At 43.9% G+C, this 144,179-nt stretch overlaps 1 protein-coding gene across 5 annotated transcripts; it reads right to left on the minus strand.

The window, feature by feature from the left end:
• Positions 1–39,459: 39,459 nt before the first annotated feature.
• Positions 39,460–84,143, minus strand: PDGFRA (platelet derived growth factor receptor alpha). Of its 5 annotated transcripts, XM_032851467.1 has the most exons (24): positions 80,591–80,776; positions 79,392–79,515; positions 71,551–71,611; positions 69,464–69,781; positions 66,470–66,730; positions 65,156–65,286; positions 63,764–63,935; positions 63,483–63,672; positions 60,808–60,923; positions 59,693–59,819; positions 58,426–58,619; positions 57,622–57,716; positions 57,283–57,415; positions 55,075–55,179; positions 54,567–54,677; positions 54,191–54,344; positions 53,076–53,242; positions 50,654–50,769; positions 50,221–50,343; positions 49,357–49,468; positions 48,025–48,124; positions 47,797–47,902; positions 45,833–46,074; positions 40,611–40,758 (listed from the first exon to the last, which is right to left on the minus strand). In XM_032851467.1, the coding sequence occupies exons 3-24, from the start codon at positions 71,600–71,602 to the stop codon at positions 40,611–40,613; spliced, it is 3,273 nt and encodes a 1,090-aa protein (XP_032707358.1). In that variant the 5' UTR covers positions 71,603–71,611; positions 79,392–79,515; positions 80,591–80,776. The 5 variants fall into 5 exon arrangements, with proteins under 5 accessions (XP_032707391.1, XP_032707358.1, XP_032707373.1 ...); XM_032851500.1 differs by lacking the exon at positions 79,392–79,515 and having other exon boundaries at positions 39,460–40,758; XM_032851482.1 differs by lacking the exons at positions 79,392–79,515; positions 80,591–80,776 and adding an exon at positions 84,125–84,143.
• Positions 84,144–144,179: the final 60,036 nt, after the last annotated feature.

The following is a 144,179-nucleotide window of genomic DNA, read 5'->3' on the forward strand; positions in this document are numbered from 1 at the left end:
TTTTGTTTTCTAGAGTTGAGCACAAAGCTTTTAATCTTAATTAGACACTTGATAAAAGGACGCAGCACTGTTGGAGTCAGAAAAGTAGTTTTTGCTCTTAAGACTTAGCTTGTAAGAGGTGGATTGATGATTTCAGCCTATTCTTAGATTCCACACCTGCCTCAGACTTTCCTACTAAGACCAGAAATAACCACAATAAGAACATTTTATATCCATGCTGATTCTTTTAAAATTATTTTTGCATACATTTTCTCATTTAATACTCCTCCAACCCAGCAGTTTAAATAGCACAGACATTATCATCCCCATTTTACTAATAAAGAAATTAAGACACAAAGAAATGTAAGTAGCTAAAATCAAGGACATACAACTGGTAAGTGGCAGCCTGGTCAGTATCACCTTTATGAGAAACAGAGAAGGAGAACACTGGAAAAAGACACCTATTACTAAGAAAAAATATATAACATTACACATTTGATAGAGAGAAACAAACACGACAAATGTCAAAAGAAGATAATTTAAAATACTCATAATTCTAATTATGAGAGAGACACACTTACAGCATCTTAAAATAGCTCCTTCCAAATATCACTAAGCAAGTTGAAGCAATAAGAAGAAAATTTGTACATTCTCCCCCACCAACTCTATCAACCCCACATCTGTGCCCACATACTCTGCCTTCCCCGATGCAAAGGATGAACTAGGTTCCTATCTAAGTTCTATTCTGTACTCTATTCAATTTCCCTTCATCTGTTCAAAGATTTGCCCTGAAGTAGCTTCTTATCAACCCCCTCCCATCCCATCAGTAATCAAACACTGTAATTTTTCTCAACCGGAAGAAAGAAACAAATAGTGAACAAATCTTGGTTGCCCCCACATCCCTCTCCCACTCCAGCCCCATTTCTCTGCTCCTTTTTACAGCACACCATTGGCAAAGAGTTCATTAGACTTTCCTGCTCCAGTCATCTCTTGAACACATTCCAAGCAGGTTTATGTCCCTGCAACTCCACTAAAACTCACCTTGTCAAAGCCAATAAGCTTCACATTCCCAATCCGATGATTGGTCCTCAGTGGTCTTCTCAACCCTGAAGCAGCATTTGCCACCATAGAGTGCTCTCTCCTTGAAATGCATTCTTCCTTTGGTGCTAGGACACCACCCTTCTTTGTTTTCCTCTACTTCAATGGTCACTTAAGGCTGTTTTCCTCAATCCTCAACCTTTTATGTCTGCCCCCTCTCAGTTGGTGATCTCATCAGTCCCATGGCCCTAAACTACTCATCTCCAGCCCTGACCCTCTCCTAACTTTCAGAATCTCATGTCTCCACTTGGACATCCCATAGGCAGAGCTGACACTCACTGGCATGTGTCACTATGGTGTTATCGTTGGTTTATATGTGCCATAAATTCCAAATAGTGGAAAATCCTTTCTCATTGGTCAACGTCTGTTGAACATCTGTTGATACTTTTTAATATCACCCCTGCTGGATAGGCATCTCAGCTTTTGAATGGCCCAACTGAAATCTTGATTCCTATCTCCTGCTACTTGGTTTTCTCCAAGTACTTCTCCTTCTCAGTAAACGCCCTGATACTTACTATTCTTCCTGCCTGGAATTCACTTCCTCCAGATACCTGCATGGCTTGTCCCTTATCCTCATCCATGCCTATTCAAGCATCAGCAGTGAAATTCTCCCTCACCATCCTGCTTAAAACAGGAGACCACACTGTTTTTTATTCCTTCACCTCTTCTGTTTTTCTTCATTCCTTTTCTCGATAAATGATTTATGAGATGATAGACCATGGAAGAATGTTATATATGATATGGCAGGTCTGCTCATTCGTTTGTTTATTTTCAGTGTCCTTCCACTAAAATTAAGCCTTAGGCAGGCAGGGACATTTTTATAAATTTTGGTTCAGTGCTTCATACCCAGGGTCTAGAATAATGTTTTACACACAAGAATTTCTGTCTCCTAGGGGGAAACATAAATTAAACAGATAAATGGGAAAATTCATCATGATATACAGACATACCTTAGAGATATTGCAGGTTAAGTTCCAGACCACTGCAGTAAATGGAATATTATAATAAAGCAAGTCAAATGAACATTTTGGCCTCCAGTGCATATAAAATGTTTGTTTACTCTATACTGTAGCCTAAGTGTGCAATATTATTATATTGAAAAAACAATGTGCATACCTTAGATAAAAAATAAGTCTCATACAAAATGCTAACCATCATTTAAGCTTTCAGTGAGTTATAGTGTTTTTGCTGAGTGGAGTGCTTTGATGTTGAATGCTTTTGATGATCAGGGTGGTGGCTGCTGAAGATTGGGGTGGCTTTGGCAATTTCTTAAAATAAGACAATGATGATGTGCCACATCAATCAACTCTCCCTTCCATGAACAGTTTCTCTGTAGCACACAATGATGCTTGATAGCATTCCACCCATAGCAGAACTTCTTTCCAAATTGGAGTCAGTCCTCTCAAACTAAATTTATGTGATAAACTTATCAGCTAGGTTTATGTCATATTCTAAATGCTTTGTGTCATTTCAACAGTCTTCACAGCATCTTCAACAGTAGTTTCCATTTCAAGAAACCACTTTCTTTGCTCAGCAGTTAAAAGCAATTCTTCATCCATTCATGTTTTATCATGAGACCACAGCAATCCAGGCCCATCTTCAGGCTCCACTTCTCATTCAAGTTCTCTTGTTATTTCCACCACCCCTCAAGTCTTTCATGAGGGTTGGAATCAACTTCTTCCAAACTTCTGTTTATGTTGATATCTGAACCTCTTCTCATGAATCACAAATGTTTTTAATGGCATCTAGAATGGTGAGTCCTTTCCAGAAGGTTTTCAATTTACTTTGCCTAGATCCATCAAGGGAATCACTATCTGGCAGTTATAGTTTTATGAAAAGTATCTCTTAAATAAGACTTGAAAGTCAGAATGACTCCTTGATCTATGGGCTGCAGAATGGATGTTGTGTTAGCAAACAACATTAATCTCATTGTCCATTTCCATCAGAGTTCTTGGGTGACCAGGTGCATTGTCAATGAGAAGTAATCTTTTGAAAAGAATCTTTTTTTCTGAGCAGTAGGTCTCAATAGTGGGCTTTAAATATTCAGTAAACCGTATTGCAAAACGATATGCTATCATCCAGGTTTTGTTGTTTAATTTATGGACACAGCCTGAGTGGATTTAGCATAATTTCTCTTTTAATTTATTTTCATTTATTCATTAGATGGTTATTTTTTAAATTTAAATTCAATTAATAATGTGTTTTTTTTTTTCAGGGCTACAGGTCTGTGATTCATCAGTCTTATATAATACCCAGTGCTCATTACAACACATACCCTCTCCAATGTCCATCACCCAGTACCCCATCCCTCCACCCCACTCCCCTCCAGCAACCCTCAGTTTGTTTCTTTTGATTGAGTCTCTTATGGTTTATCTCCCTCTCTAATTTTGTTTTGTTTCATTTTTTCCTCTCTTCCCCTATGATCCTCTGCCTTGTTTCTTAAATTCCACATATTGGTGAGATCATAGGAGAATTGTCTTTCTTTGATTGGTAAGGACTTTCAGAATGGTGAGCATTTGCTTCAACTTAAAGTCACCAGCTGCATTAGCCCCTCACCAGAGAGTCAGCCTGTCCTTTGAAACTTCGAAGCCAGGCCTTGACTTCTCTTTGACTATAAAAGTCCTAAACGACATCTTCTTCCAACAGAAGGCTGTTTTGTCTCCATGAAAATCTGCTGTTTAGTGTGACTACCTTTATGAATTCTCTCAGCTGGGTCTTCTGGGGAACTTACTGCAGCTTCTCCATCAGCACGTGCTGCCTCACCCTGCACCTTGTGTTCTGGAGATGGCGTCTTTCTTCAGACCTCATGCACCAGCCTCTGATGGCTTCACACTTTTCTTCTGCAGCTTCTTTCCCTTTCTCAGCCTTCATAGAATTGAAAAGATTTAAGTAAGGCCTTGCCCTGGATTAGGTCTTAGCTTAAAGGAATGTTGTATCTGTTGTGCTCTAACCGGACCCCTCAGACTTTCTCCATATCGGCAACAAGGCTCTTCCTTTCTTACCATTCATGTGTTCACTGGAGTAGCACTTTTAATTTCCTTCAAGAACTTTTCCTTTACACTCATAACTTGGCTGCTTGGTACAAGAGACCTAGTTTTTGGCCTGAACCTTATCTCCAATATGTAACCACCAGCCACATGCAGCTAATGAACATGTGAAATGCAGCTAGTTGGAACTGAAAGGTCCCGGAAGTGTCAGATACATACTGGATTTCCAAAGTGAGGTACCAAAACCAGAAATGTAAAACATCTCATTAATAATTGATCACATTTAGTGTATGTTAGAATGATAGTATTTTATTTTATTTTATTTCTTTTAAAGATTTTATTTATTTGACAGATAGAGATCACAAGTAGGCTGAGAGGCAGGCAGAGAGAGAGGAGGAAGCAGGCTCCCTACTGAGCAGAGAACCCGATGCAGGGCTCGATCCCAGGACCCTGGGATCATGACCCGAGCCGAAGGCAGAGGCTTTTACCCACTGAGCCACCCAGGTGCCCCAGAATGATAGTATTTTAGATAGGTGGGATTAAATAATGTGTTGTTAAAATTAAGTTCACCTGCATCTTTTTACTTTTTTTAATATGGCTACTAGAAAATTAAATTTACATACATGACTCACATTACATTTCCAGTCTAGACTCTTGAGGGAGGACACTGATATTCCATTAATTATTCATTACTGTGAGCTAACCAGCCATTCTTTCAGAAATCAACACAATCCAAGGCTCCCATCCTTTCATATCATAGTCTTAAATTTTTCGGATTGAAGCTTCCTACCAATGTCCTTTGGAAAATAAGAATTTTTATGTTGTTATAGATTAAAAGTAGTCATTACATCTTACGTACTTATTCTGCTATAGTTTGTCTTGTTGGCATCTTCAATCTACAGTCCTATGGTCTTCTCTGAAAGGAGTGGGTGCTCCCTGTATCGATCATACAGGTAGAGGTCGGTGGGCAGAGAGGAGGATGGCACTTGGAATGTGAGCCCTTAGGCAGGCAGATGAGGAAATATTATATTTTTCATTCATGAAGGCACTCTCCTATGAGCGGCTTAAACAGGCCCTCTGCCCATGCCTGTTTAGAGAAAAATTCAGCCCTAATGAAGTTATAGCCAAAAACATATAAGCTGCAATTCACAGGCTGGCTTTTCTGGTTCATATCACTCTCTAAATTTGTCTCTTTTGTTACCCCTAAATCTGTAATAGGGTCCAGCCAAATGCTACAGCCATATCCTAGTTCTGTTGTGGGATAACAAAGGAAGGATAAAGTATCCAAGTTTATATATATTGTTTTGTTCGTTTTTTATTTTACTAATATACATTTTACACTTCCCGATCATTATATATTTTTCCAAAGAGTTATTTGAAATGGCTGCATAATATTTCCTGTACAAAAACAACAGAGTTATACTTGTCTTCAGCTGGGTCCTTCCTGCCCACCTTCCTTCCTTCTTTCCTTCCTTCCTGCCTTCCTTCCTGTCTTTCTTCCTCCCTCCATCCCTCCTTCCCTCTTTCTCTTTTTTCTTTCTTTCTTTCTTTCTTTCTTTCTTTCTTTCTTTCTTTCTTTCATCTTTCTTTCCTTCTTTTTAACATTACAGTGTTAAACATTACAGTGATTTAACATTACAGTGATCATGTCTGATTTCCTTGAAGAATTACAGAGTCATAAGATAAGGAGATTATTGGTGCTTTTGCTACATTTTGGAAAATTGACATTTGGAAACATCATACCAATGTATTCCATCACTGGCATCCCTAGATTCTTATAATTTCAAAATTTGGAAGAATTGGGCTTATATCCCATCTATATCAATAAGAGGAGGAAGGATGTGTGGTTTTTTGGGGGGCCACCATTTGCTCAGAGCTTGGTGCACTTGAGACTCCAAAGTAAGTTTGTTGAGCTCTCTTGATTGACCTTGCATGTTTGGTACAGTAGAAAATGTGCAGGCTTGAGAACTCCTGGGAGCAGGGGGAGGAATTCCAACCCTTCTGCTTGTGAGTTGTGTCACTTTGGTCAAGATATTTCACCTCTTGGTCTTCTGGTCTTTCACGTGGAGATGCCACTACTTAGCTAGCTGAACTGCTGCAAGATTTAGACAAAAACATATTTTAAATCACCTGGAAAGAACTCTTCCTTAATCAATGCTAGTCCACCACCCACCTACCCCCACCAGATTTCCCTTCCCCAGGTTCCCCACCCCCACCAGAGCCTGCCTCTTATTTCCCTAAAACCACATCAGTGGGTTCTCCAATAGTTAGAATTCTAAGTTTAAATGAATGATTTATCACTCTTTGATCTGAGCCTAAAGTCTCTGTTTGAAGGTGGACAGTTTAAAAAGTCAGGCAGAGGAGTTCTCCTTTAGGTGACTTTGCCAGATCCCCTCTGGCTGAAGAACTTCACCTCGCTGAGTAATAACCAGGACGTTTGGCCCAACAGCCTCCCAAATGAAACTTCTGTACAGTTTAAAAATACCTCCTTTGGAGAAATGCCTACTTGCTTCTGTGGTATTCTGTGTTGAACATCTATCAACAACAGTAGAATCAAAGCCAAGAAGTTTTTTTGCCATTGACCATGTTATACCTCTAGTTTGTATCTGACTCTTTTCCATTTGCAAATATGAGTTCAAGGTAGATGCATGACCAAATACCATTTGAATTCATGTTTTGGCGGGGGAATGGGGAAGGCAGATTTTATTCAACACTCCTTAGGTTATTAATTGATAAGTGTTTATTTAGCCCTTGTTACAGGCTAGGGACTGAAGTAGGTGCTGAAGATCAGAGGTCAGTAGGGAAAACACAGTCCTGACCTCAAGTGTTCCATCCATGGCTAGAGATGGATGATAAATAATAGATGGTAAACAAAAATGCTGCAGAAGTCATTTATTATGTAAAATTTTGATAAGAACCACAAGGTGGAAAGGTGATGTCTTGACTGTTGTCTGGGGCAACTAATCTAGAAAGATGGGTGACATTTAAACCAGACCCTAAACGAGAATGAGGAAGAAAAACCGGAAGTTGCAGTAGATCGTTTTTCCGGCACTTGGTCGGGAGCGCATGTCTGCCCCACATGCTCTTCCAATATCTACTACTCCGCCAAATCCTCCCTTTGCCCCTGGGCGGGTCTTTGTGACTGCCTTGAGAGGTGGTGTGACTTTTGAGGTAGGGCATGAAAGGCAATGCAGCTGCCAATTAGTCTTCTCTCTTGGGAGCAGCCCCTGAAACCCAGACCCATGGAGAGGTCCCGTGGAGCAGAACTGAGTCCCTAGTCCTTGTCCCTGGCTGGACTCAGAGCAACAGACACCAACCTTGCCAAGCAGAAGGAGTTGCAAGATTTAGATGAAATGCAAGGAGGTGTGCAGATTGGGTGGTGGGAAGTGGGTGCATTCCTCTTGGATAGGACCTGTTTCCTCTGAGAAGAGAAAAGCAAAGTTGTCAGTCCAGAGGGAGGGGGCTGGAGGAATGGGGAAGTCAGGTGTTTGTGGAGTGAGGGGGAACAAGCTCATTAGAAATACCGCTAATAAGATTAGTGGGCAGTGTCAGGATTATTGAACATTTTTGAAATAATACCAATCTATGAGGTTTTTTTCCCCCCGAATCCTTTATCAGCTGGGAAGCAGGCAGAGAGAAGGCAGGTGGTTGGGGCTGGGTTCTTCCGGAACTGGGAGACGGGAAGGACAGGGGGTAATACAAGGAGTTGGCCATTTTTTCAAGAGAAGAATTGTAAAGATGGTTTAAGGGAAGATGAGAAATCTGATGGGACAAGAGAGAGGTTGATGGACTGGAGGGCACTGCGGGGATCAAAGAAGAGGAACCAGGCCTAAAAAAGCCAGCAGAAGGATAGGCGATCAAGGCAGGAAAGTGCGATTTTAAACGGAGGGTGTCAGGTGGAGATCACGGCGTTATCATTGGCCCATGTTTACAGCCTCATTCCTGCCTTAATACATAAATTTCTGGTGATTATAAGGATTGATATGGTAACATAATAATAATAATAATAATAATAATAATAAGAAGAAGAAGAAGAAGAAGAAGGTGCAGCAGAAAGAACACTTTGGAGTCAGATGGACCTGAGCTGGGAAAAGGGCTCCACTGTGTGACCCTAGGCAAACCCTTTTATCTGCCCATTGGGGGCCTCTATTTCCTTTTCTCCTTATCGGTGTCAAACAAAGCTGTAATAATGAAATAAAGTAATAGAGACAGATATAGATATATAGATAGATATCGATATATAGTCAGGTATATATATACTGATGTATAATCAGATGAATATCTGAAATACAGTTATATCAATTTATATATATGTATCCATTATATATACCAGATATCTATAAATACTACATACATAACTATATATCTCTTTCAGATTAAATCTATATAGAGATACATATCGATTTATGTATATTATAGATGTATAAAATTCTCAGCACATAGCCGATACTCCACAAATGTTAGCCCATCACACACAGGCACACACTCCTAATCACCCGCTTTTTTTCACACTTAAGAAAATAAGAACCAGCTGATTTACATTATAATCCTCCGCTAGTGCTCACCCCTTAAGAATTGGTACTTTCAGACTCTGGGAAGCCTTCTCAGGCGTCTGGGAGACAGAACCAGTAGTGTGAGGCTTTTCCAGGCACTCGGTTTGCATCAAGCAGATGCCCACAAACCTTTCATTCATAAAGAACCCGAGCCTGGGCTTGTGAGGCAGAGCAGACTGGAAATAACCAGGTCTTTCATGCACTTCGGCACTGAATAGAATCCTGCCTCCCCCGCCCCCTGCCCTGGGAAGGCTGCTCTTGACTTTGCAGCAATAAATAGATTTTTTTTAATGTGGATATCGGTTTAGAAAATTTATGGATACCCAGTTTTCATCAACGGATATCAAAATGGGCTTTACTGTCTCTATAATTTAGAAATGACACTACTCGTGAGCCAGGAGTCCAGATTTTCCCAGACAGGCACCTTCGTTTCAACTACTCTGTCCTATCAGACCCCCTATTTCAAATATCCTGTCAGGCTGTGTCTCCGGCTCTGTGTCCTGGTTTGGGGTTTTGAAAAATAATGATCACCAGTTTGAGACAGAGGAGAAAGTAGGACATTCTTTTCTTCAAAGCTTAAAGGAAAATTATTTATTACAAAAACAACATTGTAGCAAACAACATGACCAGGAATTTTACTGAAAGAAAAATTCACCCCTGAACTCATCATACCAAGAAATCAAAATGTTTTCTTTTTCCGTTGTGCCCTTTGCCGCTCCTAATTTGTGAAATATTTGTGATCATAGAATTAAGAAAAAAAAGCAATGCCAAGGTTGTGTGAGCTCCCAGACCTGCCCTCTCCCACCCTCCAGCCATCAGGTCTACCAGAGAAGCAAATCCTTGGGAGCACCTACTCCTTCTCCCCAGCCCACCTGCAGCCCCGGGGCAGAGATGAAACCCCAAACCCTCAATCAATCAGTGTTTCAAAACATCACCTACTGAGTGTTCAGCTCCGTTGGAGACACAAAGAGGGTAGAGAGGAGGGGTGAAGGGAAGAAATAGAAGGCCTGGTCCTAACTCTCCGGGGCGTTGCCATGGCAGCCAGCAGGGGGCAGCGGAGGGGATGGAAGAAGGACACAGTTACAGGGAGAGGCCAGGGCCCAACTGGGGTTCTCACCCCGTTTCGGGGATGCGGGATGCAGCTGCCTTCTTTGTCCCCTGTGAATGAAGCCCCTGATGGGAGTTTCTGGGGCAGTGGCCCAAAAGTGTGTCATGAGAAAGAGGCAAGACGTTAATGCGCTCAGCGGAAAAAAGCAACTCCATGACCTGTTGAATTGGGACAGGAGCGTAAAAGCGAAACAAACAGGTGTCTTTCTGCGGGAGATCTCAGAGCGCGAATAGGGCGCTCTGCGAAAGTCAGCGAGGGTGCTGAGGCTCCCTGCGTTTCCCAAGCTCAGGTGGACCCAGAGAAGGACACCAGGAGGAACCAGTGTTTGTAGAACACGCTTCGGAAAATGCCACTCCAGAAAATGCACCTGCCCGAAGAGCCTATACCAGATTATCCCAGAATCCCCCAGATACTTCCCAGTCAAGAGGAAGCCTTCCCCTGCCTTCCTCCCCAGGCCTGGCAGCTGCAGAATGGAAGGGAAAAAAGGGGTCAGGCACAATATACCTCCTGTAGAGAGGCCCAGAGGGGAGCGAGAAGGAAAAGGGTCCCACAGGTGACACCATTTACCAGCACGGCTCTGCTCCCTGTTCTGTCCTCGCCAGCCAGTTACTGAGTCACAGCTGCTGGTGTCACCAAGCCGATGGCGGCCCCCAAAGAGAAGGTTCCAAGACCCCGTCCCATTCTACGGCCACTTTCCTGGAGTGCTACAGAAATCCCAGCTTTCCCCCCATTTCCCTCTCTTTCTCAGTCCTCTCCTCAGAATGTTTATGGGGTCACAGAGGCCCCACAGTTCAAGCTTCTGGGGTGACTTAGCTTGTTCCAGGGCCTATCTCTTCCCTCTAAGTTTCCTCCTGTGACTTCCTAGGTCACTCCAGTCTTCCACCTTCTAATCCAGTGGTTCCCAACCTTGGCTGCACATTAGAAGTTTTTTGTTTTTTTTTTTTTTACTTATTTATTTATTTAAGTTCAAATAGCCAACATATAGTACATCATTAGTTTAAGATGTAGAGTTTAAGAATTCATCAGACAAGCTGATTTTAAACATCATATGGAAATGCAAAAGACCTAAAAGATCTAAAACATTTTGAAAAATGACAAAGTTGGAATTCTTTCATTACATTTTTTTTTTAATTTTTTAAATTTATTTTCAGCATAACAGTATTCATTGTTTTTGCACCACACCCAGTGCTCCATGCAATATGTGCCCTCCATAATACCCACCACCAGGCTCACCCAACCTCCCACCCACCCCCTTCAAAACCCTCAGATTGTTTTTCAGAGTCCATAGTCTCTCATGGTTCACCTTAGAAGTTTTTTGGTTTTTTGTTTTATTTTTTTATAGTCCCAATGGCCAAGCTCAATCCTAGACCAATGAAATCAGAATTGAATTCTAGGGATGAGACTCAGGCATCTGTTATTTTAACCACTCCTCGGGTGGTTCCACTTGGCCACCAACATTAAGAACCTCTGACGGAGTCCAAGGTTGGAATTTTCTCCTTCAGCAAGACTGATCTCTCAGGAAGCACATTCATTTTTATCTGGAACCCAATTCATCTTTTATTTTGAGCCAAAAGTGTTCTCTCTAGCATACCCAAATCCTAATTTACTGGTATCTCCCAATTATGACCAGAGAATTTTCTGGAACAGTTACGTTCTCTGCTCTGGGGATCAAGCTCCACTTCTATTTCTGTAAGCATCTCCACAACCCAATCTATACATTAAGGAGCATAATTAAGCAGAGTACAGTGCTTCCTTCCAAGAGGCTAACCACTGACAATCTTTGGTTCTCAATGATTTTTTGCCAATTCCCAAATTCTACTACTAATCCCGATTTCACCAACTTGGGGCCACTTACTCTCATTCCTGCTAAGAGACAGACACTCATCTCTCACCATTTCTCTTCTCTGAGAAGCTTAAGTACATAACATTACCTACCCTGCAAGATTTTAGTCCATGTTTAGAAGGCTGCAGCAGGCTGACTCCTGGAATCTTGGGAAATAAACACTTTTGCTAAAATGAAAATAATAAAATCAATTTAAAAAAAAGACATATGAAGTAGGCTTTCTGATCTCATCTAAATAACTTACTTTAAAAGATGGGTTTGTCATATGAGACTCTTAATCTCAGGAAACAAACTGAGGGCTGCTGGGGAGGAAGAGGGTGTGGGAAGGATAGGGTGACTGGGTGATGGACATTGGGAGGGTATGTGCTATGGTGAGTACGGTGAATTGTGTAAGACACAGCCCTGTACCCCTGAAACAAATAATACATTATATGTTAATAAGAAAAATTTTTTAAAAGATGGTTTTGTAAGGATGGTACAATTGAGAGTAAACTCAACTTAAAGAACAGATGATTGAAGTGTAACTTTAGATCCGAGATGGATTTAATGCAAAACCAAAACCAATATCCTTTAAATAGGAAGGACAAGGCAATTTAGGGTAGAGAAAATATTTAACATTTCAATTTAGATTCAATTTATTTTATAGAAATAAATAAATCTTCATTTTAACATACAAATTGATAAAGTTGGGGCACCTAGGTGGTACAGTGAGTTGAGTGTCCTACTGTTGGCTTTGGCTCAGGTCGTGGTCTCAGGGTCATGAGACTGTGCCCTGCATCAGTCTCTACACTCAGCAGAGAGTCTGCTTGAGTTTCTCTCTCCCTTTGTCCCTCCCCATGCTCTAAAATAAATAAACAAATATTTTTTAAAATTTTGATAGTAATACATGTGTATAATAAATAAATAAAGTGGACTTAGTGCTCAAAAAGTTTTAATCATAGGGATGCACAATAAAAAAAAGTTTGGATGTTGCTATTCTAAGCAATTATAAAATCTCAGTGTGCATAGAAAGCCAGTGGTCAACTTGGAAAGACAAGGAGATAGTGAAAATAGCAAGAGTTGGTCAATGATTATCCAGCACTAGTGAGAAGCAGGGTGTCTTGAACAGAAGAATGCTTATCAGACACATATCAAAGTGTGTCCAGCTATTATGGCTTAAATGTCAATTCCTTCAAGTAATCCAGTTCCCTATGCCTGCAGTGGTACTTACAAGGCAAACTTCTGATGGTAATTTGACTTCTCATCCAAATGTCCCACCAAGGACATTATGGATACACCAGTCAATCCTAACTCCAGGTCTGTTTGGAGACTCTATAAATTCACAGATTAGCTTCTTGGTTTATCAGGTAGTTTGGCAGTTTGGGTTAGGGTTTCTAGTAAGTTAAGTAAATGTGAGTTAGGTCTCTTGAGCCTGATCATCTCTGAAGGAATGTGAGACCGTGGTCCTCTCTGCAGCTCTGTCCTTGACACCATCTTGACACAGCACTACGAGGTCCTCTCTAAGCCACTGGCTTCTTTCTTTGGCATCACTTCAACACATACAGAATTTGATTTGTCTGAAGTCTGGGTAGACCGGGTTTTCTTCGTCTACCTATGTTTTCAGCAAAGGGAAGTAGGTGTCATTGTTAGGTACCCAGTAATAGAATCCCCAATACTACAGGACACACAAAACGAAGTACACGTAGAAACAAACCCAATGTCCACCATCCCATGACCTGGGATGGAGTCCTGCATCGAGCTCCAAGCTGGGAGCCTCTTTCTCCCTCTCCCTCTGTCCCTCCCCCCTGCTCATACACTCTATCTCTCTTTCTCTCTCTCTCTCTCTCTCAAATAAATAAATAAATAAATAAAATCTTTAATTTTTTTTTTTAATGAAGATGAGGAGTGATCAAGATTTCTGTAGATCTTCCCACCAGGATTTATTTCCACGGGTCACTGTTCTACTTCTCGTAAGTACTCTCCAAGTGTAAAGAAGAAAATTCAAAGGCTCATGAGACTCAGAGGTCTCACAGAGGTCCAGGGAAGTCATCTTCTGCAGCCAACAATCCACACCTCAGTTCATGATAGAAAAGGGAGTTGTGAGCAGAGCCATCCTGATCCCCACCTCATACCTCTCTGTAGTTCCGATGACCCCAATATGACAAACATTTCACAATCAGAAGAAACTCAGAAAATTCCAGCGAAGGTGATGATCTGGATGTTTAAAATATCTAGCAAATCTGTATAGGAAGGTTTAGATTCATGAATTTTTGACCTGGAATATCTCACAAAATTTAAAGATTTAACTCTATCCTTGTATGGGCACACGATGTTTGATAAGCTCCCTTCCCACTGGATTTGGGTAGAAATTTCCTCTATCCTCTCATTCCCAAACTTACCTACATAGCATCCGTTGCCCACTTTCTCCCAAGTTTGTTTGTTTTATTCTCTTCTCTCCTCTCATCCCCACCCACCATTCCTCCTTCAGTTCCAAAAGTTTGAAATTGCTTTTCTGTGTAGTAATAGTATTGTAGAAATTCAATTGTAGAAATAGAATTTGTCATACCCTACATTCTTGTAACTCTTTAGTTTATAAGAAAAAAAAATTATGCTTGGTCTTCCAAGCTCTGGTACTAAATAATTAAAGAAAAGCTTTTGGAATTTGGAAAAATAGTGGCTTTTTTCTCTCAAGTGCCTGGCTCTTGCAATCAATGCATGGCTTTCCCAACCAGCCAGTATTGCTGAAATGGGCATCAAGAGTCTATTTAGGCTGTCAATATCTCAACTTTGACTCTTTATTTCTTTTTGCTTTCCAACTGTAAAAATCCCAATCCTCCCTGAGGGCATATCTCTGGGAGGATATTTGAAATAATGTTAAAAAAAAAAAAAGCATTATGCCATTTATAGATCTGGAAACTAGCTGATAACTGAAACTTTTATTCAAACAGTCTATGATTCTAGGACTTGAACCCAACCAGCCCAGGGTGCTCGGTGATCTTCCCATGGTAATGGAGCATACCATTACCAATCTTTCTTTCTTCCTATAAACTCCTCAGTGGCACTTTCTCCACTCTCTCCCTCTCTTTTCCATTTTCCTCATATGGTTGGGCAATGGTCTTCGGAAATCCTCTCCCAGTGGGTTGTCAATAGTGGAAGAGAATGGCCAGGTGGCCCCTGAGTTCTGCATCACAACCTGAAATAAGACTATTCTCTGAACTCATGAAAACTTGATTTCGTCTCGAAGTTTCATGTGTGTGTTCCATTGTCCTCCAAAACCAATGATTATTTCTTTTAAACATTGCAAATAAGTTTTAAATGACCTATCAAAAGTATTTACTTAGCTTGTTCTCCCAATCTCTGAATAAAACTGACCCTCCAGTATAAAACACTATGTTGGTTCTGTGACTACTAACTAATAGACTCTAACACATTGTTGAGCACCCCCTGGTAATGGGCACACATTTCAAAAATATGTGTAGGTAATTTGCCAACACTAAATATGTGTTGGTATTTCAGGCCCCAATAACACTGAATGTATTAGGGAGTTGAGACAATATTTGTGATATTAATTACCTTGGAAGAGAAAAGAAAGAACCAACCACTTTGAGTAGGGTTGAAGATCTATTCAGAAAATGAGTAAAAATTATTTTGCTCGTTGTTCAAAAAATCTACCAGATCTTCAGCATTTGCTGTAGTCATATATTCACATCGACAACTCTGGAGCATATAATGAGGATAATATTTGGGGAATGATAAATCACCAGATTAATCGTTGTCTCTGGTTCCAGATCGCACTCAAATATCCAGAGCAAGAGTCTTTTCCTATTTTGAGGTTTGGAATCATAGATTTCCTTGGGACCACAGAGAAGTTGGTCCTTTCCACACCACAGAAAGGCAATAGGGCTGGCTGCTCTAGGGGAGAGAAAGCCTGTCACTTCCAATCAGAAGAATCATAGGGAAGGAGAAGGGATAAAGGGTTGAGAAGACACAAGGGTGTTTCCCCTTCCCATCTTGGGACCCTAACCCCAAAGAGGGACATTGTTTTGGTTTTCCATCCAGTGTAACAAATTAGCACAAATTTAGTGACTTAAAACAAAACACATTTATTCCCCTACATTTTCCATGGGTCCGAAGTCCAGGATGTCTTAGCCAGGTCCTCAACACGGGGTCCCTCAAGGCAAAACTCAAGGTGTTGACTCTCTTTCCATCTGGGAGGTCAAATAGAGAAAGATCTGCTTCCAAGCTAATTCCAATTGTTACCGGAATTCCTACTCTTACAACTATATGACCAGGTCCCCTGTCCTGCTATCTGTCACCCAGGGATGGCCCTCAGCTCCCACTCCATAGGCTGTCTCATGCTTCCAAGGCCTCTGACTCATCTCTAACCTCCAGACCTGATTAAAGTGTTCATGTGATTGTGTCTAGCTGGAGAAAGGGGTAATCTCCCTCTCTTAAGATCAACTAATCTGCAAAATCTCTTCATAGCAGCACCTAGACTCCTATTCTATTGAATACTAGGAAAAGATGTGAGCACACCAAGGACTGGGAATCTGGGGACATCTTAGAACTCTGCCTACAACACACAGTCACAAACACCCAGTTATGAATGAGACAGAAAACACCTGGGCTAGTGAATGCTTTCTCTTGCATCCTAGAGGTAGGTTTCAAGCCTCTGAGAAGAGCCTACACCTGCTGCTCCCATTCCTAATATGACAAGGGCAGTGATGGACATTATGGGAGAAGTGGATAATCAAATGAGCCCAAGATAGTGCTTCTGGTTCCTCAAGTAAACCCCATGATGAGGCAATGACTCAGAAGTGCCCAAGCCTAAAGAGACATTCTGCAACACCACTGAGGGCTGGTGACCTCGCCTGATGGCACAGCTAAGGGGATGGAGTAGGTGGGGGACTCTGGGATCAAGGGCCTCAAACAAGAACCAGAGACTCTAGAAGTGGGCCCCAGAGCAAGAGCCCAACCAAGCAATCCAAACCTGCCCAGTCTTCCTTGCTCATTCTCCAAGATTACCCCCAGGACAGGCAGACAGGATCCAGAGAATTTCACAGGGATCCAAAGACGTGGGCTCCTCTTCACTTGTGCAAATCTGGTGAAGCATACCTTTCCTAGTTACACCAGTGCATTCTTGGAGAAGAGAGGGGAGCAGGGGAATTTGGAAAGCCTGAGCAATGGTCCTAAAGAGACTAAAGGGGATTCTCGGGCATAGGACTTTGAGTTTTAAAACTGGGGAAGTCCTGGTGAATGAAGATGTCAGCACCCTGTCAATGATTAAATTGAGCTAAGATTTTAAATTAAGTTGCACCAAACTGAGACTCACACACAGATACACACACACACACACATACACACGCACTACCCACCTCAGAAAGATCGAATCAGTATAATGAAATAACAAGCTGCATCTTCTTTGCTCACCTAATTTGTAGTGCTAGCAAATTTCTAATTCTGCTTTACCATTTTTCTAAGCATTTTCACCCATATTCTCTCCCTTCATCCCTATACCAGCCCTGTCACATAGACAGAAACAGACGATGGGGAGCGTATGAAAGATAAGGCCAGGAGACTTGCCTAAAGGAACAGGACAGCTGTCCTTGCAGGCCATCAACGGAACCAGATTTTCTGATTCCAAGTTTTCAGCCTGTGATGAATCCTTGGAACCTAAGAATTTGTCATCTCTACTTCTCTGTTTCAGTGATTTGCTTAAGCTCATTAATAAATTAAATCCTGAATATTCATCCATGTGAATTACTATTCATTCGGTGTCTCTTGGCTACTTGGCTGTGTCCAAGACCACAAGAGGACAGGTCACAGCTGAGCACCAGGCCCCGGGGCGGGCGGCGGGCCTCACCTGCCTTCCTTGTGTGGATGACAATAGCAAAGCCAGAACAAAGAGCAGGTCCAGCCGGAACACTATCTCTGTATGATGCTTCCCCCTTGTGGCCAACTTGCCACTTTGGCCAGGAAGTAATGAATTCTCCAAAGGTCTTCCTTGCTAGGGATTACTCAGCAACTCAGGAAAGAAGCCTGGGTCTCGGTCTAGGGGCCTAGAGGGGATCCCCACCAGCTCCTTGCCCACAGATTTTACATAAAATCCTTACCTTGTGGGTAAGGGAAGTGGAAGTTTGCTCACAATAAATCTGAAGATTTAGGCACACGAATGGAATCTCCAAATTTCAGCCAGGAAGTTTATGGTTGCTCATGGACTAACTCTCGAAGACACAGTGCTTGCCTATCAGCCTCAACGCCTCGTGAGGATGTCAGCAGGTTGTAAGCAATGGCTGGTGTCAAAGGATGGCTGGGAGAAGTGAGTTAGTTGGTGGATAACATGCCCTCCAACAGAGGCACCCCCAAACCCTCCTCCTTGGTATCCTTATTCTTCCATTATGCATATATTCCTTCAATTTTATATGAATTTGAATAAAAGGATTTTTTGAAACTTCCATTTTTATTTATATAAAAAGGGCCCAGGGCCCCCTTCCAGCCGCCTTGCCATCTCTAAGCCCCTCTTATTCACTATCCTGGGGCCAGCACAGCCTGCACGATTATAAGGTCCACAACCTCACTTGCCCATAGTGCCCAATTCAGGACCCTGGGGGATGGCATATAGGATGGCATGTTTAGCTTGGTATAGGGAGCCTTGTTCTACACAGTTTCCAACAAGAGCAGAACCAGTCTAAGATAGCAGAGTCTGAAGGTAGAAAAATGGGCAGATAAATGGTGGAAGGAGCGGCAGAAGAATCAGCAGCAAATTCCCGGATTAGTTTTTTTAAATCAGAAATACCAAGAAGATAGCGCTATTTTAACCAATGGGTTAAAAGATGTTTCAGCTGAATTCATTTCACACTGGGTTTGTATCTCTTGGTCCAGTTTAAGGCTAGCGTCCCAACGCAGAGGACATTCAGAGTAGAGATGGCAAACACATTCCTATATCCTTTCCCACCACTGCACTGTTAATGAAGACAGGGATGTCAACAAATGTCTTTGAGTTAATGAGTAAATGAATGAAGGATCATGTCATCGAATGAATAGGTACTAAGGGCTGTGCCACGTACCAGGGATACAGAAAGAAATAAGACAGAGGAGATCTGCCTCCAAGAAACTTACAACTGAGCAAGTAATTAGACAGCTGATAAATTCGTAGGCTATGGGAGCCAACAGCAATCTGGCATGGTTTAGGGATGCGTGGATCTGATATCTCAAAGAATATCTCAAAGAATGCATGGAGATTCATTAAACAAAGAGGTAGGGATCCAAGGAAAGAGCATTCCTAGCAGCAAGAACTGAGTACACAAAGTTTAGTGTAAGATGGGGAAGATCTTAGCTCATTAGAAAGACCATCGTGAAAACCAAAGCGAAGAAGAGAGTGATACAAAGTGATGTGGGCAGAGGCCAAATCACTCAGTGGCTTTTAGTACTAGTTATTGATGGACTTTTCCCAAAGGGCAATAAGAAGTCATTGATTGGTAGCAAGCTATAGAGTGACATAATGGAGTTTGTGTTTTAAAAAAATAATCTGTCTGGCTGCTGTGTGGAGCACAGACTGGAGGGAGGAAAGGGTTGGCAAGGCTAGACTAGTTAAGAAGCTGGGGTGGCTGTCCAGATGAGAGGTGATGAGGGCTTGACCTGGGTGGTGGTTAGGCAGGCGGAGTAGGGGGAAGATTTGGGAGTGACTTAGGAAGAAGAACCTAGAGAGTGTAAATAACTGGGAGAAGATGTCTGGGATGACTTCCAGGTCTCGGGCTTGAGCAGCTGGTGCATGGACTCTAGAAGAGGAGCAGGTTTCCGGGCTCATTTGGGAACCTCTTGAATTTGAGGATCCCATGTGTCTTCCATGAGGAGCTATCAAGTTGTAACTGGCTAGATGAGTCTGAGTTCCAGACAGAGTTCTTACTGGAAATAGAGAACATACTGATGGTAAATAAAGCCAGAGGAGTTCAAGATAAGAGAGGCGGAGTGACTCCATCTAACAGCCACTGAATAGATAGGCATTCAGTGACTATATTAAGACAGTGCAGCAACTCTCTGTTTGGTGATTCCTCTTGCAATTCATTTTCTAAGCTCTGTATTCTTCTGGGCACTAGGGAATTGAATTTTCATATGTAGTGAAGGCAGCTAGTTACCTCCCCAAATCCATTCTCCCTTCTGCCTTAACAACAGACTCTAGCATTGTCAAAAGACTCTGTGTGCCCAGCTAGAAAATGGTATTTCCCAGCATCCTTTGCAGTAGGGTTGGCTAATGGGATACAAATGGAAGTTGCTGAATGAGGCTTCTAAAAAAGCCCTCCAACAGGGGCTGACTCATCAAAAAGGCAGTGTCCTTTTGCTCTTCTACCTTCCTTTATTTTCTCCCTGGGACTTGGGCCTGATGGCTGGAGCTCCAGTGGCCACCTTAGACCATGAGGTAATCTTGAAGATAGAAGCCACACACATAAAGGGTGGTGGGATGGACAGAAAAAATAGTTCCTTAGTTTCTGATGACTGCAGAGCTACCACTCCAGTCTAGGTGATTTCCAGGTTTCTTTGATGGGAAACAAAAAATGAACCTCTACATTGCATAAACTACTGATATTTGGATTTTGTGATTTATGCCATCAAACATAATCTAACTGGTAGATCATGTATGTGATAATCAGACAAGACAGTGAATTAAAGACCATGTAGAAATGCACAAGGAAGAATAAAGCAGGTTAGACTGCTGCATGAAGGAACAAAATGCTCTTTCATAAATATCATCAGGGAAATTTTCCACGTTTCTTGCAATGTCTTGAACTGGCAGTACAGGAGCCAAAGTAGATCAGCGCAGATACCACCCCTTGGGAGTCTATTAACAATTGAACATCTCTGAATCGCACGGGAATGTTAATTCTGTGTGCTGAAGAGAAATATAAAAATAGTGCTCATTGTGATTAAGATCTAACAACTATAATTGAATAATTGTGAAGTTTAGAATATTTCAGGCAATTCAAAGAGTGCAATGTCTCCCCTACACAGATGCACACACATTCTATACAAAATACCCCCACAAAATTGCTGGAAAAGAAATTTTTTAAAAATATATATTTAGGGCGCCTGGGTGGCTCAGTGGGTTAAGCCGCTGCCTTCGGCTCAGGTCATGATTTCAGGGTCTTGGGATCGAGTCCCGCGTCCGGCTCTCTGCTCAGCAGGGAGCCTGCTTCCCTCTCTCTCTCTCTGCCTGCCTCTCCATCTGCTTGTGATCTCTCTCTGTCAAATAAATAAATAAAATTTTATATATATATATATATATATATATATATATATATATATATATTTAAAGGTCATGGTAGTCTCCGTTCCTTTTGGTTCCTTAATTCTTCTAGAATTCTGTCCCCAGGTTGCCTGACCAAAGTAGTGAGTGAGGGCTGAAATCCAACTTGAATTTAATTCCAAAAGACTGCCCTGGGGTCAGGTGGGGTCGGCCTGGAAGCAGCGGCATATTTCCCATTTGTTCACCCATAAGAGGCTTCCTTTAGAAATTGACACAATGATGTTTGGTGTACTAGCTGGTTCCCTGGTGGATACATGGGCCCACCTTATTCCTCTCACCTGAAAACCACGTGGATTTAGATGGCGTTGAAGAAGTTGAAGAACAGGAAAGCATCCTAGCAGTCCCTCCAAACAGCAGAGAAGATGGATGAAGTACTCGGATGGATGGAAATAAAGACAACCGGTACCGCAAGAAGACAAATATGGGTAACCCAGGCAGAGCCATATCCACTACATAAATATAATCCCAAATAGAAGAAAACATCTCACTTCCCACAGAGACTAAAGAAATGAGGATGTGGCCAAAGGGGGAATACTAGGTTTCTTTAGAGCATCTATTGCTCTCTAGCAACCCCTTGTGGTACTTGAAACAATCTACAGCTCGACGCCTCTATTCCAGGACCCACTCCCAGCTCTTGACCTTAAAGACCTTAAACACCTTAAAGACCTAAAGAATCTTAAAGACCTTGCAAGAAAAAGTTAATGGTAACTAAAATAAAACTAGCAGTGAGTCTATTTCCTACATACCAGTGAAACTAAATTCTGTAAAAGAACCAGTTCAGTTAAGACTCTCTCTCCCCATCTTCATCTCTAGCTCTCTAGCTCTTTTGCTATCTCTCTCTTCTTTCTCCAAACATTTAATAAAATCCTACTGTGTACCAACCCTGTGACTGTGACTTAGGTAAGTAGATTCATACAACCATACCATACTTTTGTATGGTTGCCCATAGGCAAGGGTCAAATCATGAAAGACTCTTCATATTCTGCTGAGAAATTTGAAGGAGATAGGGAGGCATGCAGTAGTCAGCAAAGATGTGATGTCATCAAATCTGTCACTTAGCAGTGCTCATTCTGGAAACAGGGTGAAGCTGGGTTAGGCATGGATATAGGGGAGAATGACAGATTAGGAGAGAGCAAAGCCAAGAGAGTCTGACCCAAGGCAAAGGTAGCAGACATAAAGAAAGAAGAGGACACACTGAAGAGATACTTAGTAGTAGAACTGAAGGGCTTAGCAGATGGCTTAGCTTTCTACCTAAAGCAACCAAGCAGCTGGTATTACCAGTAGCTGATGTTACCAAGGTAGGAGGTTTGGAGAAGAGTAGGGGTATAGAGATTGCAAGAGGGAGAATTTGATGAGGTCTCAAAATGGTTTACATGGGAAGAGCTTGGCATCTGGAGTCACTCCTGCACTGATGCCACATGGTTCTAACTGTATTTTCTTAGACCGTATTCATCCATTAATCACATGGCCAAACTAACAACCAAAGTTATCCATATCTTCCCCACAATCCAAATTTCAAAGGTACACAAAAATCACATTACAAACCCTCCAACCAGTACCAAGTCCATATCCCCAGCCCCTCCTTTATCCAACTCACACATACCATGTCGGTTTCCCCCATCTTAAAGCAGCCCAAACAACCAGGGACAGCCCTTAAGGCCCAAATCCTACTAGAATTATTCAAACTAGTGGGTCCTATGACATCTACCTTGCCCTGCCTTGCCTTTCTGGTAGAAATCCCAATAAGGCTGTATCTGTTCTACCTGTATTTTCTCCTTTTTATCTGCTCCCTGACTGACTCCGGTTTCCCATGTGACCCTGCACAGTGTGGTTTGTGCCCCCCTCCTCTCAGGAAATGTAAGAAATAAGAATCTTCTTTCAATGGCATTTGACTTCTCCATGTCATCACTCAGTCCTCTTTATATTTATAAATTAAGGGGAAAAATAATCACACATCTTCCTTTGTAATTCTAAACATGCTACTTTCTTTGAACTTTCTTTAGTTTATCTAAAATATAGGAATAATAATAATGAGTTACTTCGTATGGTCGTCATGAGACTTACTTCAACTAGGTGATAACAGTCTTTGCACATTATGAACATGTTCATTATTATAATTAGCCCTCAAAAAACTGATCTTCTAGTGTGTTTTCAGCAAAATCAGCTTCTGACTTCTTTTTCCCCTGACAATATAGTCAACGAGTCATTTTCATAAAGCATCATTCCTGTCCAGGTGAAGAGTATGTTGTCAGAACCAGGTAAATTCAAGCAACAGATTCAGAGCTACAAGGAGTTGTTGAATTGTTTGGACTTACCTGATGCAGTATCACATACAAAACTGATTAATTTAGAAAGGGAAGATAAAAAGTGCTCCCCAGACTATAAAAGGATGGCTGGATTTGTGATCATTCTAGTTAGACCTTTTCAGGAGTCCAACTAAACAGAACTTGGCTATTAAGCCTTTGTTAAATGCAATTGCTACTTTATAAAAATTTCCCACCAGATTCTTAATTATTGTTGTTCTAAACACAATAAATGGAATAAATAATGTTTCAGGAAGGAAGGGGAGACAATCTATGTAGAAGGGGAATAAATAGAAAGAAAGAGAATAGAAATAGAGAAAAATATAGAGAAAGAAATAGAAAAGATTAGAGAAAGAAAAAAAGATATAGAGAAAGAAATAGAAATAGAAAAGAAAGAGTAAATAGAAAGAAAATGGCCTTTTCCATAAGCAAAATGGCATTATTGTTGTTCTAGGAAATAACAAAGTTTCCACAGAGAGCTCTCCATAGTTTCAAGATGCTAACAGGAAAGGGTTTGTCCAAGACTGTTCAGAGAGTATCACAATCAAGATGGCGGAAATCTAGATTTCCTGGAACATTTAGTGCTAATTTCACTTGGTTCAGAACAAGAACAGATCATAGCAGGACAATGACCCGGGTGAGGTAAGTGAGATGCCAAGGGTGCAAAGTTTAAGGAGGCACTTGAGATTTCTGACTGTGAGTGCCCCCGATCCCCACCCCACAGTACAGCTACCAAGGATAAAGAATTTCCTTTCTAGCATCATTAACATAGAGAAGTTCCATCAAGTGGCTAGCCCTCAGCTGTAGCATAATCATAATGCAGACTATTGTGTGCTATACTCCATGCTGAAACATGCCTCTATGGATAGACTGGGTTCTTTGCCAAGTAGCCTCCATCAAAACCTAACAAGAGTCCTGAATTTGAAGAGGAATTGAGACTAAACAATGTTTGCTTATTCATACCAGAAGCGGAATAAATTCTCAATCTTAGTGAGGTGAAAGTCAATGTTTCTGAGAAAATCACCTCAATGTCTACAAATACAAATATGTCCTTATGACAGTAGCCACTACCCAACGCCACCCATGTTCTTAATTCCTATAATAATAATGCTCAGGGTTTTGCCACTATTTTCCTCCCCTGTTGCCTCACTTCAAACTTGGACAGCTTGCCAGTAAAGCTCTGGGTTTTATTTAACCCATGCATATATGGTCAATTAATTTACAATGAAGGCCACAAGAATATACAATGGGAAAAGGATAGTCTTCAATAAATGGCTCTGGGAAAACTGGACAGACATACAAAAGAATAAAACGGAACCACTGCCTTACACCTTACACCAAAAAAACTCAAAATGGATTAAGAACTTGAATGTAAGACCTAAAACAAGAAAACACAGGCTGGGGGCACCTGGGTGGCTCAGTGGGTTAAACCTCTGCCTTCAGCTCAGGTCATGATCTCAGGGTCCTGGGATCAAGCCCCACATTGGGCTCTAGGCTCAGCAGGGAGCCTGCTTTCCCACCCCCCCCCACCTACGTCTCTGCCTACTTGTGACCTATGTCAAATAAATAAATAAATAAAATCTTAAAAAAAAAAAAAGAAAACACAGGCAGTAAGCTCCTTGACATAGGTCTTAGAGGTTTTTTTTTTTTTTTTTTTAAATCTGTCTTCAAAGGCAAGGGCAACAAAAGCAAAAATAAACAAGGGAGACTACAAACTAAAAAGTTTCTGGGGGCACCTGGGTGGCTCAGTGGGTTAAGGCCTCTGCCTTCGGCTCAGGTCATGGTCTCGGGGTCCCGGGATCGAGCCCCGCATCGGGCTCTCTGCTCGGCGGGGAGCCTGCTCCCCCCCACCACCTGCCTGCCTCTCTGCCTACTTGTGATCTCTCTGTCAAATAAATAAATAAAGTCTTTTTAAAAAAAAAGTTTCTGCAAATCAACAGAAACCATCAACGAAATGAAAAAGAAACCTGCCTAATGGGAGAAGTTATTCGCAAATAATATATCTGGTAAAGAGCTAATATACAAAATATACAAAGAACTCAAAAAACTCAATAACAACAACAAACATCAGATTTAAAAATGGGCAGAGTATCTCTATAGATACATAAGAAGACATCCAGATGGCCAACGGGCACATGAAAAGATGCTCAACATCACTAATCATCAGGGAAATGCAAGTCAGTATCACTATGGGATCTCCCTTACACCTGTCAAAATGCTATTACCAAAAAGACAAGAAATAGGGGTGCCTGGGTGGCTCAGTAGGTTAAAGCCTCTGCCTTCTGCTCGGGTCATGATCCCGAGGGTCCTGATATCAAGCCCTGCATTGGGCTCTCTGCTCAGTGGTGAGCCTGCTTCCTCCTCTCTCTCTGCCTGCCTCTCTGCCTACTTGTGATCTCTGTCTGTCAAACAAATAAATAAAATCTTTAAAAAAAAAAAAAAGACAAGAAATAACAAGTGTTGGTAAAGATGAAAAGGAAATCCTCTGTGCCCCATTGATGAGAATGTAAAGGTGCAGCCAGCATGGAAAACAGTTTGGAAGTCCCACAAAAAAATTAAAAATAGGGGCGCCTGGGGGGCTCAGTGGGTTAAGCCTCTGCCTTCAGCTCAGGTAATGATCTCAGGGTCCTGAGATCAAGCCCCACATCGGGCTCTCTGCTCAGCAGGAAGCCTGCTTCCCCCCCTCTCTCTGCCTGCCTCTCTGCCTACTTGTGATCTCCATCTATCAAATAAATAAATAAAATCTTAAAAATATATATAGCACATGATTTCACTTACACATGGAATCTAAAAAACAAAATAAACAAACTCAGGCTCACAGATACAGAGAATAGACTTGTGGTTACCAGAAGGAAGGAAAGTGGGGAGGGAGTAAAATGAGTGAAGGGTATACAAATTGAAATGAGTGAAGTACAAACTTTCAGTTATAAAATAAGCAAGTTCTGTGAATGTAATGTATAGCACAGGGAATAGAGTCAGTGCTATTGTAGTAACCTTGTATGGTGACAGATAGACACTAGACTTACTGAGGTGATCATTGTGCAATGTATACAAAGACTGAATCACTGTTGTACACCTGAAGCTAATACAACATTGTATGTCAATTATACTTCAATTATTTAAAAAACTGGGGGTATTCAAAATAAATAATGTAATCCTTCCTATAAGTCTGAAAGGAATGTTATGATGATAAATGAGGGCATTCGACAGAAGGTTTGATTTTGGGGGATTTAAGAGAAGCTCTATTTAAACACTTTCCAGTACTTTGCAAATGTGTCCTACTAAATACCTCCCGTACAGGGATGCCTGGGTTGCTTAGTCGGTTAAGCAGCTGCCTTCAGCTCAGGTCGTGATCCCTCGGTCCTAGGATCAAGTCCCTCATAGGGCTCCTTGCTCAGCAGGGAGTCTGCTTCACCCTCCGCCCGCTGCTCCCCCTGCTTGTGTGCTCTCTCTGACAAATAAATAAAGTCATTTAAAAAAAAAATCCTCCCCTACAATCACTGTCATGATTGTTTTTCTTTTTCTCACTAGAGAAAAAAAAAAGGCCATTATGTAATAGGCATTTTAGATTGGTGCTCACGGGCGGGAGCTTTGGGATCAACATTGAATTTGGCCTCCAGAATTGCCAGAGATTTAAGTGTTGCTTTCTCAATTCTTCTGCTCCCCTGCAACAAATATGTACCAGGCTTTTATTCTAAACCAGGCACTATTCTAGGAACCAGGGATATATCAGTGAAGAAAACAGATATAGATCTTGTAATCATACAGCTTACATTCTAGCAGAGGAGACAGAAAATAACAACGAATATATCACTAACTTATACAGTAAGCGAGATGCTTGTAAGTGGAGGAAGAAAGAAAAAGTAGAGCAGGGTAGGTGGAAAAGGAAATGCTGGAGGTAAGGGGCAGTGTCGGGGGGCTAGGGGGCGGGTAGTACCAACGTCCATATTAAACAGGAGGTCAGGTTTGGCCTCGTGGAAAAGAGAAATTGCAAAGACACATGGAAGAAATGAGGGAATTATCCAAGGGAATTATCCTGGGGACAAGGATTCCAATTCAAAAGCTATAACATGAGTGTGTACTTGTGTTCCAGCAACAGCAATGAGGCCAGTGAGGTTGGAAAGGAGTAAACAAAGGGAAAAAGAGGAGAAGAAGTCAAAGAGATGGCAGAAGCCAGACCTTGAAGGGCCTTGACACCTATTTTCAACACTTTATGTTTTACTCTGAGTAAAATGGAGAGCCATTATAGGGTTTTGAGCCAAGGGGGTAACTGTGATCTGACTTCATTTTAAAAAGATCACTCTGGCTGTGGTATTGAAAACAGTCTACTGTGGGAGAGAAGAGAGCAGAGAAAGGTAGACCTAAGAGTAACCCGATGAGGCCTTGGTCCATGGTGGCAGCAAGGCAGGTAGTGACAAATGGCCAGATTATGAATCCATCTGGATAGAACCAAAGTCTTGGCAGATTAATTTCAGAGTGTGAGAAAAAGAGAGTTGTCAAGAATGACTCCAAGATTTGGAGCATAAGCAACTGGAAGTTTAGAGCTGTCAACACACAGATGAGGGAGACTGAAGACAAATCAAACTCGAGGGAAGAAGTGAGAGTCAAGTTTTCAAGTTAAGAGGTCGGGGCACCTGGGTGGCTTAGTGGGTTAAGCCTCTGCCTTCGGCTCAGGTCATGATCCCAGGGTCCTAGGATGGAGACCCACATCTGGCTCTCTGCTCAGTGGGGAACCTGCTTTCCCCTGCCATCCCCCTCCCGCCTGCCTCTCTGCATACTTGTGATCTCTGTCTGTCAAATAAATAAATTAAAAGATATATAATAAAGTTAAGAGGTCAACTATTTGACATCCAAATGAAGATGCTGAGGACGCAGTTGGACACATGAATCTGTAGTTTAGGAAAAAGGACTGGGTTGGAAATACGCATTTAGAAATTGCCAGCACATAGATGGTATTTGATGCCATGAACTTAGATAAGACCAGGAAAAAAATGAGGTTCAGAATTTGCCTTGGGGCACTCCAATATAAACAGAGGCTGGGAAAAGAGAAGGATTAGTAAAGAGACTGATTAAAATCAACCAGTAGGGATGCCCGAGTGGCTCAGTCAGTTAAGCATCTGCCTTCTGCTCAGGTCATGATCTCAAGTTCCTGGGATCAAACCCTGCATCCAGCCCCACACTGGGCTCCCTGCTCCATGTGGAGTCTGTTTCTCCTTCTCCCTCTCCTCCCACTCATGCTTGCTCTGTCTCTCAAATAAATAAATAAATAAATAAATAAATAAACTCAACCAGTAGTGCAGGATGAAAATGAAGAGACGTTGATATCTTGGAAGCCCAGTTAAGAAAGTTGTTACAGGTTGAAATTATAGATATCCCCGTACAACTTTTTTACTTGTTACAAAAAGGTTGCAACACTTATGAATGAATTTATTTTAAGTGATGGGAAACATGAAGATAGTCGCTTGAACTTGTGTTTTTTTTTAACAACAAAAAAAAGGGGGATTAGATAGGTCAGAACTAATGTACTTGTTCAAGAATGTCATCAGGAAGCCTGTTGCAGTGTCCTGGACTGCCATTTTTAGGACGTGATTTTGAATGTCATGATCAAAAATGACTGCTGCCACCCTAGGAATTGTCTTCAAGTTCCAGGAAGGAAAAAATGGGAATCCTGAACAATGTAAGAAAGATGAAAACTTCTTCTCATCTTTGCCTTTTTAATGCAATAAGGAAGTCCTCCCCAGAAACTACACCCACATCTTATTGGCCAGGATCATGTCACATGGCCAAACTCTAGCTGCAAGGGAATTTGAGTGTTTTGCCTTCCAACCTTGGTATTTTTAAAAAGCAACAAAAGCATACAGAAAGATGTCGAGTGGGCCAATCTATAATATCTGCTACAGAGATTAAGAAACCATGCAGAGATAAAGGTCTCATGACTGTAGAAGTAGATGGGAAGTTGGAAGATTCTAAGGCAATATCTCTCTAATAAATGAGTTTTCTTAATGGTTTATATCTAAGAGTTATAACCAGATACTGCTCTCCTGTTTCCATGTGCACCTTATTTTGCCTTTGTTCTGATCAATGTCCAAGAATTTCACACATGACAGTACTTTCTTTTCTTTTCTTTTTTTTTTTTTTTTACTCTCTTGGACCAATACTATTCTCACTTAAAATGGTATCAGCTAAAAGGATTACTTCAAGACCCAAACCAACTTTCAGCCTTAATATCACTTTTGTTTTATGGGAATGACTGGCTCTGTCCCTGTCTTTCAAAGATGTTCTATCTGTGGACTATAGCTATTAAATATTCATGAGCATGCTTTAGAAGGAAATGTCAATTCATGAATCCTGGCTTATTGTTCTTTTGGCTTAGAATGCTCTTACCTTCTTCTCTCTCTGGAAAAAAAGTCATTCAAAGGCCAGCTCTAACACTTCTCTGCAACACCCCCTTCATCGATTAAAGGCTCTTTTCTCTGTACTCTGGTAATACTTTGAATTACATATCATACTGCCCTTTACCAACATTTGTAGGATGCATCTAAATTAACTCTTATAAGAAAACTTAAAGCGTTAAATCTGTACATTAAGAAGTTTAAAGGTCTCACAAAAATTATTTAAGCTTCTACCTTAAGAAACTAGAAAAGAACAAATTAAGCCTAAAGTAAGCAGAAGGAAAAAAGTAATAGAGTAGAAGTCAATAAAATAGAAGCAGGACAAACAATAGAGAACAGATAAACAATGAAACCAAAAGCTGATTTTTTTGAAATTATTCTTAAAATTAATACGCTGCTGTGAATATCCTCAATTTAAAAAGGAGGAAGACAGGCGCCTGGGTGGCTCAGTGGGTTAAAGCCTCTGCCTTCGGCTCAGGTCATGATCCCAGGATCCTGGGATCGAGCCCCGCATCGGGCTCTCTGCTCGGCAGGGAGCCTGCTTCCTCCTCTCTCTGACTGTTTCTCTGCCTACTTGTGATCTCTGCCTGTCAAATAAATAAATAAAAAAAATCTTTAAAAAAAAAAAAAAAGGAGGAAGACACAAATTATCAATATCATGAATGAACAAAGAGACAACACTACAGATCTTATAATAAAGAATAATAAGGAATGTTATCAACAACTTCATGTTAGTAAAGTCAAAAACTTTATTCCTTCAAACACAAACTACCCAACTTACTCAAAAAGAATCAGACAGATTGAAGAGCCCTGTATTTTTTAAGGAAATTGAATTCATAATTTGTGACCCTCCAACAAAGAAACTTCCAGGCCCAGGTGGCTTCTATGGTGAATTATATAATACCAATTCTACACAAACTCTTCTAGAATATAGAAGAGGAGGAAACATGTCACAACTCATTATATAAAGCCACTTATTACCTTTATACAAACCAAGACAAAGAAATGACAAGAGTAGAAAATTACAATTATAGAAAACAGAAAAAAAGTCAATATTCATCATGAACAAGGATGGAATGTTTTATGTATATATATCTTTTAGAACAGTGTATTCTGACTGTACTTCAAGTAAAAAATGTTCTTGTTGAAAAAAATAACTTTAACTGAGGGTACTTGTTTAAAATAAAGCATATCAGAGGGGAGGTAGGTGGATAGTTGAGTGAAATAGGTGAAGGGGAATAAGAGTACACTTATAATGATGAGCACTAAGTAATGCAAAGAATTGTTGGATCACTATATTGTACACCTGAAACTTAAAACACTGAATGTTATCTATACTGTAATTAAAATTAAAAACAATAAGAAATAAAATTTAAAAAATTAGAATAAAAAATAAAAGAGCCCTAGAACAAAAATAGACACCAGCCATTAAGTACCTGAGGGGGGAACATTTTGATAAAGACACCTGAGGATACTGTAAGCAAGAAGGACATTAGCTAGGTAACTGTACTATACTGGCTAAGAATCTTATTTTTAAATTTTTAAATTTTAAATTTTTTTTCAGTGTTCCAAGATTCATTGTTTATGCACCACACCCAGTGCTCCATGCAATACATGCCCTCCTTAATACCCACCACGAGGCTCACCCATACCCCCACCTCCCTCTCCTCCAAAACCCTCAATTTGTTTCTCAGTGTTCACAGTCTCTCATAGTTTGTCTCCCTCTCCGATTTCCCCCAACCACTTCTCCTCTCCTTCTCCCAGTGTCCTCCATGATATTCCTTATGCTCCACAAGTAAGTGAAACCTTATGATAATTGACTTTCTCTGCTTGACTTATTTCACTCAGCATAATCTCCTCCAGTCCCATCCATGTTGATACAAAAGTTGGGTATTCATTCTTTCTGTTGGAGGCATAATACTCCATGTATATATGGACCATATCCTCTTTATCCATTCGCCTGTTGAAGGGCATCTTGGCTCAAGGAAATGTTGAAAAAGAAAAACAAAACTGGAGGCATCACGCTGCCTGATTTCAAGCTTTACTACAAAGCTGTGATCACCAAGACAGCCTGGTACTGGCACAAAAACAGACACAAAGACCAGTGGAACAGAGTAGAGAGCCCAGATATGGAACTGCAGTTCTATGGTCAACTAATCTTGGACAAAGCAGGAAAAAATATAACAGTGGAAAAAAGACAGTTTCTTCAATAAATTGTGCTGGGAAAATTGGACAGCTATGTATAGAAGAATGAAACTCGACCATTCTCTTACCCCATACACAAAGATAAAGTCGAAATGGTTAAAAGACCTCAATGTGAGGCAGGAATCTATCAAAATTCTAGAGAACATAGGCAGTAACCTGTTTGACATCAGCCACAGCAACTTCTTTCAAGATATGTCCCCAGAGGCAAAGGAAACAAAAGTGAAAATGAACTTTTGGGACTTCATCAAGATCAAAAGTGTCTGCACAGCAAAGGAAACAGTCAACAGAACAAAGAAGCCCATTCCCATGGAATGGGAGAAGATATTCTCAAATGACACTACAGACAAAGGGCTGATATCCAAGATCTATAAGGAGAACTTCTCAAACTCAACACACACAAAACAGATAATCATGTCAAAAAAATGGGCAGAAGATTCACAGACCTGTACCCCTGGGGCTAATAATACATTATATGTTTATAAAAAAATTAAAATTTAAAAAAAAATGGGCAGAAGATACAGACACTTCTCCAAAGAGGGCATACAAATGGCTAACAGACACATGAAAAAATGTTCATCATCATTAGCCATCAGGGAGATTCAAATCAAAACCACATTGAGATACCACCTTACACCAGTTAAAATGGCCAAAATCAACCGGACAGTAAACAACAAGTGTTGGAGAGGATGTGGAGAAAGGGGAACCCTCTTCCACTGTTGGTGGGAATGCAAGTTGGTGCAGCCACTTTGGAAAACAGTGTGGAAATTCCTTAAGAAATTAAAAATAGAGCTTCCCTATGACCCTGCAATTGCACTACTGGGTATTTACCCCAAAGATACAGACGTAGTGAAAAGAAGGGCCATCTGTACCCCAATGTTCATAGCAGCAATGGCCACGGTTGCCAAACTGTGGCAAAGAATCTTGTGGGGTAAAATAAAGTTGGTGATCAATCAAGCTGTTCTGAGAAGGAAAAGAACAATTCTTAACAAAATATTAGCATACTGATTCCAGCAATATATAAAAAGAATAATAAATCACAGTTAAGGGTGTTTTAACCCAGGAATGTAAGAATCCTTGACTTTTTGAAAGCAGTCAATGTAACTAACCAAACTAACAAATGAAAAAAGAGAAAGTATATGATAATATCAATAGATGCAGAAAAAAGCCTTCCTAATAAACTGTTTTCATTCAACTTTGTAGTGGAATTCCTAACCAGTGCAATAAGGCAAGTAAAACAAATAAAAGGCATCCAAATTGGAAAGGAAAAAGTATAATTGTCTTTACTTATACATAACATCATTTTCTATGTTAAAAAAATATGTTGAGTTAGTGTCAAGAACTATGAAGGGTCTAAGATTTTATCGTACTTGGAAGCTTACAGGATGGACCACCACAGTTTCATGGATGCTTCCAGAAAATAAAAGAGACTCCTGGATCAGAAACAAGGGACTTTACTACCCACAATCCAGTGAAGAGCATGAGCTTGATATTTACAACAGTTTTCCCTGCATCCTGTACTCTGTGAGGGAAATGCAAAGCGGCCTGGGTGGGTGCTCAGAGGCAACGGTCCTCATAGGCAAGAACCTTGAGCTTAGGAAACACCAGTGTTTTACGATAGGCTGCAAGCACATCTGACCAACATCTGTCCCAGAAGGGGACACCATCAAATAAATCTGCTTTCTGCTCTTGAGAGAAACTATTTCCATCTTCAGTGATGTAGAGATCTTGTGTGTTGTATTACTTCTGAATCCCAGGGCCTATAACAGTGCCTCGCTCAATACCATCTAAGGATAGGGGGAAAAATTGGGGGAGGATGGATGTGAAGGTGGCTGTGAAGCATCTGGAATCAAGCTAGGACAGGGGCTGGAGGAAACAAGTCCACAGGTCTCGCTACCCCAGCCCTACCTTCCCATTCTCAGATGTTCCGACAACACTTTGTGTCCTCTGGTTGCAGGAAAGCTTTAGTTTTACCGGAAGTCTCCATTAAGCTATACTCATATCGTATAGATTATTCATAATATACTACTCCAGCTTTTCGTTACTCCCAAGTATAGACTGTGGCCCTCCACCCACCATGTTTTCTGTTCGGTGCTGCTCTGCTCTGTGATGTCATGTTCCCCTCAGGTAATTAGCCAGTTGGAATCAACTCTGCCAGCTGCCTCAGTGAGGCTTAAATATTCTAGAGATCAACTAAACAAAGAAGAGGCTGTTCTCTAATAATATTTGTTGAAGAGATTAATTAAAAAATGACTTTCTGTGGCCAGATCATTACATCATGTCCTCACGCATTTTCCATACTTAGAAAACCGACCCTAATCCCTCTAGGGAAAAAAGAAAGGATGTCTAATAACCTCAGGCTAACGAAGGATACTTTGGAATTGTCTTCATATATGTCAGATATTACATGCAACCCTGTGGGATGGCAAGCTCAGCAAAAGAAAAAATGTAGTGGAATACTCAAGTCAGAGAAGAAAAAGGTTTTCTTCATTGCAAAGAGTTACTTAATTTCTAATCAAGTCTAAAACTTTGACCAACCCAACAATCTGCAGCTCAAACACCGCACAGAAAATTCTGGATCCAATTCTGTTTGGAGTAGTCACATGAAATGGAATGAAATTCAAAATAGACAGGATACACATGCTCCAGAGGGAAGTCATTAATACCCATGAATAATGATAAAGCAAAATACCATCTGCCAGGATCATGTGGCAAATCTTTTTAGAATTCCAATTAGCCTTTAAACCAGAAACAGGGAGCAAATAATGCTCCCCCTGCCATGTGAAACCATGTGTTCTTGGTATCGCCATTGCTTTACATGTAGACTAAAATGCGGTTGATGGAAACATTACCCACATAGGAATAGATTTTGGAAGATGCATTCATTATTCCTTAGGACATTGGTGCTATTTATGTAGCTGGGTAGAACAGAACATTACAATCTGCTAATAAGGCTATATTATACATATATTTACGTATATTTAATTGTAGGGGTGAAAAATTGTGTTATTAGCGCAGTATATTAATTTTGCTCTAACAACGTGGTTGGGTTTAATCCTTGTATGTATTTGGAATCAGAGATAATGAAGCATTTCTGTTGCCATTATCCTGGGGGAAATTGCCTAGTTTATGATGGATTCAGGTATTCTAAGTCATTTTCTTGAGCTGCATTTTATGAGGCATGTAACTATTAGAGTCATAATATTCATTATTAGAGCTGTTGTAGTATAGCCTAAAAAGAAATTCTTTTTTTTTTTAAGATTTTTATTTATTTGACAGACAAAGATTACAAGTAGGCAGAGAGGCAGGCAGAGAGAGAGGAGGAAGCAGGCCCCCTGCTGAGCAGAGAGCCCGATGTGGGGCTCGATCCCAGGACTCTGAGATCATGACCTGAGCCGAAGGCAGAGGCTTTAACCCACTGAGCCACCCAGGCGTCCCCTAAAAAGAAATTCTTATTATAAACGTGTGAAATGCTTCTAGAGGCCAACTAGTCCATCACTTGTCTTTTGAAGTATCTCAAGAAGCAAAGCAACCTACTTCTGAACACAAACCCTTTCTCGGGATCTCTTGCTTTCCCATGGTCCCGTATGGTATAAACACTGGAATTAGTATATTCGGAATTTCTAGCCTTGGTGCTCTCATTACTCAGCTGTATGGTTTTTGCAAGTCACTTGGTTTCCTCATCAAATGTCTTCCCTGCCTCAATGTGCTATCTTAAGAATCAAAAAAAGGAAATGTGAAAAGGATCTTTGACTGAGTTTTAAAACCATCTAATAGTCTAACTGGGTAATGGGCATTAAGGAGGGCACATGACAGGACGAGTGCTGGGTGTTACACGCAACTGATGAATCACTCAACGCTACATATGAAACTAATGACATGGGCTAATATGTGGGCTAATTGAATTCAACTAAAAAAAAAAAACCCTCCAATAGTGAAAGTTGTTCTTATTGGCATGAGGAGATAAAGTAGGCCACATTGTCTGATTCATATTAAGAGGTAGAATTATACATTAATAAGGAGAATAGAAAGATCACTCTGCAAGCTGAGCGCCTTGCGTGGATGCTAGATCACGTCTCCTTCTTGGGGCTGGAACGGAAGCAGAGCCAATACCCGGCCTACAATCCACATCTTACAACTGAACGCCACGGAGGTGAACTTTGATCTTCAGGCTAATAGAATATGGGTAATAAGGAGTTATATTAGAATAGGGTGCTACATTCCAATTATTAGTAACAATCATTTCCATCATCCAGAAATTGAAAATAAGTTGAACTGTTACCATTTTCATGGTTTTTTTTTTTAATTTATTGGACATAAAGAGTAGGAGAGCACAAGCAGGGGGAACAATAGAGGGACAGGGAGAAGCAGGCTTCCCGCTGAGCAGGGAGCCCAATGCAGGGCTTAATCCCAGGACCCTGGGATCATGATCTGAGCCACCCAGGTGCCCCTGTAATTTTTGTTCTTTAAATCCTAAAGTCATTTGATTCAACACGCTTCAGAACACAAAAACCAACATCTTCCGAACACTTAATATATCGCAGTGAGCAATGAGAGGCAGAGGAAACCCTAGAAAACTAGGGTTCCTAAAATAATGTGCAAATCAGATGATTCAAAAATTTACTGGGACAATCATACAGGAAGACTTGGGCTTAGTATCAACTTATTTCTGCAAACCCTTTGGCCTTGCAAATTTCATTTCTAAAATTCTGTCCTAGTGAAACACTACAATGTGCGCACAAGGACATGTGTGCAAAGAGCTTCACGAAGTCATTCCAATAGCAAAGCCTGGGAACCATAAAGGCACCTAGGAACATGATCGCATTTATTCTAGAACCACTGATTCCCACCGCATTGACTCATGGGAACCATAAAGACACCTAGAGGAACACGATCACATTGATTACATTCCCATGTGGAACTGTAAAACATGAGGGAAGCCTGTCTACAGGGACTTTTCACAGAGATCTCTAAAACATAGCATTGACAGAGAAGAGCAGCATAAAGTCTGGTAAGGATGTGTCAGTATTATTTCATCAACTGTAACAGATGTGCCACTCTGGGAGATGATGATGATGGGAAAGGCAAGGGGTGGAAGGGAACCTCTGTGCCTCCCGTTCAATTTTGCTGTGAACCTAAAACTGCTCTAGGAAATAAAGTCTATGTTTAAAAAAAAAAAAAAAAGGTGGGGGGAAGCACTTTAGAAAGCATTATGGAGGCACCTGGGTGACTCAGTTGGTTAAGCTTCTGACTCTTGGTTTCAGCTCAGGTCATGATCTCAAGGTCATGGGATAGAGCCTTGCATTGGGCTCTGCGCTCAGTGAGGAGTCTGCTGGAGGCTCTGTCCCTCCCTCTCCCTCTCCCTCTCCCTCCACCCAGTTCATGCACACATGCTCTCTCCCATGCTCATGCTCTAAAATAAAAATAAATAGAACCTTTTCTAAAAACAGAAGTAAATCTCATTTAGGTAAAATAAAAAGCAAAAATACAGATGTATATGTATGTATAAAAACAGATGCACAGAAAGGGAACTGGAAAGATAGAAGATGCATTTCTGCCTCTGGGAACCAGCACGGGGACAGGGAAGAGGTTAGAATGAAAAAACTGTCATCTTTTGTATTACACCTATGTACCACGTTTGAATGATGTAGACAGTAAACGCAGTCGTGTACTTCTGCAGGGGAGAAAAGTACCATGCAATATAACACTTTTAAACAGTAGGATCAAAGATGAGCCACATAGCCATCATCTTTAAGACAAATCCTGGGTCTGAAAACTAACCAACTCAAATAATGTTTCAATCTTAAATTTCCTATTGGTTTCATCGAAACCCTATTATGGAGTCCCACTGAAATGTTGCTAACAAAGCAAATTGCACAGGATGGCTTTAATTTCCGGGATTCAGCTAAAGACCAAAATGCTAGAACCTCAGTGTAACTTTAAATTATATATATCATTTATTGAAATATAAAGATCTTCATTTACACGTTTTAAAACAAAAACACAAATGGGGCATTTTGTAATACATTTTTTTTTTAATCAGTAGACCCTATTGAGTTACCTCTCACACATTCGCCACACCACTATTTTGGAAACACTGACGTATTTTTCTCTTTATTTTTCTAAAATATAAATTTTGGACATTCAAAAGTGCAACAGTCAATGTGCCTGTGGGGAATATCACAGTCAAAAAAATATAAACCAAGGCAGTGATACAGCTCTGTCATAAATGTTTTGGCAGTATTCTCCAAGTCTACATAGAAATACATATATACATATTGATGTATAACATCATTTTATCTCACGTCCCTCTTCACAAAAATAGGACCATTTGTACAGATCGGCAGACCACATTTTAAGGACATCATCGACCATTTAAAAAAGTCACAAATTGTGTTTCTCAGGCCAGCTTTGATTGTCTTCATAAAAATAGAAAGCAGGGAAGATTGGCCAATTTTCATCTGGGGACTTTGCAGGAGGCCAAAAAGGAAACAAATCTTAATACACCGAAAACACGGTAAAGAATTAAAAAAAAAAAAATGCAATCACACACAAACTCAGGTGGGAGTATTCATTAGGACTGGAACGTACTCATCTGAGAATTTTCATCCAGTCTCATGATGTCATGCAGAACTCCAAGGAACATCAAAATGCAAAGCACCGGCAAAAGAAGGCTGTACAACAGACAGGGAGCGATCAACAGAATGCTTGAGCTGTGATTCTAGAAACACGAATGTATTTCAAGTCTAATTGGCTCTACAGAACCTAGTCAGATTTTCTGTTTTTAATTGGCCAATCTGGCTCAGTCTTCACACTCAGTATGAAAATGGGGGAGAAGAAAAGTTGGAGCTGCATTGAGACTGCACTAGTGGGGAGTCAAGGACCTTGTTTGTTACCGCTGCTGCGTCTTCCATCACCTGCCAGGAGCACACGCCGTGATTGCACTAATCACAGCCCAGGTTTTTTTCACACGGTGTCAGCAATTAAGCGCTACTGCAAAGAATGCCAATGAACCCACACCAATCAGTCTGACAGTCTGGATGGATGTGACTATCTGTCCTGCCGTCTCACCCCACAATTTTGGCAAAACTTAAAAAATCATTTTTTTCACCCAAATATCAACCTGGTTACGTAGAGACTTGGGGCACTGAATTGCGTCATTTTCATGCATGCCACAGGGGGCAGGTCCAGTTGCCTTATGCAGCTGGAAGCAGCATCTTTACTCCTAAAAGACCTGCCAAACCAAGGTTTGGCTCTCTTCGCCTCAGCTAAGACTGGGAAGTTAAAGGAAAGGAAGCAATTGCTGGATGGAGGGCACTGAATGTTACTGACCCAGAGCCAAGGATTTAAACTGTAGGCTTCTGGCATGGCTGACTTCTAGCCCAGTTCCAAATTTCAGAATGATCTGTTTCCCATGGCAACTTCCTGGAACCTAAGCAGGTGTTTCCCAAACCTGGCTCATCAGAACAGCCAAGGAATTTATAAAAATACAGGTTCCTGCTCCTGGCCAGACTCGGTAATTCAGAGGCTCTGGGGTGGGGACCTAGAATTTGGTGATCCTGGTTGCCATTACATTTGGGAACCAAGGACCTAAGCGAACACATACGCCTGTGTGTTCTCCCAGTTTCAAACTATTTCTCTGTGGGGAAGGAGATGAACCAAAGAGGGCCATAGTCAAGGCATCCTTCTGACTCTAGGGTTTGTAAAATTTAAAAAAAAATATAGATGCTGGGATGCACCAGAGTCACCAGGCATGAAAATGGCCTCTGCCAATTCAGTATTTTTTGCTGATGATTGTATTTTCCACTGGGTAATAACATGAGAAGTCACGTTAGGCATGGGCTTATGCCTTCATATTGAGAACATTGCGGATTTAGGGGTTTTGTTTCTTTCAAATCCCATCACTTCAGAGGGCGATTAATTGTTTTTAGTACAATGGATTAGGGAACCTATTCAGTCCACAGTTTAAAACACCTGACTTCCTGGAAGACGCTACTTTTACTCTGTTCTCTATGTTCAACTAAATTTAATCCACTAAAGCTATTACCATATTTTCTAGAGAAACATTGGTTATTTGATATAAATGTCAAAAACTGTCAAACTTGTAGCCTACTTAGTAAGAATTTTTTTTTTAATTGTGCTTTCTCTATAGGGAAAACGTGTTACACATGACACATTTAGCATTACTGATAACAGTAGTATTATAAACGTAGATTACTATATGAAATGAGTTGGTGGGCTTCTAAATGACCCAAATCTAGTAAACAAGATTGGTTAATTGTTATTCTTTATCTCTTTAACATTAAAAAAAAAAGTGAACTACTATAGTACCTGTACCTTTTAAGGTTCAAAAGTGGTTTTGCATGTACTTCACAGAGGAGCTCAACAGCAGCTGATACCAGTTTTCAAGCAGAAGTACACGAATGGGACGAGTGATCTCTTCAGAAGTCCAGAGAAGACAGTTAACACAAACCTAAACACGTCCTCCGTTAGACCTATTTACATAATTACAATGCTGGAGTTTTCTCACAATCGAAGTTGTTGTGTCTGTTGGAATCTCACCAAATGCCCTTGAAACGTGGGGTTCGCCTTCCGTGGCCTATCGCTTCCTTGTCCATCCACATCCAGAGTTCACACGCTGCTGAGATGCTACTGAATCACGGCCAAGAGGCAAGGCCGACGAAGTCCATCTCGAAATCTCCCATTCAGCCATAGTGAGCAGGCTCCCTGAGGCCCTCGGCTGGGAACTTCTCTTGACGCCTCATCCAAGTCCTCCTCCCAAACTTCTGCATTGCAATAAAGTGGTTTGCTTAAAGGGATCCAAAGTGGCTCCAGGAGTGGAAGGTCCCGGCTGAAATCTCCCAGTCACAGGAAGCTGTCCTCTACCAGGTCTGAGGAGTCTATGCCAATGTCGTCCATCATGTCGATGTCCTCGATGGTTTCGTCCTCTCTTTTGATGAAGGTAGAGCTGCTGGAACCTGTCTCGATAGCGCTCTCTTCGGAGGTCTGCGAGCTGGACGAGGGAGAGGATGGGAAAGGTTAAGCCCACATGCAGACCCATGAGACTGGGGTTGGGTGGCTAGGGTGGTCCCCCAAAGGGAAAGGAGCTCTTCCTGCACGATCTTTTGGCTTTCAACCTCGGGCCATCTGATCTGGCAAGATTCTACTGCCAAGCCAGGGAGCTACTCATCACGCCACAGTGGGCCCCAGGGCAAAACCGAGATCCCCAGGTCATCTCCACACATCTGCCCTCCTCCTGTCAAATCTTCCAGCAGAGCTGCTAACAAGCTGGGACCATTTCTACGCTCCCTACTCAGTCCTAGTGGAAAAGCAAGCAAGCAGTGCCTGATCAGAAGACAATGAGGGAAGGAAATAAAGGACAGAGGGAAGAAATCAGCTGCAAACTATAGCCGGGCCAATCACTTGCTGTCCCTGAAATTTCCCCAGTGTCCAAACAGTGTTCTCAGGATCTGAATCCATGCCCTGGGAATGCCTTCCTCCCTTTCCTCTTTACACCCTCCCCACACTTCCCCCAGCCCTAGTCTGGAAGTTCCCGTGAAGGCTCTTTACCCTCTAGAGGAGAGGCTGAAAAGGACTGTTCTACAGTTGGAAAGCTGTAGGTCTGGAATCATCCACCACGCAGCAGCTGTCAGAGTCCCACCAGTCACTTAACCCCCTGAGCTTGTTGTTCCCTGGCCTACAGAAAGGGATGACAATAGTACCTGATGATATTCCTGTTGTCAGTGTGAATGAAGGTAATAACCATAAAGCACTGAGAACAGTACCTAGAACATACTAAGTCTCAATAAATATTAGCTATTATTATTACTGTTATTACTCGAACTCCTACCTGAAAAGGCCCTGAATAGTAGAAGATATCATGGAGGGTTGCCTGGGTGGCTCAGTCGTTAGGTTTCTGCCTTCGGCTCAGATCATGATCCCAGGGTTCTGGGATCCAGCCTCGCACTGAGCTCCCTGCTCAGAGGGAAACCTGCTTCTCCTTCTCCCACTCCCCACCCCCTGCTGTGTTCCCTCTCTGTGTCTGTCAAATAAGTCAATAAAATCTTAAAAAAAAAAAAAGATATCAGGAAATGGTTAATTTTCTTACATGTGATCATGCTGTTATGATTTTATAGGAGTATCCTTATTTTTTAAGATTTTAGTTATCTATCTGACGGAGTGCGTGTAGGTATGAGTGTGGGGGGTGGACAGAGGCAGAGAGGGAGAAGCAGGCTCCCCACTGAGCAGGGAGCCCAAAATGGGGCTCGATCCCAGAATCCTGGGATCATAACCTGAGCTGAAGGCACACGCTTAACCCAATGAGCCACCCAGGCACCCTGCGAGTATCCTTATTCTCAGGGAGGTGTTTGCTGGAGTTTCTAATGCTTTAGCAAGAAAAGAAAAAGTATAGGTATATATGTGTCTGTGGTACATATACATCACATATGATACGTAGTATATATTAGATATATACATACAATATGCATAAGTATACATTATATACTTAGAGAAACCAAATGTTAACAACTACTAAAGCTGAGCAATAGATGTAATCTCTCAATTTTTCTGGACATTTACAATTGGTCACGAAGAGTTTTCGAAAAATAATGCTCCCTAGTCTCTAGCCTGTCATGGTTCCCTGTCTGTCTTCCTGTCTCTGAACCCCTACTGCCTTATCATTCTCTTGCCTGGGATTGCAACAGATCTACATGTCTTTTTGCCCCCCCCCCCACTCCCAACAGGTTATGTGCTGACAGGCAGGCCCATCCGCTCTCCCCGTGAGGCTCCAGCAGATGCGCGCACACACACCCCTGCAGTGGCTCTCAACCCTGCCAGCTGTTTTCTTCCATGAGGACCAGGCTTGACAACTCTGCCTCGCTCCCCTCCTCTCCAGGTCAGTTCCATTTCCAAATAGAGAACTGAGCCTGGCCGGTAGGAGCCCATGGGAAAACAGTCTGCTGCCCTCCACCCCAAGGCCACTGCAGCCCAGAGAGCTCTTAGAGCCTGCAGGGTCCCCAAACTGAGGTTTCCTTTCACAACCCCACAGACTGGGCCCTTCTTGTCTCTGTTCCGCATTTGTACGCCACCCCACCCCCAACTGATACCCTGGTCCGGGAGCCTCCCGCTGAACCCCAGTCCATTAGGCTGGTCTTGATAATTCCATCATCCTGACAACCCTTCTCCCTGGAAGGCCAGACAGATCTGCTTCCTGGAGCCCCTGCCAGTAGCTGGAGGCCTGAGTCAACCTTTGGATACAGACCCCAACCCAATGAGGACCTGCCTTTATGAGACTTCTTTGGATACTGTGATTCAGACTAATGGCCCCTCCAGGGGGGACTCGACAGCTGAGTCCCGCAGTGGAGTCATCCCACCATGCACTGACGCTCCTGGGCTTAGCCCGCTCCTCTCTGCCGCTGCATCTCACAGACAGAAGGCAGGGGTGGCCATGGAGGAACCTAACTTCAGTGAGACTCAGCCCCAGATCATCCTGGCTGCGTGCCAGGCTTCGTGGCAGACCTAGATCTGATGACTGGGCTTACTACTGATTCCCTTCTTACCGACAGAGCACCCCAACACCCTCAACAGCAAGCAAGGCCCAGTCTTTCTCATGCCCACTCCCCTCCCAAGGCCAAGCCTCCTGAGCCCGAGGCGGGGATTCCACAGGACCACTATGCCTTCCTAGACCCAGAACATCCCTACCCCCATGACGGATGCGGAACTGTATACTCCACCCCCCAAATTTACATGTTGAAGCCCTAATCCCCATTGTGATTTTATTTGGAGATAAGGCTTTTTAAGGAGGTAATTAACATTAAATGAGGTCATTAAAGTAGAGCCCTCACCCAAATGGGGTGGGGTCCTTGAAAGAGGAAGAGACACCCGCAAAGCACACACAGAAAAAGACCACGTGAGGACACATTAAGACAACGGCCATCTACAAGCCAACGAGAGAGGCTTCAGAAAAAACCAAACCTGCCAACACCTTGATCTTGGACTTCCAGCCTCCAGAACCGTGAGAAAACAGATTTCTATTGTTTAAGCCCCCAAATTTCTGAGAGTGTGTAACAGCAGTCCAAGCTGACCATGACACTCCCCATGCTCAGCCCACCTGTCAGAGCCACAGTTTCACCTGACCTGGGGTAGTCATTTGGGACATACTTTTTACAATTTGAAAATCAAAGGTTACCACCCTTGCCAAAGTTGATTATCTAGGATGACAACTAGCTATCAGCTAAAATTAGTCTCTCCATGTAATAGATGTCAAATTCTGCAGTGCAGTCTCGTGTACCCAGAAAAGTTCTGGGCAATTTACCTATGTTACTTATCAATACAACTTCCTAACTCAACTTAGAAGCAAGACCTTTTTATAACTGAAATATTATTCAGAGTCCCTGACAGACAAAATAACCAAAATGGATGGCAGATCCGGGGTCAAGTGCTACCACAGATAACCCAAAGCTCAGAGAAACACTTTGCTATAAGAATATGAACGAATAGAAGAATATGAGCTTTGTCCTCAGCGAAGGTAAATCAGGGCACTCTGCCCAACCTCTCCTATTCTCATAGCACAGTTTGAAAACAAAAGAACCCAACTAAATTACCTGACTCATACCAATAGCAAAAGATGCTAAAATCACAAGGCTCCAAACTAATGATGCCGCGTGCTTCTGCCTAAGTAACTGTACGTAGCAAACGAAATGACAGAGGAAAAAGGGACAGGAGTCCCCTGAATGAAGAGGGGGGGAAAAAAGGGAGAGAGAGATTCATACGAAACTTGGACCTGGAACCAAGGACCACTATGATCATTTTCTCCTGCCTCTGTTCAAGGGCTATGCAAAGACCATGAGGAACTGGGACGCGGTTCCCTATTTGTGACTCTGTAAACTAACGGCTTTAGTCCTAGCTGGGTGTTAGCATCACCTTGTTCATTAATCAGTGGATCCAGGTGATGATCGCTGGTGGCCATTAATGTCACAGAAGGGGAGACAGCTGGACAGTACGTAGTTCCCAATGGCCATGCACACCAGCAGCTTTGAAGCATGCTTGCCCAAACTCTAACCTGAACCACATCAAGGCTCTAGACTACCAGTTGACAGCAAATACAAGAGACAAAGCACATGGTAAGACACACTACAGGATGCACTCCGCGACATTCAGAACGTGGGAACATTAGATGCTCCAGTTTCTTCACAAATACCATGCAAGGTGGTAAAAACAGGCAGGACAAACATACAGAAACATAGCAACTAAGTGCCATGTGTCACTCTTGTTTGGTTCTCAGAACAAAACAAATGCAAAACCGTATTTATCAGAGAATCAGGGAAAATTTGAACACATGTGATCCTCTTAACAATTTATTGTCAATGGGTGGGAGAGCAAGATAATGATACTGCAGTTCTTTTTGATAACTTAGTAACTCCAGCTGTTTTTTAAAATAAAGCCTGTATCTTTTAGAGGCACCATAATGGGAGTATTTATGGAGGAAATGATAGGATGTCTGGGATTTCCTTCAAGACAATCCAGGAAGAGGAGAAACAGCTCTTTGGGCAGTCTGGCCATGAGATCACAGATGCTCAAGCTGAGCGAGAAAACTGACAGTTCACTAGTCACCTTGAATGGGGCAGGTCAGAAATCTTCCATGATACCAAGTTAAAAACAAAGAAATCAGCCAGGAGGTGCCTGGGCCGGGTTCCCAGAGATTCTAACCTGCTGGTCTGGGTGAAGTATGCAGATCAGTTTTCAAGTCTTCCCAGGTACACCTGGGGTTAAGATCCACTGGCTATCAGTATGGAATAGCCCAGTCTAGCCTCTCTCAGCTCTCTCCCCAGTCCCAGGACCCATGCGGGAAACAGCGGAGGCTTCAAGTATCTTGAGAATCAGGGCTTCAGTGACTAATCAAACTACCTGGGGACTCGGGTCAGAGACTTTCCCCCTGCCCACTCTCACCTCGCCCAGCCCCATGGGGCGGCATTAGGATTGTCTAGGAGGTGTTTACAAAAGCCGACCCCTGGGGCCTCTGCAGCAGGGGTTGAGCCTCACCAGCAGGTGCCCTGGGGAGCCGGGCGGGGTTCTGCCAGAAGCCCTACCTGTGTCTGTTCCTCTTGCCCAGGTCTTCCTCCTCAGGGACGGGGTCGATGTCGGGCAGGGGGATGATGTAGCCGCTGTCCGCACTCAGCCTCTGCTCATCCAAGCTGCCCTCCCAGTCCTTCAGCTTGTCCTCCTCGTTTTTGTAGGTGACGCCGATGTAGGCGTTGTCCGCGTCCACGCGCATGCGCGCCACGGCGGGGTGGTCGCTCTTCAGAAAGTCCAGGTGAATCTTCTCGTAACTCTGCGGACATGCATTTCACACGGTTGGCACATGCCACGGACCGAACTGCAGAAAGGACACTCAGAACTTAACTCCCACTTAACCATGTGTGTCTCCAAGCTCCCTCAAAGATACAGAATTTAGACAACTAAGAGTCTGACGTCAACCGTCCATGGGTGTGGGCCATGGAGAAAGGGCCACCAATGACAGGGTAATCCTGCAGGAGAGATCTCTCATCACCTTAAGATACAATGAGCCCGTTCTCTGAGTTGGTAGCTAGGACTGTGTCCCCCAACTATCCCCCACGCACACACCCACTCCCTTCTCTGAGACTAGCAGGGACCCTTCTGGTCCCCATTATAGTCTCTCTCCAGGGCTTGGATGCATCCCAGTAAGAGGTGACAAGGACTTCCACGGGGAGCACCATCCCTGGAAACTTCCTGATCCCTAAATGCTGGAGAAAGATATCTAACTCCAAACTCACAGACCTTTGATTGAAAAAGACCCCATTTTCAGCAACAGTTCTAGTCTCTTCCCACCAACATGTCCTACGTACCCCAGACAGAACTCCTTTGACGGACCTATCCTAATTTCCTTCTGCCTCCTCACTGCCTCACTTTCAGGAGTTGTAATGGGCAATGAAATAATCAAAAGACAAAAGTATTTAACTCTCAGTTCAGCACGCAACCTCCTAACATGGCTCCTCTTTGAGGAGCAACAACAAATACGAAAACTACACAGAGTGACTCATCTGACTCGCAGAAATGCAGTTTATAATGCAACTGCGTCTGTGTCCCAGCGTCTCAGCATAAAGTTGTTCCATTCATTAACATATCCTGCTTGGTTCCCTGAAATTACATTTGTTCCTCTGAACAATGCTTCCTATTGCACCAAAAAAAAAAAAAAAAAAAAAACCAAACCAGCTGGAGCCCCAGATAACAGCTGAGGTTGTTCCTTGTAGTCAGCTGGTAAAAGCCAATTTCACATGGATTCAAGTGCATTCAAATGAGCGACAGAATGGCTGTAGATGCCCCGAGACTTCTGACTGCACAGTAGCATCTGGAGAATACAGTGCTTACAGGTGTTGCACACTTAAGATGAAAGGGGAGCCCTGCAGAAAGGTGAGGGTTTTCAGACATCACTGCTACCAGGGGCCTGGGGAGCGCTCCAGGATAAGCCAGGCCACCGGATCAAACAATCTTTTTCCTCCTCTGAAAATGTCCCTTTAAAACAGTGCTGAAAGGCGCCTGCGTGGCTCAGTGGGTTAAGCCTCTGCCTTCGGCTCAGGTCATGATCTCAGGGTCTTGGGATCGAGTCCCTCATAGGGCTCTCTGCTCTGCGGGGAGCCTGCTTCCTCCTCTCTCTCTCTGCCTGCCTCTCTGCCTACTTGTGATCTCTGTCTGTCAAATAAATAAATAATATTTAAAACAGTGATGAAAACAAACTGAGGGTTTGGGAAGGGAGGGGCATGGGGGGTGGGGTGAGCCTGGTGATAGGTATTAAGGAGAGCACGTGTTGCATGGAGCACTGGGTATGGTGCATTAACAATGAATCCTGGAACACTGAACAAATATTAATTTTTTAAAAAAAATATACACATAAAATCTTTTGAAAATAAAAAAAATAAAAATAAAATAAAAACAAAACAGTGCTAAGCAGCGCTGCTTGCCACAGAACCACCAGCTACTGACGTCTTCCCTTTGCCAGTTCCTTTCCACCCAACTTGAAGGGGCCCAGACCAACCTTCTTATACTGTCCAGGCAGCAGATTCTCCACAATCTCACTCAGGTGGTAGAAGGAGGGTCTCTTCTCTGGCTCACTGTGCCAGCACTTCACCATGATCTCGTAGCTGCGGGAGCACACAACCAGAGTGGGCCTGCGGAGCAGTGTCAGGGCACCCCTGCCACCCACAGACCGCCCCCACCCCCCGGGGCATGAACACAAGGCCCCCAAGATAGGGAGGAGGCTCACACTTCACTGGTAGCATGGTCGGGCTTGGCCATCCGGTACCCGCTCTTGATCTTATTGTAGAAAGTCGAATCCACCATCATGCCGGGGTACGGTGTGCCGCCTGAAAACCGAGGGAAACCACCCGGGTTAGCCAGCACGTAGGACACTGCTGAAAACTCTCAGGGTGACACAGAACGCCTGGGGATCCCCACTTGAAGTTCTGGTTCTTTCAGGGAAATTAAGTTTGATCGTCTCTTTGACTTCACAGGCTTCTGCAAACCTTGAACGTAACTAGGATTGAATGTTGGTCAAGGCCAGACACCCGAGGCACAAATTCTACATCTTTAGAAAGAGCACAAGCGTGTTTCTCAATGTATCGGACTACTGGGTCTACATACACAAAGCAAAATAGAGAATCAAGAGATGGAACCATGGAAGGAAAAATTATTTTCACCAAAATATTCAAGTAACTAGAGCCAAAGTCAAAGCTGGAGCTTAAAATACCTAGATAATTCTCTGCTTTTAATAGACTGTAAGACTCCGTGAAGCCGCCCACTGGGATGACCCACACTGACATCCAAGCAGGGAGAACGGGGATCGAAAAAGGAGACGAAGAAGGGAGGAATTCCTTTCCTACAGTTCAGGAAACGTTTCACTGTGTATGGCCAAGTTCAGATCAAGCTTAGCTTCCTCTCTAAAGCCTTCCAGAACTACCGCAGGGCTCCCTTCTTCCTTCCCATTACAAGTTGAAACTGTTTATTGCCACGTGGAGGTCTTGCCTCTCCAAAGGAGCTAAGGTCAGTGTCACAAATCCCTCCTCCCTCAGGGCCCTCGCCTGGCAGTGCGGGGTACCTGTATTATTTGGGACCTGGTGACTGAATCACTGAATGACCAGATGGTCCCTCTCCTCTCCCAGAGCGATGACCAGGAAGGCTAGTCACTCCCATGCCCTCAGCATACCCCTTTTCACCTGAGCCTCTATCACCATGAAGCCACAGAGGCGACTCTCCGCCAGTGAACCTACTTAACTCACAGTCCCACTCGAAAAAGCATCTGGGGAGTGGGAGTTCTAAGGAACACTTCCAGTGGGAGAAAGTCACTCTGGCACAGCCCAAAGGAGAGGAGGGGCCCAGCCCAGGGGTGAAGGTGCAGTCCCCCAAGACCTCAGGCTCAGTCCGTGTGGGCGTACACCAGCCACCGCAACCGTGCCATTTGTCATTCAAAGCAGTGGCCGCACCCTTGACTCACAGCAGGCATCTTAGCATCGTTTACACCCCGGAGCTTGGAAAACAGCATTTCCCCTCCAGTGCTGTTGCAAAACCACCCAAATGAGCGGAGAGGTCAGGCCCGTACCAAGGGAAAAGATCTCCCAGAGCAGAATGCCGTAAGACCAGACGTCACTCAGCGTGGTGTAGAGATTGTCAAAGATGCTCTCGGGGGCCATCCACTTCACGGGGAGGAAGGTCTGCATGGGGAGACGGAAGAAGTTAAACCCAGTGTCCCCGCTGATGACCCACAGCAGCAGAAATAATAGGGCTTCTCTTTGGACTAATAATAACTTGCACTAACAACCTTGCCCAGGAAATCTTTGTTTCTTGTTCGGCACTCCGCTCCCCACACTCTTCTGAGCCTGGCATCTAGTAGGTGCTCAATAAATATCTAATAAAGGACAGATGGTTGATGTCACCTCTCATGTCCTCCCAATGGAAAGCACCCAAAAGTATTAACCCTGAATGTTCACCCAAAGCGTAGGAGCCTTAAATGCCATCTGCAGATCTGACAGAAGTCAGAGCTGCTCTCTCTGGAAATGAATGCATGTACACAGGCATGTAGGAGTAGTAACTAACACTTGCTGAGTGCTCGTTGTGTACCAGGCACAGTTCTAAGCATCTGACATTTAAGTCACTGAATCGCCATGGCAATCCAGGAGACAGGTACTGTTATCAGGTCACTGCTACTGACAGGGAAAACCAGGGTACAGAACAGGCAAGAAACTTGTCCCCAATCTCCAGGCTACTAAGTGCTCAAGCCAGTAGTCACGCCCAGGCCATCTGGCTACAGAGCCTACGCTTTGCATGCTGATTCCCTGGAGCCCGTTCCTGGGTTTCATGGACTCCATGTTAAAAATGCAGACCCTGAGTGGCCAGAAGCAACATCTAATTCTAGAGACTGAGTGAGGAAAGATGAGCATGCCCAGTGAGTGGAGGGAGCACGTACGCTGCCTTTGGACACGTAGTTGGAATCATGCATGATGTCTCTGGCCAGACCAAAGTCACAGATCTTCACGATTTTCCCTTGCGCCAGGAGGACATTTCGAGCAGCCAGGTCCCGGTGGACACACTGCATGGGAAGGGAAAAACAACAGTCTGTCCATCTGTCCCTAGACAACGTCAGCCCCATGTGACTGGCCGCCTACAGTGGTGCCAGGAGCTGCGTGGCACACTTCACGGAGGGTGTCCCAGCACTGAGAGCTCACCTCCTCCAGGCTCTCCTCCCAGCCAATCCCAAGACGGAGAAAGTTCTAGAACAGGGTAGATACCTGATGATACCAGACTCCCCACTAGGCTTCAGGGAAAAGGAAGAGAGAAGCAGCCATTGCCACCAGCCTCTTGGAGATCTACAGAGAACTCTGTTCCACGAACACACTCACGTTTTTTGAAGCCAAAAATTCCATTCCTCGTGCAACTTGATAGGTAAAGCTCAACAAATCCAACAAAGTAAGGCCTTCTGAGTTGTCGTCCGAAAGGAGGTTTTTGACTTCTGAGTCTGCAGAAAAGGAATGAAGGGAGTTGGCCTTAGAGGACAGCATGAAACATCCCCCACCAGGACGCTCCCTTGGGGCTGGGCCACTTGTCAGTGTTCGAAGGCTTGTCCAGAGAACAGATCTAAGATTTTTTTTTCCTATAACGTTTCTGGACCTCATGGGTGGGTATGCAAGACACGCCAAGGTTCTACCATTAAAAAGAAATCTATCTGCAGAAATCTCTCTCTGGTTTACATACACATGTATCCATAAGGACCAGTCTAGTGGGTTCTCACACATCTTGTTGTTTGCCTCCCAAATTTCTTTTTTCAGCCTTAGTTAGCAAGTTACCTCAGCCACCTCTAACACACACACACACACACACACACACACACACACACACACACACTTGCAAAATCTTCCATGATGAATATACACGAAGGCCCTTTGAAAAAGTAGTTTCTAGGAACCCCCCCCTTTTTTCCCCTCTTTTTAAAGCCACCTTCACAGCGTTTGGCTCATTTCCTGAATAAAATCCAGCCCCAGTCAGACCAGAGGTAACAGTCTTCAAAGGTCAGTCCCAAGGATTTTGCCTTTAGTTCCTTTTATAACTTGTCCACTTGCCCCAGTCAGTCCCATCTGGAGGAGTCCCAGGGTTTTCGAGGAAGGAGGTAATCTAGGCCAGCCGTTCTCATTTCTTTTTAAAAATTTTCAGGCGAGTGAAGAGTAGCTGTAGCCATTCATGTTTTTCCAGCCAGCTAGGAGAAGGCCAGCAAGCAGAGGTCTGCCTGCCAGCGGGGCCCGGGCTGAGTATGAATCAGGTTCCCCTGACATCTGGAGCCAGGTCCAGCCTGGGAAGCAATGTAAACTATTTTTAACAACACAGGAGGGGAGAGGAAGCACTAGTTCCAACAACTCCCATTGGCTCATCTTTTAAAGGGCTTGGAAGTGTACCCACTTGGCAAAAACAAGTGAGTGGAACTTGGAACCGCAGCAATGGAAAATACTCTTGTGTACCGAGCTTTGCAAAACAAGCACATTCTTTTTTAACAGATTGTACCTTTCACTTAAGAACCCTACAAGCATTCAGAGCATATCGGTGATTTTCAGAATAATTTCCATGGCAGCTCAACACTTTTGTGCATTGACTAATGGGAGGGCTCAGGCCAGTAACACTGAATCACAAGATACGTCAACATCAGACCCAATAGTAGCGTCCTCCCAGCTCCAAGCCTGGGATTAGACGGGCACCTGGAGGGCCTATGCCCCGCCCCTGCCCCTTGCACAAGTGGGGTTGTCCATCTGCTATGGGCATTGGCTAGACTCCCTGGAGTTTATAAATCAATGCAGTCCTCCCACATGTTCATCTGTTTTGAAAGACAAGATAGACCTTCCTTCAAACAACAACAGAAATACCCAACATTCTCCGCAGAAAAATACAAAACCTCCAATTGTCTACTTTCCAGTGTCTACCACAAAGTGGATATTAACACAGCTCAAAGCAAGGGCTACTAACTCCTAGATACTAGAGACTTAGACAACTTGAAATTTTAAAAATAGTTATTAGGAACCAATAGAGGCTAGCTAGCTTTCAATTTTGCCAATAGGGGTGGGGGGGAGGGCAGGTGGAATCAGTGATCACCATACTTTCATTAAGGAAAAAAAAAGACACATTAACACCAAAAAAAAAAAAAAAAGCTAATTATATCAGGATAAACCATTCTTTAAGAGGATTATGTTTAAAGTGTGAAAATACATTGCATTAATTACTTATTCTTTTTTTCTTTTCAAGTCACAGGCCATGAACTTCTGAAAGCACATCACAGACCCCTCCCTCCCACAGACACGCAGTTAGGGACCACAGGATGGCAGTTCCGCTCACCTTGCCTGCTCACCTTCCTCTGAGGTTTTGTTTTTTGTTTTTAGGAATTTGGGGGTGTTTTTGTTTTTGTTTTTGTTTTTTTAAGCAGACTCCACACCCAGCCTGGAGCCCAACACAGGGCTTGAACTCACAGCCCTGAGATCAAGACCAGGGCTGAGATCAAGAATCAGAGGCTTAACCGACTAAGCCACCCCGGCACCCCTTCCTCTGAGTATTCTAAGTGCAGGTTTCCACGGCTATCCGAAAATAGAGCACTCCTATGAGCGAAGAAGCAATTACTATTTTGTAAAACCCAAAAATCCTTTCCGAACCTCAGCATGTGAGAACACGTACCAGTGCAGGTCTTTCATAAAAGCAAAGTGGCAGAAACCCAGCTTGTGGAGAGCAGGGGAAATCTGGATCGTATTAAACCACCGGCAGACCCAAGAGTGCACAGTGACCATTTACCTGACACAGATTTCTTCTTGTATGAGGCTGGGCGATCATACAGTGATCTCTGGATGTCCGAGTACTTAGAAACCTCCTTCCTCTCCAGCATGGGGACGTACTGTGTGGTGCCAGCCTGCTTCATGTCCATGTAGTCCCCGTTGTTTTCAAAAGATAAAATAACGTAACTGTAACAACAGAAGAAGAAACCTTGTTCAGTGTCCTGCCCCCCACCAGGAGTGGTCATTTGACCTTCAGCAGATGACCAAGGGCTGACGGTGACCTTCAGCAGATGACCAAGGGCTGACGGTGACCTTCAGCAGATGACCAAGGGCTGACGGTGACCAAGGCAGTGCAGTAGGTAAGGGGGCAGCTCGGGGGCCGGGGGTGGGGAGTGGCAGCAAGCAAAAGCAAAACCAACGTGCACCTCCCACGTGGGGCAGTCCAGTGGGTGAGACGAGCATGAACAGTAATCACACAAACACTTGGGTCATCTCCACTCAGTGTGCCTGTCTTTATTCTTGCTCCGTTTTCCAACTCACCCGCCACAAACCCAGGCCATAAAACCCCAGGGCTTGGGCAGATGTTTCCTGCTCCTCAATAAATTCAGTGCCAATTTGGGGTCCATTGAGTAACTCAGTATAAAGTGAACTTGTGCTTTCTCATCTTACAGAACTGGAAATCCACACACAGCTTGACAGCTCCTTGTACGTTCCTGCAGGTGGGATTACTACCACTGGCTTGACCTCTAGGCCCAGGCTCAGTAAGGGGCAGAATCCTGAAGCTTGGGGGTCCTCGGGCAGTTTCTCACAAGATACCAGCAGGCAGCCTCCCTGGCCGGAGCCACATCTTACAGGCCTGAAGTGGACCGCACCTTAACAGCCAAACAGCTCCCAGAATGATTCCAATGATTCCAACTCTTGCCTCCATTCAAACCTCTCAGCAAGGCCTCCCCGCATCATACCCAGTCCCAAACACCTGCAGGCAGGGATGTCTCAGCTGCGTCAGGGGGTGACGGGCAGGGTAGTGGGGCTCTAAGTCTTGCTGGGTCTGCAGACACGGATTCTATGGGGACACGGGCTGTCTCCAGCCGTGAGTGAGGCTTGTGACTGTCAGCAACGCGTAACTGCACCCACCTCCGTGTGCTGTCATCCGCAGGGTTCAATCCGAAAATGTCCAACTCCTTCTTCGGCTTCTCTGGGTGGCGGCTCAGGAAGCTATCCCTGTTCTTATGCAAATAGTTGACCAAATCCCCGTAGAAGCAGTACTCGGTGATGATGTAAATAGGGCCTGTGGGAACCAAAAGCAGTTAAGCAATAGGCATGAAAATGAAGAACAGAAATGCCGTTGATATGCTATGTTTGCCCCTACACGAGATGATTCTCAAAAACGAGGAGCTTCCAATGATTCAGTGGAAGTCAGGCAACTCCGTTCAGGGGACCTGTATTTGCTGGCATGTTTGGAGGTAGAGAGTAAGGACTTACATCCTCCCTCCCAGCTCAGGAAGCCTACCTGACTTGGTACAGGCTCCCAGCAAGTTCACAATGTTTAAATGCGGCCCCAGGTGAGTCATTATCTTCAGTTCCGACATGAGAGCTTGCTTCTCACTGGATCTGGCTGTGGCTGTTGAAAAATCAATCTCCCATCATTTCAAGCCATTTACCTCTCAGAAAAACCCAGTACCACGGCCAACCCCACGACCAGATAGCATTTTATTTACTGAGAGTCTAAAGGAGAAACACGGAGTAACTTGGTCTAGACTCTAATAACACCTAGTCTTCAAGGTAAAAAGAAGTCACCAAAAATGACAACTCCTGATTTTCCAACATACAGGCAATGAGAATAATCTAAATGACCCGGAAGAGAAAAGAGCCTAAAGACACAGAAAACCTAGAATCGGAAAAAAACAAGATCTGGTCCTTACCGTGGCACACACTGGCTGTGATTCTGAGCCATTCACTGGACCGACCTTGATTTTAAGAAATAATAATCAATCATCATCCCAGGAAAGGGCACTTACGTTTCAGCATCTTCACGGCTACTTTCATGACAGGCTGGGAGCGGCTTAACCCATAGGCGGTTCCTTCAACCACTTTCCCAAACGCACCAGATCCCAGGATCCGACCTGCGAGCAATCAGAACCATTAACACAGGTGAAATGTGGCGTCATCCCCTCGGTTTTATTCAGCACAGTCAGCGGTAGGCTTGCCCCAAGGCACCGGGGCCAATGGGGAGGCGGGGCAGGAAGGGAGGCTTTTCCTCCAGGATGGGTAAGTGTCATGATTCCTGAAGTCAGCACGTGAGACCAGAACAGAGCCCAGCCCACACAGAAGGAATCAGTACAACTGCCTTCATCAAATACCATTTGCAAGGGGAAGGGAACCTCGGGCAGGAGTGAGGAGGGCGCATCCCTCCCTGGAGTGAGCTTTCCGTCTCCCAGCTCCAGTGCAGGGCCAGTCCGAGGCCCCCGTTTCCTGTGGCTCCCGCCCAAACCCCCTGCTTCTCTACCCTTCAGTTCTCCACATGCAGAGACATCTTTTGCAGCAGTAAGTCCTTATCCACTGGAAATCCCTCAGTATCCGAGACCTCACTGATCCCGAGGCGCGAAGAAGTGAACTTCGGGCTGGTGTCCTTGCCGCCTGCTTGTCGGAAGGACCAGGAATGTCACAGGCTACTGCACCCCGGGAGCCACGCTTGGCTCCACGCTGGAGGTGATGTAAGTAAACAGCTGGGGAAGACTCGGCTCATAAGGGACTAGCAACCAGCAGTGCGTGTGTGCACGTGTGCATGTGGGAGAGTGTACCCAGAAACGTACGGCTGCCTTAGGGGAACACACAGGAGCAGAGACACACAGAAATGCCTCTTAGCATGTTAGGGGTGTCACCCTTTTCCCCCACATTTTACTACTTTAAGTTCCTCGGCTCTTTCTGTAAAATCAACAGGGGGGAGGGGTAATAGGGTGCGATTGGTGGGAGGGAGAGATGATAAAGCTTCATTTCCAGGTACAAGTAGTTGACATTGGAAGTAACTAGGACATCATGTTTGATTTCAGTTTAAGAAGACCTAAACTTGCTGCACTTTGGAATGAGACAAGCCGGTCTAGTGTGTTCCCAGTGACACAACCTCTATTCTTTCACTTGTCTTTTTAAATTTTTTTTATTTAAATTCAATTTAGTTAATATATACTGTATTATTAGTTTCAGAGGTAGAATTTAGTGATTCATCAGTTGCAAATAACACCCAGTGCTCATTGTATCAAGTGCCCTCCTTAATTCCGATCACCCAATTACCCTATCCTCCCACCCACCTCCCCCACCCCCGAAACCTTGTTTTTTTCCTCATAGTTAAGAGTCTCCTATGGTTTGCCTCTTTCTCTGTTTTCATCTTATTTTCCCTTTGCTTCCCCCACCCCCCATGTTCATCTGCTTTTTGTCTTTGTCCTGTTTTCATTCATCCATGATGTGATTTAAAAAAGAAATTCCTTGAACTAATTCACGTACTCGGTCTCAACCCTAGACTGAAATAATCTGAAAAGTTTGTGATAAATTGGCTTGATTATTTTCACATGTTTTGCTTTGGAAAGTACCTGTGTTTTTATATCCTATATACATTTCTAAAGAAGTATCTAATACATCCTCAGACTGGGCTAGATTAAAATACCCTGTGTGGTTGTCCTCATTCAATTCTTATCTGTTCCTTTTCAGTCATATAAATTCATCTCATCAATTCGTGTCACTCCCAAAGCAAAGCCATCTCAATGACTATCTTTGGCAGGACATTCTCACATTCTCCTCTCCGCTTGTAAAATTTTCTTTAACCATAATCTGCTATAGAACAAGATTTTTATTTTTTTCAGATTTTTATTTATTTATTTGAGAGAGAGCATGAGCAGGGGGAAAGGGCAGAGGGACATGCAGACTCCCTGCCGAGGGTGGAGCCTGATGCGGGACTGGATCCCAGGACCCCGAGATCATGGTCTGAGCCAAAATCAGAGACGTTTACCTGACCGAGCCACCCAGGTGCCCCTGGAACGAGATTTTTTTTATAAAAACCACGGGAGTGATGCAATTCATTCATTTTCAGGGCAGAAAAATATTTCTTAAAGCCAATTTCTATTGCTTAGCTCTTACTGAGCAGAAGTTCAGATCCCTAATTCCTGCACAAGGCTATAAAAGGTCATGTCCAAATCAAAGGGGAGTCTTGGGAGATCAGCCCAGAAGGCGCTTACCTAGCACAAGTCCATCTCTTGGAAACTCCCATCTCGAGTCATAAGGCAGCTGCATTGGGTCCACATAAATATATTCATGTCCGTCAGGGCTGATGGATTCAATGACCCTCCAACGGATTTCATACCTGGGTTTCTACAAAAGAGCACGACAGGCAGCTGGTGAATTTCCAAAGTCCAGAGGCACTAAAGCTTGACCACAGCCAAGCGACCACAACACAGCAGGACTGACACGTTCAACACATCATTACGGAGCTCCTCCTCTGTGCCAAGCCCTGAACTAGGTTGCTATTCTTCTTGTTCTTACTGGCCTTAAGGGTTTTCGTTCTTGGAGAAAAATACCTGTTTCCAAATGACAACCAGGACAATGAGTGAGACGATCACAATCACCAGCAGCACGAGGACTGCAGCGGCCACAGTGAGCTCGGATCGCAGTGCTGAAGGAGAAAAGGCTGTGTGAGGTAGAAATTTCCACAAACACGCAGGAGGGCGGGAAGGCGATGTGGTTGTTGTGTGGGTCGGAAACCTCTCCCTTCTGGGGGAAAAGCGCCAAGGCTGCCTGGCTCATTTTAAGGATGGGCGATACCGTCTCTCAATCATCTACATACATGACACTACCCCAGATCTTCCCTTGGAAGAGAAAGGGAACAAAATTCCATCAGGGAAATACAGTACTTGTTCCAAAGGTGCCTCAACGCTAACTAACCTTCTAGACAGAACGTGGGCTGGAATGTAAAGACTGATAAATGGGACTGAAAGCCATGTAAGTTCAGTTTATTCTGAAAGGCTGCATTTTGTTTATATTATACTTAGGGCTTCGTTGATTTTTTTTTTTTTAAGAATGCAACCTGTCTCGACAGTTCAAAGGAGCAACAAGGCAGAAGATCCTCCTTCCCCATCATCCATCCCCACACTCAGACTACAGAGACCGACTAGCTATTCTCTAGACAGTCAGGATGCCTCGGATGCCTCTTCAAGGTGCAGTTTGGGGTCAGAATCCAAAAGAAAGGGTTCCCAGAGAAGGCCCTTTAAAAGCATTCAGAGCTGAATTTCTGCCTCGGGACCTTCATTCCTTTAGGACCCCATCTGGGATTCAAGGTTCTGCCTGCGGGAGGAGGCGCTTGGTGGTGACTAAGAGCAACTCACTGGGCGCCACCAGCTTCAGCTCTCGGCTCTCAGCCCCAAGGAGGTTCTTGGCCAGACATCGGACAGCGATGGTCTCCTCCACTCTGGTAAATGTCACTCGTCCCTCCACAGTACTCCTGTCTCGGGGGTGGACCTCCGTGATGATGTTTGAGATATTGCTGGCCAAAATCGCCCATGAAGTTTCATTATTACACCTGGGGAGAAAAAAGACATTCATTTAGAACCAGTTATCAGGATAATGGAGGTGAGCAAAGCAGAGATAATCATCGACGGTGGCAAGCCATTCTGACCTCGCCTGCATCTGAGGTTGCTACAGGTGGATTTTCTTATTTTATGTGCGTATTAACATGAAACTCGTTTGCACAGACCCAACAGAGGATAACCTATATGCGGATAACTCAAAGTTAACTGCTGATGAAGCAGGCAAAGTAGAAATAAGTTCTGTCAAATGTAACTACCAATTCCAAGCCTTGAACCCATGAGCCAATGGATCAGATCTACTTCAAGAATGTTTAACTATCCCAACTGCCCAGCTCTTGGAAATGCCTGGCTCCCTCCTCTTCTCCCCACCTGCACTGTCAAGAGCCCCTCAAGTGTCAGTAGGGTTGGAGTGATCCGCTGGCTGAGTTATGAGACCTAGATTCCAGCCCCAGTCAAGATCCCAGTCCTGTCATTCTGCCCTAAGAAGGGGGAGGTCTAGGACTCAGCCCCCAAGAGAAACAATCGAGGTCCCAAACGTGGGCACCATGGGCACATGGCTCGAGGGCCCATCAGAAAAGGTGGACAGATGGGTGGGTAGAGGAGGAACGGGTGAGTTAACTCCGCCCAGACAGCAGGTAGGCAAATGGGGCAGTCACCGTGCACAAGACTGTCATGTATGTTGACGCGCCAGTCTAGCTACCAAATAAAGCTCACCCTGTTAAGACCTATACGGTGAAGTGGGCCAGGGTAGTAAAAATCCTCTCTTAGAGCTGTGATCCTTTAAATTCATCTTCTTTTCTGATGAGGCACCCTTGGAGAATCTGGTGAGAGTCAGGGACCTTCTCCTTACAGTACTCATGACCACACAGGTGCACAGGTACACATACCATCCACACATGCACGCCAGGCCTATGCTTAAGACACTAGCCTGGAGTTTATGGAACTTTGGCCCAGGAAGTATCACAAAAGAAGGGAAAGCCAAAGAAAGAAAATGCATCTCAAGTTCTTTGAATCAAGGAAGAAACATTCTGACCACCAATGAGAAAGAAACCTCTAGTTTCCGTACTTCTTAATATCCTTGCAGACCATCCACTCAATGTCAGGAAGTGGCGTCCCTTCAGCGGTGCATCTCACGGTCTGTCCCCCCGTAGTGCCATGGTGGTCATCAACCAAGTCCAGAATGGAGGAGGGAACTGCAAGAGGGGAAGGGCCATCAGAATTGAATGGTTTGGGTCCCAGAACTCCTGTGAGCCCCAGGTTCACAGAAATCAGGTTCAAAATTCATCCCCCACCACCCCCCCGCATTCAGACCTGTCAAGCGAGTAACCCCCCCAAGAAGGGGCTGAAAACAGTTACAGGCTCCACTCTGGATAGACCCACTTGTTTAAGAGCATTTTCACAGTTGCAGTGTTTAGGGATTTGTGTCCTGTGGTGTTCTAAATCTGCAGTGAGGAAAGCAAAAGGCCCCTGTGGCTATTTGGCTTGAAAAGCAAGGAGGTTCTTAAAGCTGTCTTAGGGCTTAGGGTTTAACTAATGGATTCAGCCAGAGTATATAATGTAAAGCAGCATTTACCAAAGTGCATCTATAGAATGTGACTAGCTCTTAAAGAATTTTTTTTTAAATCCTTGATCAAATAAATTAGAAATATGCTAGCATTTGTATCATAGGTTTACTTTGAGGGTTAAGGGAGCCTGTAAGAAGTCCTGGGCACATGGCAAGTACCAGTGAACAAGGGCTAGACGTGAACATGGAGAGAGGCACGCCCTCCTGGTAAGTAAGAGCCACTGCGCAGTCGATGCCAGTGAGGGGAGCTAAGCAAAAAGGCTAAAACTCTCCGGACCAACCTGAGGTCATCTGGACCAAAACCATCACTTTCCTCTTCCAAGAACTGGAGGAGCCAGACTGAGAAGCAGGTGGTGTTGTAAGCTAGGAATTCCCCCAGACTGTTACAGAGCAGCCCGGAAGTTCCCAGAACTGTGTGAATTTGTAAGGCCAACAAAGCTCTCCCTGACAGGTGACATCTACACCCACTGCGTTTCCCATGAAGTGTTGTTTTTCTCTTCACCTGCTGGGAGAAAAGTGCCAGGCTCTCCTTGGCAGGGGGGAGGGGGGAGACGGAGGGGAGGGCACTCATTCACGCAGTCACTGAGCTACCATTATCTTTATACTGCCTGACGCACCTTGAGTTAAGAGTTCGAAAGTATAGCTCTTCACGTCGTCCTCGTTTTGAACGACAATTGTGTAATGGCCACTGTCTTCCTCCTTAGCGCGGATCAGCTTTAATTTGCTCCGATATCTGAAACGACAAGGACTCTGTGTCAGCAAGTCAGAGCCAAACAGATACCAACTGTTCCAACAGTTACCATGTTCACATTCAAGTCCAAGTTTGTAAAAAGTAAAAACATCTTTTTTTTTGGTCTGCATCATTGCTTTTCTGGGATTTTCGGTGTCCTTTCTACAGTGAAGGTCTGACTTACAGACACTTAATTCTCAAACGAAGACCATGTATCTTGATGAGCAACAGCTTATGTGGCTAGAACAGCAATTGGTTGTGTTAAGGCCTGACTTCTGAACAAAACAGACACATCCCACCAACTTTCCTTAAAAAAACCTTGATTTTTACCTTTTTAAAAATACCTGCTTCCCTTAAATATCCATCATTGAGGTGGTGCAACCAAACAACGGGGGCACTCTTGAAGAAAGAATGCCGACCCAGTCTGCACACGGACATGGAGAGATCTCCAGCACTTAACATTCCTACTTGCTGGTATTTGCTTAAAGAAAACTCTGGAAGGTTTCAGAAGAATCTAATGAAACTAATAAAGGTGATTTCCCTCAGCTAGGGGAGGCAGGGAGACCAGGGCACGTGGCGGCAGGAATGGAGCAAGGCTTCTTACAATGCAACTTCTTCATGCTTCAATACCAATAAAGCAAAAGATTGCATTGCCTATTAGAAGAAATTAGAAAGATCTATTTCTTCATACTTTATTAAAGGGAAGTTTCCCCTAAAGATTTCTTCCATGTATTATAAATGACATCTGGCTCTGTGTGTTTGCGTGGGTTCATCAATAAAGTATTTGCCCATTTGATTGCCCTTCTTTTTGAAACATCACAAGGGCACCTCGGTGGCTTAGCCGGTTAAGTGTCTGCCTTCAACTCAGGTCATGATCTCAGAGTCCTGGGATTGAGCCTCTCATTGGGCTCCCTGCTCAGTGGGGAGCCTGCTTCTCCCACTCCAACTCCTCCTGCTTGTGCTCTCTTGCTATGTCAAATAAAAAAATGAATCTTTAAAATAAATGAATCTTTAAATAAACGAGTAAGTAAAACACCACAGTGCTGAAAAGCAACGGGATGGATGGGAAAAGCACTGGTCACAAAGTGAGAAGAGCTGGGGCATCACTGAAATTCTCCACGCCTCAGCATCCTTACGTGTAGCATGGGATAACTATCGTGTGCAACAGCACAGCGTCCTTTCCAGAATGAATTCAATGAAATCATACATGTGGAACGAAGCCCCGAAGTTATGCTGTAAACAGAGTCTTCTAGCCCAAGATGCCAGGCACCGGCACCGTTAACGGCAGCACAGTGGGCTGCTTTGTCCTCTGGGGACCACGCGGGATGTGCTCCAGGCCAGGACTTTCTGAGCGAGTCCCCATAGGCGCTCCTGGCTAGTCGTCACCACACGATCCTCTGTCATTCATTGTCTCCACTTCCACAGGCAGCTTTCCCACACCTTCCCACTGGCGAGCTTTGTCTTGTCATGACGCTCCATCTGGCCTGCGGAGAGCATGCCTACAAGCATCCCAAGCGTGAGCTGTGCCAGGATCACCCAGCTCCTCTCTGGCCTCACAGCCCAAAGTAAAGTTTGGCCCTGCCCACGTCTTTGCACACCTTCCCCTTGTGTCATCGGAAAAGCCCGTCAGATTCAGCACTCGACACTCTTAACATCGCTGTTCTCCAGAGGCTATAAAATTCTGTCCGCTCAGATACTACTTCTCAGTGACACATGGGATTTAGTTCACAAAGAAGCAAGCAAGTTCCAAGGTGAAGTGAACCGATGAGAGAGGGTCTTCCCTTCTTCCCGGAGGGCTAGAAAGAGAGGACTGATGTGCGCCTCTCTGGGATGGTTTCTGATGAGGGCGTGGGGTCAGAAAACCTAGTAGTGCAGGATGTACCTTCTGCTCTGGGATTCCAATCAGAATTTAAAAACTGCAAGAGACCTCAAGATGTCATCTGGTCTAATTCCTTGCCTTGAAGGACATAAAATACTATTAAGCCTACTTTACAGACGTGGAGACTGAGGCCAAGGTGACTTACTCCACCCCTAGGTAAGAGATGGGGGCGGGAGACGGTCTCCTCAGGGAGTGAGAATCCATTTGCTCCAAACCAGGTCTAAACAGCCACTGCTCCTATTTCCAGCAGAAGCCTCCCTTGGGCAAATGTGTTTCTGATGAAACTACTGATGTTTTGTTTCATGTAGGTTTATGTGATAAATGGCCTCATCATACATTATCTCCTTGCCATTCAGATGGAGGAGGTCATCAAATATATTCAGCTCAAGTGGGTCCCACTTGACTTCCTTTCCTCCATCCTGTCCTGGATGCAGGAAATGCTCTTTCACTGGAAACAGAGCTCTTTAGTTCCTTCTTCTCATTCTATTGTTAAATGTCTATCAACAGTATTAGCACATGGCAATGGTATCAAGAAAGGTACCTGATTTCAAGTATCTCCCATGTCAGACTGCTCATTTTCTAGATCGATCCTTGTGTCACAGACATGCACAAACCTCAGTCTATCCCGAGAGAAACAGTAAACAGTAAAAAGAAATGCATACTTGGGAAGGGTGTTTCGTTACCTTATTTCCTGAATCTTTTCTATGTCCGTGGTGATCTCTGTGAGATTTTCAATCAGAGTCACATTGTCCTTCAGCCAGGATATCCTGGGAGGGGGGTAGGCCTGCACATCCACCACGAAATGTTTGACTTCATGTAGGTCGACAGCTTCCAACGGGCTGAAGTTGGGTTTGATTTCAATGAATCCTTTCTCTGTAGGGGGGAAGAATTTCCATTAAGTAATGATTACCGGAATGGATCGCGAGCAGCAGGGACAACTGACATTTTAGAAAGCAGAATGTACCATGGACAGAAATGGTGACTTTCTTCATCTCTTTGACCTCCTTGGTGGCCTGGCGGGCAGCACATTCGTAATCTCCACTATCTTTCACCGTGGCCTCGGGGACCCTCAGAGTGTACACCAATTTGATGGACGGGACCTTGATTTCCTCCAGCATGGTGATGCCTTTGCCTTTCTACAGCAGAAGAGAAGGAAAACCAACTTTAAATACCTAGCTCTGAAGAGTGAACCCTCATGTACACTACGGACCATGGGTGGGGATGAGGAGCCAATATAGGTTCCTAGATTATAATGTCCTCCCCCCACCAACCCCGCAGGGCTGTCGATAACGACGGGGAACTGTGCATACACGAGGCAGAGGCTAATGGGAAATCTCTGTACCAACCACTCAATTTTACTAACCTAAAACAGCTCTAAAAAATGAAGTCTAGTAAAAAAAAGTTCTTAGACTAGCTCCTTAGAAAATCGTATTTTAAAAGGATATTTAATGACATAGTAAGGTGTCTGTGCTATGCTGCTAAAGGAAAAAGGATACAACAAAGTACTATTTAAAGCCTAATACCTATTAATGATTACATTTATTCTGTATACAAAGTACTGAAAGGACTCAGCTTCCAAAATATTAATGGTGATGTCCTGGAAGTGGCTTTTCCTCTGTTTCTCTCAATTTTATAACATTATGACAATAAACCTGTATTATTTTTATTACCTGATGAAGACTTTGTTTTATAAAATGATACTTAGATTCTATGTTTTGCGGCCAAAAAGCAGGTACTGTGGTTTGTGGGGGGGGGTGTCTATTTTCAGTAAGTGAGCAGAATGTTTATGCTTTAAGGATTAAGGCCAATCAAGTATGAACACTGAGCCCAAACTCCCTCATAGCCAGGGAAGACATATGCATATCAGACGATGAATGTCTCTTCAATGCATGAGGTCCTAAGGTCCAATGTGAAAATGCCCAACTTCCAACTGATGCCCCAGAGAGAAAGGAGGAGGGGAAGCAAAAGCAGAGGGGAGAGAAAGGGGTAAAAGGAGAGAAGCTATCAAATGCCAAAAAAGAGCAGGGAGCAGAAATGTACAAATCAGGAGTGAAAGGGAATTAGATAGACAGACAGACAAAACCATGTAGACAGAACCTTCCTATTTCTTTCTGACTTGTGAAAAACAAAAAAAGGCTCAGTGTACACCTTTAGAGATTCTGCAGGTCCTGGTCAGGTAGCATCTCCACCTCTCCCACTGCCCAAAGAGCCATATAAAGTGATCTAGTAGAACCGGCTCACTGCAGAGACGCGAAGCTGAGTTCTTGAGAAGCCCGGTGTCATGCACCACCAGTGACAGGTGTTCTAGGCCTGCTGGGCTCCTCTCCATGCCACCAAGAGCCCTGCAGGTACCTACCACTTCTCCGGGGTACGTCCACTGAAGGTCGACCACCTCGTTGTTAAAGACAGCACAGGTGACCACAATCGTCTCCCCTGACTTATACACAGTTTTAAGAGCTTCCATTTCTAGATCAAGTTCTGATGTTGCTATTTAAAAGAAGAACAGACACAAGGACCTCAATACCCGTAATACAGTTAAGAACCATTGTAAGGTTTGGGTTTGCTTTCCTTTTTAAAACCCCGAAAAATAATTTTCTTTTCAAACTTTTTGTGTGTTTGTTTTTGTCGGGGGGGTGGGCAGAGGAGGAGCAAGATCTTAAGCCCTGATGCGGGGTTCAGTCTCACAACCCCAAGAATATGACTCTGACTCCAAGGCAAGAGGCAGATACTTAAACTGAGCCACCAAGCTGCCCATAAAAAATAATTTTCAAACCACTGCGATCAAGACAAAATGTTTAAAGTCTCAGAAGCTTTGATTTTGTGCTGACGTATGTAATTTGGCACAGTTATAAAATAGCACACACACACACACACACACACACACATACACATACCTACACACGCAACAGGACAATACTAAACCTAAGTTCCAATCGAACAGAGCGCTACATTCCTGAGCATCTGAGTTGAGGATGGCTCTCCTCTTCTGCAACCAGCTTTATGGATGTATTTATTCAGTTAATCAACCAGCCTTGACTGACCAGCACTGCTCTGGGCACTTTGCTCCTCCCCTACCACTCTCTCTCTCTCCCACCTGCTACTCAGCTATTCTCAGTTCTTTTCTAGAACGAAGCACAGTGCTGGCATAAAAAGGCCCTTACCCAGCGTTCAGTAGCATTTGCTAACCCCAAACTTCTGACCCCAAACACACATTCTTCTTTCCCATTCACATGAACCACTCACATCAAAGGGAGGCTATAGCAACAAGCTTTGCTCAGAATCAAAATCACCTTTCTTAAGTTACTGAAGTTAATCTAGGCATCCACCCCCCATAGGTATGTGTTTGTATTTAGGGTCTCTGCAGTCAGGAATGTGGGTACAACAGTAAGAGGCTTATCAAGAAAAGAATTCCTCACAGTATTTCGAAGTAAACTGATGAAATATGAAATATTACTGGGATAAAGTAGCATTTGCCTTTAGTAATGCTAAGCTTAGTGTTACTTCAGACACAGATGGCAGCCTAACGTTTTATGGCAAAGGTGGGGTACGAAATCCCCAAATATTTAGGGTCTCCATCACTAGGGACTATGATTTTTTAAAAATCCCATCCATATACATCGAATTATTCTGCCTTTAACTCTTGGGTAAAGGAGAGACAAGATGCAAGTACCTTTTAAAGCATAAACATTAAATGGAATGGTCTGGAACTTCTTCCCCCTGACGGTGGCTTCACAGATATAGGGCCCAACGCTGAAGGTCCCATTGAAGCCCTGTCTGCTGTCATAGGAGGCGTGCACCACCCCGTCACTGCTTATCAAGGTGACCGGAGTCTCGGGATCAGTCGTGCGACAAGGTATGATGGCAGAATCATCATCCTCCACAATGACTAAATAATCAGTCATTCCCAAAGGTACAAAGGCTACATCTGGGTCTGTGGTTTGGCGAAGAGAGAAAAACACGTTAGGCATTAATTTCACCTTTACCTTCTATATTCAGAAAAATTATCTCACTGGCATGAATCACATTAGGTAAGAATGATACTTTCACATATATCCAGAATTTCACAATGATATTAACCATCGTAAGAGCTAGAAGGCTGTTCTATATGAACAAAATAAAATATAGTATGAACAACAAAATAAAACGAAGTATGAACCCCACCAAAATACCTGAACTCTAGTGGGGAAAAAAAAAAAAAAAGAAAAGGCTGGTGATGACTATAAATTAGCTAGGAGTTGAAATCAAAATTTAAGCACTACTGAAAAAATGATCAGTCACCAAGTCTATTCGAAACAGAGAAAATAGTCATAATTTCAAAAATTCCTATTGCCTATAGTATCACTGAAAAGTAGTACAGAGATCTATTAAAAAATAATCTGTCAAGTAATAAACAGAATTTACAGTTCCACAGCCTGAGAATTTTATTTCCAAAAGAAAACCAGCTACGTAAGCTACTACAGTAAGGAGTACTAAGAGTGTCAAACGTTGGATTCTGAAGGGCCCCTTACTCTCCACGGGTACAGATAAGAAGATCTCTAATCGACAACAGTTCAGAGCCTACTTGGATGACGTTTGTGCTGAGGGGGAGGGAGGACAAGAATTTTTGGACAATCTTAACAGATCAAAACAAACAAAAGATCAAAACACCATATGCCTTTAACAAGCCCATAGTCCATTCTCTTCAAAGCAGGAGGCATTTATGTGTGAACAAAGCTGGGGTGACATTCTAAATGCCTACCCTTCTTAAAACAAAACCTTTTATTTTTAGGAAGAAGGGTCCAGACAGTTAAGAATGTCATGAAAGAGATGAAGAGGGTCTAGATCCCATGGGCTGCCCACAGTTACAGAGGACAAGAAGAGCAGCCGATTTGGGGGGTAGGGGGAACTTACAAGGAAAAGGCAGAAAGATCGGAAGATATACTTCAGAGACCCCCTTACCTCACCTCTGCCAAAACAGGATGGCAAGAGTTATCAACAGTTTGTATATTTGTCTGCTTTAAGCCAAGTAATCCAACTACAGCCTCTTTTAAGTATGAAGACTGCTGTTACCTGAGTTCATGTTCAAGAGTTCCAAATCCTTGAACTCTGTTCGTAAAGATCTCAGCAAACAAAGCTACAAATTCATCTCGGGTTAAAATACACAGTTTGATATTCCTAACACAACAGCCAAGCCTTCCTTTAAAAATGCAAGTCATCTCTACCATTATGCACTATCTATGTGATGTTTAAACAACATCATGGCCCTCCTTTAAACAACTGTCCTTGGTAGAAGCAATATACACAGATAGAGATGGACACAGAGATGGATACAGAGATGGATACAGACAGATGGATACAGACAGAGATGGATACAGACAGAGATGGATACAAACAGAGATGGATACAAACAGAGATGGATACAGAGACGGATACAGACAGAGATGGATACAGATAGAGACAGATACAGACAGAGATGGACACAAAGATGGATAGAGATAGAGAGGGATAGAGATAGAGATGGGTACAGAGATGGACACAGACAGAGATGGATACAAAGATGGATACGGAGATGGATACAGACAGAGATGATATAGACTCAGAGACACAGAGAGACAGACAGGCACAAAGGAACATCTAAGACACAGACACAGATACAGATGGGGATTTCGATCACTGCAAGGAGGGCACGAGGAATACTAGCTGGGTGGCAAACCAAATGAATCTCAAGCTCATGGCTAAGCCTGGCTGATTAACAGGTCTACTGGGAGAAAGCACCACACTGTACTCCACTCTAAGGGCAGGCTCTGAAACCCATCACACCCCAAGGCCATGCCGTCCGGAGGGGCCACCAGCCAAGGGCTGTGGGGCACTGGGGTTCCTTAGGTTCCCAGACTTTCTCAGCGCAGAGTTCTAGGACTCATCTACTCTACCTTCCTTCCTTCTCTCTTCCATTTAAGGTCACACCGACAACGTAGGTAGACAGCCCTCCCAGGCAGGCTCTGTGGGATCCTTCCCCATTTCCTCTCACAGGCTGTCCCCTCCTCAAACCCTAGTGTGCTTCATCCCAGTTTAACTCCTGTCTTGGCACCTGCTTCTCACCGGTCAGAGACAGCATCATCATTATCAATCTGCCCCGAATTTTAATAAAAAGGAAAAACTCCCCCTAATTAATCAAAAATATGTATTTCATTCCATCTGAAAAAAATAGCCTGGTTATTGGGAAACTATTAAAAGAAACGATAAGCAGCTCCAAGACAGGATCTACTTACTTACTTTTCGTGTCCCCAACACTTCGCCCAGGGCCTGACACACAATAAATAAACCGAAACACTTGTCAAACTTGGCTGAACCAGAACAGAGATGATATAGACTCAGAGACACAAAGAGACAGACAAGCCATTTCAGGTCATTTCAGATTTTTTTGCAGAACGTGAATAAAACGTGCTATGGTACAAATGATTTCTAAAACTTCACGCAGTTTCCAAAAGTCCCCCATAAATATTTCTTGATAATGGTCTCCCAAGTGACCTTGATTTAATGTGCGCTCTCTCGTAGTTTTCAAGATTTCTCCCTTACACATTTATTATGTTCCTATTTCTTAAGACGCTAACCCGGCTGGCGGTGGGGGGGGGGGGCACGAGCAGGGGGGGGGGGGGGGGGGTCCCCCCCCGCCCGCACAGCTCACCTGGCACATAGATGTAGATGTGTCTGCCTTCGAGCTCCATTTCCTCCGTCTGCGTGTGGTTGTAATAGCAAGTGTACAAGCCTGTGTGCGCCGCGGACGCATTGACCACTTCCAGCACAGTCACAAAGAGGCCGCTGTTGTTCTCCTCATTTCTGATTTCCACATTGGGGTTCTCTTCTTCAGACATGGGGTACTGCCAGCTCACTTCACTCTCCCCAAAGCATCTCAGAGAAAAGGACGAATTCAGCTGCACGACCTTTTCATTTTCATTTGGAAGGATAGAGGGTAATGAAAGCTGGCAGAGGATTAGGCTGGGCCCTGTAAAAGGAAACGGGCTCTGAATAGGCACCGCCAGAAAGGACCGTCTCACCCAGGGAACTGACAGCGGCAACAGCCGCGGCTTACAGGAACAATGACCGTTTTTGCGCAAAAATCCGTTAGCCTGGATGCCCATGAAAGGCCCCCCATTCTAATAGCCGCGGCATCTGCTGAGAGCAGCAAATGCTCCAAAGGCCTCAGAAGCCTCACCCCACCCCGGGATTCACCCCAGTGAACACTCAAATGGAGAGAGGACGCCTGATTCCCATTCCGTATTTCAGACTCCCGTGTGTGACCATAAAATATCCCAAGAGGGCAGAGACGTGAGCACATGTGGCTTCTTCAGGGTCCACAGGCCCTACAGGCGCTCCCCTTAGTATGGAATGGGGTGAGAACAGGGGCAGGGAGACTGCACAACGCACAAAGCAGGTTTGTGCTCAAGAACTAGTCTCTTCCATTCTGCACGACACTCGGGCATGCCTTCTCGCTAACGGCCTCCCAGAAACCCAAGCAGGATGATAAGAGATTTTTTTTAAGATTTTATTTATTTATTTGAGAGACAGTGAGAAAGAGCATGAGCGAGGAGAAGGTCAGAGAGAGAAGCAGACTCCCCACGGGACTCGATCCCCAGACTCCAGATCATGACCAGAGCAGGCAGTCGTCCAACCAACTGAGCCACCCAGGCGTCCCGGATGATAGAGATTTTAATTTTAATTTAGTTTTATTTATAAGTAGGCTCTGCACCCAACGCAGGGCTTGAACTCATGACCCTGAGATGAAGAGTAGCCCGCTCTATCTACTGCCTGAGCCAGCCTGATCCCTGAGCCCCTGGATTTTAACTTTTTAAAGGGAGAATATTTAAAGTCCAAGAGTTAAAACTCGAAGTTCATCTTAGAACCTAAAACTTTAGTCCCGCTTCCCCTATAAAACAGAAGAGATATTATGACTTCATTATTAATCAGTGGTCTCTGACCTCCTTTGGAGCCCAACCCAACTGCACTATGCGCCCACGGTACTTGCAGCTCCAGGCTGAAGTCACGAGTGCCTCTGGTCACCCATCCTCCTGCAGGCGGGGTATCCTTGGTGGAGTCTGAACTACCGAGCCACTGACCTTGCTTACTGCTAACATGCCCATATAGGTAAGCTCTACAGACACTAACAGACTTAACTCCTCCCACCAGAAAAACACTGGGTTCACGGTGAACATCTGTGATGTACAAACATCTGGATGAACACTAAAAAGTGCCAGTAAATGTTTCCACAAATGGTCCCAGTAGTATCCTCCTGGTAGAAAAAGGTCAGTAAGATTTCCCAAGAGTCAAATACTCTACCAATCAGATTCCAAGGGGAAAGGCGGCTCCAAGATTTTTCCAGCAATCTAAGCATGTTCCACTTAAAGACAGGTATGATTCCCTGGACATGAGTTATTTCCTTTGATCATTCGTGAAGTCCCCGGGAAACCCATGTCCCAGGGGAAAAGCACGGTGGGCAAAATTTAGGCTATTTTTCCTACCACGTTTCCATGCCAGGATTATACATATATTAAAATTACCACTGGTGAGCATTCCTTCTTAACTGGAGTTAGCACGATACAGCGAAGGGAACTGAAGGTTTGTGGTCATTCTACATTAATTTCTCATCATTTTCGACTTCCCTCCCCTCTTTTGGACTGTGTTTGCTGAGCACTGGGAACACACTCCCAGAGCACAGAACTTAGAAGGCAAGGCTTCCCCCAGAACAATGAAGTCAGAGAGTACTGGGATCCTTACCTGGAAGAAGACAGCCTAAGATCAGCAGGGCCAGAAGGGAGGTCCCCATCATTCCAGAAAACTGGAAAATCAAACGTCAAACAGAAGCAGCGTTAGCCAATAAAACCACCAGTGAGCCTCGTTCTTTTTGTGCTTTGCAATATGGAAAACGTTAACAGCATCATTTTAGTCGAAAATACCTCGCCTTAAGATTCATGGTTAAAGCAGTTAAGATACCTAAAAAAGAATCCCACAGCCCAAAAGGACCCCAAGATCATGACAGGAGCCATCTGAAGCTGAAACCCTTTTGGATCGCACACGGCTTTGAAATTCCAGAAAGTCTGGCTTTTATGGTCTCAGAATGCATCCAAGTGTATAGAAGAACTGTTCCTTTTAACCCACTGAAATGAAGAATGTGAAAAGCACACGCTATTTACTCAACTTCCATTAATGGAGCTGTTTTCGCTCAAAAATAGGTTGTCAATGGCATGTTTTGCTACAGAGAGTACATGGTGAAGTCCACATCCTTCACAACCTTTTGCAAAAAAGATACTTCGGCTACAACAAGTATTTTTTTTTATCGAGGAGCCATTCTGATGTCAAGTTTTTTAAAGTCAAAACCAATGTCAATTGCAGGACGTCCCTTTGCCATGCAGGGCAGGGGGGCCCAGCAGGCTCAGGCTTAGAGGTGTGGACGGGGTGGGGCGGGGGGAGGACCAGTGGGGGTGCAAGCTTTAGGATATCCCACCAAAAAAATCACCTAAGCCTTAGCCTGGGATGTCCTGGGTCCCTGCCTTGCTCAAAACCCCAAAGCATACAATGAAAGGACTTCATGGGATTTCATTTGTTCCACGACTAGCTTTGGAAATGAAGATGTGTGTTCATGATTCCTTCCTGAGTACATTGGCCTAAAACAGACAAACCAAGAAAACACAACAACAACAAAAAACTCCATGTATGCTTGTGGTTAGCCCCTCATCTTGCATTTTTACTTTCAGATGACCCATATGCACAACCCAGATTTCTGCTACATCAAATTCTACCGGGAAAATGCAGGAGGAAGACAGAGTGAAAGGCAGAATGCTGGCAGGGGGCGGGGAGGGGAGGGTTGGACAGGAAAAAAATGCTAAATCTGTATGCCATGTCTATTAATAATAACCCTGAGACATACTTGATTTTAGAAGTGCCAGCTGAGGCTCAGAGAAGTTTAGCAAGTCACCCCAAGTCACAGAGTGAGTGCTAAAGCCAGAATTCTAACACGAAGTCTGTGTGATGCAAAAGCCATGCTCTCTCCAATTCACCATATGGTCTCCCTCAAGGGAAGGTCAGTGCTTCAGCCTTGTGGGTCCCCTCCCTCCCTCTCCCAGCACTATTTCCTCATGCAAATTGGGGCTCTGCTTCCCTTCTCTGCTCACCCTAGTGAGAGAAATACAATTGCAGCGCTGTGAACCCAAATGCAATTTGCACAATGCTGGCTCACTGATGGCTTCTGAGGCTCCTGGCATGTACCCGGGGAGCTTGAGGGGAGGGGGGCAGGGGTTGCAGGGTTTCCTCACTGCTGTGGTGACGGGCACAGCAGGTCCCCAGCCAGGCAGGCCAGCCTGATTTACCACAATTAGCAGTAACCGGCCTGTGTGTTTGTACACATAAATATCAGCCTCCCACTGATAATCCACTTAGCCAACTTCAAAGGAGCCCTCCAGAGACAGCTTGATGTCTTGGGTTTTATCACATTTATACCCTGTATTTCTGTAGCAGGACTTGCCAATGGTGCATCTTTAAAGCATTCCCGAGCTTAGGAGAAGGGCTCTGAGGAGCGTTTTGCCCTGGGCCAGCCCCACCAGCTTTCCTTCTGTGCCTGCAGATACAGCGACCCTGATGCCAGGGAGGAATCTTTAGTGACAAGCTACGTGGGCAATGAAAGCGAGACCTGAGAGCCAGCGATAACGATCCCAACACTGAGAATCAACATGTATTTGCTGAAGACTTCCAACTCCCTTCTCTGATAAGAGTAGTTCCCTGGTTTTTAGAAACCCGGGCATATTTGGGAAGTTTCGTGTCATTACTCATCTGTAACTCAAGACAATTTCATCCTGAGTAATTGCAGCGTTTGCCCTACAGGGAGGCAATGGAAAACAACAGGAGAGGATGGCCTCCTTGCCTACTGGGCATGTAGCGAGGATCTCCAAGAGTCAGGCTCGTTATTTCTGGGGCTTTTCCACCCAGGATGTAAACGCTAACCCTTAATCAGTAGACCCCACCCACCCACCCATCCAGGAGCATATCCAAAAGTCACATGAGCAAATGCAAGTAACTGTACAGATTCAGAGAAAGGAGTCAGCAAGAACAAAATCTGTTTTGCTAAAAAATCATAATCGTATCTTCTCATGCCAGCTACAAGTTGGTTTCAGGCTTCATCCTCTATAACCACAACGCAAAAAGCACGGCCAAGAGTTAAGAGAAACAAACAGGGGAAAGAGAGGTGTGCCACGTTCTCGCTCAGGCCAAGGGACCCGTAGTTCCTCCATGGCATTCCCTTGTCTTTCTCATTCCTTCTCTCCGAAGTACGATGGAAATCGCTTCGGACTAGGTTCATCCCATATCGATGCTTAATCCATCTCTCTGAACCTCTGGCTCTTCTTCTATTACAGGGAACGGGAACACCTAACTTGCTGGCTTGCCTTGCCACGTTATTATAAAGACTAAGTTACAGTTCAGTCAAGAGCGTTTTGGAAACTGCAGCCATTGGTTTTTATATCGACCTAGGAGTCCTGCAGACTCCTAAGATGTTTTATGAAGATTATTTACCTGAAAGAGAGAGAGAAAGAACGTGAGTGGGGGAAGGAGCCAAGGGAGAGGGAAAGAGAGAGAATCCCAGCAGACTCTGTGCTCAGCACATGGCTTGATCTCACAAACCCGAGACCATGACCTGAGCTGAAATCAAGAGTCAGCGGGACACTCAACTGATTGTGCCACCCAGGTGACCCCCTGCCCAAATGTCTGAGATGAAAGGAACGTCAGAGTAACTCCTTCAACTTCTACTTATTGAGGAATCAGACCCATAGGCCTTTGAACTTGCCCTTCATCACCTGCATACTGAAGACGAGGATCTAAACTCAGGTTAGATGAAGGCCTGCTGGACGATCAAGGCAGGCTGTTTTAATTCGAACCAACACACACGGTCACATTAGAAAAAGAAATCTGTTTGCACCCTCTGTCCTTAATGGGCTTCCACCCCTGTTCTGCAAACACAAGTGAAGAGCCTTGGAAGGCAACTCAATAACCAAAGACAACATGCTAAGCTAGAGAGTAAACAGAGCTTGGGCACTATTTCCAGAAGCGAGAGCAGGCTAGCCTTCTCAGAAATCCACAAAGATAGCCAACGGCTCAATGCATCCCGCTGCAGAGCTGCTGAATCTTGAATTTCACCCCACCCTGGCATGATTAAAGGCCACAGGAGACTCTCTCACGGTCCCCAAAGCCACTGACAACCTCAAGATTCAGATTTCCGAGGCTCGGTTAATTTCAGCTCTAAGTTAATTCTAACTGTGAAAATTACATATCCCACTTTATCCTTGTGACAAACGTTCTAGCCCGTCTCGTAGCTCTAGCCCCAGCAATCCAAATGCTGGTCGACACCGGTGGCAACTTCACGGAGGGTGTGTTTACCAGGATCCGGACCCCACCAGATGCCGTTTTGCCGTTTTGATCTCCCTGCGTTCCATCAGACGTTCCAGGGATGGGTGGTGGCGGGAGTATTTCACACGGGAGCATTTTATGGGACAATCGGAGCCCATAAACCTTTCTGCTCTTCTGCACCAGATACTTAGCCACGGAAAACTGAAACGAGACTTCCTCTTCATTGTTGCCAAACTGGTGTGACTCTTAACGAGACAAAGCTGGGTGTAGTCGCTTACAGTGCACCTGAACTCAAGATCACCAAGCTCCTGACTCCAGCGCTGCACTCATAAAAGGATATGCAAATATCCACCCAGTTTCTGGACAGATCTGCTCTGAGAGTCAGACGTGGTACAGCTGCAGCTTGCTCACTACACAAATGCAAAGAACAAACTAAGGCAGAAACTACACAAAAGCCCACAAAACAAATGCGATCAGCCCCGTGATTTTTGCAGCTTTGTAGTAAGAAACGCGTCGTCACCTTCCACCTGGCCCTACCAGGCAGGGAATGCATCCTCCTCAAGCCACAACTTGCTTACAATCTCCGCGAAGCCCATTCCCAGAGGGTCGTTGCAGTTCTCAAGTGTGGCCAGCAGATGACAGTGTTGGTCCAAAGACGCGCGTCCCGGGCTCCGTGGAGACACACACACACACACACACACACACACACCCACACACCGCTGAAAAGTTCTGTGCTAAAATGTCTCAAATCCTAACTTCCAATCTCTTCCTTTCTCCCATCGTACTTTTAAGAGTCACGGTGACCTCAGTCCAGAGCCCAGAGAATGGAAGCAGGAAGAGGCAAACTGTTGCCGAAAATGCTCCACTGTCCTCGGAGCCCTGGGAGAATTTGGGGAGGGACAGGCACCACCAGCACCGTCGCTGCGAGCCAGCCGGCTAGGGCCGCGGGGCCTCGGGAGCCCGGCAGACGGCGCTGCCACGCCAGGCCGCACAGGTTCCGAGGGTTCGGCAGAAGCAGCCCCCTGGAGAAGAGGTCGGAGGATCCGGGTTTTGTTTCCCCAGGCTCTCGCCACCCCGGGGATGGCGCACACCGCGGGAGGGAAACCCACCCGGGCCGCGCCGGGGGGCGACTGCGACGCCGTGACCCTGGCCAGGCAGCCCGATCGGTTCTCAGGCCACTGTCACCCCTGGCAAAGAACAAGGCCTGCCCGGCGGGGGCCGCGACGGCCGCGCCGCCGGGAACCACGGGCAGACTGGAAACGACTGTTCCCGTGGCTCAACAGCGTAGGGTCCTAGAACAGCCAGGGGCCGCCCGCGCCGGAGACCCTGTGGGAGTCCTCCAAAGTCGGCGGCTACCCCCAAAAGCGCCCGGGACCTCATCCCCTGCGCCTTCCTCCGCTAGTCTCATACTCAATCACGACGACGCCCCCAGCGCATCCCCAAACCCTGCACGCCGCCCCTCCCGCCACCCGAGCGCCTCCCGAGCCACACGCACCGTGCTTGCCGGCGTCTATCCGAAGCCCTGGGGCCGCCGCGAAGCTGACTGGGTCGGTCGGCCCGGGGCCCTCGGGCTCAGCGCTGCGCTCCGACGCGTCCGCCTCGCCGAGCGCCAGAGGCAGGAGGAGAGCCGGGCGCGCGCTCCGGGCGGCCACTAGAGGGCGCAGCGGCGCCGGGAATCTTCCCCGGCCCGCCGGCCGCTCCGGCTCCGGGTCCCCGACAGCGCCGCCGGGCCCGGCAGCCCGACCACCTTCGCCGGGGAGGTTCCGCACGGTCCCGCCTCCTGCCCCGCTGCCGCACACGAACCCGCGCCGGCCGCTTCCCTCCCCGCCGCCCCCACGCCCTCGGCGGCTCTGTCACGCCGGGGCTGGTGGTGACCACCACCCGCTCGGTCGGAGCTGAGCGTCCCTACCGGCCGCACTCCCGGCCTCAGAGCGGCGGAGGCCGCGGCGCCCGGAGCACGACGCTGGGCGTTTGCATTGTTTTCGGCGGAGACCTGAGAGGGGGCCGGGAGGGGTGGAGGGAGAGCGGCCGGGGTTTAGGGTTACAGCCGCGCGCCAGCGCCTCCTATGGGCCCGAGAGCCGCACGGTCGCGGGCAGCCGCTGGCAGAGGAGGCCGCGGGGCGCTGAGTCTACGACCCCTCCTCGTCTTTAAAGAGCCGAACCTTCCCCCTGCCACACACCCCCCATGGTCGGTTCTGTCCCCGCTGCCCAGTACACTCTCGCGCCCGCGAGCTCCCCTTGCTTCCCTCTCTCCGGGAAGGGGAGGACGGACTGCCGTTGGCTGGGAGGGGAGCGCCCCAAACCCGAGGTCCTCTTTAGTTACTCCAACCTATTTTCCAACAGATTCCCGGCTCTCTGTTCCGTTTTAAACAAAAGGAAACGCCGCAAAGCCACTTCAGAAGAAGACACGCGGCAGCAGAGCCCGGACCAGGGCGCAGCAGAGAAAAGCAATTCGTCCGGAGCCTGCATCCCGCGCGGGACCTACCCCCTCGCGCCCCGACGGCTGATGCTGCTCGAGGGCCTCTCGAAGCCAGACTCGAGGAACGCTGAGAGCCGCACCTTTCCGTCTCCGACCAGGCTTTAGCTTCTCCCCCAGAACTGCCACTCGTCCATCAGCAACACGCAGCCCTGTCGCAGCTCCCCGGAGGCCAGAGGGAGTCCCACCCGCCGGAGTCTGCAGGAAGGCGCTGGCCACCACGTCTGCAGGACGCGTCCAGGCGCTGCGCGCCGCCCACGGCCGGTCCCCAGGAGGCACAAAACGGGCCCGCCTCGGCGCCAGACAAGTTTGCAGCTGGAAAGCCCGGCCCGTTGCCCCTCCCCCTGCACCCCTCCCCAGTCCGCGCCCCAGGAAGAAAGCGACCTGGGGCCGGGAACCGGGGCTCTGCTTCGAGTTGCTCTCGGTCCACTTAAGGACTGGGGCAAGGCCCGAGGGTCAGCTACCCACTCCTTCGCGGCCCCTCCCCCAGCCCCAGCCCCACCCCCCATTCTCCACCCCCGCTGTGGGGACTCACCCAAGCCACACTTGGGTCAAACCAAAAACAACACTGTGTAAGAGACTCGAAGCCGGGACTGAGCAGGGCGTCAAAACCGGGACGGACGGGCTCTCGCCTGTCGGGGAGCGGAGGAAGGGCCCCTTTATCGTAGGAGAGTGTAAAGAAGGAAACCAAGGAGGAGGAAACCAAAAGGAAAAGAAAACTGGGAGGGGATGCAAAGCAGAAGCTCCAGGGGCCGAGTGGGTCAGAGGCGGGTGAAGGGTGGGAGATATTAAAGCCGGAGCCACCAGGGCTGCGGCTGAGGCGGCAAGCCCGGAGGGGCTCTCCCTGGCCTCCAGCAGCCCGGACGCTCGCTGGGCTGAGGGGTGCTAGTCCCGTGAGCTGTGCGGCTGACTGTCCTGCCCGCGTGCCCCGGGTATCTCCCTGACCTAAAAAGCTGCCTAGTTCTGGTCGCGAGCGACTGCGGCGAGACGAGTCGGTCCAAAACGTTGAGCAATTCGGCTGAGGAGCCAAAAATCCATTTCCCACACGGCGCAGCCCGGGGCTTTTCCAGGCAGCTGGGCCGGGCTCGGGGCAGTCCGGACCCGATAAAGGCCATCCACACTCCCTCTCCAGCCCGGGTTTGCCTCTCACTCTGGCAGATGGAGTGGGTGGCAAGTTCTTCCAAGCACTCGTTCTGCAATCCTGAGGTCTTAGCAGGGCTAGGGAAGCAGAGAGAGGGACGGGCGCTCTGGCTGCTGGCAAGACGCGCAGCCAACAGACAGACGGCCCAGCACTTCTTCCCGTCGGAGACGTATGGCCAGGACACTGGCAACACCTGGCCAGGCGGCCCGGTTCCCGGCCCCCGGGGCAGTCGTACTCGGGCCCCTCTGGCTCTGAGCTGGCTGCGACCCTTTCCGAACAGAACCGCTGATCCCAGTTGTTTCCGAGCCAAACCGACGCCGCCCGTTTCCCCCGCACAACCGGGAGAAGTTAATATCACAAGTAAAAGCCGACTTCCACGGGGATAGACGAGGAGGAAGGAGGGGCGCGAGGAGAAGGCTCCGAAGCAGGCAAGGAGGCCGGAGCAAAAAGTGAAATCGGGGCACTGGAGAGGCTGAAGCAGCGCAGGGTGAGTGCAGGCGGCGAGTGCCACGCGAGGAAAGGGACACGCAAAGAGGGGGGCGGGTCTTGAACTCAGGTGCCCGGAGGAAGGTGACGAGGCCGGTTCGCCTACCATCTTTCTTTTACCTGGGAACCTAGTTTTTCCGTTCCGAGTCTTCCCTAACTTCCCCTAAGAAAAGTTCTGCACTTTTCTGGCGATCCTCCTCCTTTCCTTCCTGTGACCGGGACTGGGCAGCAGTAGAACCCCGGGCTTTGCAAATAAAAAATTAAAAAAAAAAAAAAAAAGATTCCACCGAGGATAGGGGACGCGCGGAGACGGGTGGGGGTGGGGACCACAGCGCACAATGAGGGCCCCTTGGAGCGCAGTACGAAATTCCTCAAACCCACTTGCTGGAATGCGAGGCGACGACGACTTCTTCACTCGGGGCCAAATGTGTTTGTCATTACTCCAGACCGCCTGCCCGCCCGCGCCGCCTGAGCCCCCGCACTCGGGCGCGCAACCCCAGCGCACTGCGGGACTGGCGCCCGCTGTCTCTCACACTTCACTGATCCCGCAAACGGCTGGGGAGTCCCCCCAAACCTTCGCCCCCGTCCGCGCCCCCTCTGCTCGTCTTGCAGCCGCCCGGGTTGTGCAGTGTCTGGCCCCGGCTCGCACCAGCGCTCTGCGCCGTCCAGTAATTACGCGCCCTCGGCCCGCGCCATGTGCCCCCGGCTGGCACCCGAGGTCCGGCCCCCTCCAGCCGAGCCCTTCACGCCTCCGGTCCTCGCAACCCCTTCCGCGTCCCACTCGGCGCTCTTCTCCCTCCGCCTCCCCCAGCCCTCCAGCCGCGCTCCACGCCACCCGCTGCAGCGCTGTCCCGCCAAACCGCGGGCGAGGAATGAAAATACTCATTAAAAACCTGTCGCCTTCCAGGACCTACTGCCAAGAAGAGGGCAAACACCTCTGCCCCCACTCCCCAGCATTACTTGGTGCTCGTCCCAGTATACACGAATACCACCCCCAACCCCAAAAGAAACCTCAAAAATGTAAGCCTAAACAATTTCGTTGGGAGGCTATAGAGTTGTAGGAAAAACACTGCTTTTAAAAATAGGTCTGGAAAATGTGTTGTTGTTTTTTTTTTTTAATCCCTAGACTTTCTAGCTCTTGGTAATCTTTCCTCCAAGTGAAGTTTATTAAACATAAATGACTCTCAGGACACATAGCTGGAATTCAACTTTTTTCCTCATCGCCCAAAGTTTGAGTGAAGTTTCTTCTCTTCGAGCCCAAAGGGCCTGATAAGGAACTTCTCTTAGAGACAAAAATCATTTTTTTTCTCCTTTCTTACCTTCTCCTCCTATGTCAATTCGTAATGAAAATCCGACATATGGAGTTAAAAGTGTCCACGGTTTCCAGTCCTCTCCTGGAGTCCCCTCCTGTTTTTCTCCCTCTAGCTCCAACTGTAATGGGCTCAAAAACCGCGTTTTGTAATTGATTCAATGTTATAGTCCATCCTTCTAAAACTAATCATTTGCTCTTAGTAAAGAGCTGTCAGGAAATGAAGCGCCCCCCCCCCCTTGGCCTCTTCAAAATAAAAGTTTCTCTCGAACTCCGTGCGCTCTGAATCTCCACGCAGCCAGATCGCGCCTTCGCCTTTTGCTCTTACGCAATCAGGGGGTCCAGTCCCAACCCCCAGACTTCGACAACAACTGGGGGGCGGGGAGCAGACCAGATGGGGTGGGGGTGGTGGAAAGGGGAGGTGTTGATGTTCTGCCGGGAAAGAGGTTCGTGAAAATACAAACTGCCCATCATTTCCAGAATGAGTTCGCCTCCTAGTTTAGGGGGTTATTTTCCTACGCTGCTATGTTGCTCTGCATGCTCTTTGAGAGAAAGAAAAAGAACTTGTGAAATTTCATTTAATACCCAGAAAGAGTATACATCCGGAGTGGAGAACGTCCCTTCTGTAGAAATTTTTAGCCCAGCTAGACAGGGGGCTGCTCGGAGAGGTCTCCAACCGGTTGCGTCTTTACAACTTGGGGTCTTTTAGGAAAGTGCGGGGTAGTTGCTAATCCCTTAATGTGATTAGGCAAACTCTTGAGTCCCATATGAAGATGATGGTCTTTGTTTTTGGTTTTGTTTTGTTTTGCTTTGAAAACGGGTTTGAAAGAAGGTACAAAAGAACCGAGGGTCTGCGTAGGTTTGGAACGTTCGCCAGGAGAATGACCTTTACTCCCTCGGAGCCACTTATCTTGTCGTGTCTTTGTTTTCGGGGTAATCTGGGCGAGGTTGCCCAGGCTTCTATCACTCACACAGAAAGGCTCAGGCAGGGTTGGGCGTTTGAGGAATCGTCCACAACAAATCTGCCACCTCCTCGTTCAGGGTAGGTTTGCCTCCCCGTGCTCCCTCCCTCCGCAAGGGACGGAGCTTACGGATGCCCTGGGGTTGAGCGGAGCCCCAAATCCTATCCCCAAGTTCGAGGCAAGAGACTGTACAGGGAGAGAACGATTCTGCTCGCGAAGGAAAGGGGGCGCTCACGCTCCAGGAACCAGACCAGGCGAAGTTGGGCTTCCAAGGGACGGAGGGGGAGGGGAGAGCATTCACCTTCCCCGCCTTCTCCTAATTTTGAGTTCTCCTGTTGGATGGAAGGGGTCATTTTCTACCTCCATCCCCCCCCCCCACACACACACACACACTCTCAGAAGGGTTTCAACGTCCAGGTTGAGCCTGGAACGTCGGACAGTCATCAACCTCCTTCCTCAGGAGGGTGGACAAGAAGAGCCGGCAGGAGAGGGTCACAGAAAGGTGTGGGGTCCTGTACTGCTCTGGGATGGGCTCCTGGGGTGTCAGGCTCGGGAAGACGCCTGGGGCTGGGCTAGGGGCCCCATTCCCCCCAGCTCTTCTGCGCGCCCGCCTCTCGTGCATCTTCAGTTCGGGTGACTGCACTGCTCACTATTACTTCCACATGTTTCTTCAGGAAATCATTGAAGGCAAATATATGAACAGCCCCTTGTTCGGAATGCTAACAGGATACCGTAATGTTTGTAGATAATGAACCGGGAAACATGACTCTCCTCCCCCCCCCCCAAAAAAAAATTATAGTGCGGAATAATAGGAAAAGGTGGGTGCTGGCTTTCAGGCTATTAATAAAAACAACTTGAGATCTAAGTTTTTGTATCAAATACCCTAAAAAGTAGGAAGCAAGGTAGGCAGCCTACCCAGGAAGGCCTGCTTTGCTCTGGGAAACTGCCTGCCCGGTCGTGCCGGGGTCTCCCGAACCCTGGGCTCCCAGCCCACAAACGGTAACTTCACAGTTCATTTCAGAGATGCTTAAAGGGGGCCCGAAAAGCAGGCTGGGCGGGGACGTCTTCGGGTCGTAACTCCTCGTGAGTTTGAAGCATGGAGAATGGATGAGCCAGCGAGCACCCAGTTGTCCTTCTGGTAGTAATTACCTGCCTAATTTGAATGATGCCTTTGTTATGATCATTAACAAACATTTGCTAAAGGTTTCCATGTGTGACATTCCAGAAGGTTTAAAGGACTGGGATGCTGACTCTCGGGATAGCGCACCGGCGGGGGGTGGCGCAGGGAAGCAAATGGTTGGGGGGCGGGGGGAGGTGATTTTGGCGAGTGTGGGCCGAGCGAAGATGGAGAGAGGTCAACATCTGCGTCCCCGGCAAAAGCAAAATAAACCCAGTGGTCGGGAGCAACTTGGGGCCTGCAGGCCCTCGAAAAGAGGCGGTTGGTGCCTTAAAACCATCCCAGCCCCCGCAGCCACCATCCACCCGCGCCTCCCACGGCTCATAGGCGGGTTTGAATCTTGTTCTCCCTCCGCCGCCGGTCCGAGCCTTCGGGACTGGACGGTCTGCAGCGTAGTCAGCCCGGGAGGCGGCGGGGCGGGTGGGAGGAATGGAAGCGGGGGAAGCGAGCCGCTGTCTTCCCTTGTTGTTCTAAGATCTTTCCAGATTGCTCCCTGGGCGCCCGGGGTCCTGGGTGGTCTTGGAGCCGCCGCGGGCAAGAAGTGTCGCTGGCCAAGGCGGACTGCGAGGTCCTTTCTCCTCTCCCCGGGCTCCGGCCCCTGGCACCGCGGGGGACCAGGCCACCCGGTGCGCGCCGAGGGGTGACTTTCGCCGACGTGGGCAGCTGTGCGAAGGTCTCAGCCCAAACCGGGTTTTTATTTTTAACCTCTTGTGTTTTTCCCTTGAGGAATCATCATGAGGTTAAAAATGAGTCTTTTCTCCCCAAACCGCGAGTCGGGGGGTTGGGGGTGGGGCTGCGGCCCTCTGGGAAGGAGGCCTAACTCCAGAGTTGAGCTGGGCCGAGAAGTTGGGGAAAGTGGCAGGGAGCACGGCCGTTCTGGCGTGGCCTTGCTCGTCCAGGCCCGGAGGCGACACGACATTGGGTGCAAGGGTAGAAAAGAGATGTGTAGAGCCAACCATCAAAAAGAGGGCCTTACGAACTTCGCACAACCAAAACAAAATCTCCCCCGCCCTGCTCGGGCTCGAGCCTGCGGCCCCCCACTCCTCCGTAACCCCAGCCCCAGCTCTGGGCCGCGCACCTTTGGCTCTCGTGGGCGTTCCCCGCTGAGCTGGGGTTTTGTTTCCTCTCTCTACTCCCCTGCTCTACGGCTCCACCCCCAATTCTGGCTTCCTTCGAGAAATCAGAAGGTCCTTTTGCTTTAGAAGACTTGGGTTGTAGCAGTTCTCCAAGCCGTTCGTTGTGCAAATCACAGTTTAAAAAACTTGTGATCCCCCCTCCCCAAAATGAGATTGATGGAATGGGGCGCATTTCTAGGTTCGCAATTTGAAAATGCAAACCGTTTGGCGGTTTGCAGAAGAAATCGGCGCTAACCACCCCTTCCTCCCTCCACCCCTTTGCTACTTGCCTCCGCCTGGAAGAGCCGCCTCCCTGGGCCCCGCAAAGGGACCTTCCTAGGGAAGGCTCCGACGAGGCGTGTGGATGTGGCGCACAGATGTGGGGTCCCCGCGGGGAGAGGGAGGGAGAGCGGCGAGGACTCCGCCCTTGCCTCCTGGGTCTGCACTGGCCGGCGGAGGCTTGGAAGCTGGCTCTGAGCCTCTTTGCACGCTCAGTATGCAGAGAGGCTCAACTTTTGAAAAAGAGGAAGAGCTCTCCAGGAGGGTCCAGACCAGCATGTGTAACTTGGGGGTTGGAGTTGTCTGTCCAGGGGTTCCCGCACATCTCCTCTCCTTGGCGGTTACTGTTTGGCTAAAGGTGCAGCGTCTCTTCTGGGTTCCTTGGGTCCTTCTGTCCAGAGATTTGGGTCTAGGAAGAAGCAGATAGCAGTTCCCTGTGGGCAGGCGACCAGCTTCAAATGCTCCTAAGGTCCCTAACCGTGCTGCCTGCTTACAGACCGCCCAGAGGTCCGGAGACCCAGAGGTCTGTTTGTGGCCCGGTCCAGCCCAGGTGGGCCTACACGCTTCCGAGTTGAGAAAGGTGCGGTAGGACTGAACCCCTTCTAAATCTGGATTTTAGGGCACCCTTTTCCTAGGGAGAGAGCCCCACTTCCTCCATCCCATCCCCCCATTTCCTTCTCTTTAGGATTTAGCTTTTAGTTACTTTTAATTTGAAAACCTACGTGAGGGGAGGGAGAGGGAACGAAGAGTTGGGAGGTCTGCTCCTTATTACGGGCCTGAGTGGCCAGCTTTCCAACACACAGCTGTGGCTCGGGGAGGGCTGGGAGGGCTGGCTGTGCTTAGGTCAGCCTGACTGAAGAAAGGGCCTTGTCCTCGGCAAGTCCCAGGAGTACAGCAAGGCTCTGTGATGTTTAAAAAAAAAAAAAAATCCAGCAGAGGCGTTGTGAAGCGGAAAGCCACTGGGACCTGCGTCTCACAATTACATTAAGTATAGTACCTGCGTTTGAAAATGGGCCCCATTATTTAATCAGGGTATTATTTAATCCCCAAGGCAACCCTGTGGCTTGTGCATGATTACCCCCATGAGCAAACAAAGTCAGGGGAGTTAAGCAATTTGCATAGAGCAGCGCCTCCATCTGCCTACCCCGGTCCTGGCTCCAGGTATGGTGTCATCTGGTCAAGACAGGTCATGGTTCCGAGCCTCCATTTCCCTGTGTACATGAATGGGCACACTGTCTGCCTTAAGTCCCTGCACCATTGTGAAGATCAAGTGAAATGAGGTCTGTGTGGCTCAGTGGGTTAAGCATCTGCCTTCGGCTCAGGTCATGATCTCAGGGTCCTGGGATCGAGCCCCACATCGGGCTCTCTGCTCAGCGGGGAGCCTGCTTCCCCCTCTCTCTCTGCCTGCCTCTCTGCCTACTTGTCATACCTCTGTCAAATGAACAAGTAAAATCTTTTTTTTAAAAAAAGTGAGATGAGGTCTGTGAAGCCCAACGAAAAGCTAAATAAAGATCTTCTCTCGCTTCTTCAGGCTTTTCCACCGCGGCGTCACTGCCAGTTCCCTTGGATCGGCCTCAAGAGATGGGGGAAAGCCAGTCCGGTTTTCCATTTCATATTCTCAATCAAGGATGGGTGGGGGTGTCATGAGTCTCAGTTGTGACTACTCAGAGTCTCGGGCTCTCCTAAGAAAATGAGCCCGAGGGCACCGGGGTGGCTCAGTCGTTAAACTTCTGCCTTCCGCTCAGGTCCGGATCGCAGCATTCTGGGACTGAGGCCCGTATAGGGCTCCCTGCTCAGCAGGGAGCCTGCTTCTCCTTCTCCAGCTCCCCTGTGCTTGCGTTTCCTCTCTCACTATCTCTCTCTGTCATAAATAAATACAATCCTTAAAGAAAGAAAGAGGGAGGGAGGGAGGAAGAAAATGAGCCAGAGGCGAGAGGCCCAGAGGAGACAGAGCGAGGAAGGATAAAGAGAGGAACTGAAAATGAGAAGCCAGAGGGGCTGCAGGAAAGCCAGGAAGAAGGAAGGGTAGGGGAACTTGGTGCAGAGAATTTGGGGTAAGGATCAGTGAGGGAACCCCTTGGCTGTCTTGTGGGGCTGGGCACCAGACGCCCTGACTTTGACAGGATGCACCCGCTGGGGCAAGATATCCCCAAGCATGCACCTCATGCATGGCTCTCCTCCCCCACCAGACTCCCCCTCCCCTTAACCTTGGTTTTGGAAGAGTTTCTTTTTCCATTTTTTTAACCCATCAAAAACTCATGGTATGTGCCAGCCAGAGTTTCTTCTCGGCTTTGGAGAGTTCATTCATTGAGTCAAGAAACACTTACTGAGCATCTGCCTTGTGTCTTGGCTCTAGGTTAGGCATTAGTGATACGGTAGTAAGCAGAATGGATATTGTCCTTGCCTCAGGAAGTTGCTAGAATATTCTTGTCTGGCCACCAAAGTCTCCCCCTTTGCAACCTCACTGCTGAGTCTTAAGAGAGCACCCATTGGGACAACATTCACTGCTTTGTGAGACTCTTATGAAGATGGCCAGAGAAGGCAGACCAGGCACCGTCTTGAATCACTGGCCACACAACCTTCCCAAACTCTCCAGAATGTTTACAACTGAGATCTCCAGCCTGGGCTGGGAGAAACTCCAATTCAATACAATATATACATACGGCCCTACCTGCAGAGAGTTTGTAGACTGGTTAAACAATCAATCAGTGAAACATACAGCTGCACTACAGCGCTGTACTCAAATTTTAGAGGAGCGCAACAACAGGAAGCACGTAGAAGGAGCCTAGCCCAACCTGGGGGCCAGAGGGGCAAGAGACATCTTCTCCTTGAACCTAAGAGAAATAACAGTCTAGCTGGAGAGGAATCTCTTGTGCAGAGACTTGGAAGTGAGAGAGAGCACAAGGTCATCCCAAGAAGTGAAAAAAAAAAAAAAATTGGAATGGCTGGAACTTGGAAAGGACCAGATGGAGATGAGCGAGGAGGCCTAATCATGGGGCCTTCGGGCCCTGTAGAATCTGGTCTTAATTCTAGGGAAGTACTAGAATTGGTTTAAGGAAGAACAAGACTCGAGCAGAGCTGATTTTTAGGCCAGATCAGACTAAAGGATGCCTGGAGGCAGGGAGGCCACCACTGTAATCTGGCAGAAGAGGATGCTTCCCTGGCCCCAGGGTTTGGAGAAAGTGAATCTGAAAGGGGAAAGTAGGACGCACCCTTCCGGCCTGAGTGTGAGCCCTGGGGGAGAGTGGAGGCTTAGCGGGTGCTGTTCCTCAGTTGGGGAACCAAAGGAACACAAATTTGGGAAGGAAAATGATGTGCCCACTGTTAAACGTGGTACATTTGAAAAAGCTCTGGAAGGCAAGAGTCAAAAGAGGAGAAAATCCAGAACAGAATTGCCAGTAACTCCAGCATTTCCTGGTGGGCAGAGAAGAGGCTACGGAAGGACCTCCAGGAATCCTGAATATTCAGTTGTCAATCCCGGATCCCCGATACAATACAGGGGATTGTATGGGAGTTGGTTGAATTTAAAGAGCCGTCTACACGTATGTAAGTTCAGTATTATAAATTCTGGTCAGACACATCCGGTAGTTTTGTACCGCGGGAACTTGAATTATTAGACAGCTGGCAATACTAGATTATGGTTTCTGTCAGTCATACTCTTAAAAATACATTTGCACTCAGATTTGGATTCAGATCAACCAAAGACCCAAATGGGGTTGAAGCCAGATCCTTGTCCTAAGGACATTCAAGTTCTAGCTCTATCCCTCACCCCCAGCCCTCACCATGCACGGGAAAGATTGAGGCAGAGCTTATTCTCAGGGACCCAAAAAAAAAAATATGATTTCAGTGACAAAGATTGCGTATTGTCCCCTAGTAATCATTCTCCCTTCCTTCTCCATAACTGAGCCTCTGACTGTTTTGCTTCCTGGGACAAAGCCTTGTTTTCATGTCTCTCTTACAGCTAGATGTGGCCATGAAGAGAAGTTTAGGCCAATGGGATATAAGCAGAATTTTAGGGTGCAACTGCAGACAAGTGTCCCTAATGGTAAAGGGGACATCTTTCTCAATCTGGTCTTTTTGCTGAATGGAAAGCAGATGTATGACTGGCCCTTCAGCAGCCATCTTAGACTATGAGGCAACCTTGAAAAGTGGAAACTACGCACTATGGCCCAATAAATGGAAGGTCCCTGACCTGGGAAGCTTCAAACACACCCTCAGAGACTACCCATTATCTTCTTGAAGATGTAGGGAAAACAAAACTATCTCATTAAGCCTTTTATGTTGAGTGTTTCTATTACTGGCAGCTTGGCTTGATGCTGACCAACAAAATCAGAAAGCGTTCATTCATTCTATCTACAAACACAATCACCTTCGCCCAAAAATGAAAACTGGGGATAGAAGGGTTGAAACACATACACAGCGGCATGACAGCCCCAGTAAGCCTACAAGGCTTGGATGTGTCCCTGGTGACATACATACTCATATTAACAGTATCCCTGGGAATCTAAGCATGTGTGAGTGTGTGTGTGTGTGTGTGTGTGTGTGTGTGTGTGTTTTACATTCAGGTATGCTGCTTATTCAAGTTAATTTGTCTCTGGATAGTAATGGGAAAGGGACTCTGACAGAGACAAAATAAAGTACTGATTAGTTCCCTCTCCCCCATCCTTTCACCTGGTCTCCTATTTTCATTCTTCATTGCATTCTTGATCTCACCCTTCATCATATTCCTACAGTCCGCACACTTCTGGCTCTCTCTTGTTGCTGCCTCCATGTCCTCAGCCTACTCACGTTCTTGCAGAGTGCCGCGGTGGCTCAGTGGGTTAAGCCTCTGCCTTCAGCTCAGGTCATGATGTCAGGGTCCTGGGATCCGGCTCTCTGCTCCTCGGGGAGCCTACTTCCCCCCTCTCTCTCTGCCTGCCTCTCTACTGACTTGTGATCTCTGTCAAATAAATAAATAAAATCTTTTTTAAAATAAAAATAATTAATAATTAATTAATTAAAAAATAAAACAATCCTGCAGCTAAAGCTTCACAGACTTCAGGCCAGCTTCCACCAGGCCCTGGGTCGAGAGATGCAGGCTCATGCGGCAAGGAGATGCTGATATCTGATTGCTTCAGGAATCTAATGAGAGCCTGAGTTTCTCCTCTCCCCGCCCTCCATCTATAGCTACGGATGTGCCCTGACCTCTGGGTGCTCATTGGACCCTCCAACCCAGCTATCACTGAGTCTTTAAGCATATACCTCTGCTCACAATTGGAGTGAACCCCTAAAATAAGAAGCAAAATCAGCTTTCTTCTGTGGCCTATCTCCTTAGCATTTCCCCCACTGGATTCTATGGGTCAGCTGACCAATATTATGTGCCAGGCATTGTGCTAGACTCGGGGATGCTGTGGTAGAGAAACAAACAGGACCTCTGCACTATGAGGCTCAGCTTCTGTGCGGGGGTGGGGGGTGCGGAGAGACAGAAAACAAACCCACACCCTGATTAAGTGGCAGACGAGACATAACCCCCTCTGTCATCTGGTCATGCGGGAGGTTACAGTAGGAAACCAGAGCACTCCAAATCCTCCAGGAATCTTCCCCCAGGAGGTGATCATTGAAAGCTACGTGCCATTCTGAGGGAAGTAGCTATATTCTGCTATGATTTTTAAGTCATTCAAAAAGTTAGATCTCATGAAGAGTATGTGTTTGGGGCATTTGCAAAGACAGCAAAGCTTACAGTCCTGTTTCTGAAAAGGACGGTTTCCAGTGCCCCTAAAGGAACTCTAATTTGCTGATGTTGAATCACAGATGGTTTGAACACACTCCTCTGAGGAACTGTCCTTGTTCAAAGGAGACACTTGGGTGCCCTAGAGATTGCCTATCATGGAATTTGAATATAACTGAGACTCCGCACAGCTGCCAGATCTGGTTCTAGCGTCATCCTTGGGGTGGAGCAGTCTTGGGGAGATAAGAGGAAGGCGTGCTGTCTGTCACGCAGCTCCCTGAGCTAATGTTTCACAGGCTGACAATGACAGAATGATTGCCTTTGATTAAAGCACATTTTCAGTTATCCACTGGGCACACACAGCCCGTTAAGAGTTTGCACTACTTAAAAAAAAAAAAAAAAAAAAGTTCGCACTACAAAATGAATAATCCAAGGCCCTTCAAGGATTCCACAAGATGTTCTAAGTTCCTTATTGTTCGTGCATTTGGTTAATTTTTGCACTGCTCCCTAAGTGCATTTATGAAATCACCTCGCCGCCTGGTAGATGTCTAAATGGTTAACTCGGATTAAAGAAAAGAAAAAACCCTGAGCAGTCCCAGAGTTCTCCCTCTGCGCGGCTGTGACCTTGGACCACTAGAGGGCGCAAGAGGCCAACTCAGAATCTAAGTCTACTCGGCCAGTCCACGTTAGCGTGTAGAAAGAAGAGGACTGTTCCCAAACGTCCTGGAGAGCAGCCAGGTTAGGGTCTCTCCCTTCCCTAAGACTCCCCACGCACCCCTAAAAACTGGTTCAGTTCCAGTCCAGCCCTCGGCAAGCTTGACGTTCGTCTTGAAGGTCGGAGGCTGTCTGGAGACATCCTCAGAACACTAAGGTTTGGGTGTCCGTGCGAGGGGGAGGGGAGGGGCATATGATGCAATCAGGAGCCAAAATGCAAAGGAGACACAGCCCGTGGCCATCCACGACCACATGTCAGTTTCTGTGGCGGGGAAAGTCAGCGTGAAAAGGTGGGTGAGAGCAGAGAGGTATAAATATAAAGACTTGAAAGCACAGAATTAGGGCACTTTAGGGAACTTCAGAGGTTGGGAAAGACACTCCTGCCGTGGGTTCTGAGCTAAAACCTGACGAGTGTGTAGAATAACCCTGGAAGAAAGGGAGAGATGTGTTCCCTGCAGAGGGAGCGGTTTAGCAATGGCAAGGAAGCCAGAGCGGAGAGAGGGGCAGCCATGCTGCCCACCGGGGTTAGGGGCGGGGAGCCCCGGCCTCAGCGGGCCGCTCTAGAAATTTGAAAGCCAACCCCCCACCTCCCACCCCCACCCCCGACTTCAGAGTGCTAGCTCAGGACCTGCCTGAACTTAAGTCCAACTCAAAGTAAAATGTCTAGAATTGGCTCCCATAGCAAATAACAGTGCTTCATAACGTCGAGTCAGCCTTGATTATTGGAATTCTCAAACATTAAAATAAAAATTTCACCTGTCGGTAAGGAATATCATAGTACATTTTGCATGTATTACCAGAAAATTAGTATTTTGACAGACTGGCTTGGACTGTGGAGCCAAAAGATTGAGTTTTCTGAGGTTCTCCTATATGGAATTAGCAGTGCTCTAGAATGGGCAGGCATCATGGAAAGTATTTCTTACCAAATGATTTTCCATGACAGCCCTGTGAAAAAACCGCTATTAATACTGTTGGTTAGCCCCGCTGCTCCACTCGGGAATAGTAAGGCCAACTGAACCAGTGTGATTTACCCAACTCAAACACTCACGCTTTTATGGTTAGGTCATGTTACTACAAACACGGATCACACTTGATTGACACATGCTTACATCTTTCAGAAGAACTTTGATAATTGTGGTCCAATACCTATTTCCGTTTTAGTTGAATTCAGGGAAGATTATCATGACTTCCAGCCTTGGCATTTAATTCTCCTACAAACCCATCCTCTACTAAATAAGAGTGCAATGACATGATTTGTAAAAACACACAAAAGTAAATTGAAGATGTGTTTCAGTACTCCTTGTGATAATTAGAGACACACATGACTGTCACACATAAAAAAGGTAAAGAGTAACATATAAGTTCTGTCAACGATCCATGTGAGATGAAAAAGTGCTCCACATCACTCAGCATCAGGGAAATACAAATCAAAACCACAATGAGATATCACCTCACACCAGTCAGAATGGCTAAAATTAACAAGTCAGGGAATGACAGATGCTGGCGAGGATGCAGAGAAAGGGGAACCCTCCTACGTTGTTGGCAGGAATGCAAGCTGGTGCAGCCACTCTGGAAAACAGCATGGAGATTCCTCAAAAAGTTGAAAATAGAGCTACTCTATGTCCCAGCAATTGCACTACTGGGTATTTACCCTAAAGATACAAATGTAGTGATCCGAAGGGGCACGTGCACCTGAATGTTTATAGCAGCAATGCTATAATTGGTTAATTTTTTAAAAGAATCTAGATGTCTATCAATAGATGAATGGATAAAGAAGTGTGGTGTATATATATACAATGGAATACTATGCAGCCATCAAAAGAAATGAAATCTTGCCATTTGTAAAAATGTTGATGGAACTAGAAGATTTTATGCTAAGCAAAATAAGTCAATCAGAGAAAGACAATTATATGATCTTCTGATATGAGGAATTTCAGAGGGAGGGAGGGGAGTCATGGGGGTAGGGAGGGAAAAAAACAAGATGGGATGGGGAGGGAGACAAACTACAAGAGACTCAATCTCACGAAACAAACTGAGAGTTGCTAGGGAATGGCGGGGTAGGGAAAGGGTGGTGGGGTTATGGACATTGGGGAGGGTATGTGCTATGGTGAGTGCTGTGAAATGTGTAAGCCTGACAATTCACAGACCTATACCCCTGGGGCTAATAATACATTATATGTTAATAAAAATTTAATTAATTAATTTTTTAAAATATCAGTGTGAGTCATTTGAATTTTCCAGTGACAGAACATGGCGTGCATTTGACAACTCTAGCATATGTAACTGCTGTTTCCGTAGCTCCCAAACCAGGTAAGCACCAGCAATTCATACGGCGTAACTAATACCTAGCCTACAGAACAACTCTATTATTGCTGGTGAAAATCCATGTTATACATTTATTCTACACACTTAAAACATGATTTGTCTGGGGCACCTGGGTGGCTGAGATGGTTGTTAAGCATATGACTTTGGTTCAGGTCGTGATCTCAGGGTCCTAGGATGGAGCTCCCACTGAGCGTCAAGTCTGCTTCTCCCTCTCTCTCTGCCCGCCCCCACCCCCCGCACATGCATGCACTCGCTCTCTCAAATAAAAAAAGTAACATCTTTTAAAAAATGATTTGGGGGTGCCTGGGTGGCTCAGCGGGTTAAGCCTCTGCCTTTGGCTCAGGTCATGATCTCAGGGTCCTGGAATAGAGCCCCACATCGGGATCTCTGCTTGGCAGGGAGCCTGCTTCCCCTCTCTCTCTGCCTGTCTCTCTGCCTACTTGTGATCTCTGTCAAATAAATAAATAAAATATTTTAAAAATAAAATAAATGATTGTCTATAGCTATGTAGTTGAATCTTTAAGTTTTGCCTTGGCATTTAAAGGAGATTGAATGTATTTCCAAATAAAGGACAATTTAAAACTGCAGACTCACATTTCAGATAGTGGTTATCTTATCTGCCTATCTGTGTGCTGTCTGCTTTCCCTCAAGACACGGATAAACCTGAGAAAGTGGAATTTGGTCTTCAAGAGTTCCCTGCGCCCACCCCACCTGGATCATGGAGGAAGAGCTTGTCTGAAGGGTGTTGCTTAATACTTCCCTTTTGAGCACAAGACTTCCAAGACGCTTGGTTAAAATGACCGCCCTCTCCTGACCACTGTTAAGTTTTATTCTAAAGCTGTGCGGCAAATAGCTCATCCTCATTCCACCAGCACTTCCTACCACCCAGAGGATAAAGGCCAGCCGTGTCTACATATTACAGAAAGGACAAATGACAAACGTTGTAATTTTTCTGGTACTTTCGAACCCAGACAGACCACTGGAAATACACATCCCTTTCATTTCAGTTTTTCTATTCCATTTTCCGTAAGTTCACACTCCCATGCCATTTTACGCCTTCCAAAAGTGTTTCTGGATGTGCGAGCTCATCCAGTGTCCCTCACCGCTATGAGCAAAAGGGCAGTGACACAGACACTAAATAAAATAGGAGAGGTTCTGATTAATACAAGCCATCATTCTCGGGTAGAGGGGACCAGGCACCCTCCTGGCTCCCAGCAATGGTCTCCCCACCACCATCATGCTCTTTACAGTTAGAAATAGTTTATGTGGATACAATGGCGATAGAGTTGCTAATCAAGGAACTCAGAAGTAATATACGTGTTTTCCCTCCTGTAATCTGAGCAGGGTAGGTTTTCATGTTCCTGTGCCTTTTTTCTAGTATTATGGTTCACGCTACATAAATGCCACACAATTCAAAAGGCATATTGAATACCTTCTATGTCCAAGGTTGGGTGCTAGGTAGCCAGGAACAGACGCCACAGAAATCACAAGAAATAGCTACTTTCTCAAGTTTATAATCTATTTGTTAAAAAACAAGCATTAGCATATGAACAAATGCAGCCATTACAGAGTGCCTAGGGATAGGGCTTGGATATGGTGGGAGCAGGGAGGGGTTTATAGGAAGCAGTATTTAGGCTGTCAACAGGTCAGGATTCAACTAATCCATTTCAAGCTTCTTCTCTAAACTTGCTCTTGTCCTGTATTCTTACTTGTTGATGTCACAGTCCCCAGGGTCCCTCCAGCATGGGCGTTACCCTTGACTAGCCCCTCTCCTTCCCCATCTGAATCTGTTTAATACCCAAGACCTTCAGATTGATTTTCCAGATCTTCTTGGCACCATCTCTTCCTCTCCTCCCTTCTTGCCTCCAGTGCCCTATTTCAAGTCTTCAGCATCTCCCCGGTAGACCGATCACAGCCCCCCAACTAACTATCCCAACCCAAAAAGATCAAGTTTCAGAACCCTTGGCACAGGGTGCAAGGCCCACCATAAAGGGTCCTGGCTACCTCCCCAGCCTCACCCTGGTGCGACATCTATGCCTCCCCACTCAGCTTCAACATTGCAGGCTCTCAGTGCCCCATTGTTTGGGTCAGACCCTAGACAGCTCAGAACACACTCTTGTTTTCTTCCCCTCTTTGCATTCTCTGGTTGGGTATTTGGGTTCCTTTCCTTTTATTCCTAGAAAAGGTCTTTTTTTTTTTTTTTAAGATTTTATTTATTTATTTACGAGAGAGAGAGAATGTATGCGCATGACAGGGGAGAGGCAGAGGGAGAGGGAGAAGCAGACTCCACGCTCAGCTGGAGCTCCATCCCAGGACCCTGAGATCATGACCTGAGCCTAAGGAAGATGCTTAACCAACTGAGTCACCCAGCTGACCCAGAAAGTTTTTTTTTTTTTTTCTTTAATTGCAACTATCTATGACCCAAGGGGAAGAGATGGGAACTTTCTACTTTCTGGCTAAGAGAGGAGTGTAAGGACATCCTTGTCACTTTCCTGGTGGCAGATGTTGGCTTGTTAGATCCAGAGCTAAGGGAGTGGGGAGGAATTGGAGACAAACAGTAAAGTCTTAGGAAGAAACAATCTCTTTCTGAATGAGAATGTTCCCCCTTTTTCTGTCCACAGAATCTATCTCAGGTGTGGCAAGGCTGTAGGCATTCTGAGTCATTTGGACCTTCTCCACTTGCCTTGAGATCAGCCTTGTACCAAAGGAGCTCCTGGGAAGCCTTGATTTACAAACCATAGGTTTTCACCCAAACTTGATTCTCCCCTAGTCTTCCCATCTCAGGTAATGATACCACCATCCTCTCAGTTGCCCAAGCCCCCCACATCTAGGTGTTTACTTTGTTCCTTCTCTTTGTTTTCAGGCTATTAACAAGTTTTATCCATTTTATATTCCAGAAATATTTAAAATCTGTCCCTTCCTCTCCCTCTCCACTGCACTCCCCCTCCTTGTGCCAAGAGGTTCCTCTCACTCTAGGAATCAGCTTCTGGTTGCTTCTCTCCATCTACTCTTGCCAATTATCAATCCATTCTCCATACAGCAGTCAGGATGCCCTTTCTAAAATGTAAACTCTTAATTTTTTTTGTAAGTCAAATATTTATTGTTGAAATACAACATATATACAAAAAGAACACAAACCATAGTGTATAATTCAGTGGTTTTATATACAATGAACACTCATGACTGGTATCCTAGAAGTCCTTTCATGCCATTTCTACACAAGCCTCTTCCAAGGGTGCCCAATGTCCTACCTTCCAACACCATGGTTCTTGCCTGCTTTAAAACTTATCATTGAATCATAGATTCCATATGAATCATAGACAAATAAAATCAAACAGGGTGTAATCTTTCGTGTCTGACTCCTTCCAGTCAGCATTTTGTTAATGAAATTCACCCATTTTGTTGCATGTAGTTGTAGTTTGTTTATTCTGATTTCTGGGAAATATTCCATTGAAGGAATTCACAATTTATTTAATCATTCTATTGTTGGATACATTAATGGTTTCCAGTTTTCAGCTATTGAAAATAATACTTCTGTAAACATTCTCATGCCTGTCTTTTGGTGAGCCTATGAGAGCGCTTCTGCTGGGGATATACCTGAGAGTGGAATTGTTGGGTCAGGGAATGTACATGTTTTAATAGATAATGCCAATTTCCTAAGTAACTGTACCAATTTTGCTCTCACTAGCCATGTATGAATGTCCCATTTGCTTTGTATCTTTGCCAACTCTTGATGTTTGTCTGTCTTTCTCATTTTAGTCATTCTCATGGACAGTGTGCTTTCACAAATCTGATCAATGTCACTTCCTACTTGGTGACCTTCAATGGCTTCTCCATGAATTTAAAACAAAACCCAGACTCCTAAAGCTGACCCTGCCTATCCCTTTAATGTCACCCTGTATCACTCTCTTCTTCTTTCTACACTGGTCTTCTATAAATCTGTCAAGCTCTTTCCCACCTCTGGACGTGCACACACCTCTTCTTAGCCTGGGAAAAATTCCTTCTGTCCCACCCCATCTCCCACTGTTCCTGTCTCAGATGTAAAGTCTGTCCTAAGGAGATCCCTGACCACTCTCTCCTGTGCTTCCCTTCACTGAACTAATCACACAGCACTTCATCACAGTTTGTAGTTACATATTTATTTATTTATTTATTTATTTATTTCTTCTTCTTCTTCTTCTTCTTCTTCTTCTTCTTCTTCTTCTTCTTTTGTTTTGTTTTTGTTTGTTTGTTTCTCCCACTAGACTTTAAAGTTCATGAAAAGTGGGAGACTGTCAGCTTTGAAAACTATGGTAGGCCCTATGCCTGGAAGATAGTGCTTAGCACACACTGGGCACTCAGCAAATGCTTATTGAAAGAACAAGTGGGGCACCTGGATGGCTCAGTGGGTTAAAAACTCTGCCTTCAGCTCAGGTCATGATCCCAGGGTCCTGGGATTGAGGCCCACATCACGCCCTCTGCTCAGCAGGGAGCTTGCCTCCCTTCCTCTCTCTGCCTGCCTCTCTGCCTACTTGTGATCTCTCTCTCTCTCTCTCTCTCTCTGTCAAATAAATAAATAAATAAACAAAATAAATCTTAAAAGAAAAGAAAGAAAGAACAAGTGAATGAGCCCACTCTATTTCAGACTATGAGTAAAATAATGTTTAATATCATCCATGAATGTGGAATTTTGACATCCACTGAAGGAAGGAGTCTTTCCCTGGGTGCCTATAAAACACTTAGCCAGAAGCGGACAGGCAGAGGACATAAGGGATGAACCAGCAACACTCAGCCAGGTAGGCCAGAGCTTGTTTGTGAGGAAGAAGTCTTTGGGGGAAAAAAAGCAGAGTCAGAGTTAACCTGAAGAAGTTTTCTAAAGGAAGAAATGATTTGGTCCCTGGGGGAAGGTCTGGATATTTTAGGAAATTAATTTTTTAATAATCAAATAGCCTTCCATATCCCCTGGAAGCGCCCTAATGTCTTCCAAGAGGAATGCCTTTTTCTGAGGGCTTAAATTATTCGTAGTGGGTGGTGTAGGTGGTAGGATTCAGCTGGCTCGGATCCTAAAGCCAATAATTTTAGGGTGAGAAAGAATATGCTTCATATATTCTACAATTTCAATAACAATGGAGACAAAATTCGATAATGTGAAAAGTAGTGTTTCTGGCAAGAATTTTGAAAATGCATTAATTATTATAAGTTAGTAATTTTGTGCATTTCTTATATATGTTCAGCCTCCCTTGTGCTAACCTAATTTTCCTCTATTGTCTGTTCCATCAAATAGCACCCATCTTAAAATCGTGGCTGTATTTTTTCTGCTGGACTAGACAGGCTAAGCGTTTTCTGTGTGTGAGTAGGATAGAAAAATACAGAGTATTCAGATGAGAACAAGAGTAGAATTTATTGTCGTTTTCATTTAAAATGCCATATTAACTTCCAGATAATTGGAAGGCATTCATCCTCCGTGACATATGCATTTAAAAGGTTTACTTTGGCTCTAATAATCCTACTGATTTAGCCACAAAACTACGTTTCAAATAATGAGCTGTGTGTTCAATGTATCTTCACACCATATAAATGTACATTTCTGTGCGGCACATGGTATTTTAAATTAAATGTAGTCGTTTTGTGGTATAAAATACCTAATTTCAGAAAAAGTGTAGTCAGTGGTAGATCATAGCAGTTCCTAGTTGATTCCTAGAGATTTCCTGCAGGTAAATTTAATGGGGGCAATTGATGTCAAACGTACTAAGGGTTATAGCAGGGGACCGTAGTTGATGTAGGAGTCCAGAGGAGGAATTTACTCCAGAATTGTGGAGCATGGTGAGAGCTATCAAAGGCTCTAGAAAGCTGTTCTCTCTTGCCTGACATTCCACCCCCCCTCACCCCTTTTTCAAACTCAATTCAGAGGCCAATCGCTGGAGAAGCCTTCCCAATCTCTTGGTTGGAATGTTCCCATAGCGGTTTTCTTACCCCTTTCTGAAGATTACACTTCAGTTACTACTGTGTGCACGCCCTTAGGGGGGCAATTTAAGGTAGAAGTCAGGAGTCTGGACTGGGGTCAGACAGCCCAGTTGGAATCTTGTGAGCTGCTTGCTGTCTGTGACACCTTACTTAATTGATGTCACCTGTGGGAGGATTATAAAAGTTAGTAGGAGCAAAGCACCTAGTGCCTGGCATATAGTAAGTGCTCAGCTAGAGTTCTGTTATTATTCCATGAGCATCTGCTTCTTTCATTTCATTGTAAGTTCCATAGAAGCAGATTCTGATATTCATCTCCGTGTCCTACCCAGAGGCCAGGACCTTTCTCCACTCCATCCAGTGTCTAAAATGGTCCCCTGTGCATTTCAAGTGCAAAAAATAACATTTGCTACAGTTGATCATGGTCTACCAGGTACCATGTGGATCAAATGTGAGTTCCTCTTGGAGCTCATTCTAAAAATGCATACAGGGCACCATCTGCATCAAATGCTTACTTATATACGTGCTGTTGCCAAATGACAACATCTAATACTTACTGAGCACTTACTACATGCCAGCCACTTGACTGAGCTTCTGCACAAGTTATGTTGCTTACATCACATTTAAATCCAGAAGGCACTTTTATAGTCTTACAGGAAGCCTGAAAAATTGCTATTACCCTTTTTTCCTGGCACCAAAAATAAAACAGTGTCAATAAAATTAAATTTTATATTATCTAAATACAATACACTTAGATTATATACTATTTCAAAGCCATTTCTTTCTGCAAACTTGCTATAATTACAGTGGTATTGTACTTCTCTATGTTATAATTCTAAAATTACCATGTGCATAGAGGGGAGATTCCTTTGTACCTTCATAATAGGAGATTTCTCTACCACTCTCAAGAGTGCATATACACAAATGCACAGTCAGCTTCGTTGTTAGAATATATTGTACAGGTCAAACCATAATTAAAATAATTACTATTTACATAGCACCGTAAATGTATCCACTACTTGAGTCATAATCACAGTGGTTAGAGACAGAAAACAGCAATTATATAATCTAGTCAACCCAGTAAATGTATGTCAGGCAAGATCCCAGCAGAGATCTGAGAATTAATTTCAAGCAAAAATAACAGCCACATGGAGTCACACTCTGTTCTCAGATTTCCATTCTTTTCACTCTAGTGTCTTTTTCATTTCTCTGTTCATTCACTCATTCACTCATTCACTCACTCACTCATTCATTCATTCATTCAACACAGTTTCTACATTGTTTACCATGAGCCAGGTCCTTTGCTAGGAACAGATATCTAGAGGAATAAGAAAAGGTCCTTGCCTCCAAAAGGTTTTCAGCTCCTAAAACAAACAAACAAACAAAAAAACCCCAAGATGAATATACTCTGTGTCTGCCCCTGAGATTTATTATCAAATGTGAGTGACTTGCATATATGCAAATAATTCCAGTATAAGTATCATGGGAAATGATAATTACTGACAATAATGGAATTCTTACCACATGTGAGACACCGTGCTAGATGCCACACGTTATTTTGTTTAACCTCCTCCCCAGCAGATTATTAGTTAGAGATTCTTATTTTTTTATTATATTAGTTTCTTATGTGCATCATAGTGATGTGACATTTTTATATGTTCTGAAATGATCCCCCCAGTAAGTCTAGTTACTATCTGTCACCGTATAAAGTTATTACAATATTGTTGATGATATTCCCTGTGTTGTATATTACATCCTTGTGCCTTATTTATAAGTTTAAGTTTATATCTCTTAATCCCCTTCCCCTATTTCACTGGCTCCTCCCACACCCCCCACACCCCAACCAGCAGTTTGTTTCTTGTATCTCTAAGTCTATTTCTGTTTTCCTGTGTTTGTCCATTTGTTTTTTTCTTTAAACTCCACAGGAGTGAAATCATATGGTACTCGTCTTTCCCTCTCTGACTTATTCATTTAGCATAATACCCTCTAGCTCCAGCCATGTTGTTGCAAAATGGCAAGATTTCATTCTTTTTGATGGCTGTGTAGTATTCCACTGCATATAAATCATATCTTCTTTATCCATTCATCAGTCAGTGGACATTTAGGTTGCTTCCATATCTTGGCTATTGCAAGTAATGTTGCAATGAACATAAGGGTGTAGAGTTCTCTCTTCAAGTAGGTGTTTTCATTTTCTTCAGGTAGAATTACTGGTCAGAAATTATCATCATTATTCTATTTCACCAGTGATGAAAATGAGACCTGGAAAGAGGAAGTAACCTGGTCTCAAACAGCTTCCATCCTCCCCAGCCCCCTGCCTCTTACCATTAAATGTCTCCTGAAGCTCTATGTGTCCAGGAGTGCATCTGGGCCACTTTGAGGTGACCCACTAAAGGCTCAAAAATGGATGGGGACCCAAACTCAAACAGCATCCAGCCTGAGTGAGGGGCTTCAGAAACCAGTCCTGGATGGGTCTCCTATCACAGCTACTACTCTGGGCAGTGTTCCTACTGCAGTTCTTTCCCCTCTCTGCAGCCCTGTCTAGAATGATCCCAGAGCTTGGTATCAGTGTGATTCTGGGAGTTGCAATCACCAAAATGCATCCTTCCCTCAAAATACGTTCTTCTCCCCTCTTCCCATATCTCACTTTGAGTGCATACTTTCAGACAATTACATTGTCTCTGACAATCTGTCTTCTAAGGGCCCAGGTCTCTCCCTCAAACTACAAAGTAGTTTTCTGAAGCCTCTCTTCTTAGACTGGAAACACACACCCAACTCAACCTGTGCTCCAAAGTAGTTCATGACACTGAATGCCTCCTGATATGAGGCTTCCTTCTCTGGAACCACCCCTTTTTGCTAGGAGGCAGTGAGAAGACGACTGATCCAGTGTGTCTTGAGACTGACACTTCTCGGCAATTTCCACATTGGTGGAGCTTGCCTATAGCACTTCTGCCAAGGCTGTTCGGCTTCCTTATTCTCAGGGGATGGGGAGAAAGAACAGGGATGGTTGGACAGTGGGCAAGCTCTCCATCCTGTTGCCTTCCTACCCACCGATGGGATCAATAGCAGTATCCATGGGAGGCAATGGAAGAGTAGAGCATGAGGTGGCAAGGGGCTCATATCCTTGCTTCGACCATTCTCATACCTCTTATTTGAGCCTAAACCTAGCTCTCAAAACCTTATTTCCTAATTTCTGGTTCCAAAGCTAAGGGCAGTCAAGGTGCCATCACAGTGACTCTTCTTGGGCAACCTGGTAACTGTTTCCACCACCTACCCATGACTGTAAAGTGCTCTGATGGCTGTCAGCAAATATTAAATAGAATTGGATGATTTATTAGCATTTATTTGCTGTTGGTCTTTACTTAACCATGATTAACTGGTAGGAGAACTGTGAATGATGGTTTACATTTCCCCCAATAGAAGTCATACTATTACAGCCATTGCTAGGAGTAGCCAGCATGCACTTGTTCTCACTACTCGGCTGCACAACAGTGAAGTGGTTACGAATATTTCAAACCCATTCGAGGGAAACCTATTAAGAGAGAAAAAAGGGCCTTAACTTGATGTCCTTCAACAGTCCTTGACCCAGATGAGCTAACCCTCCTGTAGAAACTCTTACATAGTCTAAATCAGCAAGCAGAAGTGTATTTATGCTGTCCTGTTTCAAACAGTAAGCCTCTGATGGAGAATATCAAAATGTTTCATTACCATCCTTTCCCACCACCTTCTCTCTTTCAAGTTATGTGACATCCTGATCTTTCACTCACCAAAGGCTTGGTTGATACAAAAACCCTGAGAAGTAGACAGGCAGGTAGAATTAGCTTCACATAACAGATGGGGGAACTGAGGCTTGGGGAATGTAAATGATCTGCCTCAGTCACACAATCGGTGACAGTATCATGGTAAAACACTGATCTACAATTCCCCCAAGACAGTCTCCTCCCTACCTTTTTGACCCTTAACCTCTGAACCCTGGAATCCAAAGGTGAGCTCCACTCTACCTGTGTGTTAATTGTTTACTCAAGCACTTTGCCCACTAATGGGCCATCAAAGATAGGGTGAATATCAAACATCTTGACTTTCACAATGAATCAAATGTAATGAAGTGCAAATTTGCCACCAAAAGTTCCAAAAAACAAGCAAACACACGCACACACACACACACACGCACACACGTGCACGCGCGCACACACACGTACACACGCAGGATATTCTTGAACTGTTTTATTGAAAGTTGGACTTAAATTTGTTTTTCTTACTAAGCATTCTCCCAACACTTAATCAGTCCAAAAGTATTTATTTACCACCTACCATTCAGGTAGAGAGTGAAGTCTAAGAAGTTATCCCTGACCTAAAGGAGTCTGAGTCTAATTGGGGGTAGACAAACACAGAGGAAGCAATTACTTAGTGACGTCAATAGCTCTTGAGTGGTGACTGGGATGGTACGTAATGAGATAACTAAGCTCAGGACACAGAGAAATGACCCAGCAACCCCACACAGGCCAGTGTGGGCTCGCCCTGAGTGAGCATTCCAGGGGAAAGAGGTCAACCCTCTATTGTTGTTTGCAGAATTTGTGCATGCTCTCCTAATGGATTGAAACATCCAAAAGGAGACTATCAGTTGATATGTCTCCTTATTCCCACATTTCCTATGTTAGCAGAGTTGTCAAAAGAGTGTGTGCCTCTGGAGCTAGACTTTCTGTGTTCAAATCCCTACTCTACCACTTATGAGTCCTATAACCTTGGGCAAATGACTTAAACTTTCTATGCCTCAGTTTCCTCATCTATAAAACAAGTATCTATTTCATAGGGTTCTTATGAGGAATAAACGAATTACTACATGTCAAGGGTCTAGAAAAATGCCTGACACATGCTGAATGTTTCATACATATTAACTGATTACAGTGATTCACATTTGGTCAAGATTTATCTGATTCAACAGGGCATGAAAGACACAAGAGCAGAGTTCTATTGGCTAAACTTTAGTGAGCATATTCATTCAGCAGTCTTTACTGAGCACTTAGGATCCAGTGGTGGACAAGATAGCCAAGGGCACAGAAACAAGATAAAGCAGAAGACAGTTTTCCTTTATGATGAAAACTGATCATTTGAGTCCTGTTCCTGCTGTTGTTTTTTTTTTAAACAGACTTTTTAGGACAGTTTTAGGTTTACAGAGAAATCAAGAGATAATACAGAGTTCTCATACACCCCACCCACACATACACAGTTTCCCCTGTCACTAACATCTAACACTAGTGTGCTACATTTATTACAATTCATCAACCAATACTGATATACAATTATTAATAGAGACCACAGGTAATATTAGCATTCACTCTTTGTTTTGTACACTGTGTGTTTTGATAAAAACACACTGTCCTATATCTGCCATTATAGAATCATACACAATAGTTGCACCATCCTGAAAATCCTCTGTTCTTCACCGAGTCATCCTTCCCCACCCCATACAACCCCTGGCCACCACTGATCTTTTTAGTGAGTCTTTTTCTAGAATATCATAGAGTTGAAATCATAAAATACGTAGTCTTACAGACTGGCTCCTTTCCCTTAGAAATAAACATTTAGTACTCCTCCATGGCTTTTTATTAGTTGATAGCTCATTTCCATAGTGAGATGCACTACAGTTCATTTACCCATTCGCCTATCAAGAGATATCAGGGTTGTTTCCAGCGTGGGGCGATTACGAATAAAGCTTCTATAAACATTCATGTGCAGATTTTTGTATGGACATAGTTTTCATATGTGCAAATCCCTAGGAGCATGGTTCCTGGATCATACGGTAAAACTGTTTAGCTTTGTAAGAAGCTGCCAAATGGCCTTCCAAAATGTCTCTACCATTTCTCATTCCCAAGAGCAATGAATGGGTGTTCCCGTCATTCAACAACCTGGGTAGCATTTAGAGTTGTCAATGTTAGAGATTTTCATCATTCTTAGAAAAATACAGTAGTGCCTTGTTGTTGTTTTAATTTGCAATTCCCTAATGGCATCTAGGTTGAGCACCTTTGCATATGCTTATTCTGTCTGCTTATTTTCTTTGGTGGATATCTATTTCTTTTGCCCATTTGTTAATTGGATTGTTTGTTTTTTTATTGCTAACTTTTAAGATGTCTTTGAATCCTCTGGATATAAGTCCTTTATCAAATACATGTTTTGCAACGCATTTATCCCAGTCGGTGGCTTGTCTTTTCTTTCTTTGAAGAATCATATTATTTTGAATGCAAGTTATTACTCCTTGATACCCGGGAGCTGTATTCAGCTATGCCGTTGTACTAGTACGAGTGCTGCCTTCTTCAATAAAATAAACAACGTTGTCTACAAACACAGAAGGATCTCACTGGGCATTTTCTTTTGGTAATCAGAAATTAGAAAAAAAAATAGGATTAAACAGCACCAGAAAAATTACATTTAAATGGAGTTTCAATAGGAAAAATGCTGTCCTGAATAAATGTTTGGAAATAAAGGCTCGGCTCTCTTCCCTGTACTTTCACACCCATCAAATTTCCTTGCTTTAGAATAAACCTCTGTATTTAATAAGCTCCACTGGGAGCATGTCTGCAAAAGGGTATTAAATCCTGGATGGGTTGTAAATCTGATTTCTTGGCCACACTAAGAGAAATCCAGCCCAGAAACCCCTCATCCCATCCCTGAAGAACTTTACAATGTCAGTTAGTCACCCCCATCAGTGACTTCATCCACTACCCACGCACAGCCCCGGCTGAAACACTGCAGTCATTCTGCATCAGGAATAACTCCACTCGACATCTTGGGGAGGGGGGAATAGGAAAAATTATAGGGAGGACCTAGGCATGGACATGAACCAGCTGAAAGTTTTCCAGGAACATTTGAAACATTCTTTTTACACTTGTGACAAGTGACATGGGTTTTCTTAATGAGCACATACAGCCAAAAATCCCAGTTCACACATTGGAAGGAAAACAAGTCTCCTAGAACAAGCAGCGCTTGAGAAACCGGGTGAGAAACAATTCCAGACCCAGAATGCGGAGTTGGCTTCCCAACACCCTGTTCTCAGACCACCTGGGAGTGGTGTCCAGGCCTCACCCTGGCCTCCAGAAAATTCTCAGTGCCACCTCTCACGGTGGCTTCTCAGCCACCAAGAGCAACACCATTAGGCTGAAGGAAAATGCAATCTGAAGGCTTCTAGCAGAGGAAATATAAGGGATAATATTTTCCACATGGCTGCACTGAAGAGTTCATTAAAAAAAAAAAAAACTTGGAAATACTATGGAAAATTCCAAGTTAAAGGTACTTAAAAAAAAAAAAAGCTGGTAAATATTTTGCTGGAAAAATCACACTTAAAGAAATGGTCTTTGAGGCTCCTGGGGAGATTCTGGCATTCAGCTGGCACATCTTCAAATCAAACTGTTTGCTCCTCTGATGGAAATCCGGAAGACGCCAGCTCTCTCCGTGCTGAGGACACTCGGGGCCCACGGACCCCTCCAGCTCCCGAAATGTCTGGATCTAGCCCTGTCCCTGCGGATAGGTAGAGAAAACCAGGCAGTACCTGGTTTTTGCTCTGTTTCTCACATCCGCTCCTTCTCTTTCCTCGTCCACGGTGGTTCTGTTTAAGGATCCCAGACACGACAGGGACCATGGACGCTCCCCACAGATGACAGAAGACAAGCCTCCCCGGGAGATGGAGAGTCTGCAAACCTCGGAGAAAGGTGGGGCTTTCAGAATGGCCGCCGGCCCCCGCTGAAGGACTCAGGCTCAGGAGCCAGAAACCCGATGGAAAGGAGCCGGCCTGGTCCAGGGCAGCGTCAGGACGTAGATGCAGCTGTTAGAATGTGACCCTGCCGGAGCGCCACCCGCCTCCGCCCAGCAGAAGGTCTCCTCTGGAAGAGGCTTTCTCCTGGCTCTGCGCGCTGCCATGCTGCCACCTCCTCCTCCTGGTCTTTTGGCTCCTTCTCTCCTCTCCTCTCTAGACTCCAGGAGGCCACGGTCAGAGCACCCTACTTGTCTGGCCCCCAGACACCATTATTTTGACAAGGTGTTTTGACAGCAGAATGAATACTTGCAAAAGATCATCTGGGGCCCTCATATAGACACCCGCAAATTCCAGAGCACACGTTCGACTTTTCAAGGCAGAAGCTGGGCCCTTGGTTTTAGTATATATCTTATTTTTTTTTAAGATTGTATTTATTTGTTTGAAAAAGAGTGAGGGGGAGGGGCAGAAGGAGAAGCAGACTCCTGGCTGAGCAGGGAGCCCCATGGGAGGCTCCATCCTGGGACTCCCAGATCGTGACCAGAATGAGGCAGACGCTTAACCACTTAGCCAACTGAGCCACCCAGGTGCCCCTTCTATTTTTTAATCTTTTCTTTAAATGTCGTATGTGAAGCATGAAAAAGTGAGACAGGGGAACTGAAGGAACCTCATGAAAAACTGCTTTCTTGCCTCCTTTTCTTGCTTCTATCTTTACTAGGACCTGTACCCCTGCCCTACACAGACGTTGTAGAACCAATCATGCATGTCCTTCTTATAAAGGTCAAGGATTTAATGATGTCTTTGGAGTCTTCCAGCACAATAGATAACATCTAAGGAGTGGCAGGGTGGGGTCATCGTGAATGATTTCCAAGACCACTGACTTCATTAAGACCCTTGGCTCAGGGCCTAAGTGACTTATGGAGGACAGCTAAACACTTGTCTTTGTTCCTGGATTACAGAGAAGACACATGAGGCAGGTCACCCTCCTCAATAAAAACCACAGGCCCCAAGCAAAGATGAGACTCTTTCTCCTTTCCTTTCAAAGTCTCCTGAACACTCTGTCCATATCTATAGACTCTGTGTCTTCAGTAAACTCTGCTCTCACTTCCTTTCAGCTCATGTTTGATTTCTATCCTGTGTGAAGCCAAGGACAATCTTGGCTGGTCCTGGGGATCCCACTCTGGGCCCTTGCACCCAGCCAGCCTGCACCAAAAATGTGGACTGCTGGGGCAACTGGGTGGCTCCGTGGGTTAAGCATCTGACTCTTGATTTCTGTTCAAGTCATGATCTCAGGGCAATGAGATTGAGCCCAGTGTTGGCCTCCATGCTCAGTTGGGAGCCTGCTTGAGATTCTCTCCTTCTCCCTCTGCCTCTCCCCACCTCACATATGCTCTCTCTCTCTCTCTCTCTCAAAATAAAATAATAATCTTTAAAAAAAAAATAGTGTGGCCAGCAGTACTACTCAGATTGTAGGCCAGGAATGACACAGCTTTCCTGGTCAACAGAGGGAAGAATGCATAAATTGAGAGAATGAGTTTAGAAACTTTCATAGCAATATCACAGAGTCACCTATGTCTGTTGAATCTAATAATAAAAATTAGGTGCCCTATCTTTTATATATGTTTGGTTTTTTAATTTTATTTTTCTGGATAGTCATCTTTATTGTATTTACAAAGATGTTAGCCTGTGATACATTGGAAATTTTTTAAAAAGGAAAAATTTTATCACATACAGTTCAAAAAGCAAAGGATACTATAGAAAACATTCAGATACCCATTAATTACCCAAGCTTTGTCAAATCTAAATATTTCACCATATTCATCTTGACCTTTTTTTAAGAGATAAAACACCACATGTTGCTTTTCCTTTTTCCTTTTCTTCTCTTCCTCTCCCCACTCCTCTTCTCTCCCCCTCTCCTCCCTTTTTCTTTCTTTGCTTGCTCTTCCCCTTCCTTCCTCTCCCTTCCCCTCCTCTCCCCTTTCCTATCCCCTCTCCCTTCCTCTTTCCTTTTAGGTAGGTAGAGCATGGTAGGCCTCCATGACTGGGAAGAGAGGAAGCTACAGTGGCCCAGTATGGAAAAGCAAAGCTTGAGCGCAGTAGATACATGGGACCCCCACGTGAAAGAAAGGGTATGGAGTGTCAGAGCCCAGAAAGCATGAAGAGGGTATCTACACAGAGGGCAACCTCTGGCATGGGGAGGCAGAGCCCAAACAGGAGAGGAAACTTGCCCCATGGGGAAAGGGTGATGGAAGAGATAGATTAGCTATATTTCAGGGAATTGATCAAATAAAAATAATAAGAATAATAGGAGCCAGGTTTCTATGGAAAGGGAGAAAACTAGGATAAATTCTATGATGTTGGACTAGAATTAGATGTGTTTGTGAAAACATAAAGCTTTCCATATTTAGAGATCAGCAAAACCAATAGATATATACACATATATTTCCTACCTCTGTCCACTAGGAGCAGTGACACTCCATTCACAATGAGCACATATAGTAAACAGAGCTTGATTTCTAAATACTATTCTCCACCAAGAGGAATGGGGGCTTCTTCGAGAACTGGCCAATTCTAGAGCTAGGACTGAGAAAGTACAAGATGAGCCTGGAACATACATCTTGTGCCAGAAACCAAGAAAGTGTTCAAACAGTGATGAGAACCTGTGAAAGGTGAAAGGACACAGAAGTGAAACAGAATGGGCTCCCAATGGTCAAAAAGGACATATATGATTTCAACATAAAATTAAATACTAATAGTAATAAATTACAACCTTTTTAATAAAATAGGAATCATGAGCTCATACAGGTATAAGCCAATGAATAAATTAAGAGTTTGAAGAGGAATGGGAAGCTTACATAGTTATCACCTCTAAAGGAGAAGAGAGTACTTTACAGTAGAGAAGCCCAGGAGACACCACTGTGATCACATGATCAAAATAAACATTATTACTGAGACAAATTGAAACTGTTGCTGTCTGACAAACCATGAGAGCAACACAGTATCGCTTTTGTGACAGTTCTGCTGAAGATGTACAATATGAATCTAATCTCAAGGAAAAACCCAAATAGAAAGGCATTCTACAAAATAACTGACTTGTAATCTTCAAAAGTAACACGGCCATAGAAGTCAATGAAAGACTGAGGAACCATTCCATAATAGAGTAGGTTAAAGACACATGACCACTGGGGGGCCTGGGCAGTTCAGCCAGTTAAGCATCTTACTCTTGATTTCTGCTCATGTCATGATCTTGAGGTCCTTTGATCAAGTCCTGTGTTGGGCTCTGTGCTCAGCATGGAGTCTGTTCCACATTCTCTCTCCCTCTTTCTCTGTCCCTCCCCACAGTCACGCTATCTTCCTCTCTAAAGTAAATACATAAAATCTTAAAAGAAAAAAAAAAAGGCACATGACCACTAAATGCAGTGCTTGATTCAGAATCAACTCATTTTGATATAAGTGGCAAAACTTGAATGGGGTCTGAAGATAAGCTAGTAGCAATATCAATTCTAATTTAACCATTTTGATGATTGTATTTTGGTTATATAGAAAAATGTTGTTTTAGAAAAAACACCCTGAAGTGTCTGAGTCTGAGGGGCATTACATCATCAACCACTTATTCTTAAATGATTCAAATTTTAAAAATTGTATTGTAATTTCTTTCTTTTTTTTCTTTGGTGCAAAAAGGTGGTTTTATTAAAGCATGGGGACAGGACCCATGGGCAGGAAGAGATGCTGTATTGTAATTTCAGTTTCAAATTTTTTGGGTTACATTCTGGTGGTGTTGAAATACTCATTGCAGATCCCTTAGGGTGCCTGGGTGGCTCAAGTTGGTTAAGAATCTGCCTTCTTCTCAGGTCAGAACCCCAGGATTCTGGGATGGAGGTCCACATAAGGGCTTTCTGCTCAGTGGGGAGTCTGCTTCTCCCTCTACCCCTCTCCTCCTTCATGCTCTTCCTCTTTCTCAAATAAATGGATAAAGATCTTTTTAAAAAAAATTGCAGATCCCTCTCCTTTTCCATTTCCTTTGTCTCCTCTCCACCTGAAATTTGATGCTTTCATTCACAAGTATGTTTTCATTCTTTTTAAAATCTGGTTTATATTCACAAAAAAGATACAGTATTGTTTTGCAAGTTCTGAAAACTTGACAAGCTAGTATCATCTGAAACCACAGTAGCATGGGGCTTGCTTTTGTTTTCAGTTTTGGTTCGTTTTACTCAAAATTATATTTTTGAAATCTGTCCATTTTAATACAGGCAGCTCAAGGTCATTTATTTTAACTGCTGTAAGTTTTCATAACATGAACATATTATAATGTATTTATTTATCTAGTCTCCTATTGGTGGGTAGTTCAATTGTTTTCATTTCTTCACAATCACAAACAATGCTGCAATAAACATTGCTTGTTCCCTTGAGCTCACATGCAAAAATTTCACTGAGGTTGTGTACAGAGAAGTAGAATTACTGGGTGGAAGGGGGAACAGCTTTAGCCAAATTGCTCTCTAAAACAGTCATACTTTTTGGCACTCTCCCCAGCCTTTTATAAGCTGTCTCACTGGTCAGCAGTACTTGGTATTGTCATACAGGTAATTTATGTTAATCTTCTGTGCATTAAATGATATCTTGTAATTTGCATTTCCTGCACTATGAATGATGCTGAACATCTCATGTTTATTGACCATTTGGCTTTCCTTTTTTGTATTTACTGCTCATTTTTCTCTTGGGTTGTCTGTCTTTTTCTTTTAGGTTAGGAAGAGTTTTTATATATCCCAGATACCGATCTTTTGTTGTTGTCTGCATTGTAAATATCTTCTCCCAGCCTGTGGTCTGTCTTGCTATTCTGTTGGTGACAACTTTGGTTCTTTAGAAGCTTTTTCATTTCATATAATTAAATGTAATTTAATTAAAGATTTGTAATAACATAATTAAATGTAATTTAATTGCATTTTGTAATCCTCTTTGTCTCTATGGTTCCACTAAACTATAAATTCTCTGGGATCAGGAATTGTGTTCGTTTTATCCTTTTCTTACTCCCAGTGCCTAGATCATGCTTGGTATCCAGTAGAATTCCAATAAATATTTGTTGAGTAAATGGAAAAATAAGTTAATGGATGAATGATTTGTACATTTTGTGTCTTAATCAACCCTTCCCAACCCTGGACTTATAAAGATATTTTCTTACATTTTCTCCTAAAGGTTTTAGAGTTTTCTTTTGTTTTAAAGATTTTATTTATTTATTTGACACAGAAGAGAGATCACAAGTAGGCAGAGAGGCAGGCAGAGGGGGAGGGGGAAGCAGGCTCCCCACTGAGCAGAGAGCCCGATTCAGGCCTCGATCCCAGGACCCCAAGATCATGACCTGAGCTGAAGGCAGAGGCTCAAGCCACTGAGCCACCCAGGTGCCCTAGAGTTTTGTTTTTGTCTTTAATCTACCCAGAACTGACATTTGAATATGGTGTAATATAAGAATATACTTCTGCTTTCCCACCCATTTGGATAACCAATTATCCCAGCATTATTTATTGAAGAGTTTCTGACCCTAGGTTTCCATTATATGTATTTTTACATGTCAGGCATATCAAATAGTCACTTATTACATGATGATTATTTTTCAATTCATGGTATTTGGGAAGTTTGCAGGTTGCAAACTTGTGATAGATATTAAGGTTAATCATACAAATCCCTGATCTTCTAAGCACAAGGTAAGATTTCACTTTCCTGCCATCCTTAAAGTTAGGTTTGGTCATATAACTTCATTTGGCCAATGAAATGCCAACAAAGATAACATGACACCCTTCCAAACAGATGAATTTAAGAGACACAGCCCCTTCCCTGCCCTGAGACCTTGAACCATTTGTTAAGATGGAGCCTTCAGGGTGCCTGGGTGTCAGTTAAGCATCTGACTCTTGATTTCAGCTCAGGTCATGATCTCAGGGTCGTGAGATTGAGCCCCGTGCTTAAGATTCTCTTTCTCCTCCCCCTCCCTCTGCTTGTCCCCTAGACTCATGCATGCACCCTCTCAAAGAAAGAAAGAAAGAAAGAAAGAAAGAAGGCGTCATTGGGGCTCAGGGGATGACTAATTCATAACGGACATTTTGCTTATGTGCTTGATTATGTTGTTGTGTTATAATACATTATGTGATACTTGCTTATGTTAAGTTACTGGGACTACTTTTTATGCCAGCATGATGCAGCCTGCCTTCACTGATACTCCTTTAAAACCAACTCAACTTTGCCAAAATAACCGGCAACAATTTTATTACCAAAAAATCTATAAAAGCACAGACTCTAGAGACCCAAAGCAAATGGTTCAGTACAAATTTAGTAAAGTTCTCCCTATTTTCCACTTAGCTTGTGATCTTAAGTAAGCTAGAAAAATTCCAGATCTGCCTTGTCCAATACAGTGGCCACTAGTCACATGACTAATAAGCATTTGAGACATGGCTAATGTGAATTGAGATGTACTGCAAATACATGAGATTTAGAAAACTCAGTCTGAGAAAAAGAAGGTAAAATAACTGAATTTTTTTTAATGTTCATTACACACAGAAATCATATTTTGGATAATTTCCAATAGCACCCCCCAAAAGAGAGAAATAATTATGTATAAATGTAACAAAATGTGCGCAAGATCCTTACACAGAAAACTAAAAGTTAGTGATGAAATAAATCAAGAAGACCTACATAAATTAAGAAGTATACCATATAAATGGAGTGGAGATTCAATAATGTAAATATGTCATCTACTGGGGAAAAACGTCATCTAAGAAGAAACCTTAAGAAGAAAATAGTCAAAAAGACAATTAAATGATATAAAAATCAATGTGTAAAAATCAACTGTATTTCTATATGCTAGCAACAAACAAATGGAAAACTTAAAAAACAACATTTTGTCCATATTGATTAAATGAAATATATTATTAAAGTTTACCGTGGGGGGGGGGGCACCTGGGTGGCTCAGTGGGTTAAAGCCTCTGCCTTCAACTTAGGTCCATGATCTCAGGGTCCTGGGATCAAGCCCTGCATTGGGCTCTCTGCTCAGCAGGGAGCCTGCTTCCTCCTCTCTCTCTGCCTGCCTCTCTGCCTACTTGTGATCTCTCTCTGTCAAATAAATAAATAAAATCTTTTTAAAAAATTAAAAAATAAAAAATAAATAAAATTAACCCTGGGGCACCTGGATGACTCAGTCAGTTAAGCCTCTGAGTTCAGCTCAGGTCATGATCCTGGAGACCCAGGATCCAGCCCCACATCAGGCTACCTGCTCAGCGGGGAGTCTGCTTCTCCCTCTCCTCCTCAAGTGGCTTCTGCTCCCTCAAATAAATAAAATATGAAATAAATAAATAAAATAAACCTTGCATGACTCATATTTTTGGTGTAGGTACCAGAAAATTTAAAATTACATTTGTGGCTTGCATTTGTGGATTGAATTACATTTTTTTTTTTTCTTTCCTGACAAATGCCCAAGGATTTATTACCTTAAAGTGGTGAGACATAATAGTGGAGTCAGAAAATCCTGACCCTTCCAACTGTTCTGAGAGCTGGTCATATTTCTGCTGAGTTTCACAAAACACCTATGTATATTAATTGTAAAAATTGCCTTGTTTGGCTAAACAAACTGAAGTTGGATTCCTGTGGCCACTTGCAACCAAAACAGCCCTAACGCAGACCCGAAAGGATTCTAAAACATTCTCTCAGGATAAGTGGGCTGCTTTTGCTGGTAAGTGACTGAAAACTTAATGAAGTTTCACGCTATGAGGCTACTCTTTAGCTCACTTGACAGGACGTCTGTTATGATTGCTGATTATAAAAAGTGCAACGACATCATCAGGGACCGGGTTACTTTCCATTTTCACTTTGGCAACCGCAAGGGTCGTCTTTTGTCCGAGCCGGGCCCGCTTGCACAAGATGGCTGCCACAGCTACAGTCCTTACGCATGCGCATCCGCCAGAGCAGGGAGGAGGCTTTCTCCGCACCTATCACTTTGCTTTTCCATAAGTCACTTTGGCCAATGTCCTCTCAGTTTCCACCGGCTAGGATTGGGTCACATGGCCACATATAGCTGCAAGAGAGGCTAGAAAAGTGACCAAAAAGCATTTTGAATTATATTTTTATTGGGTAACATTGATTTAGACTTGTTTTTATAAATAAAGTTTTATTAGAACTTGGCTATGTTCCCCCCCCCCATTTTGTCTTTGTTTTGTGCTGCAATGGCAGAGCTGAGCATTGCAACAGAGACTGGGTAAACTGAAAGCTGAAATAATTACTACTTGGTGAAAGTTTGCTGACCTCTAATCTAAATTAAAAGACATGGAAATGTATTCTTAGAGTAACACTCTAATCTAAACAATCCTCTTAAGATATCTCTACAAAATATTCCCTCCCTAATTTAATTGACAACCGTATATTGAGAGTTGTATGTGGTGCTGTCACAATGTTGCTGATTTCACTGTCTGCAATATTCTTCCCCAAATCTTGGCCTCTCATTTTCTTAAACTCTTCACTTCTGATGATTTTTTCTCTACCCTACCTCAGTCACTTACTCCCAAGGTGGTCTGTAGATTTTCTCATCCCATAATCTTGTATTATGCATCCCTTCCATAGTCTCAGTCAACCATTCCAACTCCAGCCACAATTTCTCTATTTCCAGCTGCCAAAAAGAAAACCACAGACCCAAAATAAAGTCACTTAGGCCAAATTACCATACTGAGGCTTAATACCTAACCTAACTGTAGCCTCAACCTCCCCCAGGAGTGGACTGTAGTCTTAAGAGGTCAGTCAGGAATTTTCTGATCAGTTATCTTCACATGGGCACTTTCCAACCTACCCCTCAGCAAAGGAAGATGAGGTAATGTGCATGATAAGACCCTCTGCTTGTCCTCTAGAGAAAGTGATTTTTTTCTGAAATAATCTTTTCTCTTCTTTTGCTATAACTTCCTTATACCACCCTTCTTTCTATAAAAGCCCTCCATTTTGTACTACATCTTGGAGCATCTCTCTGTTTCCTAGGTGGGATGCTGCCTGATTCATGAATCACTTAATCAAGCCAATTAGATCTTCCATTTCACTCAATCGAATTTTGTTTTTTAACATAGGTCATCCCTTCATTTATTCATACCCCCCTTCTTCAGGTTTCTCAGGCCAAAAACTTTAGAATTATTCTTGACTCCATTCAGTATGGCAAAGGAGAGGAAGTATGTAAAGAAAGACAAAATCCTGTAGCCCACAGGCGGGGTAACATGAATGCACAGAAAAGTGACTATAGGAATTAGTGGTGTGGGGTCATCAGTAACTTTGAGAAGAACAATGTTTTTGGAAAATGCTGTAAAATCTGGATTGGAGCACATGGGAAATACAGTGCCATTATTTCTCCTGGAATTTGCTGGAATCTGAAGATTCAAAAAGCACTTATTAAGCAAATGTGCAAGCTAATTGTTAATGGAGCCATTTTGGAAAGTCTTGAGGCTTGAGATTTGAGCCTTAAAAACCAGACTAATGAGTCTAAAGGTCTTTTAGAGTTTTGCACTGGAAAATTATTCAGGCAGAGGCAGGCACCAGATCTTCATGGATGGAAGAGTCGGCTAAGTGGCTGTTGAAATAGTCCAGGTATAAGCTAATGAGGTACTAAGATGGGAGCTGAGGGCCAGCAGTGACACCAGGAATCAAAAGGAGAGGAGGGACACTTGTGAAATGCTCCTCAGATGGAATTAATCAGATCTGGAACTGCCTAGATGTGGTTGAGGAGAGAGAAGTGTCAAAGACAGCCAGGGGTATTTGAACCTGGATCCCTGGGAATCCTAAAAATTGGAAGAGACACATTATCTTTTTTTTTTCCCTCAGTGTTCCAAAATTCATTGTTTATGCACCACACCCAGTGCTCCCTGCAATATGTGCCCTCCATAATACCCACCACCAGGCTCACCCAAGCCCCCATGCCCCTCCCCTCCAAAACCCTCAGTTTGTTTCTCAGAGTCCACAGTCTCTCATGGTTCATCTCCCTCTCCGATTTCCACCAGCTCACTTCTCTCCATCCCCCAATGTCCTCCGTGTTATTCCTTATGCTCCACAAATAAGCGAAACCATATGATAATTAACTATCTCCACTTGACTTATTTCACTCAGCATAATCCCTTTCAGTTCCATCCATGTTGATACAAAAGTTGGGTATTCATCATTTCTGATGGAGGCATAATACTCCATTGTATATATGGACCATATCTTCTTTATCCATTCATCCATTGAAGGGCATATTGGTTCTTTCCACAGTTCAGTGACTGTGGCCATTGCTGCTATGAACACTGGGGTACAGGTGGTCCTCCTTTTCACTACATCTGTATCTTTGGGCTAATACCCAGTAGTGCAATTGCAGGGTCATAGGGTAGCTCTATTTTTAATTTCTTAAGGAATCTTCACACTGTTTTCCAAAGTGGCTGCACCAACTTGCTTTCCCACCAACAGTGTAAGAGGGTTCCCCTTTCTCCACATCCTCTCCAACACTTGTTGTTTACTGTCTTGTTGATTTTGACCATTCTAACTGGTGTAAGGTGGTATCTCAATGTGGTTTTGATTTGAATCTCCCTGATGGCTAATAATGATGAACATTTTTTCATGTGTCTGTTAGCCATTTGTATGTCTTTGGAGAATTGTCTGTTCATGTCTTCTGCCCATTTTTTGACATGATTATCTGTTTTGTGTGTGTTGAGTTTGAGGAGTTCTTTATAGATTTAGACATCAGCCCTTTTCTGTAGTGTCATTTGAGAATATCTTCTCCCATTCCGTGGGTTGCCTCTTTGTTTTGTTGACTGTTTCCTTTGCTGTGCAGAGCCTTTGATCTTGATGATGTCCCAAAAGTTCATTTTCGCTTTTATTTCCTTTGCCTTTGGAGACATGTCTTGAAAGAAGTTGATGTTGAAGAGGTTATTGCCTATGTTTTCCTCTAGGATTTTGATAGATTCCTGCTTCACGTTGAGGTCTTTTGTCCATTTCTAGTTTATCTTTGTAAGAGAATGGTCAAGTTTCATTCTTCTATACATAGCTGTCCAAATTTCCCAGCACCATTTATTGAAGAGACTGTCTTTTTTCCAATCTATATTTTTTCCTGCTTTGTCAAAGATTAATTGACCATAGAGTTATGGGTCCATATCTGGGCTTTCTACTCTGTTCCACTGGTCTATGTGTCTGTTTTTGTGCCAGTACCATGCTGTCTTGGTGATCACAGCTTTGTAGTAAAGCTTGAAATCAGGCAATGTGATGCCCCCAATTTTGTTTTTCTTTTTCAACATTCCCTTAGCAATTCAGGGTCTCTTCTGGTTCCATTCAAATTTTAGGGTTGTTTGTTCCAGCTCTTTGAAAAATGCTGGTGGAATTTTGATCAGGATGGCATTGACTCTTTATGAAGCCAGCATTACCCTGATCCCCAAATCAGGCAAAGACCCCACCAAAAAGGATAATTTCAGATGAATATTCCTGATGAATATGGATGCCAAGATTCTCAACAAGATCCTAGCAAATAGGATCCAACAGCACATTAAAATGATTATCCACCATGACCAGGTGGGATTTATCCATGGGATGCAAGGGTGGCTCAACATTTGCAAATCAATCAGCATGATAGAACAAATCAATAAGAGAAGAGAGAAGAACCACATGGTCCTCTCAACTGTTGCAGAAAAAACATTTGACAAGATACAGCATTCCAGATTGAAATGATTCAAAGTATAGGGATAGAGGGAACATTCTTCAACTTCATAAAATCTATCTATGAAAAACCCACAGCGCATATCATCCTCAATGGGGAAAAGCTGACAGCCTTCCCTTTGAGATGAGGAACATGACAAGGAAGTCCACTCTTGCTACTGTTGTTCAACATAGTACTAGAAGTCCTAGCAACAGTAATCAGACAACAAAACAAAATAAAAGGTATCCAAATTGGCAAAGAAGAAGTTAAACTCTTTCTCTTCACAGATGGCACGGTACTTTATATGGAAAATCCAAAAGACTCCACCTCCAAACTACTAGAACTCATACAGCAATTCAGTAATGTGGCAGGATACAAAATCAATGTACATAAATCAGTTGCTTTCCTATACATTAACAATGAAAATATAGAAAGGGAAATTAGAGAATTGATTCCATTTACTATGGCACCAAAACCACAAGATACCTGGGAATAAACCTAACCAAAAAGGTAAAGGATCTGAACTCAAGGAACTACAGAACACTCCTGAAAGAAACTGAAGAGGACACATCCAAGAGGACACATGGAAGGCCATTCCATGTTCATGGGTTGGAAGAATAAACATTGTTAAAATGTCTATACTGCCTAGAGACACATTATCTTAGAGTTGGTGTGAAGGGAAGATGGTGGTTTTGGTCTTAAATATTTTGAACTCACAGAGCTGGAAGACAGATTGGAATATGGTCATGGAACTTGAAAGGGTACTTGGGGCCATGGTTCAGTAAGCAACACAGAAAGGGAAATGGAAGCTAAGAGACTGAAATCAAGGCAATACTTTCCTTTTATTGGGGTTTTATTTTTTGCCAAGAACTATCTTAAATGCTCTAAAAATTTCTTTCCCAATTCTTAATATACACTGTATCTTAAGTAGGTTATGATTAACTCTATCTTATAGACCAGGAAGCTGAGATACAGGGGGATTGAATAACACGTCATGTTCATGGAGTTCCCAAATAAAGGACTAGAACTTGAACCCAGACCTGCTTAACCTCATGTGGTCTGAGGCCGGGATTTGGTAGTAGCAGGAAGAGTCAATGAAGGAAAAAGAGAAGGAGCTGTTAGGAGAAAGAAAAGTCATAAAGCTGTGGGCTCTAGAGGGTAATGAAAGAAAAATTTTTTTAAAAAAGGGATTTCAAGAAGGAGATTGTTGTGAAGTTTTTCCGGCGAGATAAACACAACACCAGGCAAAGTGGGTGCAAGGCAAGATTTATTAAAGGCATCTCCAGCGAAGTTTCAGGGCTCAGGAGAAGGGGAGCCAGGAAAGTTGCGCCAGGAGGAGGTGGGCACCCTCTGGCGAGGTTCCGCGACTCTGGAAAGCAGAGTGGCAGAAGTCGCGCCCAAGGCAGGGAGAAGGGGGCTTTTAAGGGGCCTCGAGGGGAGTTCAGGGGTCTTTTGGCAAGTTTCCCTTATTTGGATATTTCGCCTGCTTGTCGGGGTCCCATTGGTCCACTGGAGCCCGGGGCGGGGGTCTCAGATTCCTGCTTGTCAGGGTCCCATTGGTCCACGGGAGCCCAGGGCGGTGGGTGGGGGGGGTTCAGATTCCTGCTTGGGTCTTTGTTCTCCTGTCCGAGCTCAGGTTTTGTGGCAGGAACTCTCGCCATCTTAAGTAGCCCTTTCTTTCTGCCAGCCCAACAATTGTCACCAGTCAAATGCTGCAGAACTGAAAATAGATCATTAGGTTTACCTGCTCGTGTAGGTTTCAGTGGAGGCAGAAAGAGGAAGGCTGATTCCTAAGGTGAAATCTGAACATAGCCCAGAGTAAAGGATGAATGGTGCTATGGCCCCCCATCTGTCCTGGTTTGTCTAGAATGCTTCAAACTTTAGCACTGAAAGTCTTGTCTTCCAGAAGCCCCCGCTCATCATCTTAGCATTAGCCAGTGGTATAGAGACCATTTTTAGCCCAACTTTTATTATAATAAAATGCACATAAAACTCACCATCTTAATCATTGTATTTATTGAAGTATAGTTCATTTTTAATCATCTTCACCATTTTTAAGTGTACAGTTCAGTGGTATTAAGTATGGCCATAATGTCAACCAGCACCAACATCCACCTTTGGAACCCTTTTCATCTCGTAGGACTGAAACTCTGCACCCATTAAACCAGAACTTCCCATTCCTTCCTTCCTAGTGTAGACCACTTTTAAGAGATTGAGCAATGAACAGCAGATAGGGCAGGTGCTTAAAGGCATAGCAAGGTCAAGGAAAAGGTTTTGACCTTTTTTTCAAGATCAAGAAAATGTAAGCCCTGTAGTAAGTGAGGAGAGAGATGGAAAAACGCAGTCAAGAGTAGAAATAATTGTTGGACCAGAGTCCCAGAGCAAACGAGACTATCCTGTGACATTTCAGGCCTTCAATCTCAGTTCGACTCTGCTTTTGTGACCTCCTAGAGTCTCAGTCTCATCTGTGAAATGTAATCATCTCACCTTACTCAGGCTGGTGATACAAAGGCCAAACACTGGCCTTTGGAATCACCCAAGGGCTCACTGCTTTCATTATTTCTCCTTTCTGGTGTTTAGTAATTTCCTCACTGGGCCTCTTCACCCCACCCACTTCTGTCCTGAGGCACCATTGGGGTGTTAATGGGCCTAGGGCAAGGAAGTAGAGATGTAGATGTAGAGATGGAGTGGGGTAATGTCAAGTCATTCAACTTATTGAATGGCCTGCTATTCATTTTTTTAAAAAAGATTTTATTTATTTATTTATTTATTTTAGAGAGAGAGGGCAGAGGGAGAAGGAAACAGAATCCTCAAGGTGACTCCTTGCTGAGCTGGCTGTGGATTTTGTTCCCAAGACCCTGAGATCATGACCTGAGCTGAAATCAAGAGTCCACTGCCCTACTGACTGAGCCATCCAGGTGCCCCTGGTCTGCCACTCACTGAATGCTGGGCTTAGAGACTGGCCTGTGTGCTTCTCTTTCCACTGCCAGTAATAGGAGCCTAATAATGCGTCTTTGGGTGCAAGCAGGAAAAAAATGGAATTCCTGTGCGTTTCAGTAGAGTCCCAGCCTGACTCCAACTAGTACAGGAGGCTCTGTGGGGAGGTAGCAAGCAGATAGAAAACCAGATGAAAGTAGGGAGCACAGCACCTGGCAGTGAGAGGTATCTGAATTCCTACTGTGATTTGGACTGCAGGCTGCCCAATTAGATGCTTACACTGAATTAGTTTTTTGGAAAATTTTATCATCCTCCAAGTGTCGGTCTAGTCCATCTTGCCCAGGGCACATCTCCCCTGGGGCTGTGTGCGGCGTTTCCGGTCAGACTGCTTTCCGGGTTATCCTCCCTCCTGACTGATAGGGAGATGCGCCCGGGTTTATCTATATAAATAGAATTCAAACTGTTTTAAAAATAGAAGTATTTGAAAATTAAACCCATACTGATAGCCATTGTTTTTTCAGAGATAAGAGACGTCCACTCATTTCCTGGAATAAGGAAGTGTGTGTGGGTGGGAGCAGTGGGGGGAGTGGGGAGTGGGAGTTGGGGTGTGGGGAATGAGGGAGGTTTAAAGAAATATTTTTGTTTGTTAAAATGCTTTAAGAGAAAAAATACTTCTGAGGGAAGTTAGAAAAGTTACATACTGGGGCTCCTGGGTGGCTCAGTAGGTTAAGCCTCTGCCTTCACTTGGGTCATGATCTCGGGGTCCTGGGATCCAGCCCCTCATCGGGCTCTCTGCCTGCTTCCCTCTCACTCTCTGCCTGCCTCTCTGCCTACTTGTGATCTCTCTCTCTGTCAAATAAATAAAATAAATAAAAATAAAATCTTAAAAAAAAAAAAGGAAAAAAGAGGGGGGGAACCTGTGTGGCTCAGTGGGTTAAAGCTTCTGTCTTCAGCTCAGGTCATGATCTCAGGGTCCTGGGATCGAGCCTCACATAGGGCTCTCTGCTCAGCCTACTTGAGATCTTTGTCTTTTAAATAAAACCTTTAAAACAAATAGTAGTACCTATCACATGGGATAGTTGTGAAGGTTAAGGTGATGTATGCAGGGCACTTAGCATAGAGCTATGGAGAGTATCCGTTATTATCATTAGGATCACAAAATACCTAAAATTATGTGTGGTGTATTTGGGGTCTTAAATAGAGTTATAATATGCTGTTCTTTAATGCCTTTATTTATTCACTCATTCACTTGTTTTTTAAGATTTCACTTATTTATTTGACCGAGAGAGACAGCGAGAGAAGGAACACAAGTAGGGGGAGTGGGAGAGGGAGAAGCGGGCTTCCCACTGAACAGGGAGCCCGATGGGGGGCTGGATCCCAGGATTCTGGGATCATGACCTGAGCCCAAGGCAGACGCTTAACAACTGAGCTATCCAGGCGCCCCTAACATGCAAATTTTTAAAACTGTTTCAGAATGAGGTTCTGATAACTGATGGCCATGGGGAGTAACTTGACTGAGGAGAATGAAGTCCATGAATGTTCTTTGCTCCCCTATCTTCTCCAGAAGCACAACTCTCGGGTAGTAGCTTCTTGAACACTGCTTCGGTGGCTAGGAAGAGTTAATACAAATTCCCGAGAATCTTAGTTTACCACCTATGAAAAGCTTAGGTGCTGGAAGGTTCTGACTCATTTACCCCAAATACAAAGGCTGAACTAACAATCAGCCCACGTTTTCTTTTGATAAGTAGCATAAATTTTATTTTTTAAGTGCATTAAATTAAAATTTGGACTACTTTTAAAAGGATCCTATCAAAAGAAATTGCATGTAATGACAATTAGTCAACATTTATAATTCAAATTTTTTACTTGCAACATTGTCATTAGCAATTGCCTCCTATTTACATCACCTAACTTTTTGTGTCAGCAATTCCCTCTGCTGTAACAAATAGGTACAAAAATAGAAATATGTTTGAGGGGTTCGAGAGTTTTTACTTCTTTGCTTTCCTGAACTGATTGCCTTACAAGAGACTTATTTAAATAATGGGTTTTAAATCTTCTTTTAAAAAGGGCATCTGTATACACTTTTTTAAAATTAGAGATTATTTATTGGGGCGCCTGGGTGGCTCAGTCAATTAAGCATCTACCTTCAGCTCAGGTCATGATCTCAGGGTCCTGGAATCAAGCCCCACGTGGGGCTCTCTGCTCAGCGGGGAGTTTGCTTCTCCCTCTGCCTCTGCCCCTCCTCCCACTTGTTTTTTCTTCTCTCAAATAAACAAATAAAATCTTTTTAAAAAAGAATAGGGAGGGGCGCCTGGCTCAGTGGGTTAAAGCCTCTGCCTTCCACTCAGGTCATGGTCCCAGGGTCCCGAGATCGAGCCCCGCATCGGGCTCTCTGCTCAGCAGGAAGCTTGCTTCCCACTCTCTCTGCCTGCCTCTCTGCCTACTTGTGATCTATGTCAAATAAATAAAATCTTTTTTTTTTTTTAAAGAATAGGGATTATTTATTTGAGAGAGACAGAGACAGAGAGCGTGTGAGTGCGGGGGAGGAGCAGAGAAAGGAGAAGAGGGAGAGGATCTGGAGCAGACTCCCCACTGAGCATGGAACCCAACAGGGTCAATCCCATCACCCTGAGATCACAACCTGAGCCAAAATCGAGTCTGATGCTTAACTGACTGAGCCACCCAGGTACCTATGTATATACTTCCTTATTTTATGAGCTAGGAATATATTTTTAAAAAATTTATTGTATGCAGAACACTTACTTTCCTTTTAAACTCATTTCCAGTTCTTTATGCTTATGTAAACATGAAATTTTTTTCTTAAAAACAGGAATGATTTGTGTTTCTTTTTTAGATAAGCAGCCAAAAGGAGGATTTCCATTTTCTTTCTGCAAAGTGTTTTTTTCCAATGGAAAATTAAAGTTCAGGGGCAAAATTTACAAAACAGATACAGTCCCCACCCTCAAGGAGCTTAAGGTCCAGGAGAGTAGACAGACATTGAACAGGTCACCACAAATGTAATGAGTGTCAGAAGAGAGAAATGCAAAGGGACTCGGGCTGGGGAGAAGTTTGCTGACACTCTGAGGGCCTTTGGGAGGGATACTTGGATCAGGACCCTTGAGTTTGGCTAGCAGAAAGGATATCACTGGTACAGAAAACACCCAAAGTGCAGCCTAAGGACCCAGAAGAGCATGGTGAGCAGAGTGGCCCCCAAATCAGCTAAGAAAGACAGGGGCTGGCTCATCAGGGCCGCATGGGGGCATGGTGAGAATTTGGACTTGATTCTCAAGGCATTGGAAAGTCCTTGGGAGGCTGTATGCAAGAGAGTGGCATGATTCTATTTTGTATTTTTTTAATGATAAAACTCAGATGGAGAGAAGAAAGAAAGGAGGCCAGAGTGGAAGCAGGGAAACCAGTAGGGAGACTATTGTAGCAGTCCAGGGGGACAGGTGATCGGGCTTGTAGGAAAGGGTGACAACACGGAACAGAGAGAGGTGACAAAGAAAGATGTTCAGCAGTTAGAATTGACAGGATTTGATGCTTGATTAAATTGGAAGGACAAGGGAGGTGGGAGAGCCAAGCATAACTTCCAGATTTCTGGCTTAAACCCTAGGTAGACGGTAACGACTTCTCAGGAGCATGGAAGACCCTGCCGGAAGGGCAGGTTTGAAGATTAGATGACAAGTCTGAGATGAAGATGTCCATGGTCAAGTGGATGTTTACGTCTGAAATTTAGAGATGTCCCCATTGGAGGCTTTGATTTAGGAGCCATTGGCACTAAAAAAGAATTTTAAGCCATGGGAGTTGATGAGATACCCAGCAAATATATATGGACTAAGAGTAATAGCCCTAGAATACAGCCTGGAAAACGTCCAACAGGTAACGATTGGGTAGAGAAGGATCTGACCAAAAGGGGAGACTGTTACACCACAGAAACCAAAGCAGAGACTATGTTAGGAAAGCAATCAACAATGCTAAACATGACTGAACTGGCCAATAAGAAAGAATAGCAATTATCTTCTGTATTTACCAACATGGAATGGAGGTCACAGGAAGCCTTAAGGAGAATGGCTGGGGCACACTGAGGCCGGCCTGAAATGTCAAAGGAGATGTTTGCTTTTCATGTAGCAGGCACTGGGGAACCACTGAAGGTTGTGAAGCAACAGACTGTGATAATAACTGTGCTTAAAAGATATTAACCTAGTAACAAAGTACAGATCAGAGGGGCACAGACTGGAAGCACACAGTGCAATTAAGAGGCTACTGCAACAGTCCAGGCCAGAAGAAGGAGAGCCTGAATGCAGGTGCGTGGAAGGCAGCTGTGCTTACCCCTATACCACACCAGTACACATGGAATTAGGATGCTTGAAGCGAAGCTACAGAGTAAGAGGTGGAGGTTATATTGGTTGGTGATCTTTCAGCTACAAATGAAGACAACAACTCCATTTAACTTACTTAAAAACAGGGATTTATTAGTCACATCAGAGAAAACTCCAGGAGCAAAATTAACTTCAGGCAAGACAGGATCCACAGTTCAAACAGTGTTTTTCAAAAGCCCATTTTTCTCTCTCTCTCCCTTTTTTGCTTTTGATGGTGTAGCTTCAACCTTAGGTCTCATTTTGTGGCCCCCTGCCAATTCCAGAATCCTCTCATAGAAAAATGACTTCTTTAATTCCAGATCTCACATCATGCTGAGAAACAGCCAAGTTTCTCCAAATGAGAAACCCAACCAACATCTCCCTGCATATTATTGACTCTGTGTTGTGCTTTATCCTAGAACCACCACACCGGGCTGTGGGATAAAAGCCGACCAGAACCTATCCCTGGAGTTTGGAGTAAGGATATTCCCACCCAAATCACATGACCGGGAAAGAAATCTTGAAGTAAGGATAGAAGAGAAAGTAGAAGACAGGTGCCAGGGAAGTAACCAGTAAATGACATCACAAATGTAAAAGATAACTTTTGATTGCTCTGTTCTTTGAAATCCATTGTCAATAGCTAACATGTCAGTCTGTTGAAGGAGTTCTTATAACCCCAACAATGCAGTTACAGGAAAACTATCCTAATTAAGGTTAATTAGCCAGGAAGCAAGTAGAACTAATTTATAAATTAATTAATAGAACTTAAAAAAAAACATACAGCAAGTGGAACCAACTGTTGAAACAAGAAGAATTCACTTGTGGGAAGAATGGGTTTCAACAAAGAGTTTAGCCTGATTTGTAACTATATTCAAAAATATGCAGAAATTATTAAAGATAGATTATCCTATCCAGGCATTTGACCCTATTTCTACGCCCAATTTGTTTTTCCTATTTCATGTATTCATACTTGTCAACCTGCATACTGAGATCTACCTGGAAATCCCTGCATCTTCTCTTTTTTAAAAATTGTTCCTGGGACGCCTGGGTGGCTCAGTGGGTTAAGCCTCTGCCTTCGGCTCAGGTCATGATCTCAGGGTCCTGGGACTGAGCCCCGCATCTGGCTCTCAGCTCAGCAGGGAGCCTGCTTTCCCCCTCTCTCTGCCTGCCTCTCTGCCTGTTTGTGATTTCTCTCTCTATCAAATAAATAAATAAAATCTTAAAAAAAATTGTTCCTGTTTTTATTATATTCTCTTTTTTAAATATTTTTTTCAGTGTTCCAAGATTCATTGTTTATGCACCACACCCAGTGCTCCATGCAATACGTGCCCTCCTTAATACCCACCACCAAGCTCACCCAACCACCCACCCACTCCCGTCCAAAACCTTCAGTTTATTTCTCAGTGTTCACAGTCTCTCATGGTTTGTCTCTATGTCCCTGCAACTGTACCGACCAGCCTATTGTTCAAGGAGATAAAAGGACAGCAGCCAGAGGTTAAAATTCTTTAGCAACTGGCATCAACCCCTGTCAGTCACTTGTCATAAAAAAATTACAATCCTCTTGCCATGGGCAAGAGCCTAAGGGCTTCTGACATAGGCAACTCTGCTGATCTTGGCTGGGTTTCTCACATGTTGGGGAGTCAGTTGGCGGCAAGCTGCTGTAGGATGGAGTTTGTGGGGAAAACTGGGCTCTCCCCAACGGATTCTCTCATCCTCCATCAGGCAGGCCTCCATGAGAGAAAATGAAAGTGTGCAAATCCTCTGGAGGTCAAGTTTGGAACTGACATGCTGTCCCTTATCCTGCATTAGGTTGTTCAAAGAAAGTCACAAGGTCAGCCCTGATTCAAAGGATGGAGAGAGAGAAAAAAAAAAAAAACCACCTTGGTGTAAGCTCCTACAACACCTCATTGCAGAGAATAGGGTTGCAATGTGGCATCAGGGAAAGAGACACTTTGGACAGCGGTGGCAGCAGTGGCCCTGGCCATTCCGGCTTGTGTCTGTCTCCAACAAGGTAGAACACGCACCCACTTTGAAGAGTTTTATCTTTAAAACATTTCAAGTAAGCAATGAAATCTGAAAAGAGACTGAGTCTTTTAGAAGCATACTTTTCAAAATCACATTCTTATCAATATTTTTCTAAACTGTTTTGGCAAATTGAATATTGCATTTTTATGGAAACTGCCATACTTGTTTATAATTTGGTGCAGAGATTACATCTTTTTAAAGAAAAGAACAGGTGCATGCTTACCTTCTTCTTATTGTAAATGGCTCCAGATGGTGACTATTCATTTCAGAAACTTCTTAAGAAACATCTGTTCACAATATTTATATTTGACTTTATTATATTTTCCAAAAATTACATTTTAAATACAGTTTCCTTTAAGTTAAAAAAAAAAACATTCATCTTTCCTATTCATAAGAAAAGTCTTTGCATTAGTTTAGTCTCACTTTGTGCACAAGTGCTACATTATATCACAAACAAAGCTAGATTTAAATGGTAACTTTGTGATAGGGAAAGTGAGAGGAATACAAGAAGACTTTTTTGGTAGTCCTCTAATATTGTCATGTACCAATTAATTGTTTCTCAATTAAGAGAATCTAATTGGTGTTAGTTTTTCAACTGCTGTAATGTCTGAGTTTCACAACCTATTTTAAATATTCCCAGAGGGAAAGAGCAGGTTGTGCGGAAATATTGATAGTGAGGCTGATCATTCCTCTAGTTGTATGAAAAGCTTTTATGACAAAATGCATTCTCCCCAAACAAAGTACATAATGATTATAAATGCAGCAAAATTATACACTATGAAAAGCCAAAATGCAATGAGGGAGAGAAAAAAGAAACCCTTTTCAACACTTAAACAATAATGTACTAAAACTCTGTGTACTCATTGTAAGGAGCAGCTTTCCTCAGGATTTGTAAGAGTTCTAACTTATAATATTGATGAAGACAACCAGAGAAGTGGTGGATATAGTACTCAGCCCAATCAGTCCTCAGAATAAGACAATCCTGGGTTGGTCAGGTTTCTACCCCATACTTGGTATATCTCCTGGTCCTCTCCGCCTGCCCAGTCCCTCTTCACTTATTATTCTGAACCAAGAAGTTCATGTGGTGAGATAATGTCAATATTGGTCCTCTTTGCTTGCCCAGCATTCACTTACTCTTCTTGGGGTGATGTCATCCCTTCCTTCTCTTTGGAAATATTACCCCTCCTCCACTACTCTCAGTTGCTGCCTCTCAGATGAGTGGGGTTGACCACACTCTCAGCTCCTTCTGTTGACCTGTAACTATGACCAGACTATCAGAGGATCCCTGCATCCCTGTACCACCAGTCCCCCCAGGCACTGTGACTGGTTCAGCGATGGCACTCCATTCCATCAGACCAACTCAGCTAATGCCACAACTTTTGCTGAAAGGACCAGGCATTGGGTACTCTATATGCTGTTGAACACAATCTGTGAAGATGGTGGGGGTGCTGCTCTGCCGGATTTCACCTCTCCAACAAAGGTCTGCCTGGCAGTAAGGTCAACATGGGAGAATCCAGCCAACAGTTGGACCTGACTCCAGTGATATCGTTTAAGACTTGAAATCCAGCCTTGCCTGAACTATTCAACATTAAAAGTCAATGGGTCAATTTGCTAAGGTCAATTTTAGTGTTCTGATCTTTGCAACTAAAAGAATCCAAACAAAGGGGAAGACAAATTGCATATCCCCAACTAAAGAGCACATTTCTGCATGCCCATCCAAATCTCACTAGGTTAGGGGAGTGCTTTTGATATCACTATATTCCCCATAATGTACACCTTATTTTCTAGAAATCTGGTACACATATATTGATATGATTTAACAGCAAAGCAGAATGAAAGGCAGCCATCCACTGTCCATGTGGTATGTAGGAGAGGTCCCGATAGTTAATAGGATCAAGGTGCCAGAATGAAATCAGGCAAATTAATGGCCAGGAACCCCCTGTAGCATCTTCACTCATCTGCCAGTAATTCAGCCCTCACTGGACAGAAAGATTTCCCTTCCCTGAGCTGGATGGGCACTCTCTTATGACCCAGAGTGGTTTTAACTGCTCCTTTTTTGGTGACAACACACAAAGCAAATAATTTTTTTTAGAAAGGAATTATTAGAAGTCCAACCAAAACCAGAAGGGAGATAGTCATGTACATCAATTTTGGCTTTACATTCTCTCTTGTGAGGTCTGTCTTGGGAGCTTGTCATAAAGAACAAAAAGGAAAAGGAAATAAAGCAAAACAGTCTTGGACTATTACAATGGAAAAAAAAAAAAAAGCTTCATGATCATTTTGGTCCACCTCTTCTTCCTGCTGGTTGAGGAACTGAGGTGGGAGCAGTGAAGGATGTACCCGAGGGCACACAGCTAGCTGCTGGCAGGGCCAGGACTAGGGAACTTAGCTGACTGTTGTTTCTATGACACTTTGCTCTCTCCATATTTGACAGACACAAAATACCAGGAAAACAAGTCTTTTTTTTTTTCTTTTTTAAGATTCTATTTATTTATTTGAGAGAAAGTGAGAGCACAAGAGCGGGTAGGGTCAGAGGGAGAAGTAGACTTCCTACTGAGCAGGGAGCCCAATGCAGAACTCGATCCTGGGCTCCAGGATCATGACCTGAGCTGAGGGCAGTTGCCCAACCAACTGATCCACCCAGGCACCCCCAGGAAAGCTATTCTAAATGTATGCCCTAATGATATAAAAGAGTGGGGAATAGTCCAGTATCATACATGAGTTAAAAGGCTTAAAAAAAAACACAAAAAACCTGTCAACTTGGGACAAACTAAGCTTTCATTTTTCCTTTGTTCCTCAGGGCCGGTGATCCCTGGAAGGGAAATCTGAACTTTCCTAGAATTTCCATAGCTTCATTTGTTCCTCATCAATGTCAGGTCACTTGACCTCTTGATGTCCATTCTTCCCCTTGCAAAATAGAGTCTGCTATTCTCAGTGTATACCTCCCTCCCTACCTCATGGGGCTAACAATGAATGGCTAGAGCTCGCAGGAGAAACGCTACCTGTAGTACAAAATGTTATTAAATGCTTTTATCACAGGAAAATAAGACCATTTATATTTACTGGTAGTTGCATGGTCTCAGGTGACAAGCATTTTAGAAATTAAAAACACTTATTGCAAGAAATTGTCTCATTTTAAAGAGGTCTAGATTAATGAGTTATTGCCACCTCCAACCCTGATGAGACTCTACTAACTTAATTTCTGTTTTAGTAGGTTACATAAGCTTAATAACTGAAACAAATTTGAAACATGAAAATATCCCACAGGCAAACAGTTTCCAAAGGAAACCACATTTATCTTTTATTGGGAGACTTAGACTGTCAAGACATTTCAGAAATATTGCCCACTATCTTTTTTCCAGGGCAAAGTAGAATTCTTTTCTTTCTCCTATTTTTATTCAACATTATTATGTTTTGCAAGTATTATGCATCTAACTCGTGATTCCATTTGCTGAAGCTGCTGAGTATTTTGGGGGGGTGGGGCTGGGGAGCAGTATTGTTTGAGCACATATTTGAAAATGAGAATGACAATTTGGAGGGGAAAAATAGCAGCCCTTCACTTCAAAATACATGAACAATGAGTGGGAAAATATCTCTTGTCAGGTGAAGAGATTATAAATTTGAGGAATGAAGAGGAATCAGGAGATAATGAAAAAGGGAAGAGACAAAAGAGAACCAGGGAGAAAGAGTAAAGAGAAAAAGCATCTCAGTATCATCCATTTATCCAATAAATATATACTGAGCTCCTTCTGGAGCCAGACTGCCCAGAAAAAAAACTCCTCACCATTCCAGAAGTCTGACCTGGGGCAAGACACTGTAAAATGAGATCATAATAGTACCTGACTCTAGAAAGCTGTGTGAACTGAACTAAAGGTAAAGTGCCTATAACAGCGCCTGGCATGGAGGACAATGCTAAATAAGTATTTGTTAGGGCTCCTGAGTGGCTCAGTTGGTTGAGTGTCTTCCTTCAGCTCAGGTCATGATCCCAGAGTCCTGGGATTGAGTCCTGCATTGGGCTTCCTGCTCAGTGGGGAGCCTGCTTCTCCCTGTCTGTCCCTCCCCCTTGTGTGCTCTCTCTCTCTCTCTCTCTCTCTCTCCTGCTCTCTCTCTTAAATAGGTAAATAAAATCCTTTTTAAAAACTAAGTATTGGGGGGCACCTGGATGTCTCAGTGGGTTAAAGCCTCTGCCTTCATCTCAGGTCATGATCCTAGGGTCCAGGGAACAAGCCCCACATCAGGCTCTCTGCTCAGTAGGGAGCCTGCTTCCCCTTCTCTCTCTCTGCCTGCCTCTCTGCCTATCTGTGATCTCTCTGTCAAATAAATAAGTGAAATCTTAAAAAAATTTTTTTTTTAAATTTAAGAACTGAGTATTTGTTAAGTGAAGGAATGAGTGAATGAGTAAATGAGTACATAATGTGGAGAGGAGCTTCCAAAAGCAAAATAAATCCAAAATATACAAAGAACTCTTAAAACTCAGCAATAAGAAAACAACCTGATTAAAAAATGGGTCAAATACCTTAAGAAACACCTCACCAGAGATGATATACAGATGGCAAATAAGCACAGGCAAAAAGATGCTCCGCATCAAATCCCATCAGGGAAACGCAAATTAAAATGAGATACCACTACATCCCTATTAGAGTGGCCAAAATTCAGAACACTGACAATATCAGATGCTGGTAAGGTTGTGGATTATTAGGAATTGTCATTCACTGCTGGTGGAATACAAAATGGTGTGGCTACTTTGGAAAGCTCTTTGGTGATTTCTTACAAACCTAAACATACTTTCATCACACAATTTAACAATCATGTTCATTGGTATTTACTCAAAGGAGTTGAAAACATGTCCACACAAAAACCTGTACACAGGTGTTTACAGCAGCTTTATTCGTAATTGCCAAAACTTGGAAACTACTAAGATGTCCTTCAGTAGGTGAATGGATGAACTGTGGTACAACCAGACAGTGGAATATTACTCAGTGTTAAAAAAAAAAATTGAGCTATCGGGCCATAAAAAGACATGGAGGAAACTTAAGTGCATATTACTTAGTGGAAGAAGCCAAACTGTAAAGACTATATACCATATATTCTAACCATATGACATTCTGGAAAAAGGAGAACTGGAAACAGTAAAATGATCAGTAGTTCCCAGGAGGAGTAAAGGGGACAGAAGGATGAACAGGTTGAGCACTAAGAAATTCCAGGGTAGTAAGACTACTGTCTGTGATGCCATAATGGTAGATACATGTCATTCTACATTTGTCCAAATCCACAGAATATATCATAACAAGAGTGAACTTTAATGTAAAAAAGGGTCTTTGGGTGATAACAATGTGTCAATGTAGGCTGATCAATTGTAAAAAATGGGTAAAATCCCCTGATGGTGGATGTTCTAAATATGGGAGGCTACTGAGGTAGGGAGTAATTAGGAAATCTCTGTACCTTCCACTCAATTTTGTTGTGAACTAAAAACAACTCTAAAAAAGAAAGTCTATGATTGTTGTTGTTGTTGTTGTTTTAAAGTAAATGAAGACCTAGGACAATCTTAAAAAATAACTCTGAACTAATGGGAGTATGGTTGGATGGGATGGAAAAGGAAGTAACTGATCAGGAGAGGTAAGGCATTCAAATGTTCTGGAGTCCTTCCAGAAACCACACTGAAGCCTTACTGGCTCTTACTACTTTACCGTTGCCCTATCTAATCCATCTTCTAGTGGTCAGTGACATCGCATTTAAAACATAATGTAAAATAAAAATAATAATAACATGGTTCAGACCATGTTACCTCAATGAGTTCCCACTTGGGGAAAAAATCCAAACTATGTAACATCACACGTAAGGTCCTGAGCAAAAGGCTTCAAACTGATGACTCCCATGCCATAATGAGTTCATAGATGGGCTTACTTGCTCAGTTTTTATAAAATCCTTTTAAAATTACCCCAAAGATACAGATGTAGTGAAAAGAAGGGCCATTTGTACTCCAATGTTCATAGCAGCAATGGCCACAGTCACCAAACTGTGGAATGAGCAAAGATGCCCTTCAATGGACAAATGGATAAAGAAGATATGGTCCATATATACAATGGAGTATTACGCCTCCATCAGAAAGGATGAATACTCAACTTTTGTATCAACATGAATGGGACTGGAAGAGATTATGCTGAGTGAAATAAGTCAAGCAGAGATAGTCAATTATCATACAGTTTCACTTATTTTTGGAGCATAAGGAATAACACAGAAGACATGGGGAGATGGAGAAGAGAAGTGAGTTGGGGGAAATTGGAGGGGGAGATGAACCATGGGAGACTGTAGACTCTGAGAAACAAACTGAGGGTTTTGGAGGGGCAGGGGGGTGGAGGGTTGGATGAGCCTTGTAGTGGGTATTATGGAGGGTATGTATTACATGGAGCACTGGGTGTAGAGCACAAACAATGAATTCTGGAACACCGAAAAGAAATTAAAAAGTAAATAAAATTTTTTTTAAAAATAAACAAATAAATAAAATTAGTGGCCAGATTTTGAAAACTTGTAAATTTTATTTAAAAAAAAATCTGAGTTATGTCTTCTTATGAAACTCTGCATCATAGGTATTATTTGTAAACACTATGTTATAGATAAGGAAACTGAGGCATGGAACTTTCCTGAGATCACAGCATAGTAAGAGGCAGAATTGACACTTAAATCAAGCAAGCTGGTAGCTTCATCTATACTCTGACTACCACATCAAAACATTCCCTAAAGATGGGATTTATGCTCTCTAGTTCCCCTCTCTAACTGTGTCCCCCAGCCCTGGTCATCACACACTGCTCTGTCTCCTCTGAAACACTCTTCCCTCTACTTTAAGGGTGCCCAGAAACTCCTTCTCAGCTTTCTGTCAATTTAAATGTTATCACCTTGGAAAGCACCTCTCCAAGCAAGCTCAGAGAATTCTTTTCCATGTCTCTCTATGGCCAGCATCTGCACATTCTTCATAGCACGTATCACTGTTTCTAAATTATTCTTATTTGTGACTATTTTACTTGGTTCTCCACTAGATTTTCAAATCCATTAAGGTTAAATACCATTTGTGTGACTTACCCTGAGACCCTCACAGAAAGCCTCCACAGTTGATTACTGAATGAATGAAGGAATGGATGAATTAATGAAGAAATAAATGGCCTCACATTAAATGAACTTACAGGTAAGGAATATCAGTAGACATAGCATTAATGATCTGGGTAGATTTTCCCACAGCGGTAGGGAAAGGTTTTTCCTTCTGTGACCCATGAAATCAATTACATTGAGCAGGTTTTTGGGTATGAGCCTCATGTGAAGAGAAGTGAAGTGAAGATAGCTCTTTATCAGTTTCCCACCACCATTAAAATGACATCATGTCAAATCATTACCATGCCTTCTTTTGCAAACTGAGTGCCACCTGAGTGCTGTCACCTGTGTTTTCCAAACAACCCCTCCCCCATCAATCATCCAAGCTTCTGAGATGTAACCCATGTACTCTGACACTTCCCTGTACCCTGGAGCACTGGAGCACTGGGAGGGGCAATTACATGTATTCATCATGAAGTGGAATTGTGAGAGTCATCATTCCAATTCCTTTGACCCAGATTATTTTTCTTAACAATTAGTAGTTCAAAAGAAATTATCAAACTTAACACCCCCCCCCAAAAAAAATAATCCAGTCAAGAGATGGGCAGAAGACATGAACAGACATTTCTCCAAAGAAGATGTACGAATGGCCAACAGAAACATGAAAAAATGTCCCACATCACTCAGTATCAGGGAAATACAAATCAAACCTGCAATGAAATACCACCTCACACCAGTCAGGAATGGCTAAATTAACAAGACAGGAAATGAAAAATGTTGGTGAGGATGCAGAGAAAGGGGAACCCTCCTACACTGTTGGTGGGAATGCAAGAGGGTGCAGCCACTCTGGAAAACAGTATGGATGTTCCTCAAGAAGTTAAAAATAGAGCTACCCTATGACCCAGCAATGGCACCATTAGGTATTTACCCCAAAGATACAACTGTAGTGATTCAAAGGGGAACCTGTAGGCCAATGTTCATAGTAGCGATGTCCACAATAGCCAAACTATGGAAAGAGCCCAGATGTCCATCGACAGATAAATGGATAAAGAAGATGTGGTATATATATATACAATAGACTATTACTCAGCCATCAGAAAGTGTAAATACTTACCATTTGCATTGATGTGAATGGAACTAGAGGTTATTATGCTGAGCGATATAAGTCAATCAGAGAAAGACTATTATCACATGGTTTCAGTCATATGTGGAATATAAGAAACAGGGCAAAGGCCATTGGAGAAGGGAGGGAAAATTGAATGAGAACTCATCAGAGAGGGAGAAAAACCATGAGAGACTCTTAAACTATGGGAAACAAACTGAGCATTGCTGGAGGAGGGTGGGTGGGAAGACGGGGTAACTGGGTGATAGACATTAAAGAGGGCACATGATGTGATGAGCACTGGGTGTTATATGCAACCAATAAATTATTGAATGCTACATCTGAAACTAATGATGTACCATGAGCTAGTTAATTGAATTTAAATTAAAAAATAGATAAAAAATATATACAAATGGATACCTTAGGCAAAAAGTATGGGAAGGTTAATGGCTTCTCTAGGGAGAGTGAAAAATCAGTTGTGAAAATCATGAGATATCCCTCACAAGGAACTTCTGTAATTTTCAGTGGGTCATGTGTTAATGAGGAAATGTCAAGAAGCATACAACCTCTTCAGTTCCCCTTGGCAAATTTAGCCTTGCCCATGGTTCTTCTAAAGACACTTTCATGTGAATTATAATGATTTGCTTTTGTGCTATATCTCCATTAAAAAGTAAGCATCTTAAAAGCAGGGAGTATGCCACAAGCCAGTCTGTGACTCCAGAACAGAGCCAAAGATGTAGATACTCCGTCACTGTAGAATGGATAAGTAAATAATGTAGTCCTTGCTCTCCAAAAGGCACAATCTAGTTGGGGAACTATGGCACAGGAGAGTGGACAAAAAATTCCAAGACATTTATCTGCTATGAAAAGAGAGATGTATAATAATTGCTGAAGAGATCCAAGAAGGGGAGAAGTTAGTGTGTGCACAGGAAGGTGTCAAGAAGAAGATGACAAGGTACTGAAGGAAAGAAGGTCTCTCCTGATATAGAGAATGGCATAGCTACAAGGTTGGTGCAGGAAAGCACAACATGCCTAATAGAGTTAGGCATCCTAATTAATTAATTAAGGATACTAAGAGGTAGAAATATTAAGGGCCTAAGCTCAGGCAGTGACACTAAAAATGAATGGAAGTAAAGTTACCTTGTCTTTCCAAAGCCTGCATTGCAGGGGGGAACAGAGTTTCGTTCAGAAGAAAGGCTCAGCCATGGCACAGCAGAGTGAAAGTGTCCAGCAACAGTTGGAAATTCCATCTTCAGGACAGAGGTAGCTAGAAGAGATGTTAGAATAGATTATCTGTACATCCATGCTCGTAGCAGCATTATTCACAATAGCCAAAACACAAACCAAATGTCTGTCAACAGATGAACAGATAAACAAAAGGTAGTATACACATGCAATGAATACTATTTGTCATTAAAAAAGAATGAAATTATGATCCATGCTCCAAATGAATGAGTCTTGAAGACATTCTCCTAAGTGAGATAAGCCAGTCGCAGAAGGACAGGTATTGTATGAGTCCACTTATGTGAGGTGCCTATGTTGGTCAAATTTGTAGAGACAGATAGTAGAATGGTGGTTTCCAGGGGCCATGTGAGGGGAGGAATGGAGAATTATTATTTAATGGCTAAAAAGTATCAGTTTGGAGATGGAGGGTGGCAAAGGGTGTACAGCAGTGTGAATGTACATTCAGTGCCACTGAACTACACCCTTAAAAACGGTTACCATGGCAAATTTTATGTTGTATGTATTTTGCCACACACAGAAAAAGCAATGTTAGATCTGCAAATCTTCTAACAGGAGATCATTGGTCCTACATGATCATTAATCACTGATCTTATAAAAGAAATCATTGACTCCCTGGGAGATGCAAGAGCTTTGAGGAAGAGAGTGAGGAACAAGAAAAAGACAGTCTTAGGGAATGCCTACTGCGTCGAGGGACAGGAGAGGGAAGAGTTTAGTCCAATCTTCCAAGACTTGACAACCCTGTCATTCAAACTTCTCGCCTTCAAGCTGAAAAAGAAAAATCTGAGTCCTGTTGATTATTCCTGAAATGTTCCGGGAGGCATTGAAATGCAAAGTTACTGGGGGGTGGAAAGGGATGGTGTGATTTTAATCTACTTTCCAAGTTGTTACAGTGGCAACTCTATGAATATGTTTTGAACAAATAATAGTAGCTGTCTGCCAAGAAATGAGTTCTTAATGCTCATTGGCTTCTAGCCAGTTTTTCTTTCAGAGCTTGGAGAGAGAAATAAATACATCATAAAATACATTCATCTCAATTAGTTGCAGAATTGTGGTTCTGCGCTTGTGGGAGGTAGGAAGGGATGAATACATGTATGTATGTGAAGAGGAATACAAGACAAGGAGTGATTTTTAGGTTTTAATTACAAAATATAGCACTCCGTACCCATAATTATGTTTATGTAAGGGTCACTTTGTCTGGAGAAACAGGGAGATTAAAATGGTTTGCAGGAAGAGATACTGACTGTTCTTTCTTTGTCATTCCAGCCAGGTAAGCAACCTTAACAAATAGGTCTCTATAAACAGCAAATAAGAGTTTGGCATAAAAAGATTAAAAAGAATTCAATCTGAAATGCAATGAATTTTTCCAGAAATATATACCCATAGTCCTATTCTCTGGCAGATCTCATGCCCACAGAAGTTAGTTGTCAGGAGAAATAGTTAGATTTCTCAGAAAATACAGATCAAAACTGGTATGTTGTCATAAGATAAAAACAAACAAACAAACAAACAAACAAACAGTATGTTTGAGGTGTTTTAAATTAGCCTATTTCCTTACCCATCTGAAATTACTACTGATGTGCCTGTCTACAGAGTGGGAAATGGACATTTAAACATAACTGCCCCCCAACCTAATCCTTTATGCCACATAAACTGGATGAATAATTTCTGTATTTCCTAACTTTGCAAAATCCTTGACAAAATCCTTATAATAAATGAGTAACCAAATTTAAACATTTTTAAACTTCTAAGAATTAAAACATTTTCTTTTAACCTAACTAAAGTAAGGGTAAGTACTTTGGAGTCTTCTCTTTTTTGTCTACTATGAAAAAGTTGGACTACATCGGAGACAGAGAACTGGTGGTCCATGGACTGAAATAAGTTAACATATATTTTGTTAGGACTGAACTACATTTTAAAGGAATTTTGAATTATTTGCCAACATGAAATATTGGGAAAATTTACAGAAAGTCCTCAATTTCAGGATTCTTTTAGCAAAAAGAAAAAGAAGAGGGTCTGACGTGCTAGACTAAAATCTTTGCATGATAACAATAGGATAGAGTTGACCTCTGGCTCCCCGTACCCTCCAGATCACAATGACTGGATGACTTCATGTGTTTAAGTTACCTGCTTGACTCCTGTGGCACAAGAAACTGATGACTCTACTGGAAAGCTTAGCGATCTCATTGTTTCATGATGCTTAGATTTCAAAGCTCTGCTGGAGGGAAGAACCTGATCACGTTCAAGACATCTGATACCAGAGGTGAACTGAACTGAAACTAACCAATGTGCCAGCCCAAACTCTGAGTAGATAAGAGATCAGCCCATCAACCTGGCTTGCTGTTAGAGGAAAGGGCATTGCCTTTTCTGGAGCTGAATACTACTTATAAACAAACACACACAAAATGTCTAAAACAAAAATGACAAGATATGGGAAAAAGTGATGATTTATGACTTATAATCAAGAGGGAAAAAATAACGAAGGCAGATTCACAGATAACCCAAGTGTTGGAATTAGCAGACAAGAATTTTTAAATAAGTTACAAATATGCTAAAGAATTTAGATAAAAGATGAACAAAATGAGGAAAGAGATGGAAAATTTCAGCAGAAAAATGGAAACTCTAAGAAGAGGACTCTAAAAAAAATTACAGTATCTAAAATGAACTGTGCACTGGTTGCACTTAAGAGCAGACATATATCACAGGGAAAAGAACTAATGAAAGCCAAGATAGGTCAATAGAAATTATCCAAACTTAAGAATAAATAAAACTGTGAGAGAAAAAAAAAATAGAACAGAGACTAGAGACCTATAGGACAATATTAAGTAATCTAGCATATAGGCAGCTGGAATCTAGGAATTGAGGAGAGGCTGGGGTAAAAATAAATATTTGAAGAGGTAGTGGTGAAGAATTTTCCAAGGTTCATGAAAGAAACAAACCCATACATCCAAGAATCTTAGTAAACACTAAGCTAGAGAAATAAAAAGAGAGCTGTACCTAGAGACATCTTAAATGCAGCCAGAATGGGGGGGGGAAAGGGACAATGATACTTAAGAGAACAAAAATTAAAATGTTGATTGACTTCTCATCAGAGAAAAAAATGGAAGCTGGAAAACAATAGGATATCATATGAAAAAAAGAGTAGTCAAGTTTGAATTCTATATCCTGTGAAAATATCCTTTAAAAAATGAAGGCAAAATCAAAACAGAAACAGGAAAATGTTGTCCCTTAAATGCCTACACTGTGAAGACATGCTAGAAGAAGTTTTTGAGCTGAAGAGTGATGACTCCAGAAGGAATTCATGAAGGTCACTGGAAAGAGCACGGATGTGAACAAATATAAAATACTCCTTTAAAAATGTTTTCTTTGGGGGCACCTGGGTGGCTTAGTGGGTTAAAGCCTCTGCCTTCGGCTCAGATCATGATCCCAGGGTCCTGGGATCGAGCCCCACATCGGGCTCTCTGCTCAACGGGGAGCTTGCTTCCTCCTCTCTCTCTGCCTGCCTCTCTGTCTACTTGTGATCTCTGTCTGTCAAATAAATAAAATCTTTAAAAAAAATGTTTTCTTTGGAAGTCTACTGACTGTTGAAAGTAAATATAAGGGGCACCCAGATGGCTTAGTCAATTAGGTGTCTACTTTGGCTCAGGTCATGTTCCCAGTATCCTGAGATCGAGCCCTGCATTGGGCTCCCTGTTCAGTGGGGAGCCTGTTTTATCTCTCTCTCTCTAACGCTCCCCCTGCCTATGCCCTCTTTGTCAGATAAATAAATAAAATCTTTTAAAAATTTAAAAGTAAGTAAATATAATGGCAATGTATTATAGTAGATAAGAAAAAATACATGAAAACAATAGCACAAGGTCAGAAGGGTAATAAATGGAACTACGTACATTGTAGTAAGTTCTTAGATTGCTTATAAAGTGGTACAATAAGGATCAGTTAAGAATGCATATTGCAAACTTTAGACTAGTAACCACTAAAAATAATGCCAAGAGGTATTACTAGAAAGCCAGTAGGGGAAATAAAATGGAATACTAAGTTTTACTTATATAGTCAAACAATCAACCAAAAAAGACAAGAAAGGAAGAACAAAGAAACAAAGAATTTTTTTTAAAAGATTTTATTTATTTGACAGAGAGCACGTGTCCATGCACAAGCAGGGGGAGAGGGAGAAGTAGGCTCCCCACTGAAAAGGGAGCCCAAAGCAGGGCTCTATCCCAAGACCCTGGGATCATGACCTGAGCTGAAGGGAGACGCTTAACTGACTGAGCCACTCAGGTGCCCCAGAACAGATGAAATTTTTAAAAATATTCACAACTATTCAATCAACCATATCAGTTGTTAATTTAATACAAAGGACATAACACTCTAATAGAATTTGGCAGACTAGATTTTAACAAAAACAAGACTCAACTATATGCTATAGGTAAAAAACACATTTTAAATATAAGGACACAGGGGCACCTGGGTGGCTCAGTGGGTTAAGCCTCTGCCTTCAGCTTTGGTCATGATCCCGAGGTCCTGGGATTGAGCCCCGCATCGGGCTCTCTGCTCGGCGGGGACCCTGTTTCCTCCTACTGTTTCCTCTCTGCCTACTTGTGATCTCTGTCAAATAAATAAATAAAATCTTAAAAATAAATAAATAAATAAATAAATAAATAAATATAAGGACATAGACTGAAAGAAAAGGAGAATGAAAACTATACTATGAAAACACTAATAATAAGCTCTAATTCAGAGCAAAACTTATGGTATAGACCAGGTAAAGCAGAAATGTTAGTAGACAAGTATAAACATGGAGAGGGTCAATTATCAAACCTTCTTAGAGGTGAGGAAATGAATCTCAGAGAACAGGAGTTCCCTTCTGTTACTCCATGTAGCAGGACCTGTCAAAGTCCACAGCGACCTGTGATTAAGTGCCCAAGTCTGTATAATTTGGAGTTGGATATTAGCAAGTCCGCTTGGCTAACAGACCTGAGCTGTGTGCCTGACTCTGGCCTCCATGACAATAAAGTGCTGTTTGGGATCTTCATATTTACTCTGTTTTATTTTTCTAGTTGTTCAGACCTAGGCAGGGAGAAGATGACATTTACCAGGAATCTCCTTGAAGTCTCCAAAGAAACATTGGTTGGCTTATGGCAAGTGAAGCCTTCCGTTAGAGCAAGAGATGGGATCCACACTAACCAAAGCACCTGACTACGCCAAGGAAGAAGCATAGCTTCCCTGAGGAAAAATCTAGGTGCTGTCTGGATGAGAGAAGAACCCAAATAGATAATGAAAATGTATTCATGAGATGCTTCTTAATATGGTCTGATTTATAAGTACTCTGTTTCCTTCTATCAGTTGCTTAGGAAACGTGCTTACAGATTTAATATCTCCTATGTTCTGCACGTTTGTCTTCCCCATACCCTTAAATTCTTATGTTGAAATCTTAACTCCCAAGGTGATGGTGTTAGAAGATGGGGTCTTCGGGAGATGATTAAGTCATGAGAGCAGAGCCCTCATAAATGGGGTTAGTGCTCTTATAAGAGAGGTTTCAGAGAGTTTCTTGGTCTTCTGCCCCCTGAGGATATAATGAGAAGTCTACAATCCAGAAGGGCCCTTGCCTGAGTATGCAGGCCCCCGATCTCAGACTTCCAGCCTCCAGAGCTGTGAGAAATAAATTGTACTGTTCATGGCTGTTCTCCACACAGCCAGACTGGTTCTCCAAACACTTCAGTAGTTCCGCCACTTTATGCAGAGTAAACAGTGGCCTCTAGAGCCCTACACCGCTATGATCTTGCCTTTACTACCCTCCCCAGCACTTACTCTGCTGTAGCTGACCTGGCCTCTTTATTGCTCCTCAAACATTCCAGGCAAACTCCTGCCTCAGGGCCTTTGTACAGACTCTACCTTCTGCCTGGAATGCTGTTCGCTCAGATACCCATCTGATGACTCTTCTCTTCCTTCCGTCTAACTCAAATGACAACATCCCAGTGAAGTGTTGCCTGACTACCTTAGCCTTGAGAACAGCAGGGAGGGTCACTGTGGCTGAGTTAGTGGTCAGCCTAGAGGCCAACTATATTGATGTCTTTGAGCCCTCACAAAGCATCAGAGTCTGACAGGTGGGCATACTCTGGGCAACAAAGTCATGAAGTTAAAAAGGATCTCAATGCTTCCAACCAAAGCCTGGGTCTCACCTCATTTGCTAGACAAGCAAAAAACCCCACCCAACGTGGATTTTTAGAATTCCCTAACAAGAAGGTGAAATTCCCCAAAGTGTAACTAATATTGGATTTAGAATACATAGACACAGTAGCAATTCACACATCCAGGTGTTATAAAGCAATTCACATCTACCTCACTATATTTGAAGGAACGTTTTCCCCAATACACATGGGAGTATAAATAGACATAAGAAAGGGCAAATTATTATGTCATACACTTTAAATATACACAATTTTATTCGTCAGTTTTATCTCAATAAAGCTGGACAAAAATAAAATAAATTTAAAGGAGCATCCAGAACAGCACACGTATCATTATGTAAAGTAAATGTAATATTTTCAGTTTACTGAAACCACATCCATGGAGACAGTGATGTTATAATAATCCTACATACATCTGTTGATTAACACAACGAAATAGCTCAGCTCTATCAAAAACTTTGCTTCACTCTTTATTATGACAAAAATCACAACTCACATTAAATCTTCACATCTCTGATAAAAACCTCAACTATTTTGGAAGTTTCTTTTTTTTCAAAGGATACCCTTTTAGCCAAGAAAATGTGCAAAAATCCTGTAGTCACAAATAGTTTGATATTAGCAACCCTTTGTTTACACTGTAAATAGGTAGCAAGCTGAACATTTTTGACAACTTAATTGCAGGTTGACAGCTAGGAAGGCAACAGGCTACGGGGCTAGATCGGTAAAACTGACTCACGTACATTGTATGAGCTGTTTGATCTTGGAGTGATCACAAAAGAAAATCTGCGAAGAGAGGAATTTATAAAAGAGAATAAAGCTTTGCAAAAAGGAACTGTCTTTGGATCTTCAGAAGTGACTAAAATATTTTAATAGGGTTCTTTGAGTGCCTCTTTCTGCTTGCCTATGAAATATTGACAGGTCTTCCTGACTGGGAAAAATCAAAACTCATTAAACTCACTGTGTCTTACTTGACTGAATAAAGAGAGGTAGAAAGACAGACTCATTATTACGAAAAAGAAACAATAGAAGGTATGGAAAT

Source organism: Lontra canadensis, unplaced genomic scaffold (assembly GCF_010015895.1).
Source record: "Lontra canadensis isolate GAN:19392208 unplaced genomic scaffold, GSC_riverotter_1.0 scaffold1, whole genome shotgun sequence".
NCBI lineage: Eukaryota > Metazoa > Chordata > Mammalia > Carnivora > Mustelidae > Lontra > Lontra canadensis.

Bases quoted from the DNA above. Each gene is read 5' to 3' on its own strand.
- PDGFRA (XM_032851500.1), bottom strand. From the start codon at position 71,602: ATGATGGGGACCTCCCTTCTGGCCCTGCTGATCTTAGGCTGTCTTCTT. The intron at 65,287-66,469 runs GTACTTGCATCT...TCTTTTAAATAG, and splicing joins TAATGTTTATGCTTTAAAAG to CAACATCAGAACTTGATCTA. The intron at 46,075-47,796 runs GTTGGTCTGGGC...GCATGTCCGCAG, and splicing joins TGCCTGGACAGTATAAGAAG to AGTTACGAGAAGATTCACCT.